Source organism: Argiope bruennichi, chromosome X1, assembly GCF_947563725.1.
Source record: "Argiope bruennichi chromosome X1, qqArgBrue1.1, whole genome shotgun sequence".
Classification (NCBI taxonomy): domain Eukaryota; kingdom Metazoa; phylum Arthropoda; class Arachnida; order Araneae; family Araneidae; genus Argiope; species Argiope bruennichi.
Window position 1 is genome coordinate 68,341,738 of NC_079162.1, and position 124,011 is coordinate 68,465,748.

Here is a 124,011-nt window from a genome sequence, read left to right on the forward strand (position 1 = left end):
GAAACGAATATAAAAGTAATAATACCTCAAATGAAAAAAATCCATTGTGTAAGAAAACGCGTAATATATCATTACTCACTAACTCCTTGGTAGGTTAAGGCATTCGTATGGCTGCGGAATAGGAATAAGAGGAAGATAATTGTGTTTTTTCTACTCATTCTGAGTTGTTAGTTAACATTATTCAAAAACTGGTAGTCAGATGTGCGCCATAGTAACGAACCAATGTACTGGACTTTTTTTATGCGAAACACAAATATACGGTGAAAGTCTTCCGGTGAAGCAATCTTCATAGTGGAGTTTAGCCACACAGCTACTTTAAATGTTACCCAGGCTTTCAAGGACGTTTTGATCAACAGGTTTGATTTTTTCTTTTTATCATGTGTCCCCTGGATTAGAAAAGCTGAATCAAATGGCCAGCTTATCCAGTACCACTATATTTTTTTATTAAAGAAAGCATAAAGTCTGTCAACCAGCTCTTAGCTAAATAAAATAACATGAGCATTTTGGAATGTAGTTTGAGACGACCTTTCTTTGGAAATAATATGATCATATATTTGCTATCTTACCAATAATATAACAACAATCCCATTTATTCATTTTAGACATTTTAATTACTATGCTTTTATAATAACATTGAAAATGGTTGCGAGACTGAATTATTGCAAAATATATCTCTCTTCATCAACATATTTTTGCCCGTTATTCCATTGATTTTCAATTTTAAGTAGCAAATGAAGAACATAATATATATGTCAGAATATAAATTTCGAATTTTCATACGCCATCCAACAGCCATTAATAAGATTTTTTTCGGTTAAAGCTCCCTTCTGATATTATATCAGTTCTATTTTGAGATATTGTGAATAGGTTTATGTACCATTCTGAAGTTGCATTACGGCTATTTTGGGAATACTTTATGATTAAATTAACGCTCATTTCTGAAGCTGTAGATGGGCTAATTTGGGACGGAACTTGCAATACGAAATCACGGTTATTCTAAGGCTCATTCAAAATAAAATGAAAATGGTGAGTTGTATTAGATAATATAGGCTTTTTAATGTATATAAAACTAAAAGAAATTTTAAATAAAATGAAAATGAGATAAACAAACTTGCTCCTGTTGTGTAAAACCCATGGAAAGAAGAATATCTGCAGAGATTGATCAATAAGTTGAAAGATGAAATCCAGCCATTTTTTAAGTTTGGGACAATAAAGGAAATTCGTAATCTAAAAATCTATATAAACCAGTTAAGAGATTGGATAATTTGCGAAGTTTGACTGATTTATTTCCCTGCAAGATAAATGTATGCTGATTTCTTTCAGAAACTTGCATAAAATCACTCTTCTCTATATATTCAAGAGTAAGGAAATTCTTTGTTGAATCCTTTCCTTATTCTTTTTCTTCGGTACCGGTGTCATATAGTACCAATATGGTAGCGATGTTGAAATTGATGGACTGAATTAATGAGATGTTGCTCATATGTATTTAAAGCTGTAATTATGTTAATAACGAAATAGACTGTGTAATGACTATAAGAGTATGTGGAATTAAAGGCATAATTTCAGAAAATTTCAGAAAAAAAATACAATATTTCTGATCGAAATTTCTTCTCAAATGTATTGCTTACATTTTATGAAAGTTTAAACTATGGATATGAAAATGTTAAACATTCAAGTAAAACTAATCGTTAATATGTGGAATAATTGTAAATAAATATCCTGTATATGACAAAAATATTATAGAGGATGACATAAACGTATAAACGTGCAATTATTTCATCAATAATGTTTTGTATGATAAAAATAAACTTTCTGACAGATGTTCATGTATAATATTCAATTAGAATTTATTTATTATTATTTTATATTCAATTAGAAATTTTTGAACAAAATTTCGTTAGAATCTCCTTAATAAATAACATAATATTGCCAAGTAAAAATTAGTGAAAAAATGGTTCACAATGTATATAAGATGTACATTTTCAAGGATATTTTCCATCCCCCGATCTTTCGTAAAAAACATAATATGCTATCATATCAGTCAAATAAACATAATTCTTTTTTTTATTTTGAAAGTAGCATTATATAATAAATTTTATTATTGAAATAAATATTAAATTAATTTAAATTTCCAAAATAATGCAAAAACCTGAATATTTATTTAATATTATTTGTTTCTCTCAACGTCTCAAAATAAACTTTCTAAAAGAAAGTGCAATCATTTCTTTTTCAGCTAAGAAGGTATTACTAACATTTTTATATTCCAAGATTAAACGTAGATAATTAATACTTTAAAAAAATTACCGCACATATTATTTACTAGTTTTGAATGCTTTTATTTGCAAAATGAGAGAAAAGAAAGAAAGAAACAGAAACGTAGTTCTAGATATAACATGAACATTATTTAGGTTAGCAATAAGAGCTATGTTTTTAGTAATTGGAAATATGATTAATGCATATAAAATAAGCAAAAAAAGGTTCCTGAAGTAAAATTATTTGTGTTTTTACTAATCATAAAAGAACTAAAATTTTTATAATAAATCAAACATTGTAAATGCGAACACATTTTACAAACAGTTGAGAAAATTATAGACTAAATTCTGTTATTTCAAATGTTAATTGGTTACATCAACATCCCATTTTAAAGTTACTGGAAGGCTCTATTGAAATGGGTCTTTTCTTTTTAATTTGTAACCTGATTCCATAATCAATGCCTGAGTGAGCGTCCCTCTCTTCAAATTTCTGCGCCACACTATTAATAGGGTCGTTGGGCCTCAAATTGGGATACAGTAAGCCATAGACACGCATACATATTGCATCTTTAGTGGAATCAAGATACATACATGGAATACTCCACGTCTGAAATCGAGAACATCCCATCAATCTACGGCAGGCCTCTGTTTTTTAAATGGGAATAAGTACCATAGAAAGTTGTTTTCCTCTTTCGAAAGTAACGGAATTCTTACATTGTTTTTTACATTACAATAATACAAATGCTTTTGCAAATACTTTTGACTTTATCTCTCGTCTATTCTACATTAGTTACAGATCCTTTTAAATAATACATAATAATCATCCTTATTAAAATTAATGTTTTTTTAATCGAATCAAGGAGTCTATTAATACAGAAATATACTTTTATTATGATTTTTAATAATTCCAATACTGCTTTAATAGTGATATATAATATGAAACATTTATTTTACTGGAATGTTTCCTTGATTCCTAAAATATGTTTTCTTTTCTTGTTTTAACCTTGACTTTTTATTCCCTTTTTATGAAAGAGGATAAGGAGGACTGAAATATTCCAACGAACTCAGGATCACAAGCTTAAGCGATAATCCGTATCTGATCAATAATATGTAAAGCAGTATAAATCGGCGCCATAAAAGAGTAAATATAAGCAGTGGAAGTGCGAGGAATATTTAAAAAATATATGAATAAATTGAAATATTTTATTTTCCTTTGAATCTAATATAATCAGTTGTCTTTTGTAAGAAAACTTATTTAAAAAGTTTTCATATAAATTCATTCCAAATATTGCATCCGAAATCTATCGATTGTTATCGCGAAATGTTTAACATCTATCAATAGTTTTGAATATGTTTCTCTCTTCTTCATTATCTTTATTCTGTTTTATAAAATGACATAAAGATGGATAAGAAAGTCATTTCAAAGAAGTAATGAAAATCATTTTATTTTGCTCGATATTTGTTTTGAAAGAATTAGAAAGAAAGAACATTGAATTGGGTTCGTTAGCTTTTATACAAGTTTTTCTATTTGAAAGAGACGGAAATTTCTTGTTCCTAATTAGCTCATTCCTAAGGCCATTCAAGTATTTCAGAATGTTGAAATGCCTGATTTTATCTTTCGAATATAAGAAAATTGCCCTGTCACTCTCAAAAACTGCTGTTCTTAAGGGGTTGATATACAAAAGAGGACCACGATTTTATCTTTCGAATATAAGAAAATTGCCCTGTCACTCTCAAAAACTGCAGTTCTTAAGGGGTTGATATACAAAAGAGGACCACACTCAGTTGATGGCTCTTAAGGAAATGTATGTTCGAACATCCTTTGAGACTTCTCAGGAAATCTTCCTGCCTTCCAGATCCATTTGGATGAGCTCATTTAACGAACAAAGCAGGCCTCAAACTTTCACACTTAACGAAAGTGGGAGGGATTTTGCAATGACATACAAACGTCTCGAGCATCTGCCGTAATTTCTTTAAAAGGGAGTTTGGGGCTTCTCAGTATTAAGGCATATTTTTGATATTTTCTTCTTTTTTTAAAGTGTGAGGAATTTTGCAATGACATCCAAACGTCTCGAGTATCTGCCGTAATTTCTTTAAAAGGGAGTTTGGGGCTTTTCAGTATTAAGATATATTTTTGGTATTTTCTTCTTTTTTTTTATTCTTATATTCAATTTCGAATCTTAATCAATATTGAATAACATAAAGGTTACATTTATCAGGTCTATTATTCTCAGCCATACATTTATCTCATATTCGTTATATTATCTCATTTATCTCATCATTCTCATAAAAAATAAGTTTTTAACAGCGGCTTTATGGATAAACCTTTTGAAAAAGGCTTGTTTCAGAGCTACACTCACATGACAATGATACGTGGCCCTCTCAAAACCTATTAAGATAAAATTTAGCTTACTATAGATAAAGCATATGGTAGTTTCGTTTATGAAGGATATTTTCATGGTACTCCAAGTCTTAGTCCTCTGATCTTGAAGCCTATAGTTTTACGATGATATAAAGATATCATCAGTAAAGCTATGAAAAACAATGAAGTGATAAACAAGGATCATGAGAATCATTTCAATTAGAAAAGCCCAAGCTTACGCTTGCTTTAACAGAATCTAATGAAATTACGTTTACTTATTTCAGCGTAAGCATAGCGCCTGATTAAGCCGCGAAGGAGTTCGTAAGTAACGCAAGCTTTCGTCGGATGGGGGAAGGGCTTTCCTTTCCCCAGCTTCTGAAACAATATATTTTTAATTGATTGTAATTAAATATCTATAGCATAATGTAGCAGTCTTTAAGTAACAGATATTACAACAAAATTTAATTGTGTGTCAATTTCAAGACATAATCCAGGTGAGCTGCACTTTGACTTAACAAAAATACATAACAGCAAATTTATTAGTGTAAGTTGTTGAGTTGACAATAGAAAACATATCTTCAAGTGTGTACTCGGATATAGAATTACTTTGCACTCGGATAAGGGTTGATATTTCGTGGAATAAAAGCAAGGATATCGTTTTGTATGTGTGTGTCTTCAAATAAAAAGAATTATTAAATTTAGAAGAAAATGCAAGATAGAAAGATAGTTTTAAGATAGAAAGTTGTAGGTGCTAAAAAGACCCATTAAATGAGTTTTCAAACATTACTGGTTGCCTATTAACATTATTACTATTCAGCTTAGTTAATAGTGTGTATCATGAAAAACCGTTTATGAAATTCAAAATTTGAATTCGATAAAAAGTTGTTAATATGGTCCCATATTTACCAAAAATATTTAGACAAAATGAGAAGTATTTAGGTGTCCGAGGATGAACTTTAAGTTTGATTTTTTTTTTGATTTTTTTGTGTAAAAATGTAAATTTTCAATTTTTTTTAATTATTAGAGAGAAATTTCTTTTATCAAGGGCAAAAATGTACAGTTTAGAATTTTAATTAATAGCAAAAAATTATACCTGTGCTATGCAAAATTTATGCCTCCTGGTATAATATTAAAATTATCGATTTTTCTCAAAATAAAAGTTTATTTTTGACAGTTTTATTTGATTCTATTCGACTTTTTGTTAACAAATTTCTCGTAACCATACAAATAAAAACTATTTCAAAATTGAGATGTGTTCACTACATTCATATAATTTTTTATTTTGTGAAAGTGAACTTATTTTTGTTGTAAGAGATCTAAAGCTAAGCAAAATTCCAAATTAAACAAAATTTTAGTAAAAAACATTACATAAATGAATAATTCATAACGAAATATCATAATCATGCTCAATAAAGTTTACGCAATAAAATAGAAAGATACGTAATGAATTTTATTTTCAAGTCCAAAAAACATAAAGTTTATGATGTTAATTGATAGTAAAAAATATATATATCTGGCATGAAAATTTTAAATATCCCTGAATCTACATAGACTCCCTAATTTTTTAAAAAACTGATAAGCAAATTTTAAAATTTTCAACCTATTTGTTAAATTAATGTCAATTCTTTCGTTTATTTTCTATGCAATAGCACAGCTTTTTGAAACTGCGAAAAATTTATTCTGCGAGAAGGCGAATAACTACACTCGGGTATAAGTCATCTGGCTCCTCCGTTGCCTTGGAAACAGGAGCCAAAAAATCTATCCTCCTTTCCTGGAACACGTGACCGTAGAGCCATTTCTAGTATAACAAAAGCTCAACTAGGAAGTTCTCTTTTGAAGGATTTAAATATAGCGCCAGAAAATCAGTTAGTGGTAAATGATGAATGCTTATCACAAAAGGGGGAAAAATTGTCAAGATATTAGATGAACTCGCACCTCACAAATAATTAACCTTTATTCTGATATTCGAAAATATGAATCAATAAGTAAAGAAATTTAAGCGGACAGGATTGATAAGCAAGAAGAGCAAACATATTTTCTTGAAGAAGATTCATCATATCTTGAATATGTAATTCCAGAAAGTGGATTCAAAAAGACAGTATCATCAATACTGAAATTATGAAAGAGCATTACATTGATGAGAAAAATATGAAAGCTTTTGGTTTGATGGTACCACACAAATGCGGAACTTCAAATGGATCAATTTCATCGTTCGCAAAAGCTTAAAATCCCTAATGAAAACAAATAGTTTGTTTATTTCATTTAAACAAATTTCCTTTCAGGAAAGTTATGATCACTTTCGATAATTTAACGTCTAGACCTACTTCCTTTAATGGTACAACAGAAAAAATGTTTAAGAAGTTGCCAATGTTTACTAATTGTTTAGTACAACAAAACAGATAGTTACAGAGCAATAAATAGATAATTTGAGCGTACACCTAATATATATATATATATATATATATATATATATATATATATATATATATATATATATATATATATATATATATATATATATATATATATATATATATATATATATATATATATATATATATATATATAAATATATGCCATATATATGTCATACTTTACAAACAGGTCAATCAAGCGGAAGCTCTAGAACATCTCCCATGCAAGATCGTTGACAATGGTCGATCGAATGTTTGCATTGCAAAATTCAATTCAACTCCGAAATTTAAAAGTTAGCTAAATTCGTCAGAAAATTTTTCACTATTTTGTGGCTTGTTACAAAATATTATCCAAAAATTATTTTTGCATCAAATACTTTTTTAACATAGTACAATGCCATAATACTTATAAGATGAACTTATATCTATTGTTCAATCAACTCGATAGAGAAAAGATTTATTGCATAGACAAAAAAAATCTCTTTTTTTGTATGTTGTTTAACTCATGAAAAATTATTAAATGTCAGGTGAGAAAAAAATTGCAAAAATTTCAACTAATAGATTTGAGAGCAAAGAGGGATTTCAAACCACTGTAAGTTAATAAATTAATTTTGAGATGAAAAATTCGATGAATCTTATTAATTGGAAGTCCACAGCAATAATGAAATCTTCTCTCATAATTAATTAAAAAAGAGCTAAAAATTATCTTTGGAGCAGAGAGTAGCAATATAAAGGAATTACAAATTATTTTATACTCGCACTAAAAATTATCTTTGGAACAGACAGTTGCGATGTAAAGGAATTAAAAATTATTTTGTACTCACAATAGAAGAAATAAGTATAAAATAGATAATTGAAACTTCTAAGCACATTTGGGATTTCATTTAGAGAGATGGGTTCTTAGATTAAGATTACTGGGCAAAAAAAATATCTCGTAAAGATTGAAGCTTCGAAAATCTGCAATTTCAACAGTCTAGGGACAAAATACACTTTATTTTCTATACAAAAATACACTTTACATTTAATACACAAAATTACACTTTATTTTCTATAAAGATAAATATATAAAAATTTCTGATATTGAATAATATATGTAATCTTTTTCATAATAAATATATTTTAAAATTAAATTTTTTTATTTATTTTCCTTTCTTTTACTTCTAAAGTAAGTTAACTTTCAAAATATAAAAAATAAGATGGTTGTAGTGAACACTTATGAACGCTTTTGAAATGGCTTTTTTATTTGTATGGTTGCAAGAAATTTGTTCATAAGAAAGTAGACTTGAAGCAAATGAAATCTTCAACAATTGACCTTTATTTTGTAAAAAAAACAACAACAACAACAACAAAAAAAACACGATAATTTTACTGCTCATCTTCTATATTGAAATTTTACTAGACATGTATATATATATATATATATATATATATATATATATATATATATATATATATATATATATATATATATATATATATATATATATATATATATATATTATTGTTAATTAACATTCTAAATTTTACATTTTTGCACTTGAAAAGAAACATTTCTTTCTATTAATGTTTTTTAATCAAAAATCTGCTTTTTTCACAAAAAATTCATAGTGTGGGCCTATCTTAGAATACCGAAATATTTTTCAATTTGTTAGCATGTGGCCATAGTGACAACTTTATCGAATTCAAATTTTGAATTTAAAAAAAGTTTTTCATGATACATCTTGTTAGTTAAGCGAGGAAGCATATTTAAGAAAAATACTTTTTTATTTTTTTTTTAAATTTGAGGGTAACTTTTAAAATTTCACTTGAGTATGCATCATATAGAAGGAAGTAAATGATAAAAATTTCGGATCGATATCAGCATTATATTTTTAAAAAATTAATTTTGTCAAAACAAAATAATCTAAAATTGCCTGAAATTATTTTTCTATCAAGCGGAATTCAAGTTTATATATATAAAAAATTCCTATTCTGGAACAGCTGTTCTATAATTTTTAATGATATCATAAGAGTCCATCATAAAAAAAAGGTTAAATTAGCAAAAGAAATCTTATATTGTAATAATTGCTACTTGAAAAAGAATAAAAAAATATGATTCTTCTTGAATATGACAATTTTCTTTGAAAAATTTCCACAAAATACATTTAAATTTACTTTTCAATACCTTTTTTTTTTGGTAAATTAACAGTTATGATACCATTTAAAATCGTAGAATAGCGGATTATGAATAATTTTTTAGTTCATGAATTTTGACTGTTAAAGATGTACTTATAAACATTTTTTATGACCAATTTTTTTCTTCAATAAATTAAATTCTTCAAAAAATAATGCAGACATTGCAACAACAACAACAAAAAATGCTGAAATTTTTACCCGTTTATCTTTGTATGATGCGTATTTGAGTGGAATTTCATTTACGCCCCTCAATTCGCAGGTCGCGAGAGCCTGGTGGTAAGGTCTGGGCTTCGAAACATGAGGGTTTCGGGTTCGAGACCAAATTCAACCGAAGAACAGTCATGTTAGCTTAACTGGTGCACGCTAAATGTGTCGGGGGCAAGAATACTCCTACTGGTGTGGTGTGAACGGTTGGAAAGTATGTGTCAGCCCAGGCTCCGTCATCTCATCGCTGCTCAAAATTACGAGATCCGGCCCATACTAGCCCTGGTGTTACTTTAAAATGGGACGTTAACCGAACCAGTCCTGAAACTTAAAAAATGCCTTTCCATATTTGCACTTTTTAAATTTTACCTTTAATATGACCTCATTAAGCTATTAAGTTTTGTAGCTCGCTTTGAAAGTATTTTTAGTCTCTACAACTTTTTAGTTTAAAGTTTTTCTCTAGAAGGAAGAAAGTTTTTTATTTATTTATTTAAACGTGAAAAAGCTGTATTAAGACTTCAATTTGCCTCCCTCCGCCCCCAATTATATATCCAGGTACAAACTAAGAGATTTGTTTTGGATAGTCCGTTCAATAACTTAAGCCAATAAAAGATCTGCATATTTTTTCAAGATTTTGCTATTTTTCATGACAGTTTAACTGGACTAAGTTTGTTTCAGTTACTCGGGCATTTAGTGCTCCAAAGTTACAAACAATTTTAATACAATGTGAATAAATACACATTTTGCAAGCTTAATGACTTGTGAGTCAATTAGTCAGCTGCCAAGAAAAAAAGTAAAAGAAGATAATAGGATTACACTGATCTACAAGAGAAATAAAAAAAGACTTATTCCTAAATTAACTTTATGAAATTTAAACGTTATTTTATTTTAAATTGAATAAGTCTAAGTAAATAGCCCTTGTAAATCATCTTGTAATCTTGTTGCCTACATTGTAATCAATTGTAATCTTGTTGCCTACATTGTATATTTGATAATGCAGCTGAGCACAAGCGAATTTGATTAGATGAGATTTGAATCCCTAATTTATAATCCTATCTTCAAAATATTCAATTACTCTTGCGATTCTATGAATGAATAAGGTTTGGTGCTTCTGGTGAAGAATTAACTACTAATTACACTTGAAATTCTACTGCGAAGATCGAATGAATGACAATTATACAATTCCTTTATTTTCTTACTTCTCAGCTGTAAATGATTGACTTGTATTTTAAATAATTATTGAAAGTTTAAATATTTTCTTCGAGGTTAATTTCTATACGTGTTAAAATCAATCAACATCTTCCAGTATGTTGGCATATACCTCTTTTTGATTCAAATCTGTGTGTCAAATCTTTTTATAGTTCCATCAACCACCATGCCTTCTAAGCAATAATTTTGTACAAATTTTTCGGAAGAAGAAAACCATGGATTACGTAAGTCTTGTATTTTCATTCTTGTATTCAAATGACATGTCATATAAGCCAATTAAAACAGTTTTAGTTTTAATTTCAAATAGATACGACCAAGCATGTATAAAAACACTCAACTAACATCAAGCACTTTCAGTTAATTTTGTAGTTATTGTGGTAGAAGGAGATTTCTTTTAGAATTTTCTAGAACTAAAACATTTTCATTTCCGATATTATATATTTGCAATTGAGTATCATGCTGTAATTTTTATTGGAAAATAGTATTTCTGTAACCTGTCGGTATTCTTTATTCGGACAACAAGGTAAGCTATTTTGATTGCTTTTTTGCATTAATTAGGGGATAATTTTTTTTCTAGCGAATCCTTTTTCCTCCATTGAATATTGTAAAAATTTTATTCACTGAAATGCCTTTTTAAAATAACTCTTTCCATAAAAATTGTGTAAAGTTGCAACATTTTAACTTTATATTAGTCGCAATGTTTCACAAGCACTTGTGATGCTGCAAATTAATTTTAACAATTTGTAGTTACAATTTGCTTGCGAAATATCCCTTTGCATTCTCGCTAAGAGAATTTTTCTTGCGAAATATCTTCTAGTAGTGACGGCAAAATTATCGAAAGTGGACTAACATATGGAATAGTTCTTAAGGGTGTAATGTTTACAACTATGAGATGATTAGATTTTTCAGGCAACTAAAATAAGTTATATTTTCTCGTTAATTAAATCGTAGGTTTATAAACGGAATTTCTGTTCTGAAAGAAATTTACAACCATTCATATTTAATACTTTATATCCCCACAGTATTTAAAAGTATCGTTTAAGCCATGTTGATATCTTCATAAGACTATTTTTTTTTCTGTCAATCAAAAGAAGTTTAGCTTCGATAGGTTAAAAATGTCAGCTAAAAGTAGAAGTTAAGATTTTAATTACATTAATATAAAAATTTTCCCGTCTTCTCCGAGATTATTCTGACTTAACTTATTTAACAGTGCAGAGAAGACATTGAAAAAATCGATGCTAAAATAATTCGATAAATTTAGAATTGAAACGATATATTTTTAGAAGACTTAAATTTATACAAATTCTAGTTTCGAATAAGATGGAGCTAACTAAATGAGACTTAGTGTATGTCGTCGAACAATTTGAACTAAAATTGTTGGGTTGCATTATTTTAAAATAAAACTGCTGTAATTCCTTGTAATATGTCATGTCGGATAGGTGCATCGAATTATAGAAACTTTCCTATTTAAACAGTGATTTAAATGGGTGTTAAAAATTTGAAACGAATCACTTTGCTGCTCTTAAATATTCAGCGGGTTTTTTATATTCTTAAATGAATTCGTAACGGTATTTAATTCAAATTTTATTTGATTTAAATTTTGTATTTTTAGATAAAGTGTAATTTAAGTTGAAGAAAACAGGCCTTAAAAATATTTCTTACAAGAGTAAAATATTCACGGGGAAAAGGAATTTCCATTAATCAAGGATCTTGTATTGAATCGGTTTGCAGAATAAGTTCACCGTGATTTTAGAGCGAGGAAAGAAAATCAAAATATATTTAACTAGATTTGAATACGATTGCCAGTGTTCTCTGAATTTTCAAAATGCTTCCAGGAAACCAACTATTTATGAATTTTGAAGGGATTTCAATTTTTATTCTTTCATGACTTTTTATATTTTCACTTGAGATACGTAATATTTCAAATGAAGGAATTCCTTTAAATACCCCAGCGCATTTCTTGGGTTCTCTCCTGCAGGAAACGAATATTAAAAATACCTGAAATTTTCTTGACTAAATCCCTAGAGCGCAATTTTATATACAGAAGACTGAAGCTCGCATCAAATAAAACGTATTGCATTTCTTAGTGCTTCGCTGAAAAAACTCGAATATTTGTTGACTGCTTACGAATTGGATGTGAGCCGGATAAAAATTCGGAAAGGGAGAAAACTCAAGTTCCTTGAGTGGATTTGTCTAGTGATGGGATTAGATTCCATTTTTTGTAATGCTGCGTAGATGCGCGATACTGTAAACAGGGTTTTTATGTATCGTAAATGACAGATGAAAGCTTCAAGAAATGTCAGCTGGCATTCGTTTTCTAAAGCGTTTTCATTCGTTCTTATAAACTTCCAGTTTTTAATTCGAAAATTATTTCCGGACCATAAAATTTCCATTGTTTAACCCTTCGCACACGGATGGCGACTCTCTCGCCATTCAAGACGCTTCATTATTTTGACGCTTCATTTAATTGTTAAAAATATCTGCAGAGTAGTAAGAAGATGCAAATTAAACGGGAGAATACAATTATATATAAATTTATTTTTCGGGGCAATAAATAAGTCTTTGTATTTGGTAAATAATTTTGTATTGAATTTTCCGATTACTGCAAAGAATTACGAATTTTAAGTCGATCTCGAGAAAAATGGGATCAGATTGCGAAGATTTCATTGTTGGCTTTTCGGTAATTGAAATTTCTAAATTTCTTTGAGTGACATGGAACAAGTCGGATACAAGACATCGTTGAAAATGAGTTGGCTTTTGACATATTAGGTAGGAATTGAAATGTTTTTAATTGAATTAAAAATGGTTATAGATAAATTGATTTACCAAGAATCCTATGTTATTAATGAAAAACATTGGTATCTATTGAAAAATTCAAATGATTATTAAATTAATTTAGCGACAGCGCATAATTTATTTCATTGAAATTTATGAATAATTCTGCTACATCCTATTCTATTTTCAGTCATCTTTTTGTACATTGATTAAATTAAAACTTTTTCGAACTTGGTATTAAATTCCTGGTGCGCGGGTATTTCATGTGCAATTATTAATAAATTGATAAACCGCTTTGAAGGCTGTAAAGTTTCGAATATTAAATCGCTTCTTTGAAGCAAATTAAAGTGCCCAATTGCAGCCATAAGTCAATCGGTTAAACGGAGGCAAGAAAAGTTCTTGTGAAATGGGTATTTGACAACAGCAGGGTTTCGGGTTATGAAAAAACTTGGCCATTATTTAACTTTTTTTCCACTTGCACTTCTCGGGAAATTATTTCGGAAAATTTACATTATCTTAAAATTCTACCTTTTCAACAAAACTAATTTCATTTTAGTGCAATATTTCCTTCAATTGTTAAACATATTAATTTAAAGCAGACGATTTTGAAATATGGAAATTTAGTTACTCCTTTTTGCTAAACATTAAGAGTTTGAAAACTATTACCTTTTGTGAATTTTTATTTCAATGCATGGGTTGAAAAGGGCTTAGTATATTAAAATAATTTATACAAAAGTAAATTTTAAGTTCGAAATATTGCACACAAAAGAATTTTAATCGCAACTAATCCCATTATATGTGCTATCTGGATTATAAAAGAAACCAGACTGCAATCAAGGTGTTAATTACACCTGAAAGAAACCACTTGCATGAAAGAGGAAACTGATGTTTATTAATGGATCCACACTTTAAACAAACTTTTTAAAAAGTAGATTAAAACGTAGATTCTAAATGAATTCTTGGTCTGAAACTACATCGGGTCATAAATAACATTTCGTTCATACAAGTCGGCTTGTGGCTTAAATGAAAACTTAAAGCATCAATCGCAGCAATTGATGCGACTTTTAAGGATATAGAAAATTTTTCCTTCCGTTTTAAAATTTATGTTTAGGTTAGTATTACTAAAGGACTAAATGTTATTTTTCATTTCTCGGAATAGATGCATTTAGTGTCTTATATTTTGAAATATTGCAATCTTTGCATTTCCTGTCAAATGTGCAGAAAAATTTCAAATTTTTCGCACTGATCAAAACAATTTTTTTCAGATCAATGGTCCTAAAAAGTTTCATGGAAGACTAGATGTCCCAACGTTTCTGTCCAGCACAGAAGTCGCGATGTAAAAGATGTTTCAAGCAGCTGAAAATCGTTGGAAGAGTAGTGGTTCTGCTATTTCGAATTTCCGACTTCGGCAGTGGATACAGTGAGAAAAAAGCTGGTGTGTTCATGATGCCATGTTTTCATTTACAACAACAGTGCAAAAATTTTCCTTACTTAGCTCTTCGCATCTGACTGCGGCCAGTAAGTCCATAATATTTGGAATCTTCGCTAATCAATTCCTGCTCTGTGGAATATATTAATAGTTAATTTCTATCATGGGTAGCAATTTTAACGCATCTTAAAATACTTCGAGGTGGAAAAGGATAGCTAAAAAAGATGGGAAATAACAGTTAACTATCGGGAACCATGCTTATGAAAAACGTGTTTTCGTATTTAGAGCTATTCGCTCTTTTTATAGGGTCTAAGCAATCCGTTTCATAGGTGTTCAATCATTTAGACAAAAAATTCTGTTTAGTTGATTTCATATCCTATTTTTTAGTATTTACTGCTAATTAGTGACATTAAAAATTAGTGACCGCATTATATTAGTCAAATATTGGTGTTAGATTAATACAAATTCTTTCAAATAATCTAGAATAGTTAAAACTTGAAAAATTTGTAGCACATTTGGAGGCTTCAAAGTATTCATAGTTCACGCATTTTAGCCCTGGCTCTGCTTTTATTAAGCATTCCAGTTCAATTAATTCATAAACTGAAACTTGACATTCAATACTTGTGAACACTTATATCTCCATAGCGAGTGTGTAATAAATATTGATTATATAGGTATTTCTCGACTTTCGATGAGCAAGAATTAGCTCAAAGTAAATTTCGCTATTATGATTCCGAGATAAAATAATTGTTTGCCTATTGTTATGATTTCAAATTCATCTCGGTTAATAATTGATTACCGGGCCATTTATAGAATGTAATGTCTTGTCAGAAATGGGGAAGGATAATATAAAATAAAAGCTTAAAGATGGCTACTAGATTTAATTCCATACTTAGAAATGGGGGTTAAACTTCTTGAGCTTTGGCATAATTTAAGTCCTTTTTCAGACGTCTTAATCTTTTGGAAAGATGGTCGGATAAATCTTATTTCATGAAAAAGGAAATAAAACTGTAGATGGGAAAAGAGATTAAGAACTGAAAGTAAGCTTTGAAACTTCTGGAGTTGGCACAGATGAAGCAATTCTTGGCTTATGTCTAGGCTCCGTCCTAATCGTCTGCATTTCAATCCCCTTGGCCTTGGTTTTGCTTCTTGAGTACTCGGATTCAGTTGATTCGTATCTAGTCAACGTGGAAAGATATTAAAGTATTTCTCAATTATCAATGCTCGGAGTAGGTCCGAATCAACTCGGAGTAGGTTTGGCTATTCTGATGTTTTTTAAATTGCTTCTGCATTGATATGCATGATTTCATATTAGTTTCATAGGTTTTCAAGCAGTTGTGTCAAATCAAATATTCTAAAGGATGCAATATTAAATCTTGTTATAAATGGGAAAGGGTAATATAAAGTATGGGAACTTGAAACTGCTGAGCTGGATTTAATTTTGCACTCCAAGTTGCAAAATTCTAAATCATGAAAACCCGCTTGGAATGTGAACGTAAGATGCTTTTAAACCTATTAAAAGGATGCAGAGATGGGTTTTAGTTCATGATAGAGAAACTAATATTAATGCTTCCATCTGGAATTGTTAAAATTAATTGAATGAACTTCGAATCTGGAATCTTGTAGAAGTTTTCAGAAGTTCAGTAATTATGAACTGAAATGAAGCTTGATTAATAATATGCTAATTCTGCAACGTCATTCTGTCGTAATGACCTAATGCAAGGCAACGGAACAAGCTTACATTTTCACATTAAAAATTAAATGATAGCAGTTCTATGAATTAAAATAATCACTTATTGGGTAATTAAGATTAAGCAGCTAATGACTTATTAGTCAAATTTAAAAATTACTACTTGGTGTCTGAGAATTGGCCTACAAAAAGCTATATAGAAATCAAAATTCCGTAGATTTTCCAAGCATAGGAGAATTTTCTGACATAAACTTCAGAGCAGTGAATTAATATTTCGGATTTATTAGTCGTTATTCTTGAATATCAATAGCCGCAACTATAATTGTCTTGTGTCAACATCAGAAATGAGTTCTTTAATATGTGACGACTAACTAAATTCTTAATTTTTCAATCGAAGGATGTTTCTTTTTACTCCGCTATTGTTGATTGGAAGTCCTTTACTATTAAATTCGTATTTGTGATAAGTTGCGTATTTATCGTCTTGCATCTGATATCTTATGAAATCGTCTATTTCGATGAATGAATAGTAATATCCATAATGTCGCATTACTGACAAATCCCTTTAAATGTCGCTCTAGAAGATTGTCTTCGAGTAGCGAGTTATTGAATTCAAAAGAAAAGCTGTTTAGAAAAAATCCTAGATTTCTGTACAAGTCGTGAAATGTCAAGCTAAGGCTTTTGAACGGATTTCGCATTCTATGCTCTTCGCCCTTCAAATACTATCAATATATTTAAGTGTCTCTTGGTATACATGATTAAATTAATCCAACTGAGTAACAAGTCTTTCTTCATGTGGATCGGCGAAATCATAATGGATCGATTACGCAAGAATGGTTACTAGAATGAGGTTAAGATATTATTTGTCCGCTTGATCTATCGTAAGCCGATTCAGAGATTCACATAAGATTCAGAGATGTCGATATACCTCGAAGTTGAAAAGATCAATGTCACTTTCGGATGTTTCGCGAAATGTAGAAAATTAGATGCTAGGGAAATAGTTCTAGGAAACAAAATTTCTGAAACTAATTTCTGGGCATCGTTCATGTAATTTTTAATCTTTCCAAAAATAGCAGCTTTTAAATTCCTTGCCTCGATAAAATTTTACATGGTCATACCCAAAATCGCATAATGAGCTATACATCTTGTGAAATGTAAATGTATATCATTGATATAAAAATTAACACTTTCAACAGATTTCGGTATATTTTCGGTTACATAGAAAAGATGACTAGTCAATTATTTTAATTTAAAAACGGAAGTATTCAAATGACAGTTAAATTTTAATCTAAATAAAAAGATGCAATTCACCTTATTTGGAAGCCAAGCTACTATTAACAATTTTATTACAGGATGGCTTAACGTTAAAAAAAATCTTAATTCAGTAATTTGCATTTCTAAAGATTGGTGTTTGGCTTGAAAGGGCCATAAGAGAAGATTGTGAGCATTTAGCAAGAAGTTTAGAATCGTGCGACTTTTCCCAGTTATGTAGAATTTCTTTGAAATTGTTGTAGATACAGTAATGATATTTTTGTTAAATCGTACTAGACTCGGATAAAAAATCTTATATTCAATAAACTAGGATTATTCGGCATTAATTATCCCCAAGATTTATTTCAGCAGAGTAAATAATTAAATTTTACATTGTATAAGATTACTGTCCTTATTTTCATTCGTCTTTTTTCTTTCTATAAGCACCTTTTTAAAATCTGAATTCCGTATAAAAACTGTAGATTACTATTCAATAGAAGCGGAAACTATAAAATAAGGTTCTAGTGTGTGTGTGTGTGGGGGGGGACTGCCAGTGGGATAATCTAAAAGATTAGGCAGTGTCTTACAAAGATCTAATCACATTAACTGCATGAAATGCAGTTTTGAAATGCTATTTGTTGAATTTAAGTGCGGTATTTTAGAAATCCTTTTGAAAGTAGCTCGCATGATGAATGCAGATTTGGTCTGATTGCAATATGTAAAAATTGGAAGTTTTGATAGTAGGCGAAATGGTAGTATTAGTTATAATGGGAAAATTTAGATCATGTGTGGAAAGTGGACTGTTGAATATGTAAGGTAACTATAGATGATGGTAGTGAGTAATAGAGGAAAAGTGTTAAATATCGAAGAGTAATGTGTGAAACGTGGTTAACGCGTGCATGATGGAGGGTTGTCGTCGTGGCGGAGGAGTGTGGGTAATGAGTGACTTTGTGTCGGTGCTGTGGTGGTGGAGTGTGGGTAATGAGTGACTTTGTGTCGGTGCTGTGGTGGTGGAGTGTGGGTAATGAGTGACTTTGTGTCGGTGCTGTGGTGGTGGAGGAGTGTGGGTAATGAGTGACTTTGTGTCGGTGCTGTGGTGGTGGAGGAGTGTGGGTAATGAGTGACTTTGTGTCGGTGCTGTGGAGGAGTGTGGGTAATGAGTGACTTTGTGTCGGTGCTGTGGAGGAGTGTGGGTAATGAGTGACTTTGTGTCGGTGCTGTGGAGGAGTGTGGGTAATGAGTGACTTTGTGTCGGTGCTGTGGAGGAGTGTGGGTAATGAGTGACTTTGTGTCGGTGCTGTGGAGGAGTGTGGGTAATGAGCGACTTTGTGTCGGTGCTGTGGAGGAGTGTGGGTAATGAGCGACTTTGTGTCGGTGCTGTGGTGGTGGAGGAGTGTGGGTAATGAGTGACTTTGTGTCGGTGCTGTGGTGGTGGAGGAGTGTGGGTAATGAGTGACTTTGTGTCGGTGCTGTGGTGGTGGAGGAGTGTGGGTAATGAGTGGAATTTTTTAGCCCTTACTCGCTGTCATTTGATTTAGATAATGGATTTCGTGAAATTTTTATATAAAGATTAACCCCACCTTCTTAAACTCTTCGGAATGTGTGTCTAAAATGAAATTTACTTGATTATAAACTAAGTATGATTTTGGAAGTTTTCCTATTTAACACGGTTACAGTATTTTTCTGAGATTGTCGTGTGCTAAAGTTGAAATCTATGGGAAATCCATTGACCAACTGCCATTTGTTAAGAAACGAGTTTTCCTTATTTAATAGCATTAACTGCCTAGCTAGATGTGCGTGCTTTGAAAACTGAAGGCATCAACAGAAATATTTCCGTTAGGTTCATAAGGTTTTAATATATTTTTGGCTTCTAAGTATCAATTAGGAAAGCATGCAACTTGCGATTTAATCTATTTATTGTGCTTATTTCTCAGGACGAAGAAATTCAAAGTATCCATTCCCTTCAGATTTTAATATTAACTCTTTGCACTTGGAAAAGTAATTCGATGCATAATTTATCTAATACAAGGACATGTTTATTGCTCAAATAGTCGTTTTAAGTATATTACCTTCTCGGGGAAATTCCTCGTCTTGCCACTCTGCAGGTACTTTTAGCAATCAAAATTAAAAATATAGAACATTAATCGGAATTTAAGGGTAATCAGTTCACAATAAAAATTAAGTAAAGAATCCTCGATTAACCGTTACGAGTTCAGTCGCTACATATTAAAGAACTTCTAATTTCTAGTATAACAGAAGACAATCGTAATTGCAGCTGTTGATAGTTATAAGGAATAAATATGAATAAGGATATATCATAGGCTATTAAGCAATGAAAATGTTTTGATGCTCACTTGAAAAGAAAATTCGCTGATGCTTGGAAGACCTGCGAAATTGATTTTTAGATAACCTTTTGAAACCCAATTCATAAGTCGTGCAATTTTTCAAATTTTAACTTAACTGTAATGTGTATGGATAAAGAATCGCTCGCTTCATAATCTTAACACCCAATAAAAGGTTATTTTAATTCATAATACTGTCATCTGATTTTTTAACGTTGAGAATGTAACCTTGCTTCGTTTCCATGCATTGGGTCACTAAGCAAGAATAGCGTTACAAAATTAGCGTTTTGTTAATCAGGCTTCATTTAAGTTCATAATTGCAGAACTTCTGAACTTCTTAAGATTCCAGATTTGAAGCTCATACAATTAAATTTAACAACTCCAGATGCTGAAGCATTAATATTAGTTTCTCTATCATAAACTGGCAACTATCTTTGCATGCTTTTAAAATGTTTAAAGTATGTTGCGTTCAAATTGCAAGCGAGTTTTCACGGTTCTAGAATTTTATTGTGCAGCTTGGAGTGCAAAATTAAATCCAGCTTCGCAGCCTCAGCTTTCCATAGTTTCTACTGTCCATTCCTATTTATACCGAGACTTAATATTGCATTCTTTAGAATGTTTGATTTGATACTGCCGCTTGAAAACCTTCGATACGAATATGAAATTCTGCATTTCAATGCGGAAGTAATGTAAGAAAGATCCGAGTAGCTAAATCTACTCGGTTAATTCCCGCGCATTGATAATTGAGAAATATTTTTGACTGGCATCTTCCCCACTTTCACGGTTTGATTGTTTGAATCAATTGAACCGGAGTACTCGATAAGCAGAACCTAGGCCAAGATGATCGAAATGCAGATGATTAGGAAGGAGTCTAGAAATGAGGCAAGAATTTTTGTTCGAAGGAGTTGAGTTTTAAACATTTTGGGCTAATCGGAAATCGGTATTTATTGGACGACTAAACTGTTGTAAAATTATCAGTCACAAATTTTTCGAAGATAAAAATCGGAAACTAAAGCTAGTAATGAGTTCCAGTTTAAAGATTAGTTTGGCGAAAATGGTTTAGTTAGAGAAAATGGTTGGCACTAAAACGGTTTAGTTAGAGAAAATGAATTTTCATTGAACCGCAGAGCCAAATTATTTTCCCGTTTACTTGTATTCTTTGTTAGATTTGCCGTTCTATTCCCGCTTTTTTAGCTGATTCATTTACATTTCTTTAGACTTTAAAATTTTAAAATTAAAATTTTTAATGTTGTATCCTAAATATTTTATGGAGTTGAATCTGATTAGCAGAGATTTCAGTATGTGGTCTTGGATAGTTATCTCTTCATAATTCGGTGTATCTGCGGAGTATGCTGTGAGTGACCATTGATAACCGAACAGAAAGAAATATCGAAATAGTTTGGACTCGTTTTGATATCCGAGAAAAGGAGATCTTGGAGTTATCTATCGTATATATTGTACAGAATTTTACGGTGACAGTTTTGAATTGTAACAAGTTCTCAAATTATGAGATCGGTAATCAGCTTTATTTTCCAAGTACTGAATTGGAACTATCAGAAATGATATAGCGATTTTGAAAATAACTGAAGAACTAAATCTTAATACGAACATCTGAAAGGTTTATATTCACTATACTCTAGTTTTAAAAATCATACTGTCAAGCAGTGTATGAAATGAGAATCTGGGAAAATAATCGAAAGGAATGTTATTTCGGAGCTAGAAATCAACATGAATATCTAAAAGGTGATCAAGTTGATGCTTACATGAACAAATGGAAGTGCAAAAGCAGACAAGTCTTGAGACTTGGGATTCAAATTTTGATTACTGTAAAAATTCAGAATATTGAAAGCAAATATTGATTCCGGAATTTAAAAAAAAATTAGATGTACTTAAATAATTGACAGCGAACAGCTTTGAAGATGACGAGATTTATCTTCAACTGTTGGGAAAATCAGTCTTTCTGGTTTAAATTTGCCTTTTTCGTTATTTCTGAGTTGCTTTGAAAGTTCTGAAGATGTAGAATTCTGGAGTACTTCCAATCTTAAACTGTCACAATATTCTATTTTCTACCCTAGATGTTTTTAAAATATTCTAAAATACTGTATGGACTTGAGTCTATTCTATAGTTTCACTAAAGGCGTCAAATGTATTGTCATCAAGAACGGTTGCCGATGGCAGATAAAAATCCAGCAAAGATGCGTTACTGCAATTTTTTCCATAATGATGCGACTACCTATATCAACTATAACGGCCGAAGTATTCTGGTACATTGAAAGATCAACTCGAACTCCAAGTTACTCGCAGGACGACAATGAAATCACCTAGAGGGACCAAAACCGGAATTCAGCCAATTCCCACAACACAAACCAGCTTCAATTGACAGTCCTTGAAAAGGGGGCGAATGCTGAACCCTTTATCAGGACTCAAAATATGCAGAACATGCTCAAGGAATAAGTCAAGAAAAGCAACATTGAGGACAAGGCAGCTGCTACACCAAAAGGCCCAAACCATCCAATCCTCTACCCTTGGAACTGCCTAGGTGATGACTGCTTTTCCAAACCCAGATCCTTTTTCTATCGATGCCAATTATCCTAGATGCTACAGGAGTCGTCTTCTGAAGGATAGCAGTGAAATGCCAATAGTTGAAGGACTTGGTAAGTCTTTGGATTGTTCATTATCATTTTTGTTCAGATTTCAACTGAATATTCGTTAACGTATTCTGTTCATTTTTTATATCGTGACGTTTTGAGTTTTACCAATTATTACTAGTATATAGAACGAATTCACATGGCCATCAGAACTTTCTAAGGAAATTTTTATACTAATCTTAACGCAATGAATTAAAAAATTTTAAACATTTTGCTAAGAATTTTAATTCACAATTTGATAAACTAAACTTTCTCTAATGAAATTCAAATTCTTGTTAAGTAATTAACTGTTATGCTAACTGTTATTGTCTTTTGAAGCATGTTAGCTGAAATGAGCAATTCAAAAACGTGATTATTTGATAAATCTCCAACATTTCAAGGTTTGTGTAGTTCCCCACTTTAATAAAACAACTTCATATTTCCATAATAGAATTAGATTAGAAATAATTTTACTAAATTTTATCGATTTAAAGTTCTATTATTAAATCTGTGTTGCTGATATTGATTGCTATGCCTTTTAATGCTTCCCTTTTAAAATTATTTCGTGTTATTTAAAATGGATTCACATCTTATGGTAAATTTTAATACTTTTTCAGATCGCTCCTCAATGAGATTTTGGATCGAGAATAATCTCTCGGAACTTTCCTGAGAGGATCTTATCTTGGACTATTATCAAGTTTTTAAAATTCCTGGCCTCTACAAGAATTAAATTTGAATAATATCCATTAGTTCAACATCCTGCCGGTGAATAGAACTTTATTATTTCCAGTAAAATATTTAACATTAAAACGGTTTCTTTCTATTGAATTATCAAAACTATGACTTGTAAAATTAATGAAAATGCAATATCTTCCATGTAGCTAGAAATCATTTGTCATTTTCTTTGGGAACTATTGAACTTTCGAAATGTTTAATTTTGATTTCAAAGATCATTGTTTAATATTTCTGTATTTTATTCTAGAATTATTGCATGTCTCTATGCAAAAATGTTTGCATATGAGACTTTTCCTCCGTAATTAAAGAAATCTTGAAATCTTCAGATTACGCGAATACTACAGAGCGGTTTTTCGTAGGTCATTACCTAACATGCAGTACTAATTTTGGTTGGAATTAAATATTAAGATGCCCAAAAGATCTAAAAGTTCAGTAGTGTTTTGGAATGCAGTCTCAAACAATAATATTAATAATAATAATAATAATAAAAAAAACAACTTCCGAGACGGATTCACAATTTTAGCCTTGATATGTTATAGAAAATGCTGCCTACAGTATTTTTGAAAAACGATTAAAATTTTAATACTTTTACTCGTATGTTTAAAAAAACTGCTTTTTCTTTAAGTGTAATCTATTATTAAAAGCTACTGTAGGTGAAGAACATACTGCTCTGATAAATAGCAAATAGTAATACGATAGTATAGCAAGTACTAAAATTGCATGTGCGAATATGTTAACTTGAGTCATTTTTCTTTCATTGATCCTTTTTCCATCAAGAGCCACATCTGATGCCTGTACAGACCTAGCTTAAAAAATCTTCATAGCTGTAGTTTTGAAAACGTTTTTACCCCCTAAGCAATTTGTTTAAGTAATCTTAAATAATGGACAGCATTTATAGTCCTCAAAGCTTTTGAAGATCCAAATGTTTTCAAAATTTCCTTGTATATTTCAGTTCACCTATGTTTCTAAACTGCCTTCTCAAACCTTCGACACCAAATAGGAAAAAAACTCTGCAGTTTTATGTAATGTTCATAATTTTGCATTATATTTATGGAATTGCTTGTAATTCAACAATTCTATATAGTATATTGTTAAATTCTTGTATGTCTATTTAACTTTCATTGTTTAGCGTGTATGTGCAAAAAATGTTGGTATCTGTATTTAAAGTGTTTATTAAGACTTTAAACTTATTCAGCTACAATTTGTGTGGTTCCATGAATTGGATTTTTGAGCCATGTAATTTTTCTTTATGCCACCTTATCGAGACTCTGAAACTAAATATCAAATTTTGTTTCGGTGAGTGAACTCTGAACATATAACAACCAAGTTTTAAAAGCTTCTATTAGTGCACTTAAAATAAGTTTAAAAATCTATTTATAATTAACTACTGTAAATGTTGTGGAATCTTTATTGGATTTATTTAGAAATTTAATATCAGGTGGCACCACGCTAGCAAAATTTAATCGCTTGGCTGAATCTCTCAATTTCGCTGAGAATTGCTAAATGTAAAGTTCCAAAATGCTAGCATATAAGTTAGGTGAAAAATGCAAAATCGATAATCAAATTCTATCTTTACAAACATGAAGCAAGTTTTATAAAAATATGTGAAATACTAATTTATGTATTTATTGTCTAAAATGATGTATATAAAATATAGTATAAAGTACATATCAAATTATAATCTAGTTTAAGATTGTTTTTAATGTAGTATGTTTATGTATATATTTAATTACTGAGCAAAAAAATCAAGTGATGAAATGTCATGTTGATTCGCTGAAAGCTAGCTAACTGTGAATTAATCGAACTTTATCTAGACAATGTCAAATACTAGTCTTGAGTTAATTTCTATAGCATAATTTTTTTAATGTTTTCAGTTTTGTGAATATCGAATTGTGCATACTTAATTTTATAATGTACTTTTTGACGTTTCTGTGATCATAAACTTTTATATCTGAATATATGCTAAAACTCCTGGCATTATTAATCATTCTGCAAATAGATAATTATATCATGCAGTTATTCAGCTTAAATACCTTTTTTAAATTTAAATATTTTTAAATGCAATTCAATTTTTAAAATCTTCTGGTCTGCATAAAATAACCTGCGCATTCGTTGCATCCATTTCCAAACCCTTAGGCTCGTTTTTTAATTAGATTAATTTCAAACACTACTCTTTAATTTTAAACTCGGAGTTTTTAATCTGTTCCGTAAATATTGTCATTTGTTGGAAAATGAACTTTAAAGTCTCGAATTAACATTTTTTTCTAAATTCTTAACGGATGACTGATGGCTGATCCGGACAGTCGATCAGGAATTCTCAAAATTTGAACACACTTTGATCTTCATGCCTGATCAACATGAGGATCAAAACGCTTCAGATGAAAGTGCGATGCACATAGTTAAAATTAGCAAAATTAACTAATACAATTTTCACTAATACATCCCCCCCCCCTTTCATTTCGAGGAAAATGAATGGCTGCGACGAATCGTAAGGAAATATTTTGTACTTAAAATTAATTCATTTGATATTGAGAATTTAATTTTAATTTTAAATTTATTAAATTATTAAATTTATTTTAAATTCTATTGAATGCTTTTCAAATATATAAAACTGAATCAGTATCGGAGTCAGTATCATTATCATCAGTATCATTATCAGTATCAGTATCATTCAGTATCGGAAAAATTATTCTTTTAAAAATCTAGAAATATTTGGAATAGGTTTGTTCTAAATTCTGACTTGGATAGTATTTCGCATAAATCTCCAGTGAAATTCAATCACTTAACCGGAAATGACGAAAGGCTTTTTCATACCAGGAGGAAAATTCTAGTGGTATTTTAGCCCCGGAATTTCTTGAATATAGGGGAAAATAATCCCCATTGTGAAACGAGTTGAATAAAAAAAAATTCCCGGCTAAGTGCTCTATGTAACATTTAGAGTGTCTTACTTTAACTGTTTTAATGCTGCTGAAATAAAATGTTTCCAATATCTTTTTAAAATAAGATGTTTTAACTGTAAAATAAGACTTTGTCAATATTTTATATGTATTGAGATTTTTCTTCAAATGTCAATGTTCTTTTAATGTTGTAATTATATTAAAATAAATTATTTGAAAATAAAATTCTTGTTTTTGTTTTCCTTACTGTAGTTTTAAATTCAAATTTAGTGCTTTATTTATCCCATCAATTTAAACGAGAAAATTAGCGAAAATTTAAACCCATTTGCATGGAATAATGCATATAAAATTAATCTCGTATTTGAATTCTCCAATTAAATCAAAGTAGCTTGTCGAGGTTACTTGTTTAAATATAATTAAGCAATTTAAGTATACTACATGCTCTCAAAATGAACTCGAATAGGATGTCGTAAAAATAAAGTAAATCAAGATTTTAAAATGCCTGAAAAATTAATAGATCATCTTGAAGTTAATCTCGACTCATTTAAAGGCTTTATTTTTGCTTTTAATTTATTAATCTTTAAAGCAGTAATTGCTTATTTCTGTCAATTCCTCAAACCTTCGTTCTGACGACAGTTGGAAAATTTGTTCGCTAAAAACTTTTCTCTGAATAGTAGCCTTTTTAATGCTACTAATATATTTACGATATCAATCAATAGGTGGTATCCAAAGGTAGAAATTTTTTAAATTGTTTCTTTGAGGTTATTCTGCAGTCAGTTTTATAATCACAAAGAATTAGTCAACAATTTAGCCCTTTACTTAAAGTAATAGATTATATCCTACATTAAACTTCAGCTAGAACTGCGATACTGTATTCATATGGGAAAAAAAATTTGAAAACTGTAAATGCACGAGAAATTTAAATTATTTTTCTTGCTATCTTTAATAGTAAAGTTGCACTTCAGGTTATCAATGCATTTCAATATTTATTTCAGACTCGTACTAGAGCAATTAATATTTTCTCAAAGTCGCGTTGGTTATAAAGTCTCGTATAGACTTTAGTCGAGTTTAGTACGCAAGTTTGGAGAAGGAGAGTTGGCTCGGGTGTTCTTGTTATCTGAAGACAATTAAAAAAATTTTTTGATGTCTTCCCGAAATAACCCTTGTGTTGCGTCTAAGTGGGACTTTAAAATAGCCAAGATCACTAGTCATCAAACTACTTCGAAAAATTGAATTTTGAGTAACATAGAAATGAACCGAATCTAAATTCTATAAAATTTCGGGATCTAGAGGATATCGCTGTGTCTTTGCTATATTGTCTTGTGCGATATTATCTTGAATTATTTGTTTTATATTTGAATAATCTTAGATGTGCATCGGTCTCGAGTTTTGATACGATCTTTAGACTGTGGAGTAGGGGAAAATACGCGAGATCTGTATGATAAATGAAAATAAAATTCAATAATTTCATCGAAGGTTTCTTTGATTAATTATGATGCTCGAAATAAGTGGCAGTTTAGAATTTGAGTCGTGGGCTTGGACCTGCTTTCACTTAAATATAGCTTTGTTCGGAAATATTCTCCCATGATAGAATTTTAGGAACTTCAGATGTCAGCCATCATTTGAACACGGTTCTTATTCGAACATGGCTTCGTAACGAAATATTAATTTATGTACACTGACAAAAGAATTCTTTCAAATATTGAATCTGGATCTCAATCTATTAGATTCCATATCTGATTGCTACCTTTAATTCAAGAAATCTTGTCCTAGAATACAATTCTTTCGGAAGTTTCCCGAATGCAAATAAGTTTCCGGATTCATAAAATAAATACACCCTTTTCTTAAATCGCTCGCTAAAGAACTGAATAAAAGCCGAACAAAATCGTATGCAAATAAGTTGAGAGAAAAAAAAATCAATGTACTTTTTTCTTTTTTAATACTATACCGCCGAAAGGCATTTAGGAGGCTTCCAAATGGCAGAAGGTAAAAGTATTTCTGGAAATGATCCTTATTTTTCAACGTCGCTCTGTTATTTTCAGAGTCGTTCTGTTTTTTCATTTATGGTTGTCGGTGTTTCTTTGTCTTATTAAATTGATATTAGATATTCAATATCAAATTGTAACTGTAGGGCATAAGATCTTTCCAATATTAAAAGGTTATTTTCTCTATTCAAATAAATGAATAAAAGATTTCTTTTAAGATTTTTTTTATCATTGTTATTTCTAAGAGAAATAACGGACAGAAGCCTTAAGAGTTCTCTAATTGTGAATACAAATATTGGAGTAGACGTATGAAGAGCTGTTTAATGAAATCGGGGGGGGGGGGAATGTTTTCCCAGAAGCTTTATAGCAAACTGTCCAATCTAGGTCTTATTCTCCTTTTCCAGCAAAAAACTGGATCTTCGGTATGGCCACGAATACCTTGCATGGCATTGGCGAACAATTACGAAACATCTGTTTGGAGTGAATCTAGCATTTTTATTGAATCTATGGTGTAAATGTGCATTTTGGATTTTTTTTGACCAAATGATTGAAACCAAAATTTGATATGGGACCAATTTTATAGTAATAAGATCACTTACGGAGTTTGATTTAAACCTTTGCGTTTGAGTTATTGCGTTTATATGCATGCGAAAGTACAGACCGACATACGCTTTGACAGATTTGGTCCAAAATTTAATGTACATTTTGGATGCCAAGTCTATATGCCTAATTTTTTAATCCTTTGTTTTGTAGTACTCAAGCTCATTTTTTACTCAAACGGCTAAACCGACAAACTTCCTCTGAATAGATTATTCAATTTTTGATAGCAAGTCTAGAAACTCTATACACCAAATTTCATCCGTTCAGCTGAAAGCGTTTCTGAATTATTGCGTTCATATACAGATGGACATAATGCCAAAAATCTATTTCGAATCGGGGAGGGGGATTCTGAAACTTGGTGATTTGTTAAAATTTTCTGCACATTGCAATAAGTTTTCTATACTTCGTATGCGAGAAAGGAGAGAAAAGGATCTTATGAGAATGGTGCGTTTACTATGTATCTATTTCAAACTTTCTTTTTGAGCGAGAAATGGAATTTTTCTACCTTTCTAATGGGATTTCTACTACCTTTTCTATTTTGTTCATATTGTTGCTTTTGATTTGCTCGCTTTTTGATAGCACTTGCTTCTGCTTATGGCCAATGAATTTTTCTACTTGAATCTGTTTCTCATTTTTAAAAATAAGCTCTTCATTGTGAAATTGGTGCATAACATTGTAAAGAATGACTCCATGCTTCACATTGCTATAGATGACAATAGTTTAAACCAAAATTCTAAAGACGCAGCACATGCTGGGTGAATATAGGATTTCTTTATATTCGAAAAGTTGGAGCATTTCTTTCATTTTTGAGAAACACATGTAAATATCAACCATAATTTCCCATGAATCTTATTTACTGAATTTTTTTCTTATTCTAAAAAAGTCCAGAGAATTTCTTTTACCCGATCCGAAACTAGTCTAAGCTCGGAAAATTTGTATAATTAAGCTTACTTGAGTGACTTAATGTATCTTATTTCTATATTTGTAAAGCTTTTATGCTATAGATATGATCCAAAATCTAAGAGATGGTAAACACTAGATGGATACTTCTGGAAAGTAGGACAAGTGTTTGCATGTGATCTTATTTACACCAATCATTTTTATATGCAATAGATAGAAAATGATCGTTAACTTGCACATTTGTGAATGATCATTTAAATCCCATTAAGTGCTGGTTCTTAAGTGATGCTCCTCTCCCTTGTTTGCCTGTTAAACATTTTGTCCCTTAAAGATATAGGGCAGCTTCGAATTTTTGGTTTATCGATTCCGTGATCGATTAAGAAGTTGGAGACATCTTCAATATTATGATTACATTGAGAATACCATTAAAAGGAAATGTTCTATGGTAGGTTTTTATTTAATCGTCGCTGTTTGAAAATTAGCCTGGAAAAGCTTCAACCTTTTTTCGTTGATGATGAAAAATGGTTTATACTTTATAAATTCTGCTAATGATTCGCAATTTCCACATGCAATTTTTCTCTTACAATATTTATTTTAATACATTTACAATCTCAGTTATGCGACAAGAATTGAACTACTTTTTATTTTAAAAAGTAATTGCTTTTTGTTATATATCATTAATCTTAACGACTTCTTGCGTAACTTCAACTTTTACACAAGAAGTTATGTAAATTGTATAACCACTTTCTAAATTCATTATTTGGTGTAATATAGAGGCTGTCTGTAATTTATCTGGCAAAACTGTAAAAATAGATTGAAGGGATAAAAAAAAATTGTAATGGAAATTGTGATTAGTAAATGCACTGAGGTGGAAGATGGCGCTGTTTAGATCATAGCTGAAAGCGGTTCAATGACGTAAATCGTCATTCCCTGCTTGTATTTTGAGTAGCATACGTCATCATAAGAATTCAGAGTTCGTCGACGTACTATCAGGAAAAATAATCCGTTAATGTTTGGGCTGGCATTGTAGACAATAATTGATATACTCTTTCTAGTCGCTTAAAGGGCTACATATATGGCATCTTTCTACAAAATACCTTGCTTTCTGTTCAATTTTTCTCCAGTTGTTCCTTGATAAAATAGATCCAGCTGGATCTAGTCTCGGTTCACTCCAGCAGGAATACCAAATATTACCTAGACGCTATTTACCACCTTACAGTGGATCGGATGACAAACTGGTTCCTTTCCCACCAATGTCATCACATTTGACAGACATCGTAAATTTCTTGCTTCCGTGGCACATACAACATGACTTGCGTAAGTCCATTTGAATCTGAAGACCATACTGTCAGTTGCTGCTGAAATGTGTGTGACATGTTTGATATTTTTATAAATGTAAGCCAATTCGTTTGTCGCCAATGCAAATCTTGTTGCATTGTTCGTGATCGTCTTTTAGACAACCAAATGAAGAAAGTTTAACCATTAAAATGTTATTCCTTGGACATTATCTTTCTCACTTAGTTGTTGCACATATCTTTCTAGTGTGCATCTCTTTCCGTATATACTTTCCATTAAAAATGTCCTTATTTCAAACCCCTCTTCGTATCTTTACCTGATCGCTGGATATTTTGGAGATCTTAAATTTTCGAACCAGTAATTGTATGAACTCAAAACTAACAATTTGTTTATCCTGCAATAAAAGCATTAACCTTTGTAACATAGTGTAAGAATGTCCAAAATTCAGGTCTGAATTAAAGTAGAAACTGTTCAGAAAATTAAAGACTTCGCCATTTTTTAACCAATCAGAGGATAAGAAAATACAGGGTGTTTTAAAAAATGTACGCGCATTTTCAAAAACTGTTGCTTAAGCATCCTACAATTAATGCTTATCCCATAATTTAAGTGAATTGTACAATTCACTTAATATATCATTTCTGTAACTTTTTGTCAACCCAATCACTAAATCGCTTAGTGTTTTAAAGTCCGAAAGGGAGAAAACATATCATTTAATACTTAGGTGCATTCTTTTTAAGTAATTGATCTTAGTTTGTTGTTAGTATCTATCCATGAGCTGTAAACAATGTCTCAAGTGGTCCTACATCAGGGGGGAGATCCATTGACTACTATGGAAGAAATTCACTGTTTCCTCTTACTTTCTATTTGTTCACATAAATTCCTTTGATTCAAGTTGTAATAGTAATATCATGGATCTCAGAATTTTGAACCGCGATTAGATGACGAGGTAGACATATGAGGCATCACTCCCTTTCCAGACGTCCCCATCACAAACATTTGGAAGACGTTTCGCCCACGACATCAGGTCTTCATTCACGGCGGATCTCTTAATGGAATTGGTTTCGAACCTGAAAACTCCTGCTTCGAAGTCTATACATATTCGTTAAGCCATAGGGGTTCACAATTTATATAAAAGTTATTCAAGACAGCATCTTTGAAACAAATTTTATTCGCTGAGAAGTATTCTTCAATTCAGAGCGCTTTTACGATTTTTGCAATTTAATACTACTGGAAATTTTCTAAAAGAAGACATCAATTTACATGGAACGACCATATAAATAACCTTCAAGAATTGAATCTATTCTCTTGACAATAAATTGCCCAGGAAAGGCATTCTTTTCTTGATCAAGCAATTGAAAATATGCTTGAATGACTATAGGAATTACACTTAGGCTAGTGTGAAAGTATCATTTTATATGGTTGAGCACCTTTTCAATTTATCTACCTTAATATATGCTGCATTCGTCGGCATTGAATTAATGCCTTTAGGATTCCTCCTTATGCTACATCAGTCTTATTCAGTCAAGCAGCTATGATTATGTTACTACTTCCATATATCTTTTGGACAAGTTTAGTACTTGGACTCCTCGGTAAATATAGAATAATTCTCCTAGTTTATTTTCTAAGGTTATATATTTCATTTTTGAATGTTTTAAGAGAACCGAAATTCACTTTTAGGCTGTGAATGTTCTCTTACGAATTAGGGAAGACTTAGAGGAAAAAATGACTACTTTACGAATAATAAATCTATATTGCTGTTATATGCTAAGTAGGTGCGATTTTAATATCATGAAGATGTTTTAATAATTTAAATTTTAATAGATTTTTTTTTCTTATTTTCCAAGGTTTACTTTGTTATTTCGTTTACACAATAGCCTAAAGTATAATTTGTATACAGTTTTATTTATAATTACTTTACTTACACGTGTTTTTACTTCGTTGTATACGGAGTAACATTTAGACCTTCATGAGGCCGAAAAAAAAAACGATTTTCAGAATTAGTCCGTGTATGTCTAAGAACGCAACTCTGATATAATAAATATAAAAGCAAGCTTTAAAAGTGGATTAAAATCAAAAAGGATTTTTTATTGAAACATTTCGAGGTGAAAAAAAAATCCTGAAAGTATGAGAAGCATGTAAATAAGAATAAATTGGAATCTTAATCACAGTTATAATGTATTTTAATTATTATATGATGATTTTTATATAATGATTGCGGCTTTTGTTGTTATTCATTATAACCTCTTATTATGATTTCTTGTGCGCCAAGATTTGGCGATTTTTGTTCGGTGTCCGGATGTTTGATAAAATAATTAATTTTCTATCTTAATGCACTGATAAAAGTATGGATTTAATCTTTTAGATTTCTTTATTTTTAGATTTAATCAAATTAAATCATATATTTGATTAAATGTGAGAAATTTTAAAGCAAAACCCTAAAAGTGTGAGATACTGCTAAAAATTCCCTAATTTTAATTATACTTTTAATAATTTTAACTGTCAAGTTATGCATGAGTATAACAATAAAATTTAGTGCATTTATTATACATGAGTGCAATATGCACAATATTTATCGGAACTGTAATGTTATACATGAGGAAGAGAGTAAAAAAATCTGTTACAGAATTCCATCCTTATAAGCTTGAAACATAAGTTATACGAGCTTGGCAAATGAAATTTAGTAAACGGTCTTTAATCCAAAATTGAAGATTTCTGTTGATTAGGAACAAAAAAATGTCTAAGGGAAATTTGCTTGTCCGTCCGTCCGTCTGCAAGTAAGTAAATACAAAATGTTAAATATACAAAATTTGGATGTTTTATTACTGGAATTATATATATGTATGAAATTTTAGACCGAATTCATTTAAGGGTTGTTTTGCCTATCTGTGGGTTTGTCTATTTTTGTATATATGGACACGATATCTTAAGAATTCAATAAGCAACATATGTTAAATGCGTTGTATGGTCTTTGGAACAAAATTTCAGAAGTGTCTCAAAGTTGGATACAAATGAACTAAATGGAAGAGTTGTAGTTGTAAATTAGAATCATTTTCTTGCCAAGAATACATATTTAATAAATATTCTGAAGTTCTTATCATGATAGGTTTACCAAAAACCAAAAATTGATTTTGATCGCGAGAATAGTTTTCTGTAAACCTTGAACAACTAGAATAGCAAAGGATCGAGAAGAAAGTTTTATTCACGATTCAACCAAAAATCGCTTTATGAGTGATAATGGTGAGCATTTGTTTGAAATCGAACTGTCAGAATGTGGCTCTTCTCTTCATTTGTTTGAAGTTCGCTTTGAATAAATAGTTTTGTCCTCAAAAATTTACTGCAGTTTGCAACTATTTGTCACGTTATTGCTCAAGCTGTACGAACTGATGATGCTCAGGACATACACCTTAATATAAATAAAAATCATTGTGACTATGCGTACATGTATGTATGTACCGCATTTTTTTCCTAAACAACTGACCCAATATCAACAAAACTGTACACACTTATTTGTTAAGACTGTCAACTTTTCAAAGTATAAAACTTAATAAAATATTCAGCCATTTAGAAATTAATCGAAATTTTAACGTTTTTCTACAGTAACTTCGGAATGAATAATTTTAGAAGAAATATATTAATACTTTCTTAAATGTCAAAACTTTACCCTTTCAATGATATCAGTTTCATTTTTGTGTAATATTTCCTTCAATCATTATTCATTTAAAAACGCATTAAAATTAACGTTAACCTTGAAATATTCTATCACTTTTTTAAAATTTGTTCTATTTTTAAAAAAAAAACTGGTAAAAATATGTTTATTTCAACGTATTGGTTTAATAATGCTTAGGAATTAGCATAAATCAATCGCTGAAATGGTGGGAAAAAAATGTAAAGTCGCCGTTTAGCAAATGGAACTGTTGTACGTTGATAGCAGCCACTTTAGGTTGTGAGAAATTAACCGGTATTTTGTCTCTCTTCCATAGAAACTTCGGAGGGAATTAATCAGAAAAATATGTACACCATCATAAAATTAAACAGCTTACCCTTCCAACGATACCAATTACATCTTTTTAGAAATTTTTCGTTCAGTTTTTATTAATTGTTTAGAAATTTTATGCAGAGAATTTTCAAATAAAAAAATTTATAGGTAGATATTCCTTTGCAGAGCAACGTTAAAAACTTTGAACTATTCTACCATTATTTTTGAAATTTATCGTTTATTTCAATACATAAGCCATAAAAATGGATTTGTATATAATGATATTTCATATTAAAGGAATACCTATATTGAAATATTGTATATGTAAGGTTATATCAGATGGTGTTAAATATTAATTAAACGAGCATTCAGAGATTTAAGTGAATAGAGATATTTCTATATTTAATGTTTTTTTCAAGAAGCCCATTAAGTATTTCATATATATTGTAAGATGAAATTAATTTAAGTTTGGGATTGCATCTGGAAACTTAAAACAGATGCTTGTGATAAGTTACATTATGGTATGAATTGCCAATAGAAAAATTATTTCAGCGGTTTCCAAAATAGTTCATTTAACGGTATTTTTACTATAATATATTTAAAAGAAACTCCAATTATATATAACTCCAATAAGTAATTTTTTGCAAAATAGCCAATATTTGCTTCATCGTTTAGTTAAAAATAAATAAAACGCATTTTAGGTCATATGAAAGTATATTGTTTAACTCTATATTAGGAACAATATCTGTGGTAAGCTCTGATAAGTTTATATAATTATCTAAAAATTATTTCCTATAAAATTACCATGCAGATGATACGCATGGTGTTATCATTTGAAACTAAATTTGCTTTTTTCTCAATTCGCAATCACATTCTAACGTTTTATCTAAGAAATTTCCATATCAACCCCAGCGCGCTTAAAAGTTTATTCTCACGGGATTTTATTCGTTATAAGCTTTAAAGCTTGACAACCTCATTTTACATCTGAACTCGACGTTGCTCGTTGAAAACAATCCTGCGGGCTTTTACTTCACAGCTTTTCAACTCCCACCCCCCTCGAATCCACGGATTGACTTTCACATTTCAGTTTTTTATACCACTTCTCAGAAGACGATGACAGATCAGATATTTTACCGCAAGTGGGAGTCACCTTGCGTTTGCTCACCGTTGCTAGTATTTCTTTACTTACAATATGAAATCGTCCATCCGGACAAAGTCGCAAGTTATCTAGATTGATTGAATGCCAATCACTGGAATAACTAATTGATAAACATGCAATCTTCATTAAGTGTTTTTAATGTGATATAATTTAAATTCTTTTTGCAGAATTTGTTTACTTTTTCATTTGAATTCTTTTTGCAGAATTTTTATTTTATTCTTATTTGAATCCTTTTTTACAGAATTTTTATTTTACATTCTCATCTGAATCCTTTTTTGCAGAATTTTTATTTTATTCTTATTTGAATCCTTTTTTACAGAATTTTTATTTTACATTCTCATTTGAATCCTTTTTTGCAGAATTTTTATTTTACATTCTCATCTGAATTCTTTTTTGTAGAATTTTTTTTTACATTCACATTTGGATTCTTTTCATTCACATTTGGATTCTTTTCATTCACATTTGGATTATTTTCATTCTCATCTGAATTCTTTTTTGCAGATTTTTTTTTTTTGTACATTCATATTTGGATTCTTTTCTTTCACATTTGGATTCTTTTTATATTCACATTAGGACTTAAAAAAGACAAATATAAAGGAAAAAATTATCAAAAGAGGATGAATGTATCATAGAATATATTTTATATCTGTAAGATTTGAGTAGCTCAAGTTGCTCAGAAGCCAAAGCGGTTAAGTCGGGAAAAGAAAAATTGAGAAAATTAATATTTTTATTATATATAAATAAATATTTATAAATACATAATAAATATAATTAGTTCATGCTCATCTAGAAAGTATGAAGCAACGAGCAAATCCATTAATAATTAATAATTACTTTACACCCCATTAAAATTTAGAAAATAATTTAAAAATTTAAAAATGGGCTTAATAGTATTGGCCTCTGAGCAACACATATATAGCGATTATTTAAAGATGTAAATGATGGCAACTAATAAAGGAATAATACACATAATGATCAACGGAAGTGATAAATTTATTATTCATTTTCTGAAACAGTGAAATTAAATTAAAGAATATTGAAATGTGATATTAAACAAAACAAAGATTTTAAACGAAAATAAAGGTATTAAATAAATATTGTGATTATTTAAAGATTCAAATGATTGATTGCAACTAATATAAAGGAATAATAAACATAGTAATAAGCGCTAGAAATCAACTTATTATTCATTTTCTGAAACAGTGAAATTAAACTAAAGACAGATAGTTTCGCTACGATCTCCAAATTGATTTTCGCGTGACGTTTAGATTTTATGTTGGCAACAGCTGGTAACCCAACCTCGCACATATAAGAAGTAGCAACTGAGGTTAAATTTTCTGATTTAGTACTTAAGAAACTTGTATAACTCGCGGCGCCCCTGTCAAGAAGTCAAGACTCCCTAGGGAGTCGCAGCACATTTTCGGAAAAGATTGGGGAACACTCTTTCCACTTTTGCAAAGGAAAAGGGAAAAGTCAGATTTTAGTGTAGTGCGCTTTTCAATTTTCCCTTGTAATCTCTAGTGGAAATGAGGAATGTGTATGGATTGTAAGGAGAGCTCCCTCTCTCCGTGGTCATATAGCTAACTTTTAAACTGTTATATACTTTTATTCGGAAACATGATCTAAACAAAGCGAAGAATAAAATTTCATGTTATTTAAGTGAATAATTATTGCTAAAAAAATTCTGAAGTCTACGTTTGCATTTGATCCCTAGGTCATTCCTTATTGGAAAATATTCTGATACTAGCTGCCTTTGGAGACCAATTTGTTCACCTAGATTACTGCCTTTTTAATCTGTAATAGAATATTGTTTTTTTAAAAAAATTCGCCTTGTTATTTGATACGAATTGAAAAACATGAATTCATTTGAATTATTTAAAATTAAAAAGTGCATATATTATGAAATAAAAGCGAAAGTGAAAATTCTATTACGAAGTTCATGATTAGTAAAAGCATGCGATTGAATGTTTCGATGCCCGAGTTTGAATTCTAACATAACATTTAAGTACGTGCATCAAATTGAACTAAACAATATTATTAAAATTAAGAGATATTCATAATAATATTTGCCTAGACGTCCCAGGATGGGCCAGTGCCTTCCACTGAATTCTGTTCCAGCGCATTCTATTTTTGTCATTCTATTCTTGTGCGCCAGGTTCTTTCCTGGATAGCCAGGAAATCTGTCTCCACTGACTCCATCCATCTCATTTTGGGTCTATCCCTTTTCCTACTTCAGAGGTTTACGTAAAAGAATTTTTTTTAAGATGGAATCATCATCCATTTTAAATATATGAGCCTCCCAGTTCATCCGATTTATTTTTATGAACTTTATAATATCTGGTTCTCTATAGATTTTATATAGCTCAAAGTTATATCTTCTTCGCCAAACATTGCTGATTTCTATCCCAGCATGAATGGCTCGCAGAATTTTTCCTTTCGAAAATGGTTATTTTATTTTCTCCAGCTTTGGTCAGGGTCCAGGTATCTGAGCCATAGTCTAAATAAGGTTTTATATAGTAAAAATTTTGTATTTCTTGATAGTAGTGAGGATTTTAAAAAATCATTTGGTCCGTAAAATTCTTTATTGCATTCATTAGACGACCTTGAATCTCCTTGACTATGCTATTGCCATCAGTAACTATAGAACGAAGAAAAGTAAAACTTTGGACAACCTGAAATTTGTGAGGACCCATTTCTAGATGGGATTCATGGGAGGTTCAATTACTTAGTACAGGCATATATTTGGTCTTTTCGTTGTTTATGATAAGTCCCATAAGCAGCATGCTCTAAAGAAAGAAAAGTATCTTATGCGGAAACAGTTTTTGAAATGTCAATATCAATTTAATGAAATCAATTTCATTTCCGTAATTTTTTGAATATTAAAATGATACAAAGACATTTTTTTTGTAAGATAATTGTTTTGGAAGATATTACCGTTTTTATTCATAGGCAAGTCGGCCATTACTCATCTGGTGACAGTTAAGCCTGTTTTTGCGCTCGATTAAACTTTCTGTTTGAAATTTATTTCTTGGCTGCTTTCCTCTAACTAAATTGATCATTTTGTTGACAAGGCGAATCCATTCCAAAACATTTAATAACATTTGGCAGCTCCGTCAATTAACTAAGCGAAGTGCTCAATTTAATGCAACAGTAATTATATTAAGTGAATCAGTCTAAAATTCATGTGATATTTTGTTTACATTTGACTGTTGAATTTCTATGCCACGTACGTTAATGTTATATATAATATAATTTTAAAATAACAGAAATTATAGATTACTAATCTAACTAAATTGGTTATTTTGTTGACAAGGCGAATCCTTTCCAAAACATTTAATAATATTTGGCAGCTCCTTCAATTAACTAAGCGAAGTGCTCAATTTAATGCAGCTGTAAATATATTCAGTGAATCAATCAAAAATTCGTGTGATATTTTGTTTACATTTGACTGTTGCCACTCGACAAAAAGTAATTAGGGGGATTTCTGTGCCACGTACATTAGTGTTATATATATAAATTTTAAATAACAGAAATAATAAATTACACATTTCTGTGGCTAAACCTGAGTTATGCCACTCTTATTATTGCTATCTTAGGCCGTTTCACTTGTGGCCTCGAGGATGATTGATCAATTAACACACAGTTCTCGAGGTCACCTTTGAATTATATTAAAGAATGAAATTCAAAGCTTCATAGATCATGATCAGATTCATTAGTCGCAGAATAATGTTTTTTTTTTTTTTTTTTTTTTTTGTTGTTGTTAAAAGAACCTTAGTGTGTTAAGATTATTTTACAATTGATAGGAACGGCGAACTGTATCAATATACTTCGTAATTTTTTTCAATAGTCCATTTATCGGCTTATATAATATTAAATATAATTCTTTACGTCATTTAGAGAATTTTTCTAGATGGAAACATATGCCTATTTCTAATGGTTCAGAGATCAACTATTGAACCTCGATTAAACACCTTGTAAACAAATTCAATTTTTTTCCAAAAAATACGGAATGAATACAAATAATCGATTTGAGTATAAATGAAAATAGCTAAAGATAACAATTTCAGAGACACATGGAGAGTTCTATTCATGTTATTATAAGTTTTCCATGCCATAGAACATCTAACCGTATGCAGCCTCACGCTTTGCTCTGCCATCATGCAGTTTCCTTTTCCATTCTTTCGAGCTACGCAATTTATTCAAAAACTAAATCAACGCTGTGCAATTGATGAAGTCGCATGAATCTAAATTGATCATATTGCATACAATTAACGCTTAGTACGTAATATAATGATTTCTAATTTTCGAGTTTTGTATTTGCGTTCAGGCATAGATGAAATAATGAGCGTATGCAGTTTAGTTAAGTTTTATTATATTAACATCTCGTTTGGAAGCAACTCAAGGGTTATACTGGAACAGACCTCGTAATTTTGCATAGCAGTCAGAAGACGAGGACGAATCTGAGCTGACAATATATTTTTTCTTCGATATCTAAATCTTAGTTTATTATTATTTCAATATATTACTGTCTAATGGGGTCATTGAGTATAAGAAATAGTTATTAAACATGTCATTACATAGTGTAGGGCATATCCAGTGTTTCCCCAAGGAGAGACACTGCTGTTAGTCACTCTCAACCTGTGTTATTGAATTATATCAGGAGGATCTATGTTTGTGGGGGACGGGGAGGGAGAATATAATTTTTACTAAAGCCTTTGGAACTTCAGGAAACTTTAAAAATGAATCGAAAGTGTGGAAGATTTAATTTGATAATTTTATTTGCTATCATGAATTTGTTTTAACACATCTAGATCTACTGCAAAAATATTATTGCTTTATTATTAGATTTACAAAATTGTTTTTAATTAATTAAAGTTTTCCTTTAATTAATAATGTATGAAATCTTATTTACCAATGATACAATTAATAGGTCTATTTAAAAATGGTATTTTACATCGTGCCATTTATGATGCATTTTCAGTATTTTTGGCAAACTCCAAGCAAAATAAAATACGTGTGACCTATCTTTATCCTTGTTTAGAATTATTGAATCTCATGACAGTAAAAGATACGAAATGAAGGTAATTTCTATGAATAATAGATAATAGAAGTAATAAAATAGTTATTTCAGGAATAAATCTTGAATATTTTACAAGGAACTTTTCGATTTTCAATACAGCATAGCATGCTATCCCAGAAGTTGCTTTACGATATCTTACCCCATTATCAATACAGCCAGAAATATTTTATTACCCCGGAGAGTCTGTTCTAAGGTCTAATTTTCACTTTTCCTGTATTCTAGACGCTGAGAAGCTCTACAATGTATAGGGGATTTCACATGTTGTTATTTTCACCTTTTATGTATTCTAGACGCAGAGAAGCTGTACAGTGCATAGATTTCACATGTTTGTTATCTTTTTATTATATTCTCGTAAATAAAGAACATCTATTACTCATAGCGAATAGGCTATCTTGAAGTAAAAAATGAAAAAAAAAAAAAAAAAAAAAAAACGGAAGGATTAAGGTTAAGAAAAAGGATTTACTAAATGAAAAAGGCAAAATAAAAACGAATAAGACATTAATAAGGAATAAGACATTATTTTAGGGAATCTATGTAAAGCAATATTTGATGTATCACTAAAATATATGCATCGAAATATCACTAAATGCTAGCTATAAGATTTATCTTAAATTTAACTCATCTAATTAGTTCAAAAAAACCCAGCTATTTGCTGCAATTTAAAATACTCAATAACAATGAATATTATTTAAAATTTATAACTTCCGTTTTAAGTCTTTCTAGCACATTGGCAATTCTGCGTCAAAATGCACAGCAAAATCCGAAAATCTTGCATTACAATCGCCGTAATAATGTCAACGTTTATTAGGAAAGAGAATAATTTCAAAATCACTCTCTAAGGAATGCCAGCAAATAAATGACGCAACCATCGGTTTTCTCGGAAGCTTTCTTCGATGTTATTATTTCTGATAGTCTTAACGATGCTAACCTCCGGCTACGTATCCAGAGATTTGAGCAGTTCGGAAGTTAGTCAATTTCCGTGGGTTTGCGTATATACTTCTTAATGCCGAATCAACAACGTCGAATCCCATACTATTATAGAGTTGCATACAAATAACAAATTAATAGGTTCAAAATATTTGAATTTATTTGCAAGCGTATAATAAGCTAAAAAAAAAGGATTTAAAAAATTTATTATTAGCAACTTTAAGAATGCTACAAAATTTCGTTGAATTATTGCAATTTTAGGGGAAAAAATGCAATTGTTGTTTTTGATGGAATTATTTCAGTTAGAAGTTTTACGAGTGTAGTCGGTTAACTTTTTATATTTAGAAATAAACATAGGAATCTCTACAGTATACGATTAAACTTTTATGATTTAAAATAGTAATTCCCATATAATCAATATTAAAGTTTTCCGCTTAAATGTAGTTTTGATTGATTCCTTGGTAAAGTAGAAAATAAAGACGGTCAATATAAATTGAAGAAAACTATCTATTAAAGTTTCCTTCTAAGACTCTGCATCAAATATATCCTCAGTAAGAACCAAAATTCTCCAGTTTTAATAATATTTCTCTGTTAATAAAGTATAGACGTGCATTATGAATATATAGAAAAATATCTATTCGTGTCTGATATGTAAAAAATATTTAATATTAGTTACTTCTACAAGCAAAGACAGAATATTGAATTTGTCTTCCAAAAAGCAGTTATATTGGTACTTTTTTGATAATAAAGTATAGATGGGTATTATTAACACGAAAAAAAATATCCATGAAAATTTCATGTATAAAACTATTCAATATTAAAGTTTCCCTCTTAAGAATCAATATTATATTACTCCAGCGAAAAATAAATAGTTTTATTGGTAGTTCTATGATAATAAAATATGAATGAAAATTATTAATATGATGAAAAGTTTTCGAAATTTTCTGATACATAAAAACAAAAGTGATAGTTATCCTTTATGTATCAAGCAATGAATGTTGTTTCTTGCTTATGTTTTTAATCTTCTTGGATTCATTTTTACGAAATATTAATAGATTCACCACCTCTTATAGCACATGGATTATTTAGATTGTAGATTAGTTTAATTCAGTTGGACATTTTACGTTGCTTAAGGTTTGTTTTATGGATGAAGTTCACAATTCTAGTCCAAGTTTTCCCAGACTCAGTTTTTTAAAATAATATTTTAAAAATAGATATATCGAAGAAATTTTAAAGTATGTACGGTGATGCTGTTTTTAAATTCTGTTTAAATTAATTAATTTAAAGAAAAAAATTATGTTGACAAATCAGAAGGAGAAAATAGTTTCATTTGGTCCGGAGATCTTGGAGAAAGAAAACTGCACATGCAACTCCGCCCTTTCCATCCATTATTTCATAAGGAGTAGAATTATGAGGACGGAGTGGGGTACAAGAGAGTACAATTAATGAGAGTTTCTTAACGAGGTGTGTCATGTTTAGATTAAAAAGCAGTCTAGGTTAAGTGTTGATTACTGGATGACCCATCTACAAACTGGGCTGAAAATTTCACCATTACTGCTACATATTGCTTGAAGGTTCATATCTAATCAAAATTATTCTGTCAATCTATTCACTAATATATTGTAGGCAAACTGTTTTGTATGCATACATCGTCGGTTAGTAAGCAATACTATCCATCTGAATATTCATAATTCCTCAAGAAGAAATAACTAAATTTTTCTCAGCCCATAACGAGCATTTCTGATCTTTTTTGCATATATATGGAATGTATTCAAAGAAGTCAGATATGACAATGCAATCTCACGCTCAAATCAGAAGTGGCAAAAAACAAAAAACAAAAAAAAAAATCTTTTTAGATAAAAATGAAGTTTTTCTTCCTACTTTAAAATTTAGAAAATTGAGATTTCTTGTTAAGTGATATGTCCTATATATATTTTTATATAGGATATCTTATCGAATTCTGTCCCAAAAGCTAATTTTCAAACCTTCAGATGAAGGCATATGCTTGCAGCTGGAGAGAATCTCAAAATGATGTAGAAAGCTATATTTTGTGTTGTTTAGTTCAGTAAATTAGCTGATGAAAATTGTTTGAATTTTTATACAGTCCACCAATCCTATTAGTAATATCAAAAAATATTTTTGATGTATTATAATTTTAAACGAAAAAACACTTTTTCGGCTAAAAATGGCCAAGTAATGAAACTTTGAATATCAGTAAGGGATTTTTATGTAATTTAAAGTAACTTTTTCAGTTGGAAGCATATAGAAGGTATTAATGAATAAAAAAATAGATATTAGATCAAGATCAAAATGGATACCTGTTTTGTAAAATTTTTTCCCATATTATTGTTTGAATATGTTAATTTGGATCGGATTTGAACCGACGAGGCATATATATAAACAAGAATTTAAATTTTGACTGAATTTGAGGTTTTGTGAACCAAAGATGATGGTGGATATTAGAAACGTTTGTTTATTCATAAATCTCTAACTCTGAAGATAGAAGGATTATTCGAATTAAGTTAATTATTATCTCATCATAACGGGAAACTTTTGGACGAAAAGTATTTTAATAGGTATAATCCTTTAGAAGTTAAAACTCATATCTCGTACAAGAAACTATATCATTTAATAGTTGTAGTACAAGGACTGCGTGTTTTTTATCATACTTAACGTAGACAAAAAAAATCTACTTTTGCTATCTATATTTTTGAGAGGAAGTTCCAAAAATGAGACAATGAAATTAGTTTTTAAAAAATTAAAATGGTTTTGATGGATTCAACTATTAAAATTTAAGACTCATATCTAGTACAAGGTACTATATTATTTAATTGTTCTTACCGAAGAATTGCATGCATTTTACTAAACTTAAACTACTTTTGCGATCTGGATTTTTGAAAGGAAGTTCTAAAATTATATGGAATTGTTTTTTTAAAATTAAAATGGTTTTGATGGATGTCACCTATTACTGAATACTTTGTACTGAATACGAGTCTTAAATTTTAAGACTCGTATTCAGTACAAGGTACTGTATTATTTAATTGCTCTTGCCCAAGGATTGCATGCATTTTACTAAACTTAACCAATTCGAAAATAATGTGCCATCACCATCTGGCAAGAGGAGAGGAATTTCTAAAAATAAAACAAAGGAATTCTACCGCAAAAAAAGCACTATCCTGTTTTCCAGTTTTTCTAATCTTTGCAAAAAAAAAGAATTTCTTTTTTCTCTAGCAAACTTATTTGGAGGTTCTCGGTATTTCAAAGGAGTATTTCATGCCGAGACGCTTACATGGGTTCCAAAACAGGAAATAAATCAAATGAAGAGAGCCGTAGGTTACTCAATTTTTGAAACTCGTGACCAAGTTGAAAATAGCTAAGAATCCAATCCTTTGCAAATCGAGTTTATAGAAGAGTTAAAGATAAGCTGAAACGATGATTTTGTTGCAGATATAACGATTTGTACAAATCAGGACCGTATACTAGGCTTAAAGCGGAGCGATTGCCTCGAAAAATATTGCTTCGAATCGGCGTAGAAATAACATTTCTACCAATTTACTTGTTATTTTCGAAAAAGGATAACATTTATTGATGGTGATTTTTAATTTATATATATGAAGCCACTGCAGTTTGTTAGTTCAGAATACGGATAGCTGAAAAAAAAAATTATTTCCCAAGCTAACCCAACTAAAATTCAGTTTTAGTTGTTATATTAGAAAACGAACAACGTTTGCATCTGAATTTTATTTTATATGAAACTGTGACAACTCGCCAATTCAGAAACAAATGTTTAGAAATATTCTTTCAGTTAAGAAAAATAATATTTGTTTTTTTAATTGAAAATATTCTTTCTAGAAAGAACATTTCTAAAGCGAATACAGCTAAAATATAATTTTAGGTTATATTCGGAAACGGGAAACATTTGAAGATGCTGATTTTTAATTTATAGTATACGAAGCAATGGAAACTCGTCAGTACAGAAGCGAGAATTATTGAAAAAAAATATTTCTCTAGGGAATATAGCTAAAATACAATTATACTTGTTATTTTCGGAAATGGATAATATTTGCAGTTGCTGATTTTTATTTTCTAGTATACATAGTAATGGCGGCTGGTCAGTTCAGAAACAAGAATTGCCCGAAAAATGTATCTTTCATGTGAGTACAATTTTAATTGTTATATTAGAAAACCTTTGTTATATTAGGTAACATTTGAAGATGCTGAATTTTACTTTCTAGTTTACGAAGCAATGGCGTCTTACCAATTCTAGAACAATAATAGCTCGAAGAAGTACTTTTCAAGAGATTACAACTAAAATAAAATTTTGGATATTATATTTGAAAACAAATAATATTTACAGATGCTGATTTTTTACTTAATAATATACGAAGCAATGGAAGCTCCTCAGTGCAGACTCGAAAATTACTGAAAGAAATATTTATCTAGGATACATAGCTGAAAGTAATTATAGTTGGTATTTGGATAACATTTGCAGTTACTGACTTTTACTTTTTAGCATATGAAACAATGATGACTCGCCAATTCGAAAACAAGAATTATTCGAAAAAACGCTTTTTATGTGAACATAATTTTATTCTTATATTTGAAAACATGAAATATTTGCATCTGATAATTTTTATTTTCTAGTATACAAAGCAGTGGCGTCTCTTCAGTTCAAGAACAAGAATAGCAGGAAATAAAATTCTCAAGAGATTACAAAATACAATTTTACTTTTTATATTTGAAAACAAATGACATCTGCAGATCCTGAATTTTGCTTTCTAATATACGAAGCAGAAAGGATCACCAGCTTAGAAGTGAGAATTTCTGGAAAAAAGTTTCTCAAGCGAATGCAGCTAAAAATATAATTTTTGTTTTATATTATAAAACAGTTTAAGTTTGAAGATGCTGATTTTTAATTTCTAGAATACGAAGTAATGATGGCTCATCAGTTTAGAAAGAGGAGTTACTGGAAAGAAAATCTCTCAAAAAAAGCATTTAAAATACTTTTTTTGTTTAAAAAAAACGGAGAACTTTACATCTAAGTATCCGAAAACTATTAATAACATATATTTTAAATGTATTTTAGAAAATTATTATTGACATATATTTATCTGTAAGTGGCTTCTTCCTTTCTTTCGCCAAAGAATATCAACGAACTTGGAATCTCTAGGATTCCCTGTCGGTTGAAAGGATATACGTGGAAAGATTTATTAAGAAGATATATTTTTTTTAATTTACGTACGGTACACACAAAAATAAATAAAAATAGAGAAAGAATATGTAAAAAATTACCTCCTGATTTTTTTCCTATCTAGACCATGCTAAAGCTAAAGCGGAACGAACAAATACAAAGCGAGAGAAACAAAGAAAAACAAATCAAGAAATCGAAGGAAGGCCTTTTGTGAGAGAGAAAACGTAAAGTATCAATTAGCAGAGATGCGAACCGGAGATGCGATATTCTCGGTTCAGATGCCTCTAAGGAGGAAAAAGTGGCTTTCCGCATTTAAATGTATCTCTTAGCTGTGCACGGTAAGCGAATTTTGATGCTCTCTAATGCTATTCAATATACAGCTGTATCCTGTGTCTTGCCAATTAGTCGATTCTATTTCTGACTTTGTTTTTATTCATTTTTAATGTTTAATTGTTCTCAGTGTTAAAAAGTAGACAAATAATTTTGTAAGTGGAAATATAAGTTTAACCCTTTATTTACCGAATTATTTTGCCATCAATTTTTCAACTTCATTTTTGCACTAGTAGCTAAGTTTTCTTGCAGAATAACCCCAGGGAACCCAAGAAAAATATTTGAATGAATAGAAATATCTTAATTAATTTAATTATTAAATATTTTTAATTCCTACTTTTAGCTTATATTAACTTTTTGCTATTTGGGTTACATTCTCCGTGTTCTTTAGAATACCATCAGCAAAAATTGTCATATTACGAAGATATTAGCCAGATTTAAATGGTACTTTTAAGTACCGTCAGTAAATAAAGGGTTAAAAAATAATTTTAGGGGAAGTTACAACTCTACAGCCCTAAGAGAGACGAAGTGATAAAAGGAGAAATCATACTGCAATTGCCAAAAAATTGAACTTCGAAGATTTAGCAAATCCTTGCATTTTCGACGTCCCTGCCATTGAAGGTGCCATTTATCGTATTATGACTGTCTGATTTTCTGTAAAAAAAATTATAGAAAGAATTCGACAAATGAAATTTGGTACATTATTTTTTCTCTTAAACTGTTAATGAATTATATTTTAAAAGAAATCCACCAAAGGGAAGTACATCAGTCTGTCTATCCATTTCATGTGAATAAAATGATTGGAAAATGAAACAAGCAACAAGGCCAAAACTTGCCAAATGGTTTTATCATGATTATAAACATGTTTAAATTTTTGCCCATCTAATCAGTCAAAGAGGTTAGTCCGTCTGTTCGTCGGTGCGCATATGGACACAAGAACTCAGAAAAGCAAAAAGTTTGAGGAACGAATTTAAGAATACGATCTTTTCACCCGAGTTGTAGGTCTCTGTCTAAGTTTGTATTAAATCAGCTTAAGGGTAACTTACGTTTTTTTCCCCGATAGTGTGTTTGAAATCTCGATAATTCGAAAACTCAATAAGTTATATGTATGAAAGTTGGGATGTAATCTGCATAAATTTCAGATCGGTATCAAATTTCAAATTTAGTTAGCTATAGGGAAGAGGTCTAAAATATATACTTTATTTTCTGCGCATAATTACGAAGCCAACCACAATACGCAATAAATATACTGTGAAGATATGCGAGAAAGTCAACTGCAGAACATTCCGTCTGATTTAATTAATTCGTTCTTATAAATCAAATAGTTTTATGTAAAAAAACCCTATCTAGCTCCTTGAGATTCCGATTTTTACTTTATTAGATATCAATAACAATTTTGAGACATGGTGGCTAGCCTCGGTCTCTCAAAATGGAGTCATGAGTTCAAAAATCTGTTTCACCAGTAATCCAATCTTCAGGATGGAGTATAGGAAATATGGAAAATGAGTTTCCAGTTCAGGTATCGTTCTCGTTATCTAATCATTGTTCAGATTGTATTGTATTGCTCTTGTATATTGTATTTCTCTTTCAATTTTTTCATTACTCAAAAAATGTGCTAATTTACTTAAAAAATATATAATTCAATATCAAATAATTTATTCAGCGCTCGCTTTCTATCAATATTAAATACTATTCAGGTTCCTCGATAATTAGTGAGATATATCGAGAACTTTTTAGTGATTCTATCATAGGAGTATAGATTGCGGAGGAGTGCAGTAAGTAGAATTGCAAACCCTTTCAGACACAGATCATGTTAACTTGGAAGTCAAAGCTCTGAAACATCACAGCGACGTCTCTGACGATATTATAAGGACATGGTTTATATCTTATTCTTTTTATTCTCCCTAAGAGAGTTCTCATTTTATTTCGACTTATCCTTTAACTTTATCCTCATATCTTTTCCATTGTATATTATCTATACGATCTTATACTATCTATATTCTGAATATATTCCAGTTTTTGAAATTGAGGAATGGAAAAACATGTTCTTTATATACGCACATCTTCTTATACCTTTCAGAGCAATTTTGGTTCTTCTAAGAATTTAATCTCCTTGAACGTTTCAAAACGCTATACTAGAGGGAAAAAAAAGACAAGTTTGCTTTAAAACTTATTGTGTGTGAAAAGGAAAAAACGTTGAATGCATTTTCGATGAAGAAAAATATCTTGAAAAATATTTCTTTCCCCAGGTAATGGAGCTTTCGTTTAGTGTTAAATAATTGACTATTCACGTATTAAAAGCTTCTTAAACTCTTCCTAGACTAACGGTTAACAGACTGCTAAATATATGATAGGTGTTTATATTCTCTGGAAATACTTTTGCATATCTAAATATAATTAATTGGGGTTTTGCAGACGAATAAGTGGAGAAAATTAAGTCCAGATTTTTTGAGGTTTAATTATTTGTATAGAATAACATTTTGTTATAATGCTACATCCGTAATTTTGAAATTGAACCATGTTCAGATGTCTTGGGCAACAACTAAGCCAGCACCTCACTCTTCAAACTTTCATACTTCAGCCACAACAATTGACTAGTGATATATATTTGTGCTAAAATTACTTTCGTTTGGCACAAAAATGATTTTTTTTCCCTCGATATTTTTATGTACTTTTATCTAACGTGATTTGTTTTATGTTTTTGTGGATGAATTTTGGGATCGAAATTCATTCCCTTCATATTATCAACATATATGAAATTTTGTACACTTTTGAATTCCCAGTGATTTCAAACTATTTGTTATCTTGAAAAATTAATTGTTAATTATTCCTGAAAATTTAATGAAATACTGATTCAATACTTGTTGTAACACCTGGTGGAGAATTAAAACATGTTGAACTCAACTTATAAATATGAATTATTATATAGAAATTAATAAAATAAAAATTTTTTGTTTAAAATGCATTAAAAAAGTGTCCTTATTGCCACAAGATATTAAATGATATCTTTACGACTTTATTCAATATTCTGAACACCGTACAATATCGTGAAAATATTATAACAATATTGATGGGCATTTTGAACTGTTATGTATGTTTTTATTAACTATTTTTTTTTTATTATTAGGTGTTATGTCGTTTGTCAAGTTGAGTAAAGAGACAGCATTAATTGTTCTTTTGTTTTTGTTTAAAGTTTTATCATATTAAATAAGATTTACATGATTTAAAAATTATTTGACATTAATTTACCAATATTTAAGCTCTTATAACGATTAATAACATAAAATTTCAAATATTTTTACCACAAAGTCTGAACACAGTATGTTTGACGAAAAAGAATTTATTTATTATTAAGAATTGACAATTTTAAAGTATTTGAAATAATTTTATAAATACTTTTGAAAATTGAAAAAAAACCCCGTAAAATTGATAATGTAATTTGGTTGAAATATATAAATTCAAACCTCCGTTTCTAATATCTCATTTTAACATTTCAAAGTGGAAAAAATAGTTCTGGAGTATTTTTTCCAAAGTCTTTTGCATAATTACTTTCCGAACTTTGGCGTTTACTTATTAAGTCTGAAAAAAGTGCTCTTATAATAAATTGTTTGAAATATCATAGCATTCCATCGATATGATAAATGCTATCGAAACTCTCAAATTGTCTTCTGATTAAGTATAATCATTTATCAAAATGTGTGTAATACGACTCTTTAAACAACTTCGCTCTTGCACAAATTTAGTTTTCATTTACAAAATGATTTTGAATTGAATATTTCGATTGTCCTAAATTGTGTCTAAATTACCTCCGATCATTTATCAAAATGCTCACAATTTGATACTTTAAACAACTCTTTCATGCTGAAAAATACTTTCCATCAATAAAATGGACTTTGAATTAGGTGCCACATTTTCTCTAAATGATGCCCCGATTACTTCTAATCATTTATCAAAATGCGCGTAATATGGCTTTTTAAGTAATCCAATTGAAAATAAGTATAAATAATGAAATGGTGATTATTTTGAAATATTAAAACATTTTAATTCGTGTTACTTTATGCAAGAGCGAAATTTTTATTCTTAAGATTCGTTATAAGTTTTAGCAAATTTGAAAAGTACTAAAAGTAAAATATTTATAAATTATTTTATAATATATATATATATATATGATGAGATTTTTTTCAGCATTTGATTTGAAATTCCGAAATATTGAATAAATAAAAATAACTCTTTCAAAAAGTGCATTTCTGTTATATGGCAAGGAAGGTTTCATATAATTTTTCCTATAATTTTAATAAGAAAACCCTTTTGTTTTATACTAACTTAAATTATATCATTGCTTTCAAACTTATTACCACTTCTAAACCCCAGTTCTAATTCATGTCTATATTGCGTGCCTTTTCCTTCAAAAGGGTTATTTTTAAATTATGATATTTTTGCTTAGTGATTTTGTTATTGTATATTCGTTAAAAATAGTAAAATGATAGGTTGATAATCGAAAATTTAAATAATAAATATAGTAACCTTATTTAATTTTAATTGCCAAAATAAAACTTCGTATAGATGCTGATAAGTTTAGGGTCATTTTTGTCAAATTTTTCAGTAGTTTAGTTAGGCTGCCACCTTGTTTTGAAGTTAAATTAGCATATATCTATAAACGGCCCTTATGAATTCGGATAGTGTTTAAAAATAAGGATAACACCTAAGATTACAACAGTTTTTTTTTTCTAAATTTCCACTCCACACTAACGGGAAGCGCATTGATCACCGGCGGCGTATTTCGAATGAACCTGGGTACATATACAATAGGTCACCAAATGAACCAGGTCTTTTTTTATATTTCATTAAGTTATTTTCTTATATTATCAGTGTTGTCTATTTATAATTACTTAATAGCATTTATATAAATTGATAGCAAGATATGATTTTTTAATTCGAAAATTGAGTATGTAATGATACACTTCCCCGTGATCTGGACGTCCCGGGTTCGAATCCCGTTTCGGGCATGGTTGTTCGTCATCTGTGTTCTATATGTGAGGTGTGTGAATGTGCCCCCCTGTAAAAAGGGGTTGTGCAAGCGAATGTGTGAGTTTCATCTTCATGTGAGCTAGAAGTCAGACTTCTGCCCTCGGGTGCTCAGAGGTCTTTACCCTCAGAAGCTACTGAACCCCCCTTTCCTTGGTAACGCGAACACGACATCATCAATGATACACTAATTTCCTTTGAAAATATTCTTATAATATAAAACTGTACCTCAAGATGAGCATTCATTTCGTTGCGATTCTAGATGAATATTCGATTTTTCGGCGATATTTTTTTTTAAAAGGAGGTTTTTGCAATAATTCTATATTATGCATTCACAAAAGGTGTTCTAGTATCTTATAGTATCTTGGTATATCTAACTCCCACCTTTCCAGATGCGATGATAGTTTTGATTGATATGTGAATATGCAAAATTTACGTCCCATTTGCGGACGTAAATTTAGCATATTTATGAGGGGATCTGACCAGATCTTGTAACGTTATAATGACGGATTGAAAAGAAAGGCATCTACCCGTTGCTCGTAGGGCTTCACACTAAAATTTCAGTTTTTCATTATAATTTTTATTTATTAATCTCTGAACAGTTTACTTCGTAAAACCTTTTGAATTTTGTTTCTGCATTAATTCTTTGAGAATTTGCAATGATTTTTATTTACATATTTAATATTTTAATGCTTTATTTGTATCTCTAAATACCATTTTCTCGAATTTTAAATTTTGATAAACAAAAGAAGCCTCATAAATTAAAAAAGCAGTGAATTTATTTTGTTCAAATTTGGAATAATAATTTTTAATATATTCTTTGGTTTCTAAACAAGAGAATAAGATGCCTTTTCATTTAACAAGATTATACTGTCCTTTCAATGCTTCTTAATAGGAAAATTTCATGTTATTTATCTGTGAATCCCCATTTTTACAAGACTAAATAAAAATACAGTTTATTTCTTGGAACAGATACTAGTAAATATATTTCTTAAGTTATTTTTGCAATATTGAACAAATCACCTGATTAAAGGTTGCGCACTATAATTAAGAATAACTTCACTATCAGTTTAGATTTTTTTTCTTGATGACCCTTTTATAACTAATGTATAAATATATAAGAATATAACAAAGTATATATGACTGCATGTCTGTCTGTTTGTCTATCTTTATAACACAAGAATTCCTCCGAAACGATTAACATTCGTGATGTAAAATGTGAAAATGTCATTCTGGGGGTAAATTTCTAGGCCACCTGGGCTAACTATCAAAATCAACTATTTCTAAAGGTGCTTTATTAAATTAAGGGAATAATTATAATAAATTCTTCGACAAAATCTATTCAGATGGGCTTAAAATCAAAAAGCAAATATTTGCATTTCTGGTATCTTCTGGTAAATTTCAGGTTTGATGATACAAGATGTGATTGTTGGAAATTAAGTAAATATTTGAAGTAAAATTCAATTAATTTAAATCTATTACAGGAGAAGGAGAGTAATATAATTAGAAAAATAAAGAAAGGGGATAAAATTATTCGCACGTGAAGAGTTCGGATGAAAGCAATCTGTTAGAAAAATCATTTCAGCTTCATGGCACTAAAAATTGTTTGAAATCTCGATAATTTTTTAAATATTTAATTTAATCTATTTTATCATAAGTTATTTTGAATCATTCTAAATATATCTGCAAAGTTCCAAAGTTGTATACACATTTTTATTAAGTTATTTAGCGATTTTCGATGCATGACAGGAGAGTAAACAATGTTACTACATCCATTTTTCAGATTCTCTGCTTGAGAAGAGACTGTCAAAATTGAAGATACAATTATTATTGAAATCTGTCAAATTATTTATTTAAACAAATTTATAGATGTATTTTTTTCAATTTTGGCACATTTTACATACGAAAAGCTCTTCTTCATAAGAATTAAAATTTTAAATTAGGTTTACTTTTGCGTTTTGCACTTATACATTATAAGATTTTTAAAATAATGGAAATAAAGGGTGTAAATTTTTGAGACTGCAATGAATTTAAATTACTAGTAAACTGTGCTTATATATATATATATATATATAATATGTAATGGTATTTCTTAATCTAATTAAAATACTAACTAATTTATTAATTTCCTAATTTTTATCTTAATTTAGCTTATATTAACTTCATTCTAAAATGCTCTCTTATTTCCGGATCCAGTTCCCACTTGTTACTTCAATATTTTTAACACGGGCTCTAGAAAACTGTGGCCTTCAGTATTTCTCACGCTCTGAGTGAAGGGATAAAAATTCCTAATGCTTACAACATTTTTTTAAAGATACCTAAGATACCCTTTCCTAAATTTACATATATCAAAGAAATCCCTATCAAAATCTCACAGCAAAATCACTGAAGAAAAAATTTCTTTCTTCTTTGCTTCAGTGTCGCAATGTAGCCTGACGCATCTTTTATGATCGTTTGTTTCTTGCATAAATTATGCCTCCCGGGATGAAATAAATCGAAGTTTAAAATTTTAAAAGTTTCTTTTTCTCGCCCAAGCATCTGTTATAATATGTTTATTGCAAGAAATTTAAAATACGTTAATCAATATTTTGTAAAAGTTACAGACGGTTCAATGGATTTTACATTATGCTATTGGAGGGATGAAGCTTAATATATTGATATTCATGTTACATTTTTGTTTACTACACTGTTTTCGAAACCCTAAGCCCTTTTAATAATTGAAACAGGGATGTGAAATTTGTTTTAAATGTTCTAATATACAAGTTTTGTGGAAATGCTTATAGAACTAAGTCTAAGATGTGTAATAATTTTTTTTGAAAAATTGAAAGAAAAATAAATGTATTTTTGAGAATTTTTTTGTCTTACAAAAAAAAGAGAAACAAATTAAAGATCAGCATCAGAAGGAAACCCATTTCTTATTTTATGTAATATATTAAGAGGTACATAAACAATTTGTAAAAAATGTGCCTTTTTTTTAAAAAGTTAAATTTTTTTATCTAATTTTTATTAACTTTGTACAATAAATCTGAATTTTTTGTTGGCTAGCTAGATTATTAACTTAGTTTTTAAAAAATAATTAAAACTAGTCCTAAATACTTAAACAAAATTGCTTCATTGGCATTATGTATAAAACGGTAAACGTATATTGGTAAATGATATAAAAATTAAATAAGAATTTTGTAAAAAATGTGCCTTTTTTTTAAAAAGTTAAATTTTTTTTATCTAACTTTTATTAATCTTGTACAACAAATCTGAATTTTTTCTGTGGGAAAGCTAGATTATTAACTTAGTTTTTAAAAAATAATTAAAACTAGTCCTAAATATTTTTTAAAAAAATTGCTTCGTTGGCATTATGTATAAAACGGTAAACGTACGTTGGGAAATGATATAAAAATTAAATAAGAATTAAATATTGTTTATAAATTCCATTTATCAAACTACATTGTGAACAAATCTTTTTTTTTAAACTCTGTATAAGTGAAATCAAATTCTGAATCTAGAAAATTAGATTCGAACTCATTAAATATAGAAAGAGGCAACATTAATTCTATTTCTTTGCTAAAAGAGAGGCTCCATCTTTCTATTTCAAAATTAAGTGAAGATAATCAATATTGTTTTCAAATTTTATATTTCCATACTTTTTATCTCGATGTTTTTAAAGTAAATTTCATGAAATAAAAGTTTGATTTCTTTACGTATGAATAAAAAATAATTTTAATGAAACAAAAGCTCGATTTGTTAACACATTTTTTTTTATATATATTTCTGAATCCCAAGTGACCGAGCGAATCCTTGAAATGCACAAAAAGGTTGCATTAATTATCATGCTCTTTTAAAGTCAACTTCAGTCTTTCTATTAATAAATTAAATGAGAATTATCATTATGTCTTTCAAACATCATATTTTCATATCTATTATTTTAGTTTATAAAAAATAATTTCCATGAAACAAAAGCTCGAATTGTTTCCGAAAAATGTTTTTTTTTTATGAATCTGAATCTCAAATGAACGAGCGAACTCTCAAAATGCACAAAGAGGCAGAATTAATTTTCTTGTTCTTCTAAAAGTGTACTTCAGTCCTATTTATAAATTAAATAAGAATAATAACTTTCAAACATTATATTTTCAAATCTATTATTTTAGTTTAAAAAAAGTAATTTTCATGAAACAAAAGCTCGAATTGTTTCCGAGAAATATTTTTTTTATGTATCTGAATCTCAAATGAATGAGAGAACTCTCGAAATATACGAAACAGCAGCATTAAATCTCTTGCTCTTCTAAAAATCAACTTCAGTCTTTCTATTTATAAATTAAATGCATATAATCATTATAACTTTCAAACATAATATTTTCACATCTATTATTTCCATGAAACAAAAGCTGGATTTGTTTCCGAAAAATCTGTTTTATATATCTGAATCTCAAGTGAACGAGCGAAATTTCGAAATGCAAAATGCGACATCATAATTCTCTTTCGCTTATAAAAGTCAACATCGGTCTTACTATTTATAAATTAAATGGGAATAATCAATACCGTTTTAAAAATATATTTTCTTATCTATTATCTTAATTTTTTTTAAAAATAATTTCCATGAAGCCAAAGCTCGATTTGTTTCCGAAGTATAATTTTTTATGTATCTGAATCTCAAACTTTCCACCGGAAACTTGTCAATTTGCAAAACGAAACTTTTTTGGCACTTGAGTTCCACTTCGCCATACAATCTTTTGATACTTTCATCGCCAAATTCGGGAAAATGGCGCCAAATATGGTCGATTTCATCCTCATTCGACCACTGCCATAAAAGCGCAAACCTATAACGTCCCGTCTCTTATTCAGCATCGACTACTATTTCATTTTAGGATCTCTATCAGCTGCGGTGAGTTCATTTAAGTTAACTTTCTCTTACCTTATAGTTTTAATATACTTTTTATAACTTTCTTTTCTCTAATGGCGTTCTCTTGCATCAAGACAGGAAAAAGGATTAGGAAAATTCTTTAGCAGATTGGATGATGGTAGAATTAAACTCGAAGTTGTTTGATGCTAGTTAATACAAAGTTATTTTTCATCGAATTATTATTTAACCACGCGCTCGGAAAGATTTTTTGAAAAGAATATTCACTAATGATGGGAAATTGTAATTAAAACTTTTTAAAGCCTATAAAGAAATTTTGCATTTTTTTTAGTACAGGTAAAACATGAAACTCATTAGATTATGAAGAAAGGTTAAATCATTCCATTTAGAAACAATGTCAATAGAAATATTTGCAGATAATATGGAAAATGATGATTAAAAAAATGTCCATTTATAATAAAATTAAACATGCAAAAAATTCTTAATGCTTAACTTCAAAAATTTCTCAATGATATAAATTAAATAAAATTAATTTAAAGAACTTAATAAAGAATTAAAATAAAATTATTGGTCATCTTATTATCTTTGGAAAAAAATTATTATTAGATTATATTTTCGTCCCTTATGAGTTGCACAAAAAATACCGTAGATAGTTTCTGTCACTTCGGTTCAAATATAATATTATATCTTAATAATTATTGTATTAAAAATCAATAGATGAAGAAATAAATGTTTTATTAAAAAATGTACTTAATTCGATATTATTCGTTAATTTATTTTAAAAATATCGTATGTAATAAAATCCTAAATGCTTTCACTTATATAAGCCTTTGTTACGTAAGGCAATAGCACCCTTATATAATGACTAATGTAATTTAGGTATTTAGTCAAAAATGAATTTATTTATATTTATTCCAAAAATAAAAAGTCTAGCAACGGAATTGGTTCCGTTACAGAAGTTTTCTCTTCAATCTTAACTTTTGGAATTTGGTTTTCTCTGCAATGCTTCTCCGTCAAAGAACAGAATTACGAATTCGGAAGTCCGAATTTGAATAGTTCAATATTTTTCTAACAATAATGAAAATTTATGGGTTTTACTCTTCAAATTCATTAGTATGAACAACAATTTGAGTATTTTTTTTTTTAGAAAATGAGTTACTGATAATAATTTTGTATTAAAATCATTAATGTTAGAAAACTAATTAAAAGTTCATTACCCATCTTTTAATTAGATATACTTTATGTTAATATTGATGGATGTTTATAATATAGTTTTCAGATTTATTTTATTTCATGTTTCCCCGCTAAAGGGTTTGTTAAGCTTTGAAGTTTTTTTCAGTGGTTTATTTTTTTCACACCTACCTTGCAAATCATAGCTATTATCTTTTCATGTCTATACTATAAAGTTTAATTTAATAGTTTTTCAACTTACGGAATAATATTTAACTGTGTTACAGTTTATTTTAGTTTTGGATTGTTAAAGTTTACATATGGAGGTTTCAGGTTTTAGTACAATGTTTGTTTGAGTTTCAGCAATTGTTTATCGGTTAAAACTCATCAAAAGATATTGGTTTCTTTAAATAGGAATTCATATAAACAAAAAAAAAATATTTTTCGTATTTTATTCATGAATTTAATTTTATTAAATATAAGTAACTAGATCTGCTTTTATATATTTCATGTTTGTCTGATTTGATTTTTGGGGGGGATTTTGTTCTTTTTTACCTATTATTAGAAAAATTCCAGGCTAAAGTAGAATTAGTTCATTCATATTTAACCATAATTAAAACGCATTTTATGAAAAATTGAATTTGTGATTTTATTGATTCATGACTTTAATAAATTTACTTGATCATGAAGATTTCATTTTTATTATTATTTTCCAATGTTCTCTTTTTTGTTTTATCTGTAAAAACGCTTATTTTTATTTAAAGTTATGTTATAATATTCATGTTTAGGATCAATAATGTTCAGTTTCCCACTGATTCTGATTTCTAATGTAAATGCATTATAAAATATATACTATAGATAGTAGTTTTTATAATACAATGCTGATGAATCGTTATTATCTTAGTGTATTAATTCAGTTTCATGTGAATGATTATTACACAATTTTTATATAAATATTTATAGCATTTTTAATGCAGGTTTGAATCACAAGACGCATGAAGCGTTGTGATGGTTTGGTAGTAAGACTCCGGTTTGGGAATGGAGGGTTCGAGATTCAAAACCGATTCCATTGAAGAACCGCTGTATAAACGGGTCTGGCGCACGCCACATCCGTCAGGGCCAAATGTCCCCTCGCTAATTCGGCGCGTATCTTTAGCGAGAGGATGTGTCGACTCAGGGGCCGTCTTCGTTGTTCAAATAGGCTTGAAAATTGCGAGATCCGTTCCAAAATATCCCAGTTGGTGCTTTTAATCAAGACGGTAATATAATCAAACCAAAAACCGAGAAGAATTAAGCATATACAAAGAGATAAGCATTGTGATCCCTATGCTTCAAAGGCTATACTACTGAATGTTCCAAATCGTTCATCATTCGGTGGAATTTTTATTGAAATTATGCTCTTTGGAGATGTCTCGTCTATAAGAGTTTTGATTGGAGTAGTCAAATCATGATATCTATCATCCAAAATTCTTTAAGTTCTTTTTTTAAACTTCCTATTAGGCTACAGCGATTTCTCGGGTATATTTTATTTTCGTCTTTGAATTGAGTTCTTGATATTTTACTCGCCCTTTTAGATATTTTTATTGATATTTAAGAAGAGGAGATTTATCAAGTTTCTGCGGTAATTGCACCTAAGCAAACACCAGAATAGTGAATTGTTATCTGACAGAAAACCAAGCCTGAAGCCGTATTTTTTATTTTATTAATTCTGTAATTTACTAACAAATCGCATATTGCTGTAATTGTTTAATTCAAAATGGATTTGACTTGAAAGAGTTAAAACTGATTCGACTCTACGGTGCAGGTTTAAAGTTGCAGCCTCTGAAGAAGACTTGTTTTAGATCTGATGACAATATTTACTAATTGTTCTGCCTAAGACTGAACTTGTTTGGTTTTCAAACTAGGTTTATATAACAAAGTAAGATCATAGATGATTTCAAAGGGGGGAAAAGCAATCTTTGCCAACTTTTATGTACTTCTGATCACCTCCAAAATAAATAGCTAGATTGTATTTACTAGTAATAAAAACATTATAAGATATAGAACAAATTTTCAGACTTAACTTCACCAATAGACTCCTTCTTTGAGAGCAGAAGACCAATAATCAGTTTACCATGATGGATGGCTCACCATTTTCCATCATATCGAAATTGAACACATAATAAATAATAGTCTGGAATTGAACGTTCCTTTTGTTCAACGTACTCTCACGAAAAGTGAGTCAGCTCAGCAATAGCTCCAAGAAAAGAATATGGGAGAAATTTACATGTTTTATCTATAGTGCTTATTTATGCCTAGAATAAAAATAAAATAAGTGTAAAACCTTTGCCAAAATGCTATTATTTCAAAAAATGAGGAGTTGAGTAGGAATTTCGATATTTTTTCAAGTCTCCTGTTTTTATTTTTAAAGTTAGATATTTATGCATAAGTTTATTTTTATGCCAAAGTCAGCTCTAATTTGCAAGATCCTTATATGTAAATTTACTAACATTTTAATTCAAGTTGCTTCAGTTTCCTTATTTTAGACTTATTTATCCATCTTTTTTCTGTAAAGTAGTAGTAATATGAATAATATACTCGAAAATAAACACATTTTAGTTATCTAATAATGAAAATTAAGTTTAAGCCCTTATAATTAAAGGAATGAGCCTGCGATCTTAGAAATCGCTTCGCCAAATAAGGCGCATAAATGAACCGCTTCCAATGGAGGGTTAATTAGTGAGCATTTTCGCTAGATAAAACTTCTTAAACTGATCATTTTTAGAATGTCTTGAATGAAATTTTCTCAGAAAGAACCAAAGATATAAATTTATTTTAATCATTTTTTAAAAGGAAATGGTCAATATTAGAAGATGGGAAAACTTTGTTTTGTACAATTTTTTTTTCAAATATTACTTCCACCTCATTTAAGTTTCATAATTTTAAAATTCAAAATTTTCTATAGTGACTAATCTAATCTCACTTGTAGCATTATTCAAGAATCTTATTAATTAATAAAATTGATTAAATGGGAAGTTTCTTCCAATTTTGTTAATTTTTTTCCAGTTCTATAATTCATTTTTCTTGTTAGACAAATTTGTGAGAAAAATCTTCTACAGTTTTTTAATGAGATTATAAAATACATTTTCTGACAAGTTTTAAAAATAAATCTTCTGATAAGAAATAATATCTTTTCATCTTTCTGGGCTACGCAAAAATTTCTTTTGTTTGATGACACAGATAAAATCTTAATTTTTAGGGTTTCAGTGTCCTTCTAATTTATTTCTCAATATCTAGTTAACAATTCACCTTTTCAATTTGCTACATTTTTCTTACGTAAGTAGCACTTTTCGCTTATCACGAAGAAAATTAAATAAGATTTTATAATAAACCTAATTTGCAAGCGTTGCGTCACTTAAATCTAATCAGTGCATTTCAATTACTCAGCGGATTGGGATGATAAGGTTCTAGAGCTGGAGGCGTGGTTTACTGTCAGTGGGAAATTAATCAATATTTCTTTTAATATCGCATTAACGACTCATTTCAGTGATTCTGAATTGAATTAATGAATTCTGAAAATTTGATACAAGCGAATCCTCAGAAAATCTCATTTACTTGATATTCAGGCGCAAATACTCATTTTCAGAAGAAAATACATGTAGAATGTTCTAGTATTAAAGTAAGTAAAAATAAGAAACTAATTTTATTTATGTAACATCATCATGTATCGCTTTTTTTTTTCAATTATCAGTTCATTCGACTATCATTAAAAGAAGAAATCTATTAAAGAACGTAAACATCTTTTTTTTTCTGTCTTTTCCATTAGCGCCTACTTTAATCAGAATCACAATTATTTCCGTTCTAATAAGAATCCCTGTAACGGTGACATTTGATCAATATAATTGTTTCCACTCTAATAATAATCTGTGGAACAATGACATTAGATCAATATTATTGTACTTTTTTTCCAATATTATTGTATTATTTGAGTTGAAAAAATGTTATTAAATGACAATATCCGATTTGAGTGAGAAATAAAAGACAACGTGTCCCACAAATGAAGTTAAACGTCTAAAACAGCTGTCATGGACAGTGAAATTTTTTTTCTCTTTTAGACATTTGAAGTTGATAAACTATTTGTGTCGCTTCAATTGGATAAAAGATTTTGTTCAAAAATACATCCACGATTTTTTTAGAGCGCAAACGATAACTTCGCGGCTTTGAATGAAAATTTTTTTGTGGGTTTATTGTTTTTAGACTTCATGCATTTCGTTATTTAACGATTTTAGAATTTTATATTGGAAATAAAGTAATACATTAAAGATAAATGCTATGAAAATATCTTTAGCTAGCATTACCTAGTAACCTAAAGCGCTTGTTCAAATGGTGGTATTAAATGTCGAAGAATCGCATATTTTAGCCCTATTATGATTTGAAATGTGTTACATTATAGATTTGAATATATTTTTGAATTTTTATTGAAATAAAAACTCATCAAGAATAATTAGTAAACTACTTTCTTTCAAATTAACATATCACTTTGATTTCCGTTGCAATTTATTTTAACTGAAAGTTCTGTTTTGACTCATCATATACTTCTGAATATTTATAAAAACAACATAAATCTATGAATATGTAAAGGTGAGCGCAAGCTACTCATGTTAAATTTTTAGTTAACTGAGCACTTAATTAAGAGTTGAATAAACACAGAATTGTGAATTATGCAGATAGGGCTACAATTATTTCTATCAAGAACAAAGTATTGCAAATTATCAAAAATGCATATCTCTCTAGTGAATAATACAAAAAGTGCAGAAGTATTTCATTTTAGGAAATATAGGATATCTTTTATAGATTTTCGAAAATTCATTTCCAGGTTACGAATAATAGAAGGAAATATATTCAATTCTTATTTTAGGAAACTAAATATTGTTTGTATTAAATTATTGTGAATTGAAATTTTTTTTATAAAGTTAGAGAAATTCATAGAAGTTGTAGAAGTATGTTAATTTCAGTTGGAAAGAAAATTATTCAGAAAATAAAAAAATGAACAAAATTAATAATATAATAATTACAAATAAAAACTTGGTAAAATTTTTTCTACAATTTGTATAAACTCAATAAAAATGTATAAATTCGATAAAAATTTATATGACCAAATTAAAATTCCTGAAGATTTACTTATACATGGTTTATAAAATCCTAAATGAATGCTTAAGTGTGTTTAAGATATTTTATTAGTTAGTAGCATATTATAAACAATAAATTAATACAAGTGCTGTTAACGAATTGCAAAAAATGATGCAAATATATTTCACTTTATAAAATTATTTCAGTGTTATCCAACGTAAACGAATGAAATCTGCTTTTATTGTTAAATTATTCAAAGACGAATACAAAATTGAATTTTAGGATCCAATTGTAAAGGCAATTTATAAAAAAAAATCACGTCAACAACGTATAAAATAATCGTTGTTTTGTCTAGACATAGTTATTGAATAAAAATTAGGTTTCATTTTCAATATGCATTAATATCGCAGTTATAGAGACAGTCTCATCTTGCAGAATCTTTCAAGAATTTTTTTTAAAGAAATAGCCTTTAATAATATTAAATTTGGCACAAAATCCATACATCATCTCTCATTACCCCCCCCCCTCCCCAATCTTGATTTTTTGTGGGATCTATAAACTTATATTAAAGTTTGATCAATATTTATATCAATTTCTCCATCGCTTCCTTTATTCATTTTGACAAAATAGTTTATAAAAATATATGTTGCACTCAAAAGATGGATTTAAAATGGCTTGAAGCAAAATGTTTTTTTTATTTATTCTATACAAAAATAGCAAAAACTATTTTAAGGATTTTGAAATATGAGAAAATCTATATCTTTTCCTGTGAAATATTTGCCTTTATTTTTTCAAATGGGAATAAATATCAAATAATCCTCGCAGTCTAGAGCGATCATCTAAAAATTATGGAAATGGATTCATAGATCCGGATCTTATGACAAAGAGTATTAAGGCATAAAAAATGTTTTTTGTCTTCTATTTTGTCTATTTTGTTTTTATTTCGAAGATACTTCCATTCAGAAAAATAGTTTTTTAAAGTTTAATTTTAAACACTTAGTTTCTTTCTTGTTAAGATAATCTGTTAAATTTTTATTTGAGAATTTTATTATTTCTCTAGTGCTTATAAGATATTAAAAAATGCTCTCTTCAATGGACGCGCATGCTTTATGGTTAATGCTTATAAAGATTAAAGGAAACGTTTAATGAATAATTTACCATAATTAAGTTCACGAATGGTCAAATCTGCTAAACCGATGATTAAATTTTTATACAGTTATTAATCCGGAAGCATAGCTGTTTCCTATTTTAATAAGGGAAATAAATGCAATCCATTTTTTAATAAGGGAAATAAAAACAATCCAACCTTTTTAAGACTTTTTATTCGCAATTTTTTTAATAATACATAATGTATTATTAAAAACTTTGCATGTTCCATCTTTTTAGCTAAAGTTATTAATATTGCTGTATTATTAGTATTTCTATAGATCAATAAAATTATAATTTAGAACAAAATAAGATAAATGATTACAACGCATCATATATTTGGGACGCTATTGCGTGGCCTACTGCATAAAAATTAATAAACATAATCACAATACGAAACAACTGATGAAAAAAATAATCCAATAACAATACAAGAAATTGAAGTTTTTTCGTGTACAGACTTCTAAATTACCTCAAAAATATAATTTTAGTAGTTTCTTCAAGTAATTGACTTTTATTCGATAGGCTTAAAAAGCTTACATTATAATCGATTCCAGTAAATGACACTTCTGAAAATAGTAAACATAAAATAGTCAATTTCACACTTTGGCAGCGATCCATTTTCAGCCAACCTATTTCAATTTTGGCTCTTCGCCATATGATTTTGTACTTATAAAATGACAGTTTACATCTGCAGAAATTAATCTTCATCTACGAATCTATCTTACAAAATTCGCAACTGAAAATTTAACACCAAATGAATGTTGATTATTTATGCATTTAACGCTGTTATGCCATATCCTATGAAAAGATCTCTTCGCTGTATCAGGGTATGTCCAGTCGTTAGCAACACCAATAACTTAGCCTATTTTATTGTTTCACTAGTTGGTATGCAATAGAATAACTGAACATCTTATCCTCTCATGCTCGTACTCGAATTTTTAACCCTTCGGTGAATGCTATTTCACATATCATATTGACTTTCCTAAGAGCATCATATCAAATATAAATACTTCATATTGAGATATATCATAGCACAGCACGATTGTGACTCAAAGAATAAAAAGAAATAACTATAAAAATAACTAAAATAACCATATGGTATTTTATTTAAGCATATGATACCTGTTATAACAGTGGAGTTAACTTTTTATAAAAGAAAACTAAAGATGTGCATATAAACGTGAAAAGTATCAGTAAACTAAATAAGTTTTATACACATTAGTCATTTATTTGTGAATAAGTGTTCATAAAAACCGATTTCACATAAATCAAGTGGGATTCCCAGTACTATTGTGCATTTATCACCAAAAAAATAATATAAGAAAAGAAAAGAGAGCATTTTTGTTTGAAACGGAAATAAAGTCGTTGATGGAAGGGAATCTGAATGGAAGCGATTCAAAATTTATTGCGAAATTCAGAAAAGATTCAAGCCTAGGAAAAACCAGTTTTTTTCCTGAATGAAAATACAAGTTAATCTTGTATAATGAATTTTTTAAAACCGTTTATTTCTATCATTATAATTTTCACCATACTTATGTTCTAAATTAGCATATTGAAAATATTCTATTGGTTGCAAAATGTTTCTATCACATTTGATGAAGTTGATATTCGTAACGTCACAAACGCATGAAAAATATGTCATGCCGTCTAATATCAGACGTCATGTTGTAATGTCACATGTCTTCATAATTCAGGATGACTTCCTTTAACTAGTATAAGAAGTATTGATTTTATTCCAAGAAAGATATAACATGGTATAGTCATCAACTCAATGGATTTAGCAATAAAATTAATGCCATATTATTCCTTTTTTATCTTATCAAAATGTTGTATAGTTTTGTCCTATAGATATTTCAATGAAATCCAATCACTTCATAATGATATTAAAAACATTTCTTTAAAAAATCTTAAAAATATTTAGAAAAACAGAAACATTCTATTACGATGTTAAACTGTTTGTTATTACCAAATATGACAGAAAATAAACCATATATGAATAAAATCGATTCAGTGACTGATAGTAACAGTAATGAATGACTTTAAAACTCATTATATTTTATTATCATATGAAGTAAGGAGATTACACTATTATTAATTCCCTCTTTATCTTAGCAAGATTTTATTTAGTATAGGACTTCAGTTCTTTCATTAAGCGTTAATCACTGCATCAGGGCATTCATAATTGTCTTTAAAAATCTTTAAAAAAGTTAACAAAAATAAGAAACATTTTTCTGGGCTGTTGAATTTTTAATGAAACAACCAGAAATTAAAGAAAGTAGAAGTCCGTGTCTCAGCTGAAGAACAATTTTGTATCTCTGAAGTGATTCTCCCTGCTTTGACTGCCCTTATATTGCATCCAGTGGCCTGGAATGCTACCAGCTACGTGCTGATAATAAATGATTTCAGAATGAATGTCGGTTTATTATCATTGATAGCTAGCATTAAATCTGATATATATTGGTTATCTGTTAGGTGTTTTTAAATGTTTACTGTTAGGAACAGAAATGAAATCGGATTGTATATATAAAGTAAGAAGAATGAAGAAAATTAGTTGCCTTTCGAACTGGCATCAAAAAATAAAAATAGAAGAGAAAGACGAAATGTGAGAATAAGATGAATTAAGCAAAATTTATTCTTTCGTGCAGAATTGAAATGGGTTGATAACTGAACATGTAAGAAGAATGAATGAAGAAATTAAAAAAAGATTGAAGGAGGCAATATGTGAGAGTAAAATAAATTAAATGGAATTTATTGCTTGGTGCAGATATGTGGTCGAACAATGTTGGCCATATAACAAGAAAGAATGAATTAAATTAGTTTCATTTTGAATGAATATTAGAAAAATAAAAATAAAAGAAAGACAACATGGAAAAATAAAATAGAATAAATAGAATTTTTACTATGTCAAAGATTCTTTAAAGCACATTGGGAATAACTACTATACAAAATGCCAATCCAATTTGATTTAATCTAGTTTAGTTAGATAAATAGTTTATTTCGAAGCTACATTTGTCCTTTGAGATAGATCTCATAATTTTGCATCGTGATCATATAAAAATAGCACTCAAGCCGGTAGTCCTTTCTCTAAATTTTCATACCACTCAGATGAGAAGGTATATTACAATTTGGGAATATAGAAGATTCTTCAAGAGTTTTTTTGCCATTTTTATGTATTTTATACCATTTAAAAGTAAATTCGATTAAAAATAAAATAGTAAACTTAATGACTATAAAAAGATAGACAATTAAATATGCAATATACATTTTTAATAAAATTAATTGATATCATTCAAATCAATATGTTCGTGTTTATCTTTTTCATAAAATGATAATAATACTCATATAAATTGCATTTGCTTTACAAACTGCATTCTGCCAGAACTATTCGGTAAATATACTTAACAGGTTAGCTAAATCCGTAGTTATTATTTCAGATTAATTTTTTCTCTGCACGCAATTCGATATTGGCATATTCAAAATACATCTTAAGTTTGCAATATGAATATGCAATCTATACTTTACTGTAAATAATATCAGTTATTTTGAAAACCTCTTAATAATATTTTATTCAAATTTGTAATATGTCATTCAAATTTCTGGTTTCTGAAAATTATTTCCTGTATTATTACAGATCAGAAATCAAATAAAAAATGCCTCAAGCTATGGATCAAATAAGACATACAAAAATGTCAAAAAAAATTATTTAAATTTTGGAACAAAATTCGATTTTTAAAATTTTGCGTAAAAAACATTTTGAAATGTCGTTCAGAATTTGAGTTCACAATAAAAAAAAATTAATACAAATAGTTTGTTAAAACACATTTTTATGTGATATTTTCTGCTTTTTATACTTTTATTTATTATTATTTAGTATTTATTATTAAGAATAGTAAAAAAATTATGAAATAATTTTTTCTCAAATTCAGTACCAAGTGGCCTCAGTCGTTTGGAATGAATATTTGATCAAATTAGTTACCTGATAATGTTCTAAAAAAGTTAAAATATTGAATTGACATCGATATCACACAAGTATGTAAATTTTTATATAATCAGAAGATGTGTAAAGAATTCCGCACAAAATTTCATCTTTGCATTCGTTTTAATTTCATCTTACAAACATGAGTTAAGTGAAGCTAAAGAAATGTGTGTAAAATATCAATGGCACAATCAATTGTTTAAAATAACACTTCATTAGGTAAATAACTCTTAAATAATGATGTTTAAGAAATTTTAAATTCAAAGTCAATGATAAAAAGGAAATTTCAATATCAAAATAACTTTTCCTGGAAAAACTCTTAATTGTTCTTAATTTATGAAATGGTGTGTATTTTTGCTGTCAAACTACTGTTTCGTTATTTCTCCTTTATAATTATAATCGCTCTATTCAGTTAGTTTCAATTTATATGATAATTATACGATTCCTAAAATTTCGTTAAGAATTTCGTTATGAATGCCACGCTGTATTTAATTATTATTCGTCCCGTTCTCTTCAATTGAAAGAATAAAAATTATTACTGATTCAAAAATTATTTTAATTGAATCGAATAGTTTCAAGTAGTTATTTTGGCTGACTCCGATCGCTTTCTGAAGATATCCTATTTCTTCCATTTTCCTTTTTTCTAACATTTGCAATTTAATTGAAAATATGTCGTAAACAATCTTCGAGAGTGATTGAATTTATTTGTAAAGTGAATTGAGGTCTAGACTAATTTAGCAGTTCAACAATAGTGTTTACTTTCTTCCTTTACTTAAGCCACTTTAGAAGTATTGGGGTAAAATTTCTGCATTAATTTCCATAAATGTTTCTTTTTTACATTTTCAATTCTTAAAAACAATTTGTATTTTCCATTATAACTTGATATAATGTCTAAAACATCGATTGTTTTTGCCATTGTACTACTTTATTATTTCACATATGTAAATTAAATTTTATTTAAAGGTGGATTACTTTAAAGTTTTATATAAAAGTATCTTCTCTCCCCAATTATCCATCTACTTTTTTATCAAAATATATTCATTTTTTAGGGGACATTCCATTACATCCGGAATATGAGAAATTGATATTGAATTACATTATTTTGGTAGAAAGCACAAATTGTGTTTTTCTTCCTGAATACATGTTTATTAATATTGTAAATCCAATACTGGTTAAAATTTGTTTCTTGCATATAAAGAAGAGTATTTGCATTGAAAGAAATTCCATATCCATAATATGAAACATAATCAAGTTAAAAGAATTTATTACACAATATTTAAACTATACTTCTACTAGACAGTGGATAAATAGATTAATAAACGGAAGGTAACATCAATAAATAATCTCATTTATTTTATACGATATTTATTCATTGAATAAATATTACATTGGAAAATTGAATTGTATAAATTTGTTTATCGACTGTCTAGGAAAAGGGTAGTTAAAATATTGTGTAATTGTATTTTATGTTTCATAGTACGGGTACGGAATGACCTAAGGTGTAATAAATCTCCTTTATATGCACAAAATAGCTAAATTTTAAAAGCTGATATTTGAAAAGAATACGAAGATTTAGAAAATTCTGTAAAACAATAATGAGGAAAATGCTTTTGTGGAAATTTACTTCCTTTTCACTTTGTGCATACAAAATAAACAAACAAAAAAAAAAGTTGCAAACTTCAAAAACATTGAACTTGGGGTTGTAATGGATTTTCACATTTCAGACCTCCTTCAATCCGAAAAACACTTTTTCGGAATTGGGACTCAAAAACGCTTTGAACTAGACGGCTGAAAATCAGTATTCAGTCTTTACTTAAATTTGTCGATCGCTACTAAATTTTGAAAGAATTCCATTTAGATAAAGTCTGACTGGCTGACTGACCGAATATAAGTTAACATGATAGCAACAAAACGAAGATAGTTAGAGGGATAAAATTTGATACACATATTTAACATCTAAGGTGTAAACATGTTTCGGATTTAGAACAAAATCCATTGTTTGTAGATCTGTATTTTCACATGCATGTAAAAGCGATTATTCAAAAATGCAAAGATTTAAATATGTGGAATTTGGTATGTGATTTTGTGACTAAAATTGTTGTTCTGTCTCAAATTTTGGTACCAATTGATTGGTATGTGATTTTGTGACTACAATTGTTGTTCTGTCTCAAATTTTGGTACCAATTGATTAGTATGTGATTTTGTGACTACAATTATTTTTCTGTCTCAAATTTTGGTACCAATTGATTGGTATATGATTTTGTGTCTACAGTTGTTGTTCTGTCTCAAGTTTTGGTACCAATTGATTATGAAAAGGTTGGCCAAAATGCACATTCTGTGTTCTGCCTCTTGTGTATTAACTGAATTTCAGCTATTAACTGCAGAAGATTGTGCGCTAATTTTCTCTTTCGTAACTATCGTTCGCCGTTGAAGTGCAGTTAATAATACACAAGTTCATTTATTAGAGAGTATACGAGGAAGTTTAGGAGAGACCACTTCTCTGTTCCAGAGCATTTTTACCTATATTAGTGGTTTCATGCTTTTTCCACTTCCCATCGTTTACACCTCTGGTCCATTGAAAATTGTATAAGAGGAGAAAGAGTGTATTTAAATTATTTAACAATTCATTTATCAGGTTTAAGTCGATAGGAATTTCCGAAATCATTTTTACAAATGTTTTCTTTGGGAGCTTTATAGTCAACAAAAGTTATTTACTTTTCGACAAACTTAAGCAAAACTTCTTGAAGATCCCATTTCCATTGTAATGCTTTTAGTAGTTGCAATATATATAACTTTTCTACGATTACTTCACTGGCTAATTCTTTATTTTTCATATCTCTTCAAAAGATAAGTAATTTATTAATTCAATTATTTCTTTGATAATATATCATTTAATCTATTTCGAAGCTCATTTTAATCAAAAAATTTTCTGTTTAAATTATATTACATTGTAAGCCATGTTAAAGCACGTTTTAATTTATTGTCGAATTGAAATTAATCCAGACTCAAAAGAAAAAAAACCTTTGTCAGGTAAATTTAATAAATCAACTACATTTCCTTAATTTAAGGCCAAACGGAATTCCTCTTCACACAATACCTTCATTAAATACATTTTCTGTGGAATTCCTCTTCGCACAATACCTTCATTAAATACATCTTCTGTGGAATTCCTATTAGTGTAAAACACACACACACACTTAAATTAAGTTTTCTAAAATGTTTGAAACATAGAGCTTTTTTGTAGCATTACTTAAATGTTTCTTCTATATACATGCTATTTTATTCTGCTGCCTATGGTAGTTTATATTTTGCATTAAAGAATTTGTTGTTTGGTGATTTCTCTAGGTTTATGATTATATAATATTTTGAATATCTTTTTTTTTTCTGAATATACGGCTTTGTAAACCGAATTAAAAAATATTTTTTCATGCAAGTTTTTCTTAATGATTTAATAAATCAAAAACTCGCTTTTATAAAGAGCAGTTTCTTCAACCATGCCGTGACTCTCTCGCATATATTTTTACTTCAAATAGTGTAATGAAATAAAATGCATTAATTCCCAATTTTTTAGTAATTTGTTGACTAATTATAATGCATTAACGCTATAATTTTTCACTGATTACTAACTCAATTCATTTATCAGTGAAAAAAAAACGTACCAGTTCAAATCAACAACCCTTTGAATATATTGTGTTTTATGTAATTCCCAGGTTTTTCTTTTAGTTGGATAATTCTTTGGAAACATGTTTATTTAATGTTCGCAGGCTTTTTGATTAAATTATATAAACGAATGAAAAATAGAATATTAAAATACGCGGTTTGAACGAAAAAGTACCAAAGGCAATCTTCAAGTAAGTTTTAATTTATTTCATAAGGGAATTGTCTGCTGTCTGGAATAATTTAATAATTCAACACTCACTTTTTACGGTCAGGTCGAGAGGAATTTCCGAGACGATTTCTGTAAATGTCTCTTCTGTGCACTTTCAGTTCACAGACGGGGAAAGCAAATAACAGTTGTTTGTGAGTTAAGGCCGCTTAAATTTCCCTCGATTGCTCTTTGGGGAACTATAATTTTCGTTATGTTGCTTCCGAAATTGAGTGCTTTTTTTGTATTCCTCTTTATCATAAGTGGATTATTTTAGTCAGCTCTCCAAATATACATTTTTATCGGTTGGAAAGAAACTGAAACAAACTTATTTCCTTTCTCTTTTAGTTAAGTTTATAAAGACGAAGGAATAAGATTTCAGTATACCCGTTTCAGGTAATATATCAGTGATTAAAAGAAGTAATTAATACCGGAATATAATTAGTATATTTTTCCATATGTGAGGTTTCTAGATTCTAGGAAGTTAAAATCAATTGTCGTTGTTTTTTCTCGAGTTCAGTGATAGTGATGCCCCGGTTTGCAGTAACACGGGGCAATTTTGGGACGAATATCATAGATTTGATTCGCAATCAGATGACGAGGTTAACTTCTGAGCTAGCATTCCCCGTTTCAAATTTCTATACAATTTAATAGGAAGGAAGTTGGATCTAAAATAGAACCCACTGATTACTCAAGCGAGGCCTGACTACTAGATTGCTCATTACTTTACATTAGGGCATCGTTGATTTAAAAGAAATTCTTTTAATCCCTTTCTGGGAGATTTTAACTGTCAGTTAAAAGAATGGAACTATGTCTTGACATACACAGAAGTAGAGTTCCGTTTGATTGCGTAAAACTAAAAATAATTTATCTATCTTTAATATAAATGCACTTGGTTCAATTTTTAGTTTTTCCAAGTAAGTGGTTTAAAATTTAACATGAAATCTGAATTTACTTCTTTAGAGTACATGCTTTCTTCTCATGTATTTCCATTCATCTATTAAACATTCTAATGCATTCACATATTATCTAACATATCATCTATTAAGCTCACCAAATTGCATCTGCGGATTTAGGGGTGGTGCAGATCATTATATCTTTGACTGCTTGTTCACAAAAGAGTAACACTCTAAAAAAACCCTGCAGATACACTTAAAAAGTCTTGGTTTCTGGATGGACGAAGCTTTTAATATTAGAAACAATATATGAGACAGATTGAAAAGCAACTTTTAATCAGTTGGTTTGCCTTTATATTTTTACTTTTTACAGTTAAAATATTAAAATTTTTATCTTATTTTTATTTTATGTTTATTATTGATTTTATCTACTTCGGATTGATTTCTGGGCGCAATTTTTTAACATCCTTTTATTTTATTTTTATTCGTATTGATCGTAAGTACTGCTTTTAAATCTTCGACTTGCTTTTTCTGGGTATCCATTATTTTATTACTGTTATTTTAAATGACTAAATTTTACGTTTCTTTTTCCATAGATCTGCTGAGCCTGTCATAGTTCTGTTCCTTATCGCATCAGTGCTTTTATTGTCGTTAGACTAAAGAGTGCTCCATGATAATCCCATTTAGTAAGTATCTTACTTTATATCAATTCTGTAAATGCTTCATTAGTGAAATTACTGCGCAAAATAATTTTATCTTTAATAGAGATTTCAAATCCTGTCTTTTTCATTTTGTTTCATTTTCCCAATGTAGTGTTTTCTTCTTTTGTTGTTGTTAATGTGTTTTTTGTTCTTTGGTTTCTTTGAGTTTGTTGTGTGTAATTTGAGTTTAATTGCATGATTGTATTAAAAGTTTTAATAAGCATTCTGTGAAGCTTTTCATGAATAAGTTTTATTTTATGCATTTTAGGGATGTTAATTGTGTTCAGGGTATTCCGGAGATTTGATCTTTTTAACCTCGGTCCCTCTTTAGTCTTACAACCTTTCGGTTGCAGTTGAACAGCGTGGCCACTCGAACTATCTAATTAGGACACTGCTATCCTTGTTTATTTGAGATAATAATCTTAATACTGAAGCAATACTGTTTAAGATTTTGTTTTCTGTTTTAACTCACATGCTTAAAAGCTCTCTGTTCAGGAAGATCAGAATATTCATTTTACTGATCCATATTGATCTTTTTTATTAATTTTAACGAATGAACCTTTGTGGCCAGGTGGGAAAATCTTGATAACGGGTTCGAATTTTCACAGATTCTATACCCGTTCCACAAAAAGTCATATGGGAATGGTGCATGGTAAATCTTAACTTGTGGATCAAACGGCATTTTTACAGACGGGTGCAAATGCTTTGGAAGGGAGATGCCAACTCAAACGTCATTCTCGTCGTCCGATCACAATTCAAAATTACTAAGTCTGTCTCAATATATCCTTCGTGTTCTTTCAAAAGCAAACATCAATTTTAATTAAATCGAATTTAGAGAAGGTTAGAAATGACCATTACTTCTTCATTATTAAAAATACGAACAATCGTCAGTACTTTTTCTTGCATTTGCATATAAGTATTTATTTTGTTTAGTTTGGTTATATTAATGACTCGTTTTGAAGAATCAGGAGTTCTATTTTTGAGGGCCTCATAATTTTGAACAGAGGTTATATGAAAAGATTGCCGCTTGGGTTGCAACCTGTATCTTCAAATTTCTATTCTACTCCAGCAGGAGGTTGTATGACCTTCGACATAAAAGCTAGACTTTAATAGACCCGCATTCACGACGCATCTTCGGCGAAATTAGGTCTTGAACTTGGAATTCTCTCGTCACCAAGTCATTGCTTTATCGTCACGTAACCTCGATCCTTATACGACTTTCACTTTAATGCTCAAACTGGCATTTGGCATGAAAATGTGAAAATGTCGCTCCTTCGTGTAGGAGAAAGTAATAATTTCGAATTCTTCTGGGTAGATATCAGTCTGAAAATAAAAATGATTTTTTTTTTAAATAATACAAAATTGTTAACAGTAGTGTGTGTGTTTTCATAACTTTTCTCATTTAACTCGATGATATTCAGTGGAATGAGATTTATAACCTAGAAATATAAGTTTCCTATGCATTAAAAGACTGATCACAATTAATCAACAATGAGAATTATTAAGGGTAATTGGGAACACTAGCTTGATTCTCAGAAGAAATTCTAAACACGAAATTTTCTTTTTCTTTGTAATTGCTATATCCTACACATTCAAGAAATATATAAATTAACTGTCTTGTATATAACCGGTGTAGAGAATGAAAACTGAAGCTTACGAAAGCTCCGGGTGCACTTTGCACAGTTGCAATCATAACAAACAATAGTTATAAGATAGCAAACACTGCAAAAGATCGGAAACTATTCTTTTTCTTCCCTTAGAGTCTCTTTACTAAAGTATATGTATTTTCAATTGACTAAATTTTCACCAATTACTCCTTATTCTCAAATACTGTAATATATAAATTAATTGTCTCGTATTTAACTGATGTAGAGAATGAACACTGAAGCTTACGAAAGTTCCGGATGAACTTTTTTTAAAACAAAGTTGCAATTATAACAAACAAAAGTTAACACTGTGAAAAGGCCGGAAAATATTCTTTCTTTCTTCCCTTATAGTGTCTTTACCAAAGTACAGGTTTTTTTAAGTTGACTAAAATTTCACCAATTACTCCTTATTTCCAAATACCCCGGCTCTACTTTCGAAATACCAACCACAGTGTTCTTACAAGTATTATTTATCTAAGATTACTTTTTATTATAATGACATTTTAAGAAAGTAGCGACTTTTTATATGCACTATGTTAGATTTAAAACACAGATTTTCATTTCATTTTCAAAGGCGGAATGCTTTCGACATATTGAGATATGTTATCATTAAATAAGAAAGAATCAGAAATGAAATTCCATTGCCCTAGAAGCGAGGATTCCATCTGATGTCCCCTGAGAGATAAGTTCTTAATAATCTATACAATTCCTCTGCAATTCCCCCCCCCATGAATTGGTATTGGCAAGATCCTTCCATTTCTCCTCAGCTTTGTTCCTGCGTTCTTTTATACTTTCTTCTACGTTATATATAAGAAGAACAAAAACAGAAATAGTGACGAAATGTTTCAATAAATGCAAGAAATCTTACTTTTCAGTATTATGAAACGATCAACACTAGTAGAAGGAAAGCTAAATTGAGAAGAGAACGTTGAGAACATCTGTTTTCTTAGAATTCGAAGATGATTTTATCTATAGAAAATCATGCATCACATCTTCTATTTCAGATGTTATTTCTATTCACAGAAAAGTAAATCAAAACTTTGTATTGAACGTGTAATGAGTTTCTTTTGTATAAGTCTTAACATTAAACATTCAAATATCAGAAATTGAAAACGGACTTCCTGCTGATATTGGAGGGAAAATATGTCGGTGATTAAATTTCTATCGTTATAGCAAAAACACTCCGAAGAAAATATGTCGCATCTTTTTTTTAAATATCCTTTCTTCTTAGTTTAATTAAAATCTGGTCTCCGAGAAAATAAATTTGCCCGGAATTTAATTTCAACTTTAATTAATCCTCAGAAGACGGGGAGGGGGGAGCGTAATTAATCAACTGATTGAAAAGAAAAGATATTTATTTCACTTTCTTACTTTGGACTTATAATATTTGTATCGGAATCCAAACGACATTCTTCGTAATTACTTACCAAAGTAATTACATCTTTAATATTTTTTTTTTATTTTCAAATGTTTTTTTTTTCGTTTATTTTATTACCTTGTAAAAAGTGTCTTTAATTTCGAAGAGAATGTAACTCTTTGAAATTCTTCGGTGCTTTATTGATGCAGAAGGAAAAGGATAATCGAAGCGTTAATAAACGCAACGGACCTTTCATAATTTTTGGCAAAATTGAGCTAAGCTCTCTATTTAATAAATATTGTAAGTGAGCTATTTAACAAATACTGCGATCTAATATTGTTATCAGATTTGTTCTGTACTTGCGGTATGCTTTTTCCCATTATTTCGTTATTTCTATATATCTATGCCTATATTTTTCATTTTAAGCAGCTAATTAGTTAGAATTTTGAAGCTTCATAGCGGCTGTATTGGGATGAACCTCCTCATTCTGAACCACGGTTAAATGACGAGGATAATATATAATAAATCAGCCCTACCCTCCAAAATGCATATGATATTCCATGAAATTTATGTGTTTTATTACGAATATTCAGTATTATCGTAAAAGTATCATAGAATGTCTTTGTATCGGCCGTAGCTTCGTGGTAGAATTTCAGCTTCACGACTGAAGGGATATAGGTTCAAGACCTGATTTTACAGAAGATTAATAATAGGTGTGGGCAGTGATACTGGAGTGGGCGCTGTGCGTACTGTCGACATGTTGGCTATATTTATATTTAATTTTTAATTTTATTGAATTGGAATTTAAAATGTAAAATTTATTACTGCAATTTCAGAATGGTGACAATAATTAGAAAAATTATATTTTAAATACCAAATTGATAAATTTAAAAATAACCAAAATGTCGACATGACATATTATGCTGTAGATATGAATTCCCTCTTATAGGTGTCGAATTCTGGAAAGAAGGTTTCGGATCAGATTTCTTCCACGTCATCTGACCTCGTTGAAAATTACGAGCTCCTTATTAAAAAAGCTCTTGTGAGACTTCAAAAAGGGACGTTGTTCTAACTAATTTGTTCCATTGGTTTGTCCAGAGCTCCTCACTAGAGCAACGTGAGACTATTTGTTGCACTGCGGCATGTTTATCGTGCACCATATGTACATGTATGTGGCTTCATAATTAGTGGTATCAGTCTGAAACCAGTGCTCCTCCATTTCTGAATTTGAGGAATGATCACTCATTGCTGTTTTGCGCAGTTTGTCAAAATTTTAGAATTATCCAATTTAAGTATGCAGCACAAAATACAGTTGTCTAAAAAGAAAAGAAAGACATGTCAAATCAAAGATATCACGTTGTAGACTGTACATTGGAAAGTTAAGTGATAAATGCTAACAGCAATAACATCAGACTTGAAAGGTTGTTTCCGTGTCTTGTATTTTACCTTAGTTTTATTGCTTTAAAATATCAAAGTTAGATGTCAATTAATTTTATTCGAACAGTTTTGTTAGATTAACTTTGGGCTTCGAAATTACGCAATGATAAGTGAAAACGATCTTCTTTATTTATAGATGTACCAGAATACAAAATTCTCAACTCGTTCGCATTCTCTAAATATTTTCTACACCTTTACGTTATTTCAAAATTGTACAACAGATATTTTTTATAGATAATTGAAGCTTCATTTAAAGTAGAAACACAAAATCAAACATTTTTCATCACAGAAGGCATAATTTCAAATTAAGTACAGATCTATAAATATTACCTACAATATATGAAATACCGGCATTCTTTTTATAAAATGCTGGACTTTTTTATGCAAAGAATGAAATATGAGATTATTACACATTTTCACTAGGTATTCTATGTAATATTTTGATTTTCTTTAGAATGACATAACACTGTTTCGGAAAAAGTATGAAATAAAGGTTATGATAGCGACATTGTTTAACAGTTTATTAGTTTTAGAACAAAGAATGCACAAAATATCATCTCTCTCATTTTTACTAGTATGGGCACAGAAGATGGGAATTTTTTGACGACACTTCGTTCGTACGTGTGCATCACTCATTTTTTTTAAACACGCACAATAGGTGACAGAAACGAAAATCTCCTCGATAAGCACGTCACCATCATGCTGGTTTATTCCCCTATCAAATATAATCCAATCCACGCTTTTTGAATATTCTTTTTTTCTTGCATCGAAGATGTTTTTCATATCTTGGCAATTTCACTCTTGACATTCCATAGAATTCTTAAAAAGTGTGAGAAATGTTTAATCGTTTCATAAAATACCGGCCAGTTCTCGGCATTCTATAAAATGATTAAGTATTTTATAGAGTTTCCGTTATCACACATTGACGGTAATACAACTATATCAATGTTGTTTAGGTAAATTAAGTATCATGTTTTGATACTCATTAATTATAATTTAATTCGAATATCATTCCATATGACTGAATTTTAATTTAAGAGGTTTTTGAAAATTAATGAAATTCAAAATGGATGTATTAATGATTCTTTGTGAGAGAAATCTATTTGTTTAAAGAGTTAATTTCCCAATTGAGTTTTCATTCAATTGCTACTGACATGATGTTTCGAAATTTCGTACACTTAAATATTTCAAATGACGATGAGAAATTTTAATGCTTTTCGAAATAATTATCAGTTAATCAATTAAAATAACTAAATTTGGATTCTACTCAGTGGGGTCACCTGATAGTTAAAATACGAAAACAAAATGGTTTCATGATTCCACACTCTGTTTAATAATGAATTAAAAATTAAAAACCAAAAAAAAAAGATAATTAAGTAAAGTAAGTAAAAAAAGAAGGAAGTAAAAAGGAATAAAAGAAATAAATTCTACATTTTAATACATTAATAAAAGTGTGTTTTCAAAAATTGCTTTTATCTATCTAACTTTTTATCCTATATCGAATGTGACGCATTATCTTGTTAAATTACGAAAAAATTGATTTCATGATTCCACACTATTTTTAATATTGAATTATAAATTGAAAACTAAAAAGATAATTAAGTAAAGTTAGTAAAAAAAAAGAATAAAGTAAGAAGAAATCGAGAAAAAAAAGTCCTATATTTTAGTACATTAATAAATGTGTATTTTCCAAAATTGCTTTTATCTATTTATCTTTTTATCCTGTATTTTATCAAACTTCCTTTGTTATCTTACTTTCTATTATACATCTTATAAAATATTTCTTGATTTCTACTGCTCTATTTCGTCCAGAAATATTCCTTCCCCTTCTTTCGGAAAGATACCATAAATAATAAAAAAAAAATTTAAAGTTTTTAAAAACTCTCTTTTATAAGTACTGAAAAGAAAAAAATAATTTGAAAAAGATGTAGACGTCAAAACAAAATAGTAATTATTGAAATACTCTAAACAAACTGGACTTATAATACCATTTAAAAAAAGTTTTTATTTTATTGTTTTCAGCACCTGACGCTTATCTTATTTCACTTAGAGGCCCGTATTTTTTATTAAATAATTGTTTTGTGCTTTTATTTTTTCCCTTAGTAAAAAGAATCTAGTATGTAATCAGAATATAAATTTAATATAATTCATTAACAGTTAAAATATGAGAATTTCTTTTATTCCTCATTAACATAATTCAATACATTAAAAAATTAAGGATATAAATATTCATATAAATAATAAAAAATTAGCTAATCGATAAGCTGATCGCCTTAAAATATAAACAAACATTTTATAACTAATTTAGAATATATATGGATGCCTTACTTTTTTTAAATTTAAATGTGCAATACTCTTTTATTAGATTGAATTCCTAAGTTATTTCTTTATAAAATTATTGAGTTATTCACTATCTAATATGTACTCATTTGCTGAAGAAAAATTTATCTTCTAAAATAAAGATAAAATTAAATATTTAATGTAATTAATGGTTTTAGTGACGAATTTCACCTTCAATAGACACTTGAGGCTGATTTGATGCTTATACGTAACTTACAGGGAGTCACAGTCACATTATGAAATTATCTTCTCTTGTCATCTGAGATTTAACAGCTTGCTGTCTTAATCCTTATTCCTGCACGAAGCATAAAATACTCCAAAATCTATTTAATACAACTCGTTTGAAATGTCCCATATAAAAAAAGTTCACTCTATCATCTTCTGTTTTAGTGTAGCTTAGATTTTTTTAAATTAATTTTTCATTTTGAATCTAAATTTTGGGACATAATGAATAATTCTGAATTGTGGTCTGATGAAATGGACACAAATATTCTTTCAGAATTTCTACATCAGCAAGCAAAAGTTTGACCCCATCAGATTTAATGTGCATTAGGCTGGCGTTCATGACGGAATCCAAAATCGAGTTTGAAGCTCGCTATTTTTCGGAACAGAAACCGAAATTCTGTTACCATGCCATCCAAACGCTGAATTGTGATGTTCAAATAAATTCACTCTATCATCTTCTGTTTTAGTATAGCTTAGCTTTGTTAATTAATTTTCCATTTTGGGACGAACCGCATTATTATGAATTCTGGTCTGATGCCATGGACACAAATATTCTTTCCAAATTTTTACATCAATGAGCAAACGTTTTATTTAACCGTATTTAATGCATATTAGACTGGCGTGCAAGACGGAATCTAGAATGAATCGTGTATGAAACCCGCGATCTTTCAGAACCGAACCCGAAATTATTCTACTATATTATACAGACCCTGGTAATTGTGATGTTCAAACAAAAGTTTCAATACTTTTTAATGCTTATATACATTTAAATTGCTTAATAGCCATTTAACAATTTATTCTCTTTCTCTTAGGGATGGAAGCTAGTCTGGTCATCCTCTGCCTTTCTTGTTTGATAGCATTTTCGGAGGGCTACCCACAAAAGTTCGGTTCAAACAAGAATGGACTTACCTCGGACCAAGCTGCTGATTTCTTCCGTCTTCTTCTCTCCAGATACGAAGCGGAAGTATCTGATTACTCAGATTCTGAAGATCCATTTGGAGAAGACGATAACTTGATGTTAAACAGTTATGACTTTTCCACCGATAGAGAAAGTGGCAGAAACTCGATGCCAAACACTTATGATTTTCCCTCTGATAAATTTAGCAGTGGCGAAGCCATGAACCCTTTCAGGCAAGCCGTTGAAGGTTATTTCAGAGATCAAACAACCACGGTAAATATTTTTTTTAGTTTAGAGGAATTGAAGAGTTGTTCATTTAAAAATTAATATCTCTTAGAAATTCTTCCGATAGTAATTTAATTAATATTTAATCTAATGTCTAGCTATGGTAAGAAATTAGTCGATGCAAAATAAAGATGGAAATTACTAAATTGAAATTCCGTTAAATGGTTTCTTTTGGCCTGTGTTTCATCGTAAAATAGTGGCCAAAAAATATCTGCTAAATTAAAACTTTTTGGAGCTTATTATCTTTTATAAATTAACCACATACATGATCTGCAAATATTTTTACGTACCTCTCTTATTCAGACAGTTCCGTTGAACATAAATGATCGTACATCATCAATTTTTCTGAATTATCACAACTATCCTCGATGAGATATGAGTTAATATTTTTTGATGGGAAGTCAACAAATTGATTTCAGTATAGGCAATATTCACTTGTATTTTGTGAGATGAGCACTTGTTCCCCTGGAACATTCTATTCCGTAGAGATAAAAGAAAACATAAGCCCATAAAATATGTGATAAAACGGCCCGGAAAGCATGCCGATACATGGGTTCAAAGTAATAAACAGTCCCCAGAGAAAAAGTTTTAGGTAATTTATGAGCCATCATTGTCTAGACTAATCTCCATCAAATGTATAGAATCATTTCTTATTGGGTCTGATGCCCTTTCTAAGCTTCTCACTGACATAGCGTAATCAGGATCGATATTTATTATAACTGATCATTCGATTCTAAACATCTATGGCAGATCCACTGAATCAAAGAAAAATGAAATAATCTTATGATGAGCACTTACCAATCTCTCCACGTCGTACTCTTGGGGAGCATTGTCTTCCTCAACGTAATAAATGGAGCAGATATCAAATGGTTCATCGTCTGCTAGTACGGCTAGACCCGAAATTTAGCTGAGTAATAATCTGAGCTAGCATCTTGTTTTATTGGGTGGGTGTGATATACTTCAATAATCTTGGCCGGATACATCAAACAGAGGAAAACTGTGTTTCCTCTGTATGATGTTTGATTCTTTTACTTTGTTTGTTTGAAATAAGCAATTAAGTTTACAGAGTTAGTTAGGGATTCCTTGAATACTCCCACACTATTGAACTAAATATCCATTACTGTGAGATGATTACTGATATTCAATGATACTTTCTTGGCTCATTGTTTATACCTATCTTCAAAAAAATTTTAATCGTACTTTCTAATGTATAATCATAGAATCTTGATGACTTTGAAATCTATTTCGGAAGAATCACTTTGTAACAGTGTATAAGAAGCACCTAGGTGAAAACGACTATGTCATTCTAGAAACATTACTCCAAGTATAAAATTTTAAGTTTTCTCTGGTAAATAGGTAAGAATATTCTGATGCACGCATATTTACTCGAGAAACCTTGGTAGTTCTTGCTGATGTACTGTTGAATGAAACAAAAGCAACGAAACAAGTTACGAATTCCTCTAAATATGTTTAGTGCGCAGTAATATAATTTTTGTTGACAGAAGATCTTGGCGAAATCAACATTTGCATTCGAATAAAGAATTTGTAGAAAATTGAGTATATATTAAGTAGTTCAATGTTCGGATGGCGCAATGAGAAAAATCTGTGAAATGCGAGTATAGACAGAATACCACGAACTGGAGAATTACATATTGTCTTCAAGGTAAAAATCACTGCGTCATCGGAAAACTACACATATACTCAGTTTCATACACAATTTCGCAGAATCTGTCGATTTCACTTACCTTCCTGATGACAGATATTGAATTACTGCGGGCAGGGACTGTTTCGAGGAATCCGTGGAGCGAAGTTACTTATCGTTTCTGTTTCATTAAAAGAAACACCGCCACAAAATGTTTTATACCAGATTTCTCCAGACATATTCTGTCATCTATCGGAGATATCTCCTAGTTCTACCAAGGGGCAATAATATCATTTGAACAACAATTTCAGTTGCCTTCGGGGATGCCATATTTTTAATATAACTTCGATAAAAATTACATTGAAACGCAAGAGTAACATCGTGAGTTTTACACGAATTCGACTACACCTCTTATCATGGGACTTTAATATGTCTCATAATTATTCAATCTCTTTTCGAACCTTTTTACTAAATAATCATAAAGCTAATTCGATGTCTTTTAAATTTCTAATTATTGAGCATCATTTATTGCATTGTTTATTAAGGCTTCTATTATATTTCATATTATCATTATGGTCATAGACATATTTCTTTGATAAGATATGGTATCAAAGAAGAACTGCGAAGTTTTATACCGAAAAACAGATAAGTAGAATTATTTTTAATGTAGATCTTTTCTCTCTTCATACTTTGTCAACATTTCAATATATGCTCAAGGTAAGTGAATATTTTATTTATATTTAAGAGAACAAAGTGTCCCGAATGAGGAACTTTTTCTATCCAAACTTACTTTACTATTGCTTACAACCAATTTACTATGATAAGTAAGATAATATATCCTTCCGTAGAATAAATATTCTTCGATAAATATTCAACAAAATATTTGCACGGAAAAAGGAAAATAAGCTATTCAGGAATATTACAGTATTCAAAAGATAAGCTCCTTTAGATATGACATTCAAGCATTCCTTCAATATTCATGTTATAAACTGCCAAATGTTTTCTTTTGAGCTTAGATCATTGTGCTTTTTTTCTTTCATTCTGATATACGAAAAAACTTTTCTGAAAATGCATTCAAACAGAAAAGACGAAATGCTCTTGAATGAAAAGTAATAGTGGCCAGTATTCCTTGCGAGTTAAACCGCTGTTTGCGTGATGATAATCTTCTGTGAGGATCATAGCTTAAACACGAAATGCTTCTCAGTTTCCCTGCATTATTGCAAAAGCTTTAGAGATGCTTTTTACAAATAAACGCGGAAAACTGAGAAGCATTAATGTCTAAGCCATGTTTCACTTCTATTTATACATACTTTTGAAAAATGTCATAAAAAAGAAGATTTTTAAAACATCTTCTATTTGATACCAAAGCCTTTAAAATTATATTAACCATTTAAAAAAATTAGCTTTTGCGTTTTCATAGAATACATTAGCTGAATATTGCGTCACCGCAACGATAATACTTATTTTTGAAAAAGTATTTGTTTATTTTCCATTTAAAAGTTTATCTAGAATTATTTTATTCCTTAGCAGCAGAATAATACTCAAGAATTATTTGTTTTCCTTTCAAAAGCCTATCCAAAATTACATAATCTCTTAATGACAAAATGATACTTGAGAAAAACCTTCACTGCTCATAATTTATTTAAAATGATTATTTCAATATCAGATCTGCTGCTGCATTTGTTTTTATTTTTAGAACTAAAAGGAATTAATTTTAAAGTACCCAGGATCAATTTTAAAAATTTATTTTTCCTGTTGTTCTTAATGCTCTCTTTTAATTTATAATGTTACATGAGAAATACTGAAACCAACTCTTATGAAAAGGTCCCAAATGAAATGTTTTATCGGATTATTAAAATTTGCTACATAAAAAGGCTTAAACAACTAATTAAGATCAATAAAAATATCTAGTTTGGGGAAGTTCTAAGCGAAACATGAACTACTTAAGAGTCCCTAGAGAGCTTAATCTGACCCTATATAAACGCAGGAATGCCCTTATTTTCATAGTTATTGGATTATTTGAAAACACAAACTGTTTATTTTAAAGCTTGCAGTAAACTGTAGAAGTGTTAAAACGAATTTAATTTTAAATAAAACCTAAAGAATTTCTTCATCATTTAATATAAATTAAAAAGCATATCGAATTTTTTTTAGTATCAAACATGTGTATAAAAAGAAGAAATATCTTTTCATACCTTGGGATATAAAGGAAAAAATACAGAAAAACTGTTATCTTTACTTTTTATTAATTAAATTTTTGTTCCAATATAAAGAATAATTCTATAAAAACTCTCATGAGTATTAACTATTTACCTTTATTTATTTACTTAAATTTATAAACCAATCTTCATAATAATTTATTTCTAGCCTGAATATGAAACATTTTAATTTGATTTTTATAAGAATGTATGTTTAATTGATTTTTTTTTAAATTTCCTAATTTAATATACTTTCAAATGATATCTCAAAGAATTAAATTATTATAAAAAAAACTTTATTATAAAAAATTGTTACTCATAAAAAATTTCCAGAATTAAATCCTATTCAGGTATTAATGTGTTAATGAATGCAAAACATTTCATTGAATTTAATAAAAATATGTTATTGTATTGGTTTAAATTTATAAATAAATGCAATGTCAAAAATGTATTTTTTATTCCTTTTCTATGGCAACAAATGAGGGAAGAATTGCTTTGTTGACTTTCATCCCAATTAAAATGGATTGTAGCGAGCTTTTGAGATCGGCAGGTTTCTTTTGTATAACATTCATAAAACACTTTTAAAGGTCACAGGGTAAAATAAATAAATAAAATAAACTCAAATTATTCTAAAGAAATCACAATACCTTTTGTGAATCTAAAAATGCATCGAGTTTCATTATAAAAATAATTTTTTTTATTTATTTTTAATTAATAAAGAAATTAATAACAGATTTTTTAACAATAGAAACAGTTTTTTAAAAAGCTTTTATCAGTAATCTAAAAAATGAAAAAAAAAAATTCCATTTTATTTGTTCGCTACATTTTAGCCTTTTGTTCATACTTTACTATAATAAAAATAATGATACATGAAAATCAATTTCTTCTCCGATTCCTAACCAGATGATGTCATCAGTAAGGATTTAAAATTCAGTTAAAATGATTCTTTAATTGCTAGTTAAATTATGAAAGTATTAAAATGGAACACAGCATTTAGATATATATACAGGGTACGGTAAAAAAAACTCGGACAAAGTTATTACATCATGGAATAGAAGTTAATTATTTTCGTTTTAATTTTTGTTCATTTCTTTTTGTCTACCACTTCAATTATAACATATTTTATAATGTATCTTTTAGTTTACGTATTGTTTTATTGACTTTTTTACAATGATAAGCAAAAGATATGCATTTTACAGTTTTTTAAGCAAGGAAAACGACAGTATGAAGTGTTTGATGCAATCTATAGTTCAATGAGCTTGGCAATGAGAGTCGAAGTTCAGTAAGAGAAATGAAAACGTATGGTGAACTCTTTCAGTAGCCGTAAGGTTATCAAAAAGCGAGTTCAATGAAATTTGAGGGTTTCCATGAGAAAGATCGCTCGTGAACTAGGGATAAGGGACCGATCAGTGCAACGAATGGCAAAAACAGTGCTTAGATTAAAGCCTTACAAGTTCCAAAAAGGTCAGCTTTTCACTGAAGAAAACAAACTCGTGCGGCTCCAAAGACGCCGAAAAGTTTTGAGACGGGACAGCGCTCAGAGAGATTCCTTTGCACTAATGAGAAGTTCTTTAACGTCTAAAAGCTCATAACTCCTAGAACTACATGATCTAGTTTGTGGACGCTCCAAGCATTTCCGCAATTGTGGACCATCGCATGGTCCCGGGCGGAATTTGCGCAAGCGGCAAAACATCTCTGGTTTTTGTGGATGAGGGCATTAAAATAAATCAAAAAGTGTGCTAACAGGACATTTTAGAAGCTATGGTATTTCCGTGGGTCAATACGCTCTTCGGCAGTGTAAAGTAGGAGTTTCAACAAGACTCTACACCAGCTCACAAGGCTAAAAAGATAGAAGAGTGGTGAAAGGCACATTTTCCGGATGTGGTATCATCTGGAGAATGGTACAGTACTCGCCGAATCTCATCCTCATGATTATAGTGTATGGTCCATATTGGAGTCAAGGGCTTGAATTAAACGACATAAAAGTTTGGACTCTATAAAGCAAGGGCTTCGGCGGGAATAGGATAGATTAATGGTAGAAGACATACGGCCCATTGCTGAAAATTTCAATTCGCCTTGTGCCTCTGCATTGCAGCAAAAGACGTCCACTTTAAAACAAATTAAATGTTTTTATTATTAAAAGTCTGATCTTACTACTATTTGTTATATTTTGTTAATTTATGTATTTTTAATCAAGTTATATTTAAAATTGTTTGTCCGAGTTTTTCTGCCGCATCCTGTAATATTCTCATTAAGATATTAATAAAAATATTAAAATCTCAGGCTTAATATTTAAATTTTGAAAATATTAAGATACAGGATAGTCATAGAGAACTCATATTAGAGTTGAAAATTACAAAAATTTGTACATCATGATATCCAAAATAGGAAACAAAATTCTGACTTTAAAAGCATGAAACAAATAAAAGTGCAAAAAATAAAAAAGTAAAATTTAAATGAAAGTACAAAAAAATTCTCATTAAAGTCTAATTTTATTTTAATGTATAGTATAAGCTTCTCCATTTTTTTGAATTAAATAATAAAACTATACAATACATTAAAAACATCAAAATAATACATTTATTTTGATGATAATTAAGTACAGAAAGATCAAAACATACAGTAGAATTGCTGCAATTTTAATTTTTTTTTCAGTTACTAAGCGATTAAGAACTAGGGCATGAAAATGACAAAGCGTTTAAAAAACCCCCTAAAAGCTTTTAACATACTGATATGGCAGCAAACAATAAGTTTCAGGTCTGATAAGAATAGTGGCATTAGTCCACATTATCATTACAGAGCCTAACAAGAGAACTTAGCAGGAGATTACCATTTTGCTGACTTAATCCAAACATCCCTGAAAGCGGGAGAATCAATATAAGAGGCCTAAGCGCTCACCGTATTATGTAAGTTGATGCTCAATACCCCCTACATAATTTATGGTATAAACCAGCCTTGGGCATTTTGCTGCCATTGACAGTTTGAGGGCCGTGAAATTAATCTTCCTTTGATAATACACAACTAATAAATCAGTATAAATGTATCATATATCAGTGTAAATGTATAAATGCATCGGTATAAACTTATGTCTATTGGAAACCATTAGAATCAGCGTAAAAATTCCCATACTTTTTTCAACTCACGCATGAAGAAATTTTATACCTAAGTTGTTTGAAATATATTTTGCTCTAAACTTTTATAACATCTCCTAGGTATTTTCCGAAACCTTATTAACAAAATTACTTAATGCATCCGCAAGTGTTTGTGAAGTACTTTTCAACCGCGAGACATTTATAGACTGGCTTATGCAGTTAGTTTAAAACCTAGATGAACATATAAGAGGGAGGATTGTTTTTATTTCCAATAACTTTTTTAATAGATTTGAACATTCTGTAAGATAAATAGATTTGGAAAAATTCTTATGGAAAGCTGCTATTTTCCAAATCTTAAAAGCTAACATTAAAAAAATATAGTTCTCTTCCTAAATTAATTTCAAAAAAATATTTATATAATCCTTTAAATATATTAAATGAATATTAGAAGTTAAATATTATTTTAACTTTTTTCATTCACTGAATAATTATGAATTTGTTCTGTGGATATTTCATATGGTTAAATATTTATCGAATGGCATATGAATGTACTGAGTTCTACTGCTTTCTCGCAATTTTAAGCATTTTGTCTAGAGAGACATTGAAAACATTTAGGGAAAATATGGAATTTTAAAAATTTTAAACATACATGATCAAAAAGTGATTTTTTTCACTCACTTCAGAAATTTTAGGTTTGCACTGTATTTTAAAGTGGTTTTTTTTGTATTTAAGTTTATTTTACACTTATATTATCTTGAAACAATCATAGAAAATTTCTAATCAGAAACTCCATTGGTAATATATTTTTGGAAGAAGGCCATATATTTTGCAGAATTTAAATTTCCTTTAGAGTTTTTTTTACAATAGAGCCATATCTTTAGAGAATAAACAGAAATTTTTTAAAGAATATTTTATACTTGAAAATACTATTTCACTCATAAAATCTTCAAATCTTCAATCAAAAGCAAATAAATATTTAATATAAGCATAACTCTTCTTTAAATTTTTTATACAAGATTTTATGCTTGAAAACTCATTTTAAATTCTTTTAAAACGAGATCTGGGCAAAGCTATGACACATCTGTATAATCGTTAAAAATGATAAATAAAGTCAAATTTGTTTGAAATTCACTTTGCGTATGAGTATTATATAGAATATCAAAAGTTTTATGCAAATTTCTAATTATTTGGAACAAATTTATATAAGATGAAATTTCAAAATAATACAATTTGTTCTAAATATCTTGAAAATTGCTTGAAAAATTTTTTAATGTGACTCAAACTTTTGCGTTTTTTAAATTTTCAGTCAAATATTATAGATGTAGCCTTATCAAAAAGAGGCAAGCAAAAACTGTTTTGGTTCAGCTATTGAATTCTAAACACATTTCGTTGGAAAGTTAGAGGGTTCTTTTCTTTGCGTAATTTTACAAGTTCCATTGGGAGATTAATATAGAGTTCTTGCGTGTCAGCCATATAATTAATATATCAGAAGCAATTGCTTCAAATGCTCATGGTCATTTGATGCAGTTGCCAGCGTTATTTGACGGCTCGGAGGTAATGATTTACTGTTTCAAAATTCTCGTATATAATTCGATTGTAAATACCATGAAGCTGTTACTTCATCTTTAGAATCAAATTATTTTCATAATTCGGTTAAGTAGTGCGGGATTTTAGATGCAATTTTCTTCATGTCCAGATATTTCTTCAGAATGCTATGGTAGGTAGTTATTGCACAGAGTTTTAAACCGCTGACTAATTCACAGGGCATATACCAAGCATATAGCACCTGTAATTAGAATTTTATGATCAAATCCACATAATGAGAAGTATGTTAGAATAAGAACTAATATGTGGTGTATGGTTAACAATTCGATCTGTTTTATGACACGAATTATTAAATTACCAAAACTTATGCTTTATGCAGCATGGTAAATCGAGCTCTCTAATTCCTTAGAATCGGCATTCGACTACTCTGACAAAATTTCTTAACAAAATTTAACAAAATTGAAAGCCATGAAAGAGATGCCCATTCAATATGGAATGCTTGTCAAAGATTTTTCAACTCTTGGCATAAGCAAATGATCTAAATAAGGTTTATGGAGATTTAATAACAAATGAAGATTTTTTTTTTAAATTTGGGATTTAAGTATTCCTTAAAAACTTTTTCACAAATGAAAAAAAAAGTTTAGGAAAACATTTTACTGGGTCTGCGAACTACAGATATTTTTATAGGTTTACTTCAAACTCTGCGGCTAGATTCAAGTTTATTTAAGACCAAATCTTTTTGTGGATTATATGAAAGATTTTTTAACAAAAATCATTTAAGAATTTGGTGCATTTGATAGATAATATAGCCATTTTTACTATAATAATATACTTATTCAATCAATTTCCTTATATAAATTTGATGTTAAAATTCTAGTCCGAGCAAAAAATAGATAATTAATTTTTTTCAAATTTATTAAATAGATTATTTTGCATTAAAATGATATATTGTAGTTAAGGGGGTAATTGAATGTAATATAATTATAATCATAAAGTCAATCTGATGTAAATTATTTCATTGTAACATGACTGCAATAACTGTCAAATTTTTCTGTGAATGCTTGTAATCCAAGATTTTAATCGTATAGACACCCCCACCGAAGGAAACTGAGCAATCAACTACATCAACTACACCTGCTTCTGACGGCCTTGCCTCCATACCACCTGTCACTCCAGACAAAGGACAAAAAGAATATGCAATGCTTCGACCTCCTGTTGACAACCATAAAAAAATCGAGCATTGGATGAAATTCATGAAAGAAAACAATTTAGCCATGGATCTGAATGGAATACAGAAAAGGAAATCGGTAAGATTGCCAAATGTATTATTCTTTTAACGTTAAGTTTCTAAAAACTGCTTTTCTTCCTAGGTACAGATAACCAAATATTGCCACCTTTTACCATTTGTGATAACCTTTCCTCTATCATCAAATCTTTCTCAAAAATTGAATTCACGGCTTCATGTTGCCAGAGAAGGTCAAACATTTGCATTGGTCGATGTTCCGGCAGCTGCCTTATCACTTGCATCCGATTCAGAAAAAAGCTTGCATATTCAAAGCAAGTATAGCTATATAGCGTATAGCTGTACGACCCGAATCATTTTGCCATCGTTAATCAAGTAAACAATCATTTTTACGTCTCTTTTTTAGAATTAACAAATTTGATCAAAACCACTACTACGGTAGCAACAGCTACAACTTTCGCTTCTGCCATCAACTGGATCACTCAAATCGTCAAACCGTTTGATCAAGCTGATTCCAATCAAACATTCACTACATCATAAAGCAGAAACTTTTGTCTCAGTAAATGGGAAATAATTAGACTCAGGCTTATATAAAATCAAACGTTTAAATCAACATTCGAAGCGCCTTGTAGCGCCTTTTATTTTTATGTACAAATTTTTTATTTTGCAAGTTTTTTTACAAGTTACTCTTTTAAATTTGAAATGAAGCTGGAAGGAAGCAAGGAATTAGATTTCCAAACCGACGATGAACAACAACCTCTTTAAGACGTACATCTGTCTAAAAAATTTTAATAAACTTTTAAGTAGCACAGCTAGAGTAAATTTCATAATAGGAGTTCAATTAACAATCAATTAAAGTTAGCCAGCCAATGTTTTTAATTCAATATTTTGGTTAAGAATATTTAATTACAAAAAAGTACATTGTAAACTACGTTAAAACTGTTAAATAACAATTAATTTCAATATCCATTCAAAAAAGAATTGTTAAGACATAAAATTAAATTTAACACAAAAAATATCGCAATAAAAATTGTAATTTTTACAAATAAAGTTGCTAACAAAGAATAAATACAATAAAAATTTAGAATTTCAACTAACATTACTAAGCGAAATAGCATTTAAAATTGCATAAGTTCCTATTAGGAAATTTATAACTTGGAATTCAGATGCAAGATGTAGAGATTCTTTTCAGATAATGATAAGAGCACATAGAAAATCAGCCATCCTACATTTGTTTTTTCTATAAACTGACGCTGTTAACGTTTCTTAAACTAATGCTAAATATGTATCAGCACCTTATTTTTAAAAATAATTCGAAGTTTATATTGTAGATGAAATGCAAAATTCTATTTCGAATAAGTACTACCAACTAAATGAAAAATTCAAGTACATATTGAAGCGAATTAACACAATTTATTTAAAAAATAAATACAGTACAAATACAGAAAAATGTAACAATTGTTTAAAATAATGTATGTAAGATGAAAAAAAATACTGTTACAGAATTGTTAATAAACGAGCAAATTAATACAACAATTGTTAAAAAATGCAGTCCAGATACAGAAAAATGCAACAATTGTTTAAAATAATGTACGTCGGATGAAAACAAATTGTTGCATCATTGTTAATAAATGTGTAGTAAATCTTCATTTTTAATATAATATCTTTTTTACACTTAAAAAGCGAAGGGTTTGAAACGGTTTTGTTTAATAACGAAAATGAAACAAAGTTTTGTATGGAAACAAAAGCAATTAAAATTCTAGTTATATTATTTTAATATTTAAATGGTTTTGTCAGTTCTTTCCCTGTTTATTTCTTCCGAATTCTTTAAAACTAAGAAAAGACAGCATGTAACTGTAAATTAAAGATTAAAAAAATGCTTTTAAAAATAAAATGTGAGTATTTCAGAAGGAAAAAAAAAAGTATTCTTTGTCAAAACATACATTCAAGAGCGACATTTAAAAAAATAGCAAAAACCCTTTTTAAATCGGAAAGGAACTTGTGCATGAATTTGTATTTCCAAACATATTAACTAAACGAAGAAGCAAAACAGATACTTCATCAATGATAAGAAATGACTGTTGGTTTTAGGTTTTTCTTTTTTTCCAACCATATTTTTGAAAAAAAATCATAAATTGTCAAAGGTAAAACCTTCTTAACGAGCTTTCCAGCTCTTTGTTGGTTCTACTTCAAACTCCTATGCATTTCCGGATTTTATCCTGGAAAACATGAAGTAATGCGCTGTAGTAACGACCAAAGTTCCTTCTTTTCTATGAAACTCCCCTTCACTCATCGACAGAAATCCAAAGAGAAGTTTCTCCCTTTGTCTAACACAGAATTGACGTCACTAACTTAAGTGACGTAAGTGTGACGTCGGTTTTTCTAAAGTAACATTTTCTTTCAGCTTGCTCCCCTCCGAGTTGTCACTTTCATTTCTTTCAGAAAGAACTCATATGGCAGGTCAAAAAGCATTAGAGTAATTGACTGCTCCTATAACAAAGCTAATGGTGTTGTTTTTGCCCACAGGTCGCCAATTTTATTAAGGAGAGCGGGTGGACATAAAAAAAAAAGAAAAACAATGAAAAGCGGGAAAGATCCTTTCGATCTACTTTGCAGTGCTAAACCTCAATAACTTGTCCTTCATTAAAGCAAAAGAATGATACAAAAAATGTCAGGGGGATTCTTTCTTTATTTACCATGTCAATATGACATAATCCATCCCTCATTAGGGTTTCATCTTCTGATCTTCTTCCTACTTTGGCTTCTTTTTCAGACTTTGACACTTTGGGTACTATGAGTAAATATGCATTAATTGTTTTCTTGGTCGTTTGGACGACCATAAAAAACCGAAGGAGGTAAAATATAATTACAGGTAATGTGAGAAAGGAAAATTAAGTAATATAGTGTTTCGAATTTTTAATTTCTTCAGAATCGTGAAGCTTATTATAAACGTAATTTCCATCGTAAAGTTTGACAGAATAGTTTTCTCGAATAATTGAGGTTTATATCGAATCATTGAGGTTTATATCGAATCATTGAGGTTTATATCGAATAATGGAGGAATAATTGAGGTTTATCAGTGTAAAGTTATGCTGATTGCAAAGTGCAAAATTATACAAAATATTATTAGAGAAGCTAATATTAAAAATAAAATAGATTCTAATGATAATAATTTTCATATTTGAAACTGATAAAACGAAGTGAAAAACTAATCTATATTGTATTAAGTACGGATCAAGGATTATTTTTATTTTGAAATCTTAGCAATCTGAGACATATCACATATACTATCTGAGTCCCTCATAAGCAGTTACCAATTACCACATACGATTTCTTCACAATGTGATTTTCACAATAAATCTCTCAATAAAAGGGAACATTTAAATATGTTCTTGATTTTCAGAACATATACATTAAGCACTGATTAAAAAATTAGTAATATAGTCTTGTGGAAAACAACTAAAAATATTTTTTATTTCATGAATTCGTACCTTTTTTCCGAAAATTTAGAATCATTCCGTAAAGTTTATAGAGAGGCTTTTATTCTTTTTGCGTACATTCATGGACGGTGCTACGATTTAATTTTAATTAAATTTGCAAAAAAAAAATGTTTCTTGTTATCTTTTTTTACTTTTTTACAATGTATTTAATTAATATAAGAATAGGCACAGAAGTCCTGACTAAAAAATGTCTCAAAAAGTGAATTTCTACATCAAAAAAATCTTCAAGTCGCTATAATAGAAGCTTCAAAGTATTTGATTTATAAACAAAAAGAGTAACTTAATTTTAAATATCAGATTATTCATAATTAAGATGAAGGTTTCCTTCTGAATTCAGTATGGAGATATCGACTTGTTGTCATCTCTTTCACATATTTTTATTACCTTTTGGTGCAAGAGGTAATAGATGAGATATTTTTAGGGTGAGAAACTTTAATATAAGAGAGTTGCCAAAATTATAATTTTCATGTCAACTTTCTTGTTTTCAATTTTGTATATGGTAAAATTAACAGGATGAGTTTAATTGAATAGTTGGCTTATATAATTAATAAAATTAATAAAATATTAATAAATTATAATAATATGCAATTAATAAAATTTTATCTGAAGGGCACCATTTTTAGTGCAGTGATATGTTTATAATGAGAAAACGAATTACCAGAATTATGAAAGAATTGTGGGTGCAGCCGGGTTAAACTACCCAGAAACACGCTCTCACATAATGCGCCATTTTTTCTCCCCTCCCTTTGGGGGGGGGGATTAAACCTACAATTATTTTGAAAACTTAGATATATTTCAGTTCATATATAATAAGTATTTTTGAAGTATTTCAAGTTGGGGAATTCCTAAATATGCTGAATATATTAAGAATTATCATTGTAAAGATTAAATTGTGAGTTTCAGAGACATTTATTACATTTTACATTATGAATCATATTCATTTGTGTTAAGTCTTGGCTCTGTTGGTGTTATCTTTACCAACATTCACGGATTTTTAGGCACTTAATTTTTGAATGTAACACATTATTTTAAATAATGAAGACGCTGATTATCCTGAGTTTGCGATTCAGTGTGACTATGCTTTAAACTTGCATCAATTCCATAATTAATTCATTGACTGGATTTGATATTAGTAGACAAAGTAGGTTTTGCGTCATACTTATTTGTGGGACGAATAATAAATGCTTTATATTAGCTAGAAATATAATGTATTGAAGTATTTATAAAATCTAGTTCTATTAAGTTAATGCATAAATTTGAATCACATTTAACAAGGAAAAAATCAGATCTTTGCAAATTTAAATCAGTGATAATTATTTTACAAAAATATTTAGTCCAATAACAATGATGCGATGTGTTTATCTGATCCTTCTTCGTATGTTGCTTAGAAGATATATATATAGAAAAATAACAAAAACATGAAATATTCAATTTTTTTTTTTTTAAGCACGAAAATTTGTAATGGAGGTTAATCTTAGAAAATCATTCATTCATTTGAGAAATGATTGATATTGATAAAAAGTATTAGTCTCACTTGAAAAGCTAACATAAGTCTTAAATTTATATAATAACCATAAACATTTATAAAAGCTTAGACCATTTTATTCTTCATAATAACTTTCCCCTGCAAAAGAGGAAACTGAAAAAAGATTGCCTATGTCTTCCTTTTCAATTCAGCGGAGAATTAAAGTATCTGAAATTAGATTTTGTCCCGGTGGGGGGCATTTGCGGGGACGAACTAATCTTAAAACATACTTGTTGATTCACTCCGTGGCAATATCTGTGGCTAAACCGCATAGAAAAGCACTCCCTCTCACCGTGGGGGAGTACTTTATTGGACCATCAGTCAGGAGGAGGGTGAAACTGTAAGCATCTAACAATATACTACTACCGCTGTCAATATTATATGGAGTCTATTTAATTCTTCGAAGTTTCAATAATCATACATATGATTAAAGGCACGAATTGCCGTCAGTGCTACTGATATCATATAAAGTTCGTAACTATTTAAGAATCAGAATATTTCTTCAAGAAAATATTCTTTTTAAATATAAAAAAAAATCTTTTTCAAATTCAAATGTTTATAAAAGGTTTTTTTTTTCTTCTTATAACCTTTCTGATAGACAGCAGCTAGGACATTTCATCGATGTTATTGAGATAACATTAACAGTAAGTCAAGTTTGCCTGAGAATTGGAATTAAGTGATTTCTGACGGGAATAGCATTATTTTTCCACATTCATATCCCAATAGAAATATTATTCCATGATCTTCAATCTCTTCTTTCATATTGATCTGAAAGATTAGAAATAGCAGCATTTCTTCAGATTTATTGAATTTGTATCATGAATAATTCATCAGTGCCTGAAATTCGGGATAAAATACTTTAAAAAAAAATCATTTCCGTTTAATATTCTCACTTCCAAGATGGATGGTATTTTGCTTCGAGTACCCTTTTTCCATCATTGGTTTTTTATTTTTAATAACTTTTCAGCTTAGATTTTAATATCAGCAGAAGTGAATACCTCAACTTTTCAATCATGGGCTTTCGCTTCAAATATAGAGCTGCTCTTTTTCTACCCCAAAAGGCTTCTTCCTAAACGAATAGCGTCAAAAGGGGAAATTTATTTTTGGCCAAGTATTGTGCCATCAAGGAAAACTTATAAATGCAAGAAAGGTTTAATGCAAATATAATTTCTTCTTACCTTTTACCGTGACAAATTATTGTTGCTGAAAGCATCGCCTGGCATTCTCAATACTTTCCGAACATTTTTAAGGTTTCTTTTCCGAATTTATATGCTGAACCTTTTTTGCTCATATAAAGGCCTTTAATGAAATTTTGTAGCTTCAAATAATTAAAAAGTTTCGATATCGTGGAATCCCTCTAACTGCTGATTATTGTTTCACATTATTACTTCGTACCCGTATGAAAATAAATGTTTTTATGTTTCATAACGCATTTAAATAACTTTGAATATTGTATATTTAAACAAAGATGACTTTTTATAATATAATTAAGTGTGAAGTGTCTTTATTTCAGTTATTGTATTAGAGTCTGGAACATAATTATGAATTTCTTAATGATTGCATTCAATCTCTAATTATTTTAATAAAATATGCTTTATTCATATAAAGATGAGGTTGAGAAAATGAAGCAATAAAAATTGTCATTTTAAGGATTCCAGTCTGCCATTTTAAAGAATTCTGGAGTAGCTGAACTCTTCTTAAGAATATATAGTTTCCTGTGTAAAATTAAATTTGCCTTTATTGATTAGCCAACAGGCTACAACTAATAATCTTAAATATTGCTGAATTTCTTTTTTTTTATTATGAAAGTTACGAAATTCCTACATCTCAAATCAAGTAGCCCAACATACTGTGAGATATTGAGCAACATACAAGTAATAATGTAATAGCAAGTAATAATGTTCACTAGTATACATTATTACTTGGTATTTCATAATATTGTACGATATTGAGAATATTGTACTATAACATACTAACCTTGATTAATCAGACACATTGACAAAAATTAGTTAAACAAATAATGCATGTTTCAACACCAGAAAAATAGTTAGATGTTATGTTGACTGTATTTCAAAAGTTGTTTTTTTTTTCGATCAATAATTATTGACAGAAAAAAAACTACTTTTGAAATTGTTTATTAATATATTGGATGTCTGCTAGAACCTTTGAATTATCATAACACTCCTGTTGTTATCTCCACATATAAAATGCGTATTTGTTTCATTTTCCTGGTATTCCAGAGAATATTTATCATTCTCCAGCAAACTTTCAAATGATAGAGGGATAAAAAAAATTTTATATAACATTATATGAAAACATTTTCTGCCTTTTATGCATGCAAAAAGGGATCGCATTATCTTATAAAGAAAAATATTTGATTTGATGTGTTATTATCTTAAATTTTTTCTACAAACTTATTAAAATTTTTTCGAGAAAGACAGGAATACAAATAAATATCCGTTGCTTTTAAGGCCATACAGCAATAGCAAATTGCATTTAAATGGAAAATTATAATATTTTATAGCAAATCGCATTATTAAAACAACATATAAAAACTACATTTAAATACCTTGTTTAATGATTCAAAGTAATAACGTATTGTAATTAAAACATCATCTTGGTTCCAGTGTTATCACATGATTATTTTTGTCTAAATGTGGTTAGGGAAAAGCTGTTATGTAATAGATTTAGACGCCACAATATATCTCAAACTCCCTGACCTTTTTGGTACCAGTGTGCTATTTGTGCTGAGATATATGAAAAAGAGAGTAATTCACATACCCCGCTGGGGTGAGAATGCACGCCGAGGGCTGAAACCCCGTAAATTGCCCTGCTATAATATCTCCTCCCCCTGGCTATTAATTAGAAGCCGGTGAAGTTACATAACTATAGTAGGGCTTTTAGCAATTATTTACAGAGCATAAATTCATGTTGAAAAGAGTTTGGATGACAACATTGATTAAAGGCGAATGGCACGGATAATTATTGACTACATGGTCTAAGTACAGGACCATATAAATAGATTTGTAATTTAATGGAAAAATATTTTAAATATGAAGGAATACAAGGAATAAAACACAATATTTTGAAAATATACATATAGAAACCCAATATTTTCAAAACGAAGAACATAAAAATTAAATACTATATTTTCAAAATATAGAAGAATTAAGGAATATTGTTTTGAAAACGGAAAAAATAAAGCACAAAATTTACATAGAAAATTGCATCAAAAGGTTCAATTTTGAAATATTATCAGCCGGCGTCCGAATAAAAACACGGATCAGAATTTTGAATAGACAATCGGTTCATTGGAAGGGAGTTATCAAAATCAATTCTCCGGACTAACATGAAACAAAACGAGGCTTTCTAGTTGTCATTTCAAAACACTGCTCGCCAACATAATAGGAGAAAACACTAAGTTCAAAGATCAATCCCCTTTTCCTTTTATCGTGCTGTTTATTCTGAATCACGCACTCGATGAATTTATTATTCATTCTTCATTGCAATGCATGGCTCGCTCATGAAATCAGTATTAATTATTTCCGCAATTCTCATGTCCCATCATGTTTTATTCATGGCAAATCGTTGGGAATCGATTGCGGAAACTAGATCTTATTTATCAAATATTAATGTATCAGTAGTGTTCATTGTTGAATACAAAATAACTTCGAAAATATTTGCTGAAAATCTACATATTTCTCATTTGTTTTTAGTAATCCTTCTTTCATAGATTCATGGATCAAAGTTTTTGTTATTTGATATTGCAGTATACATTTGTTCCGAGCTTTATTGACCTTTAAATTATAATAGGCTTCTACTCCTTTATTTTGATTGATAATTAATGATTTACATCATACACTATGTTATAGCAAGATTTTTAGGTTTAAAGCATTAGTCCATTAGGTACGGTTCTGAGTCAACTGCAGAAAAATTCAAACAATTTTTGTCTTTGTACATAAAATAAAAACGCATTTATTTTGAAATTTGCTTACACCGTTCTTGTTCCTGATTAATTTGATTTTACATTTTAATGCTCATTAATAATGCTGTAAAACAAATTAATTAAATATTTTAATTATCATAGTGGTATTCCAGTTGTTAGTTAAATCATATAAAAAATCACAAATTCCTTATTTTAAGCAATTTACTACTACAATTCTATTTCAATGTGTTTTATAATTTTGGTGGAATTCGTAAGAACTTTAAAATACAATTAAACACCAGCTAGATTATTTTTGTAAGCATCGAATGAATTTCTTAAATATAGATTCCGGCATCTAGGAATGAGCATGATAATGATGAACAAATTATTTTTTCATCATTATCATGCTCGTGAGTAAAATCGTTCCCAAGTTTATAGTCAGTGGATGTGGGCTCCCCGAGATTTTTGTGTATGCTCTCTAATAAATGTTATTTGTGTATTATTAACCATATACCATTGGTGAATAATAGTTATGGAAGAGCCTATTATAGTACTAAATTTGACAATTAATTCCTGGAATGCGGTTAAAACACAAGCACCAAAACACCAAATGTGTATTTTGAACAGTTTTTTTCGACCATTAAAACTAACATTTGACGTTAAAGAACAACTTTAGGCGCAAAACCTCATACCAAATTTCATATATTTGTCAAAATTGTTTTGAAATATTGCGTTTATATGCTTGTGAAAATGCAGACCAATCTACGGACAACTCCTTGATGAACTCAGTTTCAAATTTGAAACTTATTTACACTTTAAATATTAAATCCACGTACCAAATTTTATCCATCTAGCTCTGTTCATTTTGTACTTATTTTTTATTTGTAGTTTTAACTTGTATTCAGACAGCAGACTTTTTCTTAATGGATTTCGTTTAAATTTTTATAGAAATCTACACATTGGGAGGAAAAACCGCATATCGAATTTTATAAGTCTAGCTCAAAGTGTTTTTGAGTTACCATGTTTAAAGACGAGCTGACAGACAGACATAATGCTAAAAAAGTGTTTTTCGAACTCAGAGAGGTCTAAAACACAAGATGCATCAAAATCTCGGACTTTATTTTTTTTTACTATTTTAATACTTTCCCTTCGTCAAACACAAGAAAATAAAAAGTGGGTTTCAGCATCTACCATTATCATATATCTAACTGTAATTAAATTTCATCAGAACAATCCTCATTTTCTTTTTAAAGTACAGATTGAATTTCTTAGAATTCGATGCTCGAAAACATTCTTTTTGGGGTAAACCACTTATTCTATCAATCTAGAATAATAAGAATTATCGGTTAAATGCATCAAATGTTTTTAGAAAGGATGCTTCAACAACTCCCTCTACATCGTCTAATTCAAGTAAAATTTCTCAAAATACTACCAACACAATAGTTTCCTTTTCAATAGCTTTCGCTTCAAAGTACCCAAAGAGATTCTCAGAATTAGCAGCTGGAATGCGAAAACAGCTTAAATATCACTCTGAAATTCCAGGAATCATAGATTAAATTTCTTTTAAAATAAAGAGGATTTTCCTGGAACTTCAACTGCCACGTGCCGAATCCCAATTTAGCTTCTGCAGCCTCCAGGCAATTCTTGCGCAACGGCCCTTGCACACCAACGAATCAGCTTCAAGACAAGATTCATTTGAGGGAGGGGCTATCCCTGTATTTATAGTCCCACGCATTCTCTTGTTGTGTTTTGTAGCTTGTTTTCGGAATTAAGAACTCCATTTCTAATTAAATTCAATTACAGTTAGATATTTTCCACGAAAATTAATCTGTTGGGATTCTTAAAATATGGCAAAAGATATTAGGAAAGGGCTGTGATTTTAATAAAGGAAGGTAGTCAGATTCTTTATTAATCAAATTTATTTCCCGTTTCTGATTTAATTGTTCAAAAGACATTATTTAGTTTCAGAAGCTCTGATTGATTTTACTGCTTCCGAAACGAAAGTATTTTCAGGATTTTTCCAAATTCAAAAAAGTTTTCTTTTATATCTTTTTAATAAAATTTTCTTAAAAAAAATCGCATTGAAGAGAAAAAAATTTATAAATACAAAGAGAGCTAATGAAATGCCGGAACGAGCTTATGATGAATTCATTATAAGTTTCGGGGAAATATTTATCTTCGAATCATTCAAGGATACCGTCGCAATTTTCATTTCCATCTTTTAGGGCTTAGTATCCAAATAGTTTTCGAGATATCATTTTCGATCGATATAGAAAAGTGAATTCTTTGGTAAGAAGAAACCGAATAGAAGCAAGAAATCTTATACATAAAAGCAGTAGTATAATTTCCCGATGGGCCAACTTTTTTTTGAGAAACTGCATAGAAATAATCTCGTTCGGAGACGCTATTCCTTTTCAATTTATGGCGGGCACAAAAAAAAAAAAAAAAACTCACTTTTTGAAAATTCAATAAAATGGAGAGGCATCTGCAAATGCCTTTCTAACAATTTCGCATTATTTCGTCAGAAAATAAATTAAATTTCTGTGTATTTTTCAGTAAAAGTATGCAGCAGAGAATAATAATATTCACAACGACATTTTATATTTTTTAATAACAAAAGATATCTTCCAATATTGTTCATAAGATAAACAATATTTTATAATAATAATAGAACTAATATATGATAAACGGCTTATTAATATTTTTAAAAGTAATCAGTTAAATGTGGTTTTATTTTTTCATACACAAAGTATATAAAAATAACAATTATAATCGCCAAAAAATTCAACTTTGAGGTTTGATCTCTATGTTTTCAAGCAGTAATATTTCTAGATCCCACAAACGTTTAAAAAAATAGTTTCGGAATTATTTTTGTCAGATACACGACAGTTAAACAAAATATGAATTCGACGAATGAAATTTGGTACGTGGTTTTTACACCAAAAATGCAGACTGGTATCCATTTCGAACGGACTTCGTCGCCAAAAATTCTATTTATTAATCTAAGTTCATTTCAATAAAGCAGACTCAGAAATTCAACGAAATAGATTAATTAAATTTTGTGCTTAGTCTCTTTTAAATTATAGATATGTATTAAACTTTGGAACTAATCAGTCAATAAGAAAAGATCTCTCAATTATTCTTTGCACTGATCTCAACTTATTGTGTAAATAAATAAGAATATTAGAGAGAGACTATTCATTTTCTTATTTATTTTATCTCTTTATTTATATTGTTATTTTGTATTTGAATCCAACAAAAATATTGAAAAAGAGTTGAACTAAGAATACAATGATATAAGCATAACTTTGTTTGTAAGCACACTGCATCTAGAGTTTATTGTGAATACATATCTATAAATTATCGTGAGGACTTCATAATGATATCTTATGAAATAAAATACAAGTACTTCGTTTTCGCACGGATTTCCACATTTTGTATAGTTTCTTCTTGTAGACTGCGCTTATACATTATATTACTTAACTTGGTAACTTTAAATATTTTGAATTTAGATTAGAAAAGAAGACGATGATGATAAAAATGACCAAGATGAAAAGTTTTTATTCACATAAATTTATTCAAAATAATTTCAAATTATACAAAAATACTTATAACATTAAATTTCAGTAAATTATCACGTTTAAATAGAATACTCAGGTATTATTTACCATATTGTTCAATTTTTTTACTTTCTCATAATCGTACTCATGAAGTAATTTACATAAACTAATGTACACGTCAATTTGCATTCTACCACAATAGTGATTAGTAATAACACAATATTCTATTATTATTCTATACAATAGTAATACCACAATATTCAATTAAATCACGTTTAAACCGAATATTGCTTAAAGAAGCTCTTTATCGTACTCATGAAGTACTTTGCATAAACTAATTGACATGTCAATTTACATCAATTGGTTAATGAATTGAGACCACGTGTTGTTCAAATTAGCTGTACGGACATCCCTGCAGAAAATACAAAAATGAAAACTAATTCCCGGATGTGGTAAAAAGTGTTTCTTGAGCAATTAACATTAAATTTAAATATATATAAGCAATAAATATGCTTAACTTATTTACCAAATTAATGAAAGTTTAACGTCATTTGCGTAATTTTTCTTCAGAAATGTGTGTTGTGTCAGTATAGATATTTTCATCAATTAAACATGCCGAGTAAATTTGACACCATGTTCAAACTTAATTTTAGTTCCTATTGATATCTTTATTCATAGATCTTTGATTATGACATCACAATTACTGAGCTGAACTCTAACTACTGTGATTGCAGTGTTTCAACAATTTTTACTGAAATATTTAAATTTTGTTTTATAAAAACTTTTTTTGAAAAAAAATGTGTTTATTAATGTTTTTTCTGTTGTAGATTCCATAAAAAAAGCAGCGGTGGAAGAAAAATCTCTCCTCTCCATAGATGCTCGAATTATTTTTACTCCTTATATCATGGTTATGAAAAAAATATTTCATTAAAAAAAGTAAATTTTATGTAAACGCAGTGAATTCGGACGACTCTACAGTTTTTAGTCACAATAGAGAGAGAGTGATGCTGATACATAGTGTTTGCTTGCACATATTTTTATCACATGTACTTTAACTTATTTTACTGTGACAGAAAATATCTCTTCATATTGCTTTCAGCTATGCAGTGTCTTTATTTTGTTGTATCATTATCACAGAATGATGTAAAAATGGACAATAAAGATTGCATTGAGTGTGTAAAATGTGTTTTTATAAATTCGTACTATATTAATGTTCGATTATGTACTTGAATTCCAAGTATGTCGAATTCCTGAGAATTCAGGAATAGTAAAAATAAAATTGTACACAAGCAGAACCAGCGAAAGAAAAGATACGACGGGGGGTCCTCCGAAGCACGGAGGACAAAGGAAAAATTTTCTAATTTAGTTTTGAGACAGCAGACTTTAATTAGTTTTATACTTAATTCAAGGCAATTAAGCATTTAGTAATTAATTTGAATATAATAAACAATTTATATAGTATCAGGCAGTAAGAACTGTCTGACAAAACAGTAAGCAATAATAAAAAAGGAACAATTAATAACATAATTTCAAACATTATATCTCATTGATACTGGAAGCAAATTTTCACTTAATTAATTTATAGCTATTTTTACTAATTACTAAATACTTATTAATATATTATTAAACTTGACTACTATGAGATATTTTATACAAATTAGCAAAACATCTTCTAATTAAATGGAGGTTATATAAAGTAAAATTCATCAAATAGAATGTGAAAGAATTTACAAATTCAAATTTTGAATGTTCATCAAAGCATAAACTCTCAATTGTAGTTGTTACTGCTATTTTTCATGAAGTAAATGAGCATTTATTTAAAATAAAATTGCTTCATCTGAATAAAAAAAATAGATAGTTAATGCCATTTTTTAAATTAACCCTTTGTAGGGCCGTGGGAAGTATGCTTCCCACCAAATTTATCAATATTTGTATGAAATTATGTAGGTTGGCATAAGTTCTGACAAATTTTTTTAAAAAGACAGAAACTTAGATGATTCATTTCTTTATCTCACACAAAATGATGTGTCTTGATTTGTTACTTAATTATTAATTAACCAAATTAATTAATTAATCTACTTAAATTTATCTAATAAGCAAAATGAATCCCTTTTCTTATTCTAATTTCAAGTCTAAAAATATTTAAACATAATATGACTAGAAAAAAATGGTCCTTTAAAGGGTTAAAAGGTAATTTTAATAAAATATGTCGTGTGATAAATTTCTATATGTAAATACGTCTTTTAAAGTAGCAGTTTTATTTTTCCCATTCAATAAACCGAAAAAATCAGGATTTTTAAAACGAAAGAATCGAGGTGAACAATGCGAGAAATTGGCTCCAGCTATAAAATTTATACGAATCTCTTTTATATCCAACTGTTTGGAAAGGAGTTTTTGCAAGTTTGACACTATTAGCAGTAAATATTATTTAGTGTGAAAAAAAATTAAGGTACTAAAAAGAAATTATGAAATAGTTTCAGTGAAAACTTCAAATCTTAAAAGCTGAAGAAATTTAAAAGTTAGTTTAACTATTAACTCTCCTTATCTCTTCAATTTTTCTGTCATGTAACCATACTAGAGCATGCATTTTTTATTGAAACATTTTATACGGTATGAACATCGGGATCTTCCTTCAGTTTAGAAACAACAGTACATCTAGTTAACTTTTTCCATATTTAAAAACAAGATATCTAGATATCTTATTTTATTTCTAACTGGCTAAATGTTTGTCTATCTAACTGACAAAAACGATTAAATTAAAAAACATAATATCTTGCTCGTTAACTAGCTTCAATTTCTACACAACCTACGGAGAGGGCGCGGAGATTTGTAGGTAGGGTCTCGAATTTAAAACAAAAGGCTCCATATTCCATCGAAAAGCCACGATGCAAGCGAATCTGGGGCACATTTAAATCCATAGGGCGGAATCTTGGAGATGCAAGTCTGGCCAAGATGTTCTCATCTTCTAACCATAGTTCTAAATTACGATGACCATTCCAAAATAAATCTCATGTTATTTCTAAAATGGACGCAAATATAACTAAACTACACACTAATAGTTTCAGTTTAGGATATATTGAATCAATATGCAAAATACTTTACATATTTTATAACTTATTTAAATAATTTTAATATGTGGTTTCCAAAAAAAAATAATGAAAGATTTCAAATGCAAACATTTTATAATGAAAATCGGTTAAATGAAAGAATAGAAAAAAAATTTATTTGTTTTCTTCTTTCTAAAATTTATTTCCTTTTATTAATTCCTATTGAAATGTAGGTATTAATTATAAATAATAAGAATTTTCTTTTTAGAAATATGAAAGGAAAGGTTATTTTATGGACAAATGTAAAAGAGAGTAGTAATGGCGAAATCTTTCTACAAGAAAAGGCGCTGGTCTCACCTGCCCAATGATGAAGTATTGGTTTCGGGAGACGGAGGAGCTAGATTCGAAACCTCGATTCGCCAGAAGATTCGTATTGTATTCGGGTCTGTCACGAGTTATAATTGGCTTCGTAGGCCAAGCACCCATACACACATTGGGGTGGCGCGGAAGCCTGATGAAAAGGTGAAATTGTTTTTTTCGTGAAGTAAATGGCAGCTAAAGCTAAAAGAGAGGGAAAATAATTTTCCGGTGCTTTATAGTGTGAGATTTTAATAGGTATTTCCTACACGTGTCGGTCAAGGCAAGGGATTCATAGGGATCTTTTAAAAAGAATGTACTTGCCTGAACAATTTTTTTCCCCTTTTCTAGGAGTGTGGGAACTTGTCGGCTTTTAGCCGATTCAGCAATTTTAGAACTCGTGTTGAATTAATTAAATAGAAAAAGTTGAATGGGATCAGGAAATAAAAGAATATTTTAGAATGAAGATATGTGCTGAATCGACCTAAGAATTAGGAAATTAATTATATATATATTAAAATCTAATCCTACATCCTAAACAGCATCCTACAACGCAAACGAATGAACGGATTGCAGCGAAATATATTTGGTATATAGACTATACATGAGATGCGCTCACGGAATTTAAGAAAAAAAAAAGAAGTTTCAAAATGTCCACCAGAGGACACTTTTTCCGGAAAAATAAAAATCCAACAATATTAACAATCCAGAACAAGAATTATGAATAATAAAATGCAAAACTGGGAAAAGCTGTTAATTCTAGGAAAAAGTGTTGAGATTTGCATGCTTGCGAAGAAAATTAAGCTTTATGCAAATTAGGTTAGGGTAAGAAACGTTTGCAGTCGTTTTATTGTTTTATGTCGATGTTTCTGGCTGTAATGATGACGATATCTTGTTGCGACATTGGATGGCTTAAAGAACTCCATAACACTTCATGAGCGAAGCATCACAACTGATCAGTTACGATCTGCTGTTGAACATTTGTCTATCGACTTGAAATTTTGCAGGTGAATGAGGGTGGTCGCATGGAGCACCTTACCCTACATCATCCTGAACACGATTAACAACTGCTCCTCTTGTGTAATTTCATCCTAATCTGTTCTTGTTTCTGCAAACTAAACTGTTTTTTTTTCTTTTCTCAAACAGCGTACTGTTGTTTTTTCCTTACCTTTACTTAATGTGGTTCGATGACAAGGTGATCAGAAACTAGTCAATAAATGTTAATACTGTTTCTGTATTCTGTTTTGGTCATTTATTGTGTTAAAATTAATGTTATTCCAGAAACGACACCCTCTGATTGACATTCTGGAACTAAAAAAATGTTTGCGAGATTCCGTGAACGCATATCGTGTATAGTCTATATACCAAATTTCGTTGCAATCCGTTCACCCGTTTGCATTGTAGGATTCTGTTTATAGGGGAAGTTTAATTATAACCACCCTGTATCGCTTTTATTTTTTCAATCAGCGCCATCCAGTTAAAATTGAATAAAGAAAAACAAGCCGAAAAGCATCAATACCTAATTCTCCACTCCTATCGTAATTTTGTCTTATGCTAACACTCCAATCTTGTATAATGCTAATTTCACAGACATCGGCAAGTGATAAAAAAAAGTCGGTGAAAGTAACAGTCCAGACGGAATTGTCATCTATTCAATTTGAAGCCGATTTAACTCGGTTGCCGAATTCAAATAAAATTAACTTATCTCAGCTGTTTAGAATTTAATAACTTCAAGACGTGATTTAAATAATAGGATACGGTAACGGATTTTACCTACAAAGAACGCTCTTCATTTCTCTTCGACGGGAAATAGCAATAGCTCTTTGTCTCACTCAATGTCGCCGCTCCTTCACACAACACATTTAATTTCGCTATTTTTGAGGAAAACGAATGTTTCGATTCCAAAATCCTATTCATATGTTAATGCCACTGATTTTAGAGCCAGTGCTTTAAAGAATACTTGTCGTATTTTATAACTTAATCAAGTAATCTCTCGCTTTGGCATTTTTCCGGAATCTTTTATGTCACAAGATATTTTCGTGATATTTTTTCACCTTTGGCGATAAAAAATTTTTTTGTATGATGGTGAGAGTGAAACTAGAATTCCAGACCTTTGTGTGAGATCGAATTTCAGAAATGCTGGAAAGAATTTCACAAATATTCGAGAAAAATCCAAATATGTGTTCGTAAGACGACTTGGACCCCAATTCCGCTATTTTTTGTACTGAACGTTTGAAAACGGGTGGTATAGTGCTGTATATTTTTATGATAATGCTAATTATTTTTACAAAAATTAAATAGAATAATTAATTGTCTTTAATGGTCGTTTCCTGTGAATTATTCATTATCAGTGTTACTAACTTACTAAATTTAATGTGAAAAGTATTTAGTGAATTAAATAATGAAATCAAATATATAAGGTTCTGAGGAAATCTAGCATTGAAAAGCCATCCATTAACTATAAAAATATATTTCTGGACTTGGTTAAGTTTTGTGAAAAGGAAGAACTAATAATATATTATCTAATAAAATTTTAAAAATGAAATTTACTAGAATATTACTACGTTTTATTCTATAGTGTTATTGATAAGCAATAAAACTAATTAATGAAAGTAATGATTTTAGATTCCATACAAATATCGTCTCACTTTGTAGGGACATTTTTTTATAAATTATCTTACAAGTTTGATAGTTGACAATATTGTCTGTCAAAGATGATTTTTGTGCTATAGGTACCGTTCCAACGTTGTTTATTGTTTTTTGCTATGGAGAATGCATTACAAAAAAAATTGGTGTTGCCATTTTAAAAGTTTTAAATTTTGTCACTGTAACAGTAACTATTAGAGGTTAACTGTTGTTTTTCTTATGATTTTGGAAAGCATACCTCAAAATACCTTGAATCACAATTTTATTCCCTTTCTGTGAACTGTATGATAGTTATAGTCTCATATATTGGGATAGTTTTTTTTATAATCATCTGGATTTATTTTGGAAAAAATATAAAGTTGATTATGAAAAACAAATTCGCACATTTATTTCCAAAAAGAAAAGAAACAGGGGACCAGAGATTTCACACTTTAGACTGTATAAAAATGCACACACTTGATGTTGTCTGATGCCTGAAGCTGTCTTCAGGTTGCAGAAACCCGATCATAGTCTAGAAAGATACACAAATACATCGTCCAAGATAGACGCAATTTTACCATTAAACAACAAGATCTCAGAATGCACATTTTCCGGTCTATTTGCGGCTCACGACTAATCTGCATTCTCTATTTATTCCTTTCTAATTTACGTCTAATATCATGAACAATTTTCCAAGATCCAATAATCATTTTAAAAATCCCATATAAAGAGAGAATTTCTTCAGCTTTCAATAGCTACAATACAGAGAGATACTAAAGTTTCTTTTGTTTTCAAAAATAATTGCTACTAACTAAGTTTTATCTACAGAGTCTTATCATGTGACCCAGGACTTTATTCGGCATTCAATTTTGCCTTATAATCATATATGCAAATACCGTCAATGGCAAAACAAATTATCTCTTATCGAAACAAATAATATGCTAAAAAATTTTAATAAAATATCTTCGAAATGTAAAAGTGCTTTGAATAAGAAATAAATAGTGAAGCAAATATATCAAAGTTCCAAAACTGAAATTAATTAAGGCATTAATTATCATGGGAATTGACGCAATATATAACTTGAGATGCGAATGAATTAATTTAAGATCTATCTTGATGTAACTTAGATGATCATATAATCTGTGTGAAGAAGAATATGAGTTATTCTTCACTCCTGTGAAATCTTACTACCCACGTTCAAATCCGTATCTCATGAAATCTGTAATTACTAAGATGAGACTATCAGTGAAAGGGAATGCTCTGAATTTCTAAATGGCCTATTTAGTAAAATTTCCGACTTTATCTGCCGTAATTTAGTAAAATTTGAGCCAGCAAAACGACCAAGCAATTCGGTCATTATCAATAACTGGTAAAATCACTGATGAAAAATTGCTGTACGTGTAAACTTAATAACGTAAATAATGTACAATAAATATTAAATGTATAAAAAAATTAGTGAGACAGTATTGATTTTATTACTTAATGTTAAGCATTTTAAATATTCCTAGACACATTCAAATTTACAAAACTTATGATGGTACATTTTAGTTCTCAAAAAGATGCAAATCTGTTGCATTCATTTTAAAATTTTTTACTTTAACAGTTCTCGTTTAACTTAAAATAACCAATGTATTTGTTTTCGGTTTATATTACTCAGGTTGTGAGCTACCATGACAGAAATGACCCCCCAAAAAATATTTCTGGTTGTTTTCTGAGATGCCGGCGATAAGAATTTGGAATCTGTTGCATTCTTTCTGAAACTTTTTACTTTAACAGTTTTCGTTTGACCTGAAGGACCAATGTATTTGTTTTCGGTTTATATTACTCAAATTGTGAACTACCGTGACAAAAATAACCCAAAAAAATGTTTCTGACTGTTTTCTGAGATGTTGACGATAAGAATTTGGAAAGTTCCTCGCTTATTTTCATATTTCGTGCCTCACGAAATGGGTGTGGCGGCTGAAAATAAATTTACAACAACCTACCTTTGCTCAGATGATTTACTACAAATACAAACTCCACATCCTTTGCTCGTTAAACATATTCTAATGAGTTAAAAATCATTGAAAATTCATTAAAATTAGCTATTTATTTGTCAGTTTTCAATGCGTTTTGCTGTAGAGTTTATTTTTAAATGTTTACTCTTAAATTCATATTAAATCTCTATATGGAAATTATGCATGAAGTGCATGACAAAGGTATTAAGCTTAAAAAATGGGAAAATAATAAAAAAAGATGATAGACTGTACGCGAGATTAAATATATTAATTAAAATAAGCTTTTATAAATGTACATTTACGAGTCTACTCTATAGTATATATTTTTATTTTTATTTTTTTTCAACATTTTTTATCTTTTTTCACTAACTTATTTCTACGTAGCACTATTACATGGAGTCAGAAACTAATTTAATTTATTATTAATTTACAATTATGTTCGGAAAATGTTAAAATAGTGCATTGCTATCGAGATTATAAAATAGTCCAAAATCTTAAATCTCTCTCAAAAACGAATAAAAAACAATCAAAAAATTCTCTCTTGACAAACATTACGAAAATTTTAAAATGCATTTTGAATTCAATTATTTTTTTGCCTCAGAAGCGTGAAAGATTTTTTTTTTTTTGTTCAATCGGGAAAATTGTATTATCTCATAGCAGTTAGGTCTTTTAATATTGAACATCAGAATTTAACAAGAGAATAACAGGAATTTTTCAAACGATAATTACAATTAATCAAACTTTACTCAGTACCCAAACAGGGGAATTCGGCACAACATAAAAAATAATTATACATCATAAATATCAACTTCTGCTGATTTATTAAATGAAATATCTTGTTGAAATCCTTGATGTATTTACTAACATATTTTTTTCTTTGACTGCTGAATACCCATAATAAGAGCTGAAGATAATTAATAAAGACTTTAGAAAAAAAGTTGCAATGAGATTTTTTTTTTTTTTTTTTTTTTTTTTTGTTAATTACTTGATATTCTCCCATCATTTCAAAAACTACTCTGATAGTAAAAAAAATCTAGATTGATTAAATTATAAATAAAACCGCGCAATAAATTAGATTATTTTCCCCTTTACGGCCATTTCACATTTTTATACTAGACAATGAGCTGTTATATCCAGAGATAATTATTCTAGTAAAAAGTGCGGTACTTTTTTTTTGCATTAAATATTCTTAACAAAAATTAAGCAAATTAATATTCAAAATATTCTCGGACAGATTTAATTTCAGAGAAGACAAAGCATTTTCTTCCATGGTTGGTTGGCTTTGCGTCCAATGATAATTATTCTCGTAAAAAGAAGGGTATTTTAAAAAGAAAATATGCTCATCAAAAATTTAATAAATTAATATTCAAAACTTTTCTAGAACAGGTTTAATTTCTAAGAAGACAAAGTCTTTTTCTTCCACGGTTGGTTGGATTTTCTTTATTAAGAACCATAATACGCTTGTCGAATAAATTTCACGATTTGTCTATCTTGTACGGGATATTTTCCCACTTAATTTTTTTCCATAAAATTAAAGATAATGCAGAAAAAAGAAATAAATCTTGTCCCTGTTTATGCTTATTAAAACCACACAATTTTCATAAACTTATATCATCATTTGCACCTGCTGAAAAATAATTTACGGTTCGAATAAGAAGTGCATCTGCCCAAAAAAGTGGTTTACTTATTATAAATATAGATCAGGGATATAGAAACGACTCATTTTTATTTATTTAATCTACTGAAAGATGTAAATGATGAAATGATGGGGGGGGACTTTCCTAGTGAATTAAATAAAATAAACTGATGCAAAAGATAAAATGGTAGCACAGGTGACACAGATTAAATGGAATGCAAATTTTAAAACAATGGAAGTGGTCTTCCCGAAACTTTCTTACATACTCTCTAATAAAGATATTGCCCCAGAGTAAAATAGTAACGAAATATTAATTGGCATGAATTTAGCATTTTTACTGAATCTATTGCTTGATTTTTGGCGATTAATCCCTAGCATGTATTAACTGAAAATCTAATTTGTGTTTTAGATGCATTTTTTTCAACCTATAGAAACGAAAATTTGATGCAAAACTACACTTGTAGTCACAAAAGCACACAACAAATTTGATAAATTTAAGACTCCGTTTTGGAGTTATCGCGTTTACATATTTCTGAAAGTTCTGATCGAAAAATGGTCAATCCTTTGCTAGAATTGACTCAATAATTGTTGTTAGCGCCTCTTGTTTTAGTAGTGCCAACTAGGGCAACAATATGATTTTGCTATTCACGCATCACTCATTCGCTTGCATAACCCCTCTTTACAGGTGGACACATTCACACATCTTACAGATAAAACAGCTGAAGAGCAACCATGCCCGAACCGGGGCTTGAACCAAGGACTCACACATCACGAGGAAGACGAGCTACCCCTATGCCAGGACGGCACTCAACATTTAATAAGTGTCTAAGCTATAGATGATGAATTAGTGTACCGAAATTTATTCATCGAGATCTCTTCGTTTTGTAGTTATTATATTAACCCTTTAACTGCACATTTATTTGAAACGACTTTTGTATTTGAAGCGCGTTTAATTTTTTGATCATGTGAGGGCAGTGGCTTTTACGTTAGAATTCATTTATTACTTATTATTCAGAATATATTCTGCTACATGATACTGAGATAACTTAAGCTTATTAGAATTACAAAAAAATAATTCAAACAAATACGGAACGTTTTGATACGTCAAATGTATCCAAAGGGTTAACTTACATTCATTATTGTATTATTGTTATTATATTATAGCCGGGTAGACAGACCTTCTCTGATTAGATTTTGTTTAAAGTCTAACAACAATCTACAAAGTTCTATCCTGTAGAACTTTGAAAGAAGAACTCTATCTTCTATTTAAGTGGTCTAAAGACCGTATGCCAAATTTCATCCGTCCAGTTCAGAACGTTTTTGAGCTATTTTTGTCGCAAATAGATGTTTTCCAAAAAAAGTGTTTGTTTTTTTAAAACTTAGTTAAGTCTAAAATGTGGAGATACGTAAAAATCTCGAATTCGGAATTTTATTCTTTTTCTATACTTCGCATACTAGAAAGTCAAAACCCAACCACGGGAAGAAAAGATAAATTTTTTTTCGATTCTTTATTTTGTGCTGTAAACAAAATTTGAGATGCATAAAATAGAACCTCTTTCATCGCTGGATAAAGGCGTGGTCCAATTCAACAAAAGGAGAAAGAAATTTATTTGCTTTTCATTTTAAAAGCAAATCGAGTGAGAAAATATGTTATTGAAACTCAGCTGGCGTAATCGATAAAAGCTAGTAGATTTCTCCTCCATAAAAGTCAAAGTCATAAAAATATCAGAAATCAAATTCTTACTTATTTTATTGATGACTCATGTTATTCTTTTTATCGAAGAATGGTTGATCAGATTCGGAGTACCAAGTATCGATCTGACACTTTATTTCCTTACATCAACAATGGAAATTCGATAATCGATTTACAATCAAAATGAGTTTTCATCACTTGAACTTACTTGGTTTTGCGACGATTTCAAAAATTACTGTTATTGAGGATTACTAATATTGAATCAATTTGACTAAAGTATACCTCGTTGTTTGCTTATATTTCTGAAATCATAATTCAAATAGAACATGAATGAAAATCAGAATTTTTTTTTATCGAGTGTTGGGATATTATAGAAAATCTATGCAATAAGAGTTTTTTTCTTTCATTGCTTGTATGATGTCAAAAATGATTATTTACCGTGTACTTCTTTGTAATAGATTCATTTTTAATTTATAAATGAGTACAGTAACTATATATATTTTTGCCTTCGTCCGATTATATGTAAGTTCTTTTTTTTTAATAAACTTTTCTTTCTCGCTATATGGAAGGTTCAGATTTATTTTAAAACAATAAAAGAGCATTAACCCTCAATTAAGACCAATTTAAGCCTTTATACAGAAGCGAAGTTTACGAATAAGGCCAAATACTTTTGAGGACTGAATTATTATTTATATCCAACGCTGTAGTATTGTTATTAAAAGCTGCAGCATTAGCAAATAAACACATTGTCTCAAAGAAATCAGTAGATGCAGCCGAAAATAGCAGCAAATTGAGAGAAATGCCCACCTGTACACTTAATCCTCACGTCCATCTATAGGCTGCTTAAGTTTCCATTGAGAAAATTTGCACAATGCGAGGGATTAGGGGCTGCGTAATTGGAAATCCCTCTATAAAGGGCAGTCATTATCGGAAGATTTTATGAAAATTCTAGCATATCCAACAATTATAAACTCGCATTTCTTGTGAGTTATGAATCTGTTTGAAATATTATTTATCTGCTATCAGCCAGTTAAATTAATTTATTTTAAAATTATCTTTAATTAAAAGTTAAGTAAAAATATTTCTCTCTTGTATTTTAAAATGTGCTTATGTATTATTAGTTTTTATTAAATATTTTTTTATTAACTGTTCTTATACATATTATGCCACCTAAATCCCCAAATGCAATATGTTCTAATAATAAAGATGAATTTGTGTGTGTCTGTGCTTGCGCTCTATAGGCCATAACTCTATAACATACTGGTACCAAATTTGGCCCATATATGACTTGGAGAGAGAAAATGTGCAACTTAGAACAATTTTTTAAAAAAATTTTAGTTTGTTAAAAATTAAGCTGAATATTACGCTATAACTTCCAAAATTATTTTTACACTGTTTCAAAATTAAAAAGAAAAATGTCTTTTAAATAATGACAATTTAATAGCCGTGCAAGGTTTTCCTGCATTTTGACAATTTTTTTAAAAAATATTGTTTTGACTCATTTTTAACAATAAAATATATTGTTTCTCTGAAATTCAAACCATTTTCATTGTTTTATCAGATATTAAATTGCGTGATTTTATTCCATTGTTGAAAGTTAAGGATGAAGGATTCCTCTTAATATATGTTTAGTTTAAATGATGAATAAAAAAAAGAGAAATTAGAATACCGCGGAAGTTTAAAGATAGATGAAAAGGTCAATTACATATTTAACACTAGATTTACCATGTGTTGGCATATACCTATTTCTACCAAAGCCGTCAAACTTACCCCTTTCGGTATTTAATTAGAAAAAATATAAATTGACCTATCTATTATGAAGTTAAGGTAGAAAAAGCTTTTATGTTCTCAATATATTTGTTGAGGTGTTGGTGTGGTGAAAAGCAATTCCTCTGTGTTTATTCACTAAGAAAAGTATTTATTTTCTTATCTAGGTCTTCAATGCTATCTATTTTTCTATCATCATCTTCTACCAAAAACATTGACTCACACGTCTTCTTACTAACAACCTATAATAACTTCTATCCGACTGACTTTCGGCTTCGGCTTCTTATGTACACACATTTTACTAACACAAACTTATTTCTATATTTATACGTATATCTATGTGCGTCCTTATCAAGCCGTTACAAATTGAAATATAAATGTATGTGTTCTCAACAATATTTATTCGAATGGTCAAAATGACCTCTTCGGTAAAAGTAGGTATGCTATATACATTCCTCCGAAATTAAAAAAAGATAAGGATAAGATTCACGATTATATGTCTTATAAATGTAAATAAAAATTAATTAAAATATTCTCATAAAATACGGCATATTCTCATAAAATACGGCAATAATTTTCTTGAAGAAAATTAACGAAACATTTTATCAGAGGGTCAAAATGACGACCCCTTGTAAATCAACAGAATATATAAAAAGCTATTAAAATCGCGCGACTTTAATATGTGACAATTTGACGTAATCATGGAAATGAAGTTATGTCCAAGTAGTTTAATTGAAATTAAATATAACTACTGTTTCCCCAAAGGGGACTAGCAATAAAAAATAAAAGATGATGTTAAAAAATTAAATTTACCTTACGCGTAGTAAGGGAATTTTTATTGCACTGTATAAGAATTGGTTTAATTTTTAGATCGCCTTTTGCGTCTTCACATTGTTATAAAAAAAAAAGAGTTCATTATGTTTAGTAAGTATTGAAAATTTTAAATCGTCGCTCAACTAAAACAACACTTATGCTAATGTTCTATATTTTACAAAAACATGGAAAATAATAAGTTCTGGCTTTTTTTCACATCTAATGTGAACATAAGACCTTATATTTATTTCTACTGTGAAATTAAAAAGAATAGCAGAAATATTAGTTATTAGTTGAGAAAAATGTAATTTATTGTTCCTTTTACAACCTTTTGAAAACTGAAATAAGTGCTTTTGACCGTTAAGCTAAATATGTCTTTTCAGATATTTATATTAAGAATTAGTTTAAAAAGTTCTTTTAATGGGCATAAACCTCAAAGTAATTTTTTTTTCATCTAATAGTTGAAATTCGTAAGTGAAAATAGGGCTTCTTGGTAAGAGTGATATTTCTGAAGTTCATTTTATTAAAACGAACAGTATTTAACGAGTATGTATTTACAGATCGAAAATGAGCAGTTGTTTTCTAACTACTCTATTTACTTTTCAGTTATTTTCTAAGTTCTTTTCTGGATATACTTTTGCTTAGCTATCTGAAAATGTTTTGGATATCAGCCATTATTAAAAAGAAAATAACAATCAGAAATCCTTGCAGCCATTGTCTCCGTGGTTGATTCAATAGATCATTATTAGGCAGTAATCTAATTGCCCGTATGTCAATTACCAGCCACGATAATTTAATCCAAGGACTATTGTTTTGTTTCTAAAATACTATTTTGTTAATGTTTTAGTGAAATTTAGGTCTTGTTTTTTAACTTCCGGATGATTTGTCCAGGAATTTATTACTTAAATATATAAATGCTGAGTACTACAACTTGTGTGCAAGTTCTTTATTCACTTGTGTTATGAGATGTTTAGTATCAATAAATCTACTTTATTTTTAAATGGCTTTCTACAATACTTTGCATTTTCATAATATTATATTCAGATTCATAATAAAAGGGAGGGAATATATCGGATTATAAGAAAAATAGAGGGCACATTTTTAATTTTAAATAACCAATGTTAAGCAGTATCTTTCGTTATAAACATCATTTCGAGCTTAAAAGAGGAAATGAAGCCAACTCGCTAAATATCTAATTCTTTCTTAGTAAAAGAAGTAAAGCAGCGGGGGTACAAACTATAAAAATAAAGCAGTTAAGTCTTTTAAAATAAGTCTGCTCCAGAAAGTCGCTTCAATGCGGACAGATGTTTTGCTTCTGCTTAATCGCACTTTTTCACTGAAAATAGACGTCATTGCTGTTCCCAACAGATTTTAAGTTTAACATTCTTCAATATTATTTAATCCATCCATATAAGTTGTTTTCACATTATTAACCTCATTTCACTTCTCTTTAAACTTGTATCTGTCATTATTTGCAAGCTGAACCATTTCAGCAACCTTCATTTCATGTTCATCAGAATTGATCAATTCATGAACAAAAATAAATTGCAAATTAAGAACAACACTCAATGCCACAGAAGTCTAATCGATTTGGAGTCGCCATAAGCCCTTCTAGAACTTTTATGCTCAGCAAATTGAAAAAATAAAACCCTATTTAATCAAAAAGAAATTATCGGCTGAATTTTTAAATTTATGATTTTTAATTAATTCAAAATCAATATCGGGGTAGCTGAGACTCTATTGCATGTATAAAATTATAAATTCAAAATGTGACAATACAAAATTTTATAATGCAGATATATAAAATTCTAAGAGAAAACATAAAATAATTAAACGAAAAACTAATGTTAATAAGAAAGGAAGAAAATAAAACGTTGCCGCGATTTTGGAAACAGAGTAAATTTTGAATTACAGCGGCGACGGCCACGTTGACATATCCGGGTACTTACCGATAACTGTTATCTGTACAGGTTTCCAACCTTCACCCAATTGCATGACCTAATTACTACACCAATTTAAGTTGTTACCGTAAATTCACCGAGATAGTCAAAATGGATCTTTCATGCTGTTTAGATCTATTCCAATATAAAATAACTCTACTTAATTCGAAAAATTCTTATTATATGTTAATTTTATATCAAAAAGTTCTAGGATCTTCATTAATACATAAGATACTAATAAATAAAGTTTCTCTCTCTCCAAAAACATAAAATTTGAAATTTTAACATTGAACGTTTGAAAAAGAAATATTTTTAATTGTGGCAGGATATAATAGAGAAAACATATTGTGTATCAACCTTCATTATATTTCTACTATATAAACCATAACTATTACATTTTTATTGTTTCAAAAAAGATATTTAACGGAAATTAGAAACAACAGTAATTGCAAGAATATAAACGCTTTTCTAAAAAAAAAAAATTAGTTCTGCATTCTGCCAAATATTCTGAATTCGTATTTCGAATTCGTAAATTAGTTCTGAATTCTTGAACATCATTATTTTTAACAAAGCAATTAGCATTTAATGAAACTAAGAAATAGATAAATTCCATTCAAAATATTTTTATAAAATATGTTCAACTTCTTTTTCAAAAAAAAAAAAAAAAAAATTAATGATATATTTTCAAAGAATCTACTTAATTGTGGCAGGATATCAAAATCTTCACATCAAAAAGAACAACTTCAAGTCTAGGTGTATTTGTTTAAATAATTATTGTTAAAAAGATTGGAGCACAATCAATATATTCAGTGTTTTTTTATTATTTTATTTTTTTAAATATTTTTTCTAGTAATTGATATAAGCTAAACAAACAAAATAACCTTCTCTATTAGCAAGTAAATATCAATATATACTATAGTCTCTATTTATATATATATATATATATATATATATATATATATATATATATATATATATATATATATATATATATATATATATATATATATATATATATATATATATATATATATATATATATATATATATATATATATATATATATATACAGTCTCTATTATTGCTGTACCAATTTTCACGCTAAATCTGTTCTCTACCTTCTTCCTATGATTCCTATTTGTTGTTGTTCATGACATTCTTCTCATTACTCTTGATAGAAAACTTCTGTGCGCATATAGAATTTTGATATTGTTGTTGCATAAGCAAGATATCTTGCATTGCTGACGATATTGTTTGATCCACATCGTTTATTTGTGAGGTTGCTTACTAGCCACTTGAGGGCTTTTTCCCTTTTCTCTATGCATTTGCCGACATTTTGTGTCCACTAAAAATTGATATGGCTTCCATCGAACGAATAATAAAGTCCAGTGTTCTTTTTCAATCATTATCTATATATTGCTTGTCTATTTAGAAAGCTAAAATAAGTGACTTGTTATTTGTAATAATTGGGTATCATTTCATCTTTAATTTAGCATTTTTATACTTTAAAAATCAATTAGATCAAACTGTCATTAGTTTGTTATAAATTTTTGCAATTTTATCTAGATGAATTGATTTTAACTGGGAATAATGAGATTGTTTTTAAACAATGAGTTAGTTAAATTTTTGTATTTTTATTTATCATTAGCAAACATAGTACATTTTTAATTCATTTCTTATGAGAAGGAATTTTTCATTGTCTTTTGATAATGATTCTTATTACAGACATTTAGTAATGGGACTGATTTTGCAGTATATTTTTTAAGTGATTATTAGAAAAATTCGTTTATATAAATATGTGGGAAAAAATTGATTGTTTGTTATAGTTTGTGTCAATTTAATGTTTAAAAAATAGTAATAGAAATTTCTACTTTATCAAAGGAATGTTTCTTGTATTGGCGTCTATATGAATTCAAGGTTATCATTTTTTTACCTTCTTGTTTCAGTATTTTTTATAATTTATTTCATTAAAACTAAATTTAAGAATCAAACATAGGTTCTGAGTCGTAAAAGAAGAAATAAAAAATTTTGAAAAAATTTCCACTCTTTTATATTGCAAAAAAATTAATGTTTCATGTTTATAAAGTAGGAATTTTGTAATCGACTTTTCATTTACTTTATCATGTACAGGGACTCTGATATTGCGTACAGGTATTGTTTCCTGAAAACAATAGAAAGTAACAATTTAATAGCGCATAATATCAGTTAATATATTAATTTAGCCAAAAATTGATTTCATACAGATGGCACCATACAACAATTAATTCTAGAAATATAAATTTTATATCCCTTAATATTTTTTGTCATAAATTATGAAATATACTAAAAACTAAACGGTAGAAAATAATAAAAATAAAAAAAAGGTTCTAAATGTTGTTTTATTAGTGTGGAAAAAGAGTAGAAACTAAATCTTTTTATTGGAAATCAATCAACATTCAAGCAAACTCCAACATAATCACAGCAAAGAAATCCTTCGATATTCATCGAAAGTAAAAATGTATTATAAATATAATTATATTTCCAATTTACTTAGAATATTCCTATCAGAATCCCATTCTTTTGCTGCTTGGTTTTGGCATCTATATTTATGATTTAAATTAGTTAATTTAAGAAATTAAGAATATTATTAAAGGATACAAACTAAAAAATTATTCTTAAAATAGGAAAATCATTAATGTGAACTAAATTTTTTGTTATTTTTGTTGAATATCAAATATATAAATTAAGCATAAATTAGAATATTTGAAATATCTAGAATAAAGCATTTTAATATTCTTCAAAATGAAATTATATCTGGCTGTTTTCAATATGATTGTAAAGTTGAGAAACCTTAGTTGACATGATATAGTGGTTTGTGCGCGATGTAAAAGCATGACGTGCAAGGAACAATAGCAAAAGGTTATAAAGCCACAATGAATCTTAGAAGGAAAAACCACAAATATTTATCATATAAAAATTAAAATACCTCATAAATATGATTACGATTCCAGTTTACTTAAAGCTTTACCATCAGATCCTCGTGCTTTTGCGACTTTTGTTTTGATCTCCAGATTGCTGATTTAAAAATATATATATCTTTCCTTTTTAATGCATTCATACGATTATGATATGATTATGATTCCAGTTTTTTAAAGCTTTTATATCAACTCCTCACACTTTTGTGATTTTTGTT

The 124,011-nt window shown here is 29.2% G+C and overlaps 2 protein-coding genes across 2 annotated transcripts; one reads left to right on the forward strand and one right to left on the reverse strand.

Annotated features, from left to right (window-relative positions):
* Window positions 1-18,614: 18,614 nt before the first annotated feature.
* On the reverse strand, window positions 18,615-22,611 carry LOC129959258 (mucin-3A-like). Its single transcript, XM_056072080.1, has 2 exons — window positions 22,468-22,611; window positions 18,615-19,280 (listed from the first exon to the last, which is right to left on the reverse strand). The coding sequence occupies exons 1-2, from the start codon at window positions 22,609-22,611 to the stop codon at window positions 18,615-18,617; spliced, it is 810 nt and encodes a 269-aa protein (XP_055928055.1).
* Window positions 22,612-57,632: 35,021 nt separating this feature from the next.
* On the forward strand, window positions 57,633-106,146 carry LOC129958880 (uncharacterized). The gene is made up of 5 exons (XM_056071601.1): window positions 57,633-57,704; window positions 74,442-74,531; window positions 82,364-82,722; window positions 92,300-92,518; window positions 105,792-106,146. The coding sequence occupies exons 2-5, from the start codon at window positions 74,516-74,518 to the stop codon at window positions 105,798-105,800; spliced, it is 603 nt and encodes a 200-aa protein (XP_055927576.1). The 5' UTR covers window positions 57,633-57,704; window positions 74,442-74,515; the 3' UTR covers window positions 105,801-106,146.
* The last annotated feature ends 17,865 nt before the right edge of the window (window positions 106,147-124,011 follow it).

Excerpts from the sequence above, each read along its gene's own strand:
- LOC129959258 (XM_056072080.1), bottom strand. The coding sequence starts at position 22,611 with ATGGTTTGGGCCTTTTGGTGTAGCAGCTGCCTTGTCCTCAATGTTGCT. Across the intron at positions 19,281-22,467 it reads AGGACTGTCAATTGAAGCTG|CGAGTAAGGGCTAAAAAATT; the intron begins GTTTGTGTTGTG and ends ATCAAATGACAG.
- LOC129958880 (XM_056071601.1), top strand. Across the intron at positions 82,723-92,299 it reads TCAGAGATCAAACAACCACG|ACACCCCCACCGAAGGAAAC; the intron begins GTAAATATTTTT and ends TTAATCGTATAG.